Raw genomic sequence first — 144179 nt, 5'->3', positions numbered from 1 at the left:
GCCTCTCCTCAAGTTTAGCTATGCTGGCTCTACTACAGTACTTGTGGTTGAACGGATGCTATTTTTCTAATGGGGCATTCATCCTCTTCACACGCACACACACACACACACACACACACACACACACACATTTCTAGGGAATACCACTTTATTTATTTAAAAATTATGTGCTTCCCACCTTTGATGCTGTGGCATTTCTTTCAGCAACTTCAGAAGAAACCCCCATCGGAGCCAAAAAGAAATTCTTAGCATATCTTGTAAAGGAGACTGATGATCAAAAGTTCTAAGTGTAGCTTGTATTTAATTATTTATAAATGAAACTGGTTTTTTGGAGGGGGGGTCCTAAAAGTTTTTCCCCCAGAAGCAAAGTGATGAACAGTTAAGGATTTATTTATTTATTTATTTCCTCAATGCCTTGCAACTGCTTGACAGGACTAGCAATTTCCAAAGAAGTTTCTGATAAAATATTGAAGATGCAATGAATGACCTTATGGAGTCCTAACATTTCAGCTGACATTTTCATACATGATCTATACTCTTCTCACTGATCAGAGAGTGAATCTATCAAATGGACCACACCCAGTTCCTGTATTGGTGACAATGTCATATGAATATACAGTTCACGATGCTCTCTAGGGTAACTGTACGGGCCGAATTTTCCCACAAGCCTAGGGTTGCCATATTTCAAAAAGCCACTTCCGAATTAAAGAGGAGGTGGAGTTGCGGGCTTCACGCCTTCTCCACGTGTGTGGGGCCTGGCTCTCAGCCCCCGCGCCGATTGAGGGAATCCCCGGATAGGCGGTTAGGACTGAAGCCATATAGTCAGTTAGAAACCAATGCCTAAGCCAATACCGCTCATTACCTGTAACCAATAAAGCTGTGGCCATTTTAGCCCATTAACCTAATTAATTGTGTCTTGTGTCTTTATTTGCATCGGGGGAGGCAGGAACTTGCCACGCAAAGTGAAAATCTGGCAAAGTTGTTGAGCAGCCCTATACAAGCCCAAGTTTTGGCTTTTCGTTGTTCAATAGAATTAAAGGTTAGGGTGCACGGATTGCAAAAGGTTTATGGTGGCTCAGTGCTAGAGCACATGCTGGGTAAGCAGAAGGTCCCAGGTTCAACCACGAGTGTCTCTAAGTAGAGTTGAGAAATACTTTCTGTCTGAACATTTGAGGAGCCACTGCCAGTAACTGTAAACTAGTATTCTTCACCTTTGCGTCCCCAGTTGTTAGGCTACAATTACCATCATTCCTAACTACAGTGGTACCTCGGGTTACAGATGCTTCAGGTTACAGACTCCGCTAACCCAGAAATAGTGCTTCAGGTTAAGAACTTTGCTTCAGGATGAGAACAGAAATCGGGCTCTGGTGGCGCAGCGATAGCAGGAGGCCCCATTAGCTAAAGTGGTGCTTCAGGTTAAGAACAGTTTCAGGTTAAGAACAGACCTCCGGAACGAATTAAGTACTTACCCGAGGTACCACTGTATCGGCTAAAGCAGCAGGGGATCTTCCCAGAAGATCCTGTTAAGGGTTGGCTGGCTCCTGAGTCATAGTATTATCTGGTTTAGGAAATAAGTGTAGCCTTATTTCCTCCCTGGAAAAAGCAGGTGGGGGAGGGAAGAACATAAGGCCTACAAAAGGGTTGGCTTTAGCCCCACAAAGAAAGGTGACTATAATGGGGAACGAGCGGAGACAAGGAATTGCTGGCTGTCCAGATATGTTGAGTTTTGTGGGGGTTTTGCTGAAGCTTTTATCCCTTGTTATCAAGCTTCTTTTGTAAATATACTGTTGAAGAAGCACAATGAATGAGTTTATTTGGCTTTGCAATTCATGGCCGATTTGGACGTTAGCATAATTCTGGACAACTACTCGAGCTATATAACCTAAGGACAGAAAAAACAATTAACAGTATTCTATAAAGTCATAGTAACACATCATGTTGCCAGGATTCTTCCTAATCACATGGAACTTTACTCCAATACAAAAAAATAAATAAATGGATTAGCTGTGCCCTGTTGGTTATCAAAAGAATTGTTTTGCAACACTACAATGGACGGAAGCCTCATTCACGTGAACTACAGACACACAGAATTATATACATTTACAAAGCCATTTGGGGTGGGCAAGGTTGTTGGGTCAGTGGTGGCTGGTGGTCACTTTCAGGTGTGGTTGGAGGAAGAGGATTATCTGGACCCTTTTACCGGTAATTCTGGCTTTGGGGCTAGATTCAGAACTGAAAGAACCTTGATGCCCTGGCTGAAGACCTGTAGGACTGTTGCCAGAAAGAGGCATTAGTGGACTGTTGTTCCTTGGCAGTAATGCTCTGAGGTACTGCAGGTTTAATCCTGTCCCCCATGCTTTTTATCAAGATCAGTACCAATAATAATAATCTGGGCAGCTCCCAATGGAATATTAAAAATAGAATCAAACATTCCCTAAACAGGGCTGCCTTCAGATGTCTTCTAAAAGTCAGATAGTTGTTTATTTCCTTGACATCTGATGAAAGGGCATTCCACAGGGTGCCTGGTTCCCTGTAACCTCACTTCTTGCAGTGAGGGAACTGCCAGAAGCCCCTCAGAGCTGGACCTCAGTGTCCGGGCTGAACAATGGGGTGGACATGCTCCTTCAGGTATAATGGGCCGAAGCCGTTTAGGGCTTTGAAGGTCAGCATCAACACTTTGAATTGTGCTTGAAAACATACTGGGAGCCAATGTAGGTCTTTCAAGATTGGTGTTATATGGTCTCGGGGGCCACTCCTGGTCACCAGTCTCGCTGCCGCATTCTGGGTTAGTTGCAGTTTCCAGGTCACCTTCAAAGGTAGCCCCACATAGAGTGCATTGCAGTAGTCCATGCGGGAGATAACTAGAGCATGCACCACCCTGGCCAGACAGTCTGTGGGCAGGTAGGGCCCCACCTGCATACCAGATGGAGCTGGTAGACAGCTGCCCTGGACACAAAATTAACCTGCACCTCCATGGACAGCTGTGAGTCCAAAATGACTCCCAGGCTGTGGGCCTGGTCTTTCAGGGACACAATTATCCCATTCGGGACCAGGGAGTCCTCCACACCCACCCACACCCTGTCCCCCAAAAATGGTACTTCTGTCTTGTCAGGATTCAACCTCAATCTGCTAGCCGCCATCCATCCTTCAACCGCTTCCAGACACTCACACAGGACCTTCACCGCCTTCACTGGTTCTGATTTAAAAGAAAGGCAGAGCTGGGTATCATCTGCATACTGGTGAACACCAGCCCAAACCTCCCTGATGATCTCTCCCAGCGGCTTCATATATATGTAAAAACCAGGTGGGAGAGGACGGAACCCTGAGGCCCCCCACAAGTGAGAGCGCAGGGGGTCTGAACACTCATCCCCCATCACCACTTTCTGAACACAGCCCAGAATATCAATCCATGGGGGAATTTAGAATGTGAGGTCAGTTATGTAATTTCAGTGAGTTGGAGAACAATGCCACCAGTATGTAGATGACAACAATCTTCCACCCTCTCTGACCAGGGTGTATCAGATGAGACTCTGCAGGTGCTGAACCTTATGTTGCCCAGCAAATGATAATCAAAGGCCTATTACCTCTTACATTGGGGGTAGAACATTGCCATCTTGGGTAGTAGCCACTGATAGCCTTATCCTCCTTGAAATATAATGTAATGTCATTTTGTTCCAAAAAGTGACACAAAATATAGAGGGATATTTTATTCTTATTGTTTCCTTGAGAAGGGAACTCACTGTACTCTGTTGAGAAGCAATCTGGATTAATATAACGATGTGAACTCTCCGTTATCCTATGACTTTGTATGAATGGTGTCTGGTTAGTTAACTATCTGGCCAAACTAAACCTATTATTCCTGTTTATTTAATTCACAATGAATAAATTTGTTGTTAGCTTTAATCTTCCCTTCAAATAACTGGTTGGTTTGTTTTTGTTCACCCCTTTTCATGGCAATGTAAAGTACCCTTCCACTTCTCTCTTTTCTCTTTTAAAAGAGCATTGTCAGCTCAAGAATATTGGAGTCTTTGTCTGTTGTTATCCTCTCAAGAATTCCCATTTTGCATCTAACTGGATGATCACATAAGTTCTGTATGCTGTCAAAACACAGTCAGGATCTTGAGTCTTGCTCTAATACAGTTTAAATACTTTGGGACACAGATCTCTTCATCCTGTTTTCCAGTGGTCCAGCAACTCATTATAGAAACATGTGATGTGCAGATAGGCACCCATTTAAATCTCCTTGCACCCCGTAGGAGAAGATGGGAAAGGCAAATTGTGGCACCAAAGCCACTGGCTCCATTTTTATTAGTAGTTTAATTGCTCTACACCCTAGTGGACTTGAAATGCATGAGCCAGGAGATGGTAGAAAGGAAAAAATTGATTACACTTCCAGAATTGCTGATCGTTTGTTCCAGATACAATTATGTTGTACTCTGTTTTGAAAAGATCCCCAATGGAGCCCCTTATTCTAATTTTTTAAAAGGTGAATATTCATAACTCTGTCAATACAGAGGCAGAGTCTAGATTATTGGTCAGTTGCCTGATTTGGATATGGCCATTTTTGGACTGGAATAGCTTGACCACTGTTTTCTGGTTACCTCCAGGATGGATTACTGCAGTGCACTCAATGGGGCTGCCCTTGAGGTTGGTCTGTAAGCTGCAGCTAGTGCAAAATGCAGAGCCTTGACTGCTCACTGGGACAGGATATTGCCCACACATTACCCCACGGTTGGAAATATTGAATTGGCTGCCAGTTAACTACTGGTGCTGGCTTTGGTGTATAAAGCCCTATACAGATTTGGACCAGGATACCTAAATAATTCTTTCACCTTTTATGTAAGGAGCTGACCACTCACAGGCCTCCTGCAGACACCATCTTATGAAGAGGTCCATTCTGCACAATAGAGGAATTTCACCTTTAGTGCCACCTACCCTAAGGAATTCCCTCCCCTTAAATATAAGGCAGGCTGACAACCAGATGCCAGAAACCAAAATTTCCTAGATTCAGGAAGGATGAGAAATAAGGTTGGTTGAATCACTGATGGTCCATCATATGAAGCTGGTGGAGAGCTTATGGTCTGGTGGGTTGCAAGCTGTACAGTTTTATTCTAAAAATGTTTGTTCTTAACTTACTGGTTTTGAATCTTCAATAACACATAGAAATAGTGTTCTCCACAAGGTGATATCAGCTCAAAGTTCTTTTTGATGGGGTGCCTCATTAATTAAAGAGGGTTTTGCGTAATTAACTAAAAACTGGCTGTGCTAGAGGCAAAATAGTTTTGGACTGAATATGGAAATGCAAATTCAGCCTGCATCCTCCTCCTCTCTTTGGGGGCTCTGAAATTTTAAACAACTCTGAAATTTCTTTAGATGTCTTTTAAGTGTATTTTGGTAACATTATTAATAGAGTATCTCTAATTACAGGATGGTTTTCATATAATTATGGAAATGTCAATGGGGCACATTATTAACTGCTGAACAGCATTTTCTTCCCAGTTGTATACTGGTGTAATACAGCCTCTCATATAACCTGAATCTGCTTTTCCAGAAAACATGAAAGGCTATATACGTGTGAGGGTGAGAACAAGTTTCTATTTGCACCCCATATAACCATAGCCACACATGAGGTTCACTTATACTGGGTCAGAGCATTTGACATACCTCCTTACATAGAGGCAGGGTTCCTGCATGCATAAAGGAGATAGTTATTAGACTTTTATTTTAAAAAGCCATCCTTGTAAGCTGCCTTGGACCACTCTCAGGGACTGCCTAGGAGCAGCACTAAGATGGAGCAGTAAATAGTGCCCACACCCCCATCTTCAAAAGCACATGTGTTAGGCTCCCATCCCCAGACACAATAACATTAGCTCTTACTTAAGGGCCAGGAAGAGATCTTTATTCAGGCTGAATGGAAGCTATGAAGAGGTCCAAATAGTTGACACACCACTCCCGCCAAGCTTCTAAAGCCAAGACAGGGTAAGCTCACTCACAAGACTCTGTTGCCCTGCTGTGCATGACTATGTTCACTCCATGTACAAAGGCATGTCTCATCCCACCCATGTTGTCGGTGCCTGGTTCTTGGTGACAAGACTCTCCTGCTTGTCTGCTTCCAGCTCCACTGCCTCCTATGCAGTCCTTCCCTTTGGCTAGTTGAAGTCCTCTCCGCTCCCTGATGCATCTCTGTGCACCACAGGAGGAGCAGTGGAAAGCGCTATCAGATCTGCTTCAACCTCTCTGTTACCTAGAGTCACAAGGGTGAGGACCTCCCTCCTCCATTCCTGAGCTACCAGCCTTCCCAGCTTCTCACCTGCTTCTTCTCCCTCCTCCTCCTCCTCCTCCTCCTCCTCCTCCTCTTCCATCTGGCACTGCCAAAGCACACTGGATCATGATGGAGGTGAGCTGACACATAGCCCCCTAATCCCAGCCCCCTAATCCCAGCCACGTTAGCTTGGGACCTGTGGCAGAAAATCCATCAAGAACGTCTCCCTCAAAGTCATATTGATTATGCCTGGTTTAGTCTCTGCCATCTCCAATTAAAAGGATCAGGTTACAGATGATGAGAAAGTTGTGAAAGGAGCCCAGTTAGATCACACCAAAAGTGTATCGTCCCATATTCCACAATGGCTCACCCAATTCCTATAAGAAGCCCACAATCAGGGCAAAAGGGCATGCCCCCTAGTGACTGGTATTCAGGGGCATGTTGACTCTGAATTTGGAGGTTGCATATAGGGTATGCCTTATCCTTTGCAAACTGGTCTAATCCCGTTAGAAAAATAAGAAGACCTCTCTACCTGAGACTCTGGAGAGGTAAAGGCAAGAAGAAGAAACAGGTAGATTGTTTGTGGTAGATCACTGGTAGATCTGTGGCTCCCCCCAAAGAAGATCAACAACTTTGGCTCCCCTAAAAAAAAGCTCAACTTTGACCTGAACCCCAATAAAGGGAGTAGATCACTGCCAGTTTTTAACTCTGTTTTTAACTCTTGGGAGTTTTTAACTCTTGGGAGTTGGCCACCCCTGATTTATAGAAATCAATACTGATGTGACATTGGTGTGCATGTATGTAGGTTACTAGGTTTATTTGGGTATTAAAAAAACAAGTCTCTTCACATAGGCTGGGAGAAATCTCTGTTTTAAACCCTGGAGAGCCTCTGCCAGTCAGTGTAGTCAATAGTGAGCTAAATGGATCAATAATCTGACATGACAGAAGGCAGCTTCTCCTGTTCCTAAGTAGATGAGATTGTCATCCTGTTGAGGTAGGCTTCATTGTGAAGATGCCTCATCTTTTCTTAAGGTGCCTAACTGAGACTTTTGTGGCATTAACCAGCTACAGCAAGCTAATTCTTGTGAAGTTGCACAGCTTCAAACACAGCAGAAGAATGCAGCCATATTTAAACCCAACTGTTTGCACCACCACCAATATAGCTAGAGAAGGGGGAAAGTCATTAGAAGGCACATTTAAAAAATAGCCACCCAAGATTAATCTCCCGCACGCAGATTCATAAGTGGGAGAGTAAGTGACAAGACAGCACAGCCTGTTATTTCTATTCTGTCAATGAAAAATTGCTTTCACTCTCTGTCTATGTGGCTTCTTGCTGTGTCTGAATTTTTAAGAAAAAAGAGCTGCAAAGATTTGCCTAAAGGAACCATATTTCTCCGGAATGGCAGGAAAGGATCCCTTAAGTGTTCTGATAAGGAAGTGATGATTAAAACATTAAAGATTCTAAAAGTGGAGGCATCAATCCTCACGCAGTGTGCTGAGGGATGTGCAAAAGAAAAAAAGGAACTTAGAGAATGTGTTATTTCTAGAGCTGGGGCAACATTTCTCAGAATGTAATTTCCTGATCAAGTTTCTGAGAATTTTCTTTTTCAAGCTTTTCCTGAACTGCTGGAGAATTTCAAATCCAGTCCTCCCAGTATTTGCCAAAATGCCCTTCCCCTACCTGGGGCTAGGATACATGAAAGATCATCTCACCATTTGATCTCTCTATCGTTTAGCCCGGACACTGAGATCCAGCTCCAAAGGCCTTCTGGCAGTTCCCTCATTGTGAGGCTACAGGGAACCAGGTAGAGGGCCTTCATGGTAGTTACACCCACCCTGTGGAATGTCCTCCCATCAGATGTCAAGGAAATAAACAACCATCTGACTTTTAGAAGACATCTGAAGGCAGCCCTGTATAGGGAACTTTTTAATGTTTGGTGTTTTACTGTGTTTGATGGAAGCGTCCCAAGAGTGGCTGGGAAAACCCAGTTAGATGAATGGCATATTTCCATTCTTCTTCTTCTTCTTCTTCTTCTTCTTCTTCTTCTTCTTCTTCTTCTTCTTCTTCTTCTTCTCAGTTGATCACTGCACTCTGCATGTGAGGGCCTCCTGCAGATACCATCTTATCAGAAAGCAGGCCTTTTTTTGGTAAACTAAACTAAATGATTGATGTAGACCCCAGGATTATTGCTCTTATTTCCATCTAATCTACAGACACCCAGCACCTAACCCAGAAGGACTTCATAACTCACCTAATGATTGCAGTCCGCTTTACAATCACTAGATACTGCAGAGGTCTAAATGCTTATTTGTTTCAAATGTGAAATATACAAAGACTTGGTATTAATGAAAAACTGATTAACACAGCTTGAAACCAAAGAAACAACACAAAATAAGTTCAGTCTTATTTCTATCACAACCCCAAGAGAGCATGACTCTAGACCACTAACAACACATAGAGACATGTGGAAATATACTTTTATTTTAACAAGAAATATTGGCATGCATTTGCACGGGACTGACTGTGCTTGGTAGGTAGGAATAAGTTTTCCTTTTTATCTTGTTTATAATGTAAATATAGGGACGCAGGTGGCACTGTGGTCTAAACCACTGAGCCTAGGGCCTGCTGAATGGAAGGTCAGCAGTTCGAATCCCTGCAGCAGGGTGAGCTCCCGTTGTTTGAACTGCTAGGTGGGCAGGAGCTGGGACCAAATGCACGTCAAAGTGCAAGTAGATAAACAGGTACCGCTCTGGCGGGAAGGGAAATGGTGTTTCCCTGTGCTACTCTGGTTCACCAGAAGAGGCTTAGTCATGCTAGCCACATGACCCAGAAGCTGTCTGTGGACAAACGCCAGCTCCCTTGGCCAGTAAAGCGAGATGAGTGCCGCAACCCCAGAGTCGTTCGTGACTGGACTTAACTGTCAGGGGTCCTTTACCTTTAACTTTTATAATGTAAATGGTCAGCAAACCTTTACTGCAGGACAAAAAAAGAGGATCTTTCCTAGGTTAAGTATAGTAATTTAATTCACTGAAACTGTAAATGCTTGTATGCATTACTATGTGTTTAAATTTGATTGGTTGGTAACTGAATTCTAGAGAGTTCTCTAGTAGTACTCATGGGATTGGCTAACGTTGGTCACATAGGAGGTATCTAGTGAAGGAGAGAATCCATCTTATGTGAAGCAAGAGTGACAGGGGAAACCCAGCCAGATAGGCGTGGTATAAATAAAAAAAATATTATTATGACTGTATTTTAGACTCCACTGTGAGCACTGCTAAGATGAATAGAGTGTTGGAGTTCTGCTTCTCTGCTTTAAAGAAAGCAGGAGAAGGTGCAGGAGAATGTGAGAGTGAAAATATGTCATAGCAGCTGAAAGGCATGGCCTAATTTAGATACAGAAGGCTGAGTACTGAGCTCTGGAAAGAGATAAAAATACAGTTGTTTGGAAGTTAAGAGGAGACTGTGGGCCCATGCTTAGAGAAGCATATACTGTAACTATAAGTTTCTGCAAGTAAAGCTTTTGAATGTTAAAGTCTGGGCACTGGATTAATTTCCAAAGAAGGGTATCAGTCATATATAAGATTTGAGCTTCTTTGCTACCCTTATTCAACATCCTAGCCCTAACTGGAGAAGCTGAGAATGGAAACTGGGCCATTTGGCAGGCAAAGAAAATGCTATGGCCCTTTCCTAAGCAAACCTAACATTGCAAAATTGAGGCAATCTCTTCATTGCACAACTTTACTGAATATCTTAACTCATTGGCCTTAGTTGGGAATTTTCCTTTCCTGGGTTCAGTGTTTTGTTTTTAAGCCTCCCATTCTGCTGTTCAACAAGCCTCAAGATGACATTCACGCTGCTGCTTTGGCTCATGCTAGTAAATGCAGAAGAAGACAGCTTCTAAGCTGAAAGTTCCCAAAGCCACATAAATGTTTGTTCATCTGTGTCTTACAGCCTCTGACAGTTTTATGTTGATATACCGTTGATGCAATCCATAAATGCAATCCTAAATTTCAGGTGTTTAGGGTTTGTCAGTTCAGTTCAGTTCACTCCCAACTTTAATGTTCTGCTTACTGTATTTATGCAAAGAGATGGGACTAAAGACATTTTCATGTTGCAGGAAATATTATCCCTTCTCCGCTGTACTGTAAATAGAGCATGGAGAGTGTACGCAGCCATAAACTGGGAGCCTCAGGTTCCTAACTGAAGTTAAATCAATGCAGGGAAGCCGAAATTCCCCTTTAACCACAATTGGGGATCAGCTTAGTAAGACTGGAGTAGAGCATGGGTTTACAAGTGGACAAAATATCAAAGCTTTCCGTAATTGCAGTGCATATTCTGCATATCACATCTACATTTAAATAAAACCTCTATCAATAAATTGGGTGTCTCTGAAAGCTAGCAAGGAACCTCAAGTTACTTTCTGTACCTCTGGCATCTGTGAAAGGGCAACTCAGGTAAGCCCCCAAGCCTGAATCAATAAGAAAATCCCCTAGAATGGCATTAAATGAAGAGCTATGACATGGTCTCCAAGAGCAGAAGCTTGTAAGATCAAGAGAACATTCTGAGAAGTCCCCATCTGTGCATATTAATGACCATCGCCCTTTAGATCAGGGCAGTCCAACACACAGCCTGGGGGACACATGCAGCCCTTGATGCCTGTTTTGGTGGCCCTAAGCAACATTTGACACACACCCCAGCCCTCATGCTGCCTTCTCAAAGTCAGTTAAGGGAGGCAGTGTTATAGAGTCCTCCCGCCTCCTTCACAAAGCCTTGTTAGTGCTTTCCCAGCTTTGGCAAGAAGCAGAGAGGGCTTTAGGACCCTGCTGGACATCCTTGTCAAAGCCCAGCACCTCACTTTTCTGGCTTTGGAAAGGCAGCATTAGGTTGAGGGGTGTCAAATTTTGGCCTTATACTCCCCCAGATCCCTTTCTTCCTCTGTGTGGCAGAGGGGGCAGGAGGGAGAACTGATCCAGGGAGTGGGAGAGATGTGAACAGAAGATGTGGTACCCATAGCACTTGCTCAAAAATCCATATGTTCCCACAGTCCTAAAAAGGTTAGTGGCCCCTGCATTAGACATTCACTCTGCAAGTCCTTTTGATAAAAGAAAGCAGCCTCCCTCAAGATGAATCAAAATTCAATGTTTAAACCTTCTCCTTGACAGCCATTGTTTACGGTGTTCCCTGGTTCTTCTTTTAACTTCATATTCTGACACTATTATTCAGTCTGTATTCTCTCATTTTCCAAACTATAACAAAATAAAATATGTGAAGAAGACTATGTACAACACCAAGGTAACATGACAGAACAAAGTAGTCTATAGGACTGCTTAGATGATTGACTATTTCAGATGAAAACACAAGCAAGCTGAAGAACCCCAAAGCAATGCTGAAAGGTACACCAGAGGAAAGCCTTTGAAGATAACATGGGATGTCTGAGATGAGGCTGGCAGGTTCAGTGACAAATTGTGAAAAGGAGGAAGAGTAATTGCACATCCCCAAATAACAAGAGTTATGGATCCACTGGTGGCTAAAAGTTTTCTGGCTGTTGAGACTAAAGCAAAGATGTAGGGAGGTCACAAATATCTGTGGGGGTTTTTGCTCCCAAAGCAAAAATAAATAAATAAATAAATCCACATTGCTCAGTGGCAGCTCCAGGCTTAAGTAGGGTGGCTGGGCAATCCTGATTTCTAGAGGCTGCCTTCTGCCACTAGTGGGCCCTGGTGGGTTTACCTAGAGGTGAGCAACAGAACAGCAACAATACTCCTAGCAGTCTAGTCTCCATTTTAATTTCTCACAACACCTTTGATGGTATATTGGTTTCAGAATTGGGCAAAAATGTCAGCTGGACCTGGCCACGCAATACTTCTAAAGGACCAAGACACATTTCTTTTTTTCTTTTTTTCGGATGGGCTTGTCAAAACAATTGAGGGAACTGCTATGGATACTTATTGTAAACCATCCAGGATGCTTGCAGCTATGATTTTAAGATCCATGTAAAAGTGATTAACAACACGTGCAAAGTGCCACCACAATTCAGATCTGTATTTGTTTGTACTGCACCTGTGCTGATGTACAGAGGGTATGGTGCACAATTAAACTGATTGTAATACTATGTACCCCGGGTTACAGACACTTCAGGTTACAGACTCTGCTAACCCAGAAATAGTACCTCCGGTTAAGAACTTTGCTTCAGGAGGCCTTTCTAGCAGAAGGCCCCATTAGCTAAAGTGGTACCTCAAGTTAAGAACGGTTTCAGGTTAAGAACGGACCTCCAGAACGAATTAGGTACCACTGTACTGTGTTTGTGTTCTGCCCCCAATGATGTTGTTTTATTATATTGCCCTGTAACAGTTTGTGATTTAGAAATGAGAGCATGCTGTGCAATTCCTGATAATAATATGCATACAAGATAGAAGTGCTGTGTAAAAATTTAAAAGCACATCTATTTTTAGAAGCAATCCTCAGTTTCCCATTTATTTTCCAGTCTTAATTTCCACTTCAGTTTGCTTTTTAAAAGGTCATCAAGAAAACTCACCAGTCTTTTAGTGCAATTTTATCCTAAAGTACATATTTTTGTATGCAATTTAACCCGGTGTACATATTTTTGCAAACGTGTCCATAATATAATGTTATTTGTTGCTTTCACTATTATATGCATTTATATGCACATTACTTAGCTGGATAACTGCACTGCAAATTTTGAAGGATGGCTTTGTTTTGGTTCATGTATTGCTTAAGAAAGTGAGAATTAGGTGAGTTTGCATTTAAATGGAAGCTGAATCAAATCTCTCTATCATCCCTATCTTGAACTGTGATCCCATCATTTTATGGAATACTAATTGTACAGTTGTAGAGATGGTTTTATTGCTTTTGGTTTACTGAGTTTGTAATCTTTTGTATCTTACTTTTTTATTGCATTCCACTGGTAGATTTTGGCTCCGAAGCAGTTTATAAATTTGCAAATATATAAAACAAAACAAAACAAAACAAAACATGCAACATTAGCCTCTAGAAGGGCAATAGCATCTGCAAAAAGAGGAACTGACTTCAAGCACCCAACAAAAACAATGGATGCAAAAAAAAACTATCAAGGACTCAGCATAAGGACAGAGGAAAACATGGCACAGAAGGCTTCTCAAAAGCAGCTTAATTGCTGGGACTTAACAGTATTTAAATGGTATAGATGTTTAAAGGCAAAGAGGAGACAGGGAGGATTTAGTTGAGAAGATCTGTTTTTTTGGAGAGAGGCCATAAACATGCAGTGCAACTTTCACCAGAGGAAGCCTTGCAAATTTAAGCTTCAATCAATGTTTTTAGAAAACTTTGCTATATGTCTCTGAGGATGCAGTTTGCTGTCGGCTCTGTCTGACTATGTTTACACTGCTTGCAGAAAGACAGAGCCTTGAGAATGGATACAGGGAAAGATTTTTAACTGCTAGAAAGTGCAACAAATGGCATGGTGGAAAGCATTAACTGAGCAATATTTCTCATTCCTATTTGCATGAAAGCTGTGGTTCTTTGAAAGAGCAAGATGGAATTTTCACATGTGCCAGGATACATAACCCCCAACATTTCACAAATAGAAATAGGGGCATGTATGTCCACTGCAAGGATTCTTGACTAACACTTTACCTCTTGCTGAAGTCTCTAATCCAGAGGTGGAGATCCTGTGCGTCTACAGTTGTTGCTGGACTCCAAATCCTATCAGCCCCAGCCATCAGGAATTGTCAATTAGCAATATCTGGAGGGTATAAAGGATGCAATCAATCCTTTATTTTTTATATTAATTTAACTTTGTCTCTCCCTAATTTAAAAGCTATGGTTTGTAATTGTGACTTTAGGACTGAGAAAACGAGAGACCGAGAGAAGTGAACTTGACAGATTTGTCTGTCCCTAAATATCATTAGCTTTGTGTATCCAAATTTTCTTCAGAGTTTTCAATATATAATTATTTTCCCATAGGGAGAGCTTACAGACATCATTATTCTTAAAGAAATTATTCTGGCTCGCCAGTTACTTTGCATAGGATCCAAACGGAGCACACAGTTAAGTACTATATGTATTGCCCCAGTAAAAAATGAGAATGGGTGGGTAATGTGCATTGTCTGATTGTTGCATAGTTTCTGATAGTGAGCAAAATGGGGTGGGAGCGCTGACAGACCAAGTTTTGGATGTCTAGCAGCTGTTTATGAAATCTGGAAGATATATGAAAAACAAGCATGTTATCTGCATGTGTCATACACATTGTGTGGTTCCTCTTCTCCATCTTTTCTCTTTCAATAAATTGAATAATTTTTCCAGTCATTCCCCTGGGATCCTGGTTGGGAGAAAAAAGTATGACTATTATAGCCCCAAACTTGGTTCATTGTTGATTTTGGGACCATTTTGCTTAAGGTACAGTAGCAGTTTTACATCATGTGCAGGTACAGAACAGAGGACATACAAGAAACAGGTATGGGTAAAAATAAACCATAACTTCATTAATAGAGGAGAATGCAGGGTTTGCTAGGTGCAGGACAAGGATATCAGAGATGCCACCTGTTTTCTGATTGCAACACTCTGGCCTTCTGCTGGGGCTACCTCCTGGGAATTGCCAGTCCCCATGACACAGGCCAAGCATCTGGGTTCCAGCTGGCAATCTGGGCTGCATAGTGAAAGGCCTAATCCTTTAAGCCATGGCCAAGGTCTACCACACCATCCCCAAGACCCCATAGGCTCCCCCTTTATTAATGACCTTACCCAATGCTTTATTCTGCCCAAGTTGAAACAAAAATAGAGACAAACTTCTAGCAGTGCAATCATCTTTGGCTGAAGGGAAGGTGAAAAACCTCTTATCCTGGGCCAATTGCGTGTGAGCAATATCCCTTTCTTACCCTGTCAACCAGTAGCCAACAAAATTCTCAGCAATAAACCTCTCCCTAAAGGGAGACCTGGTATGAATCAAGCAGGGCTCTGTCATTGGGGCTCCCTTTTGAGGTCCTGGGAAGCACAGCCTTCTCTGGAAGTCACACAGAACTATGGAAGTTCTCAAATAATCCTGCAAATCCCAGCCAGTTCTAGTGGGTCACTCTGCAAAACACACAAGGTAGCCTCTCCATGGAAAGATGGTAAAGTGTAACAGAACATCAGGAGAGTTTGCATAGAACTTTTTGATCCAAGAACAAGAGTGTTACTGCCTAATACATAACACAGAGACCCCAGGGCATTGGCATGAAAACACACAATAACATACTTCACCCATGGCCTATTTCATTGAATCTCATAATTGCACAAGATGTAATGTCAGTGCTAGTGTAGCAATGTGCTTGCTTATTGAGGAGCTTAGAGCTGTTTTCCTTGTTGCTTTTGCTAGCAGAATTTGATATTGTAGCATGTAAACAGAAGATATTGATGACACACACAAAAAACCCTTCTTTTGCAAACCCCTTTCCTCTGTTGTGAAAGGTGCATGCAGTTATGCTTCATTACCATTGCATTAGATGACAGCTTAAAACAGCAGCTGATTTTCTGGGATGGCTTGAATGAATGTCACACTTGGATACCTGATTCAGTTAAGCAATGACTTCTACTTTGCTCTTCGCTGCTTTCCCATTTCCTTTCCACTTCTGATTCTCATTGTCCAAAATGCATCATCCAGTTCCATCGCTATAATATTAGCTGTAAACATGCTGCAGGCAATGAAGGAAGAGTTCAGGAATTTCCATTGTAGATCTGCTACTATACATTCCCCTTGCACACACAAAAAGATCTTTGACTTAACTAGGAATGTTTTCAAGAAGTTTTGAATGCAAATTCTGGCTATTCTCAGTATTAAGAAATGTTGGAACGAAAAGTACTGCAGGTTGCCAGTATTATTCAGCTTTCTTGCAGAGTGCAGCATAGGTCATGTTTATATAAGGCTTATTTTGTGATTTTGTTTTTTTTTATTGCCACGATACACAAAGATATAAAATCCATTCATTACAGAAGCCTGCTTGTCACTGCCTTTTGTATCTTTACCCTGTCAAGCCTCTTGGAATCAGATGAAACGATATTTGAGATCAGGAACATCATTAAGAGCGGGCATTTCAGACTAAAGATTCTATAGAGAAGACATGCAGTTTCCCATGGCAACAACTCTTGATGTCTTTTTGCAGCAGTAACACCTCACTTCATTTAAGAACACATAATCATATGTTTGAAATGACTGCATGATATATCTCCCTGAATTCCTAAAAACGTAAGGTGTTGTCACACTGCAGTTCATGTGGCTGCCAACGGGTGGACCCATGAACTGCAGCATGAAGAAGAAGAAGAAGAAGAAGAAGAAGAAGAAGAAGAAGAAGAGGAGGAGGAGGAGGAGGAGGAGGAGGAGGAGGAGTTTGGATTTGATATCCCACCTTATCACTACCTGAAGGAGTCTCAAAGCGGCTAACATTCTCCTTTCCCTTCCTCCCCCACAACAAACACTCTGTGAGGTGAGTGAGGCTGAGAGACTTCAAAGAAGTGTGACTAGCCCAAGGTCACCTAGAAGCTGCATCTGGAAGGCGGAGACGCGAACCCAGTTCACCAGATTACGAGACTACCACTCTTAACCACTACACAACACTGGCTCTCAACAGCATGCCAACAGCAGGCAGGACTGGTGAGTAAAGCAGGCAGGTCTGTGGCCCAGATGGCCTTCCTCTGTTCCCTGTGTTGTCACCACCACCATCAGCCTTGTGCATGCTTGAAGGCATGCACAATAGGATCTGAACGAGTGAGTAACCCAGCTCAGCAAGAACTGCTTATCACTGTTGTAGCCTCCAGCCACAGTTTGCCCCCAGACTCCCCATTCCTTCACAACTTTCCCTAGTATCAAGATACTGCTGCTTCAGAGGAGAGGGAAGTCAAGAGGAAAAAGCCTTTTGCCCTGTGACACTTCTTTCACACACTTTATTCTCTTGGCAATGTGGAACAAAGAAGAGAAATACTTTCTCTTCTTCATTCTCCTGTCCTTTAAGAGGGAACTTGGGACTGGAGCAAATGGTGAGGGGATAGAGAGGGGGGAGTTTGGGGTGAAGAGTGAAGGGAGGGGCAAATCGTTTTTGCTCTGTTTCCCTCTCACAGTATGTTTTTTTAATCGCATTATTTCATATTTATTTAGCCATTTGATTTCAGACTAAAGTAGATTAAGGTTACCTGATCTTTTCATTGAATCCGGGGACACTTTTCAACTTCAATGGATTTTGTACGGGGACTGATTTGTAAATCTGGGGACTGTCCAAGGGAAACGGGGATGTCTGGTAACCTTAAAGTAGACGGCACATTAAAATGTGCAGATTCATTTCTGTGTTGTTCATTCATTTAGTAGCAGGCATTGGGTTGGCGATTATGACTGGGACTATGGTGTGCAGGGGGGAGGGTTAAACAACAACTCCTCTGATTCTCTACCTTCTCCTGCACACCTTGCCTACAGCACTTTCCCAATTTAAAAAAACTTCTAAATAAGAAAAAGAGCAGTCTGCAATAAATAATAAAGCTGAAATAATTGGGAAGAAGCCCCTAAACAAGAGCCATGCAAAAATTAGTTGTGGCTTTTAAAATATATATGTTATATCTAGTGAGTCTAGCTGCTGCGACTAGATTTCTAGAGTTTTGTCTCTAGAAATCTCTGTCTGTCCTTACCCCATCCCTGCCGCCACCACTGTCATCAATATAGCACACTTCAAGTGCATTCCACTTTTTTCTAATCAAACTGTTACTATATTCTCTGTCATCTTTAAAGACAGGACACCTTTACCACCTGCAAAATATAACATGCTCTGTCACTTGACTCCAATCAATCCACAACAATCAGATATTCAAGTTGTCAAAATGGAAAGCTGTAGCTTATAACTGCCACTCTTGTTTGGGTGCCTACCTTTACTTTCAAGTTTTTAAGTGTTCCAACTATGCTTCAGTTTAATGGGTTGTTGTTTTTTTAAGATCTCCAAATGTCTTTTTACATCTGACTGGTGGGGATTGGTGGGGGGGGGAACCTTCTCCCTTTAAAAAAATCTTTAAAGACTTCTCTCCGAGACAAACGAATGCACCTAATTGTCTGAAAATTGTCACGCTTCATCCTCTTAGTGCATGCTGTTATGCCAGCAAATTTACCCAATTCTGCCAAAATAAAAATGGGAGGTGCCCTAAATGTGAAAAGAACCTATCACAAAAATTCATGCACCTATTTGCATGCCCCCCCCCCGGTGCATCACCTCAGAATGGGCTGCTATGCTTGCAATTTCCATCCAATTCTTGTTTCATTTCCTTCTTATAGTCAATGGAATTTCCTAAAGCAAGGGTTTACTTTGCAGGGACATTCCAAATACCCAAAATATATGGGCCAAATATTGTTGGGACCTGGAGATAGATTCTTCCCCCCACACACACACACACAAAATGTGTGTTAAAACTCCTGCATTGTTTTCCATTCATAACATCCTTCAATAAAAAGAATTTTCTCTTGTTTCTTGCTGAACCATCTGTATTTACTCTGCCATGAATGGTGAGGTGATTTCAGCAATACTTTTGCTGTAAACATAAACTTTGCAAACATGAAGAAAAACAGAGTATTTGTTTTGACATTATCCTTTTGGTTCCTCAAATTTTGTGTACTGATTTTAATCTTCGCTTTCCCTCTCTCTTTCACACTCATCATAAGCACACGCACACACAGCAGACATCTTGCTCTCACACATTGGTCTCAGATACAGATTTGTTGTCCTCTTCCCCAAAGTATATGTTTATGCAGGAAGAAGGCAAGGCTAGCTAAGCTCCAACCTTTATGTGTAGACTATGAAAGACTGAAGAGGGACACCAACGCTGTATGCTTCACTGCTTTCACAGTCAATTCCTCTTCCCTGTAAACTTGGAATGGTAGCTCTGGGAGGGGAATTGGGGTCTCCTGATAGCTCTCAGTATCCTTAACATATTGCACTTCCCAACATTCTTTGGGGGAATGCATGACAGTTTAAAGTGGTAAGAAATGGCTTTAAAAGAAATGGTACAGTGCAGATGGGACCCTAGTAAAGAGTACTCAGCTACATGGACCAGTGACATGACTCAGCATAAAGCAACTTCTATGTTGCTACAATGGTGCCATTAGAGTAGTCCTCTAATGTGGGTGGAAATGTCACAATTATTGTAACACATACAATATTGTAACACACACTTAGACCCTAAGTGAAGGAACTTTGTTGAGTGGGTTTTCACACTTATGTTTCAGTGGTGCAAGACGTGAAAGCGACTATCACTAGAATAGAATGCTAAGCCAATTTACTGCTCCTCAGGGGCATTTGCAATTTATCTAATCATTTTTTCCCCTCTAATCATTTTTTTCCTTGATTTTTTTTTTTTAAAGAGACGTATAATCAGGAAAGAGTAAGCAGCACTTGGAATTGCTGATTTTTCTTGAGGGTGTATTTGGCCTGCCATAACTCTTTTAGTTAGAGTTGCAAAAGGCCATTCTGCTTCTCACTCTATGCTAAAAGCAATCAAACCATGGAGAAATCATTGGTATTTCTCTCCCTCTCTCTCCCTCTGTGTACACACACACAAAACACAGTGACAGCTTTCATGAAGGGTTGATGCCTTTCACACTGTACTTGTAGTTGTGCTTTTAACAGCAGCTGCATTAACTTGTCCAGGAGTAGCCAGGTTAGTTTTTTTGCAGCAAAAACAAGATCCTTGGAACACATTTATGAAAGCATATGCTTTCCTGGAGTGCAGTCCACTTCATGAGATTCATAAAGTGCAACCCCACATTGGCAGGCAGATATTCATATGGTTGGGGTGGGAGATAGAGAAGAGGGAGGTCAGAGGATAATAAAATACAAAAGCAGGGGTGTTCACACATTATATTCAATGAGTGTACGGTATGTGTACCTGTCAGCATAACAGTGTGCAATGTAACAGTTGCACATCTTTACAAATCAATGTGTTTACAGTTAGTAAACTGTTAGTATCTGTGTTCAGAGTTACATATGAACAATTGCATAAAAAGCAATTGTATAAAAGCAAAATAGTTACAGTGGTCATTAGCAAAGCAGTGCTGGTGGTAAGAACAAAGGATGTTATCCCCTGTTGGCATTTCTTTTTCCTCTGATGTCCGTTCTTCTCACTCCCGCCATGCATGAAACTGACAGATTCATACATCCTTTGAGGACATTGTTGGAGACAAGCCGGTATGATCTCACTCACCCCTTGCTAGCTTAGTTTGTAGGCAGATATGGGCTTGAATGAACACCCCTTTGATTGTTGGCATCCAATAAGGATGGAAGTCTTGAATAGACCATCGATTGGATTATAGCAGGCAGAGATGAAAATGCATTGATTAATTAAAACAGGAGAGTGAGTTACTGAGCAACAGGGGAACTTTAAAAAATGAAGAACACTGACATATTCCAGCTAGATCTCTATTATGAGATTTGTGAGGGATTCCAGCTGTTGGAAAGCATTTATCCATGAGAAATCCGGTGGGGATTTGGGAAAGGATTCAAAATTTCCTTTTGAAAAGCATTACCACTTTGCAGCTGCAACTATTTCCTGTTTGGAGAAGCAGTGGTGATCAGGTCTTTGAGCTCAGCAAAAAGCAACACTGTGTATCCTGATGCAGGTAAACACTTGTTAATTGTCCTGTAGGATGATTTCCCACCCCTCAAAGGAAAGGTATTTTTACAGGCTATTAAAACATCTGAGGAGCTGTAATAAGCATCACCGTACCTATTAACAAGAGAAACAAAAAGCAGTTGAAGCGGCAAAATGAAACTGGTAGTTCTCTTTACTTGAACAATGTCTATAAAAGAACCCAGTGGGAGAGCCAACTTCAAACCAGGGGAAAGGTAGTAATTGTGGGCACAAGCGCTAAACCTTGTCTGTGGTGCCTACCCTTTTCCCCAAAGAATGAGATAAGAGACTAGAGCATGGGTTCAAATTGGCCACAATTTTATTAAGCCTCAGAAGTGGGAAACTTGGCATAGGCCTTGGCAGGTAACCCTCTCAGCGTGTCTGGCTGAGAATATGCAGGCTGATGAGGTCCAGTGAGAGGGGACTGTAAAGCACAAACTTACACAGCATGCCCTTCCACCGACCTCGTCCCGGGAGTTTGACCTACATGCCACCACTCTAGGGCCAGGGACTCCCGGTTTTGCCCTTTAACGGGCCCTGCAAGTACTGCTGCTTGAGAAGGGAGCATGAATGCATCCCCCCCCAACTTGATGATGGACTAAAGGATACCTTGCCAAGGCCTAAAACTGCCACCCGAGGTCCCTAAGGGCCTCGACGTCAGGAGTCCCACAACCGAGGAACAATCACCCATGCTCTGCCATCAAACCCTGCTGTCTACCCAGTCCCTGAGGATTTGTCGCAAGTCATGCAGTCAGAGGTCATTACCAAATGGTATCAGATGCACTCTATCTGCCCTGAATATGCCGGTCGTATCTGCCCTGATGGTGGGATGTGGGATATATAATCCGCTGATCTGCCGCATGATATTGTGCATGGCCCTGTTGATTTTTTTCACCGCATAATTGATGCGAGAGGGATTGGAAACCCCTCTCCAGCACAGGCGGGGGAGGAGATTGGACCAGCCGATGCCCATTGCTGGGTACAAGGCACGCAAGTTTTCTATATCTGCCCTTGCAGCAAGGGTCAGGGCAATGCCTTTTTGTTCAACTAGATCATTTTCCCCCAGGTGCAAAATCAAGACTCTTGGAGGGCCATGCGCTGCCACGGCCTTACTCAGCATGGGCACCAAGCCCGGCCAACGCATGCCCCAGTGGCCCATCCAATAAATGTGTACCTTGGGGTGAATGTTAAGGTTACGACCCCCATTGTGTGACCAGGCAGGCTCCACCGCCCAATGGACAATGCTGTGCCCCACAACTCAAATCTTCATGGTGGGCAAACCTGTAAGAAAATTAAATTGCAAGCATTAAGGAGGAGGAGCTGGGATGAATGTAGCTTTTGTAAGCTCCCGAGCGCCAGCGCCCCAATGTCTTGATGCGGGCGGGGTCACAACCCTGGACTGCTGCTGAAGTGGCAGCCCCGATATGGAAGGAGTGCCCGGAATATTCTTGGGGATAAACTCCATAGGCCGCTATGACTTTGTGCAAGACTGCCGTGAATTGGGATCGCCTCAAAGGACATGTGTTTGCATGTACGAAGAAAGGGCCTTTGCACTTGGGCCGGACCCTGAAGAAGGGGCATGTGTCCAGATATGGGCAGGGGCCCTCCTGTTCCATCGGGGCCAGCGTGACCCCTTTTCACAATTGATCAGTTTTTGAGGACCGAATCCTGACATTCACAGTATCCCCAGAGAACTTAATGTCCGTATCTGCCAACCCTGAATGAGGGGCCCCAGCCGCCAAACACTCCCCAATGCGCATGGCACCAAAGAAGGCTAGAGAGAATGCTGCACGAAAGAGATGTGTTTCAAAATTTGACCAGCAGATCTCTAGTAATTTTTTTCCAAATTAGTTTGAGTTTGTCGATAGTATGGGCTTCCTGCCATCCTGATGTGGGGGAATGATGCGATGCCACCCAGCCAGCAGCTTCTTGACATGGAAGCTGTTGCAGGGGTCCTGCCAACAAAGGAATTTACAAAATAATGAGATGGCTGCCCTGTAAAGCATTATAGTTTTAATGGCAAGGCCCTTGCACTTTAGGAGAACCAGGAATCGAAGCACTTCCTCCTCGGAAGCGCACCATGCTATGGAGCCACAAAAATGCCCAAAGGCGTCCCAGGCCCTGGAATAGGAATGTCTAGTGGAGGGTGATAATGCTGACAATACTCCCTGGTTTACTTCTTGCTTCCAATCTCCCACAGATTGTCTGGAAAGGCGGCCGGGGTCTGGACTGCCTCTGGTGCCAGCTCGTGGAAACGCTCCATCTGGAAACGAGATACGGTAATGCATCAGCAATGTAAGCCTGTAAGCCTGGGAGAAATCCACCTAGTTCTGATGGGAAATCAGTCTTCTGTCTTTGGCGATCTTTTGCAGCCGAGTAAAATTGCCTTCCAAAAACACGGTCTTAATGGTGTGTCCATAAGTGTCTGTGGGGGCCAATTCTGGATCCACACGTCCTTCCACAGTAGGGACAGAGGATTCCAGGTGGGAGTTAATCACGGTGAGGATTTACCAAATGTGCCTTCCTCTTAGCTCGTTTCTCCCTTTTGTCCTGAGTTCGAGGTAGAGGCTATTATCCAATTGGAGTACTAGCAGGCCGGTGTTTTCCAATTATCCATGCTTATACTGCATTTTTTAAGATTTGCCTTGAGAGCATCTTTAAATCTCTTTTGTTGTCCACCAGTATTTCATTTTCCATTATTAAGTTGGGAATAGAGTAGTTGCTTTGGAAGACAATAATCAGGCATCCAAACCGCATGACCAGTCCAAAAAAGATGATGTTGAACAATCATTGCTCTGACACTGGTGATCTTTGCTTCTTCCAATACACTGACATTAGTTCCCCTGTCTTCCAAAGTGATGTGTTAAAATTTTTTGGAGATACCATTGATAGGATTTTTCGAGGTGTTGGAGATGGAAATCAGTATCTATCCCAGATGAATAAGTCTAGCTAAAGTTGATGAAAGTTAGGATAGAGTGATCCTTTCAACTACATATGAATAGCACACTGTGCAGTAAAAATATTTCAGGGAAACCAAAGAACAGCTTCTTCTCCTTCTTCCAGTTATGGTCATTATGATTATTATCACATTTTATTATCAGCCATTCATCCCAAGATCCCAGGGTAGGTTAGGACAATTAAAATACTGTGTCTTACATGTTTGTTGGTTTCTTTGCTAGATTGGAGGTCACCAATGTGCATAGCTGTCAACTTTTCCCTTTTCTTGCAAGGAATCCTATTCGGAATAAGGGAATTTCCCTTTTAGAAAGGGAAACGTTGACAGCTACGCCAATGTGGCAGCTGAGTACCTCCTGCCAGTACCTCCTGTGGTACCGGTATGTCGTCACAGTAAAATATCCCCTTAAAATCTACAACATACAAGAGATTGATAGCTCTCCCTTCTCAGTTCCTGTTTGCACTAGCTCAGTCTCTCCTATCCTGAACATGCTCACATTTCATTGGACAACCACCCTCCCTTCCATTTTGAACAGAGAGGAGGTGCAAATAGCTTATCTCTGAGCGGCTGATGCAGGTGTCATTTACCCCTTGATTGGGGAGTGGGTGATGGGAAAACATCTGCATAGCTTTTTTTATTGTGTCTCTTTTTTTGCTGGTTTTAGATGCGGAAGGCATTTTGTGCTAGCCATTTTGCGACACTCATGGCACTTTCCCATAATATGTGCTCTAAATATGTGCTCTAAATATCTGTCTTTGCAAATCACATCCCCTGAAACCATAACCCATTCATCTGTAGACGGGTGTACAAAGGTTTGTGACATCTTTTGAAATAGTCACTGGTGATTTCCTCCCACTGTGGGTCAGGGAGAGTGAGGAGAAAGCCCTTTGAGGTTTTTTTTTTAAAAAAAATCATAATCGTTGTTCCTTAGGTTCTGAGGTTTTGAAGTTAAGAATCTAGTAAATGTACAAAATGCTTTGGGTTCACAAAAGTGAAGGGGAACTTGTAAAATACTTCATCAACTGCAGATACTGCTCAAGCCACCTCCTTGAGGGAAAAAACGCACATCAGAGCCCTTTTGAAGAGTCTACATTCAGCAATCCTGATATATGATGAGTGAACATAAGGCAGCAAACAAATCTGTTCTCTGAACTTTCCGAACAACAGATTAAACATAATCTCTTTATGGGTATAATTTTTTTAATCTCACCATTAAAATGAAATGTAGCTACAGCCTTTTGGTCTTTGTTTCTACTTTTAACAAAAAACCACGAAGAAGAAAGAAGAAATGAGGCCTGTGTATGTGTCTGCATGTATATACACCTCAGATGTGCTCCCCTCATTATGAACATGCCCACCCCCCAACCCCCACATTTCAACCTGATCAAGAGCTGGAAGAAATTTAAAGGCAGTCTTTGATAGAAAGATAGATAGATGTGACACGGTACAGACAAAATGCTATATCTAAGGTGAATTTGCCTAATTTGCCCTTTTTAAAGCAATATATTAGCCAAAACACAACCTTCCTTCACAATTTGCACTGCTGTGGATTTTGCAATGCTGTGCTCCTGTAATGTGTATAAAGATGTATATGCCAGACTAAAATGTGCATATAACTGCATATATTACTGAACATATAATAAAATATGCAATAAATTACGGGGAACTGTTTTTGGCCAAAAGAAAAAAGGTTGCATATAAAAAGATGTCTAGTAGGAGAAATTTGCACAAATATGCAGGTGAATTCTCATGATGAAGACTTTTAAAAAGAAATCTACAAATTGATGGGGAAGTGCAGAAGATCAGAAAAATGAGAAACCAAAACATTTACCTGTTCCTAATCTCAGGCTTCCACATTCTCCTCTGCTCTTATGTGCCTTCTCGATTGGGAGCAACTATAGTTTGCTCCATTCAGACGTCTGAGAAATCCATTGACTATTCCAGTGAAAAGTGAAAAGTATGCATATACAGGGTTTATCTTGCCATTAGGCAAACTAAGCGAGCTGCCTCCAGTTGAATGTTAATTATTTGTTGTCAGGGAGGAGGAGCTTTTGGGGGATTTTCTCTGAGGGGTGGCAAAATACCCTGATTAGCCTTGGATATTTTGTACCTTGATTTGGTAGGAGAAGGGCTGCCATTTGCTGCTCTGCCTCAGGCAGCAAAGTTTCTGGGGTTGGCTTTGTACACATGTGGGCTCCTCCAGATCAACTGTGTTCATCATTCGTCCTGATTTGCTTGCACAAGGTTCATGTAGAGATTAGACTATGTCTGGTCTTTATTGAGCATTCCTTCTAATTTGCTTGTGGGATATTTCTATATATTCCCATTAATCATTTGCTCATTCCATACTTTTACGTTTATTTCCCCATTGTTTTCCTAACTGCAAAAAGTCATTGTTGTTTGTTTGTTTGTTTGTTTGTAAAAAGTGGACTTGTTGCATTAGAGCAATACAACACTTTAATTCATTTTTAATTGCACAAACCTAAATTCCGGGTACGTGCATCCATCCATCCTCAAAATAATGAGTCTGGGGGGGCACACTATGTATGTCTGTACATAAAAAGCTGCCTTATATTGAGTATAGCTCCGTCATGTCTGACTGGCAGACACTCTCCAAGGTTTCAGACAGAATTTCCCCCCAGCCCTATTTGGAGATGCTGGAGATTGAACCAGAGGCTCTTTGCATACAGTGCTGATCTCCTGGATTTGCACTTGATAAAGCTACAATTACGTAAGTTCAAGTCCCTTTGTTTAGTATCTCTTGCAGCTCTGCACATCCAAGGAATTGAGGCTGTATTCATTTTTTATCTAATTTGGGCTAAGCCAGCCAAAGTACGAGCCTCATGAATAGCTCCTCTCCTGCAATGAACAAGCACCAATGAGCATTTCAAGGCTGTAGTTTAGAGGAGCAACACAAATGCAATGCATTTTTCCCCTAATGAGATTTTCTGATTTCTTTCAACATTTTTGATCCTCTCTTCTTCTTTTCCCAAGTAACAAAAAAATAAATAAAATACAATCAACTGGAACAAGCTAGTGTCTGAGCGGCATTTCACAGTTATTCAGAATTATGAATTCTGACTGACTACCAGATGCTAAATCAGTGGAAACTGCCTATACAATGATTGCCAATTGAGCAACAAACCTCTTCAAAGTGGTTTGGATCTCTTTTCAGCAAAACTGTTCAATCTATTTAATGCCGCCACTGCATTACCCAAGATGTACAGCAGTTTTCTATTTACTGGAACGCTCGCAGCATTATATCACTCGCTTGTGAACTCTATCTAAATTAACACCCACCTCTTGCTGTTACACCTCGAGGAAAGAAACATTTACTTCCTTCCCAGCCTTTTGAAAATACAAAAGGGGGGGAGGGAGGGAGAGAGAGAGAGAGAGAGAGGGAGGGAGGATATAAATAACAAACATCAATAGCGTGTTTAAGGAATATTTTAAAATTCGCTTGCTGAATTGAGAGGGGGGGAGAGAGAAAAAACATGACTGCAAACATGATTCTGTTCTTCCAAGAAATTGGTTTTATGTTGATTGTTGCCAGCTTTCTCTTTGTGCTTCGGATAAAATCTTGAGAACAGAACAATCCTGAAGAGCGGAGAATGTGGCAATCGAGGAGCCTGCTGATAAGGGAGCATCTCCTGGGAAGCAGCATTAGGGTGAGTTTATACACAATCAAGATGTGTGCAGTTATCTCCTTGTTCTTTGTCACCTGGGTTCTGGAAAAGACAACTGTGGATTTTGATTTAAAAGTGCATGCCCTACAAATAGGGAAATATATGCATAGCTTGTTGTTGTTTTTTTGCTTTGCGGTTTTGGGCCAGAAAAAAGCAATCTGGAGTTTAATATTGCACCCCAAAGAGACCAATAATAAATACTGGTAGGGGGATAGGGAATATCTGGCTTTTCAGATGCTGCTGAAATACAACCCGTTATCCCTGGCTGTTCCCCATGCTGGCTGGGGCATTTATATGTTGATGTCCAACAACAACTGAAGGACCACAGGTTTTCTCTATCTAGGGATAGAGAAACCTTATTCTTTCTTACAAAAGATAAACTGCACACTTGCCAGAAAAAAAGTTTGCAGAAGCCTGCCTTACAGCAGGTCTGGCAATTTTTTCATCTAGCCTATTATTGTTTAGACCAGGGTCACCAGCATTGGCTCCTGCACCTGAACCCAAAAAGGACTTGCCTGTAAGTCTGTCGCCACTGAAATAAGCATTCTCTTACAGCCAGTAAAATAGCATGCAGGCTATGCTCAGTGTACTGTGGTGCACACAACAGTTTTTTCCAGTATACAAAAGTGTACATGGAGCATAAAATATTGGCCATCTTTCTTCTACAATGTCTAGCAGTAGCTCTACATGAGAGTCAATCAAAGGTCTTTCTTCATAACCAGAGATACTGGGGGTTGAACCTAAGAATATCTGGCTCAAAATGTGGCTATCCAGCTACTGTCTGCAGTCGGGTGACTGCAGATATTCCACTTAATCCTAGATTGTACCTGTTTCACTGGCAGAAAGTGAGTTCCCAGGCCTATTTCCCTACATGGTTTGGGCCCAGGTTACCTGAAGAACTGCCTGCACCCATATCAACCTGCCCATACCCTGAGACCAACATTAGAAGTCTTCCTCAGATGCTCACCAGTTGATGGCCACCGATAATAAGAGCCTTTGCAGCAGTGCCCCCTGCAGTTGTGGATCTTTGTGTCTCTGCAATGCTTAATAGGGCTTTGTAGACCTACTTCTTTTCACTGCCTTTTAGTGAGTTGTATATATTGGAGATGTTGTGCTGCGGGTCCTTGAATTTTAATTTGATTAACTTTCTTTATTAGATGAAATTATGGAACTATTCCCCCCAACCTCCCCACCCCACCCCATTTGTTGTATCTGCTGTAAACCAGTTTTAAATACAGTGGAAACCACCATTGGGAGAAAATATCTCAACAGGTAGGGTACCTATTGATTAATTTAAAAAATAATATGCATGCACTATTACTAATAATTCATAATTGTTTTACTTCTGAACTGTATTCCCTCCTTAAATTTCATCACATTGCACATGGGAAAGGGTGGATGGAGGGAAGACAGCAATGAACAAAAACATGACTAGATTTTCAGGGAAGACGGACTGCTCATGACAGGGAAATGTATTCCCATTCTGAACTATGGACTTAATGGTTGTATGGAGGAGCCCCCTCTTAGACAGCTGTGTGTGTCATTTTACTTGAAATGCTGTAAGTAGAGATAGTGAAGAAATTTGATTCAGCTTGCATTTAAAGGTGAGCATACCTAATTCATGCTTTCTGAAACAATGCAGAAACTGAAACAAAGCCGTCCTTTGGGAATTCACAGTTTTCTGAATTTTTCATTGTAGATCTCCAGCCAATCAAAAACATATATACAAAAATGCATACATTGTTGAAAATGGAGTACAAAGAATACACTCTATTAAGGAAAGCCGATTTGTGAATATGAGTATATTAAGGGAAATTGTACCAAAATGCTGATACATTTTCATAAGGACTTTTTTTAAAAAAATGCAAACAGATGTAGAAATGTGGAAAACAGAATCATAGAGTTGGAAGGGACCATGAGGGTCATCTGGTCCAACTCCCTGCAATGGAGGAATCCTTTGCCCAATGTGGGACTCAAACCTATGACCCTGATATTAAGAGTCTTATGCTCTACCAAGTGAGTTATCCTGAGTTCTGTTAAGAGTGGAAAAATATGAAATGGAGAGAAACCAGAACTGGCACCTCCACCCACCCCTAGTGGTAAGCCATCAGTGCTAGATTTGGTGGCCCTCTTGCTCATTCTGCTGAGTGGTGCTCTTGGACTTCTACCCGAAAAGCCTGACCTGATGGCACCATTAATCAAGTGTAGATCCAAAACTGATGTAAAATGTAAAAACTGATAATGTAGATTCAGTGCCGGTACTGCGTGCCCTTGAGTACTTCCTTAAAAAAAGCACTGTGTAAATTTACCCATAGTGTTTTCTAAAATGAATTCATCTTATTGAGTCGCAAGAGGCTAGCAAGACCAGACAGGTTCCTAAGCAACATGCACATATATATATAATCATTCTGCATGGAACAAAATACGTACAGTGGTACCTCAGGTTACATACGCTTCAGGTTACATACGCTTCAGGTTAGACTCTGCTAACCCAGAAATAGTGCTTCAGGTTAGGAACTTTGCTTCAGGATGAGAACAGAAATTGTGCTCCGGCGGCACGGCAGCAGCAAGAGGCCCAATTAGCTAAAGTGGTACCTCAGGTTAAGAACAGTTTCAGGTTAAGGACGGACCTCCGGAGCGAATTAAGTACTTAGCATGAGGTACCACTGTATTATAAAACTGTGTTGTGGTACTTAAGGAACATTTACGAAAGTACAGGATGCCTTTTGCATTTATCTGTACATATCTGCTGAAATCCCTTCCTGATCAATATAAAACTGATCCAGGGGGAGGTGGGATTTGGAAACAAATTGGCAGTGCAGTTGGGCCAGAATTGTTGTAATTGCTTGCCCTGGTGAGCAACCAGGGCGCTGAATTCTGCACCAGCTGAAGCTTCCAAGCTATCTTCAGAGGCATCCCTGCGTATGAAGCGTACAAAGACTCTCCTCCCTGGAAGAGAGGGGAGTGGTTGTGGGCGGGAGCCCGAGCTCCGCCCCTAGCAGGGGGCGTTAGCCCCCTGCCTCCTCCTCTCACCTGGCTGGCGCCCACGCCCCTCGGCAGGCACCCAACCAGGTGCCTCCGAGGGGGCGTTTACAGCAGCCTTTTGCCTCGGTGCCAGCCTCTCCTCAGCCTCATTCTTCTCCGTCGTCTCGTCGCGAGTCACCCACCCTCCACTCCCTTTGAGCTCAGGGTCTTAGTTTATTGGCTTTGCTATGGACCTTAGGTTGGTCGCCCTGGTTGTCCAGGGGGCCTGGTAGGAATTTTTCCATTTGGCATTAGGCTTTTTGGTTTTTTCGCCTACCTCGTAGCAATCGTCACAACTTTTGTGGTATTGGTGGGTAGGTTAGGCATTGGAATAATGTGTTGTGGTGTGTCGAAGAGCTAGGTGTGGCCATCGCCTATGCCTTCATTTTTTTTTTTTTTTAAATAATATTTATTGAAGTTTCCAAAATACAGAAAGAGAAGAAAAGAAATTATGAAGATACATTCAGAACCTTATTTTCAAACATCCACTTTCTGGGACTCCCCCCTTCCCCCACCCCTACCGTATTCCCCTTTCATATTGTTGTTTCCACAAGTTCTGTTTCTAATTTAAAGCACAATTTATATACCCCATTGTTCAAATTTAAATTTATACAAACCTTATGCAACACCCTTGATAAAAAAAAAGCAAAAGATCTCTCCCCATAGCCCACCCCCTTTTCTTTCCACAATGTCCCCCTTTTTTCCCATTAAAGTAAAAGCACACAGAATAAAAGTATAAAAAAATAAGAAATATATTAGAAAAAAGAAAACCAATTCAGAAAATAGTTGCAAGCCTTTGGATTCTAATTCTCCCTCCCCTTCCCCGGTTTAATTTCCCTTATCCTCCAATCTATGTTTCCAGCCTGGAAGTCTTAAGTCCATCAATCCCATTTTTCCCCCAACTCCTTGCAGAATTATTTCCCATTTTTAGGATTACTTTTTAAAAATTAATTCCTAAATCTTTAAAAATGTCAAATTATAAAATTCCCCCCATTGTTCTTTCAAGGTTATAGTCCAGCTTCCTCTTGTTCCGCTGCTAAAACTTTCTTATTCAGAAGTTTAGTAACTCTACATGGGTTGTTGTTATTCAGGAACAAAAACTTGCGTTCAGTCCCTTCCTTCTTCAGTAAAGTATTCTGTTGTCTCCTTTTAGTCTAAACACCCTGTAGACGAGATTCAGTTTCAGTTTTGCAGCTTTCCCAGGAGATAACCAGTTCTGTGAAATTCCGAAGTATTGTATTTTTCCCGGCTTACGCCCATCTTTGTAATGTCCCGAAGCTCCTCTAGGGGGGTTGTTGTAGCTTTGTTTCCAAAAATCCGATTGTTCTCCGTATTTTCGCCATTTTGTATTCAAGTCTTAACAAATTATATCAAGTTGTAACAAATTTGACCAGCAAGGTCCTTGTAATAAAATCCTCTTTAAAATTCCGACTTTGACAGCTACTTTGACAGCTGTCAAAATCACCGGCTCTTTTCACCAGGCTCACTCCTCAATCGCCCCGGTTCCCAGGGAGGGGGGTGCATTTTCCTTCTCCTTCAATTCTTCCTCCAGCACAATTCTTGTACTTCCCCATCATGGAATTCTTGATTTTAGCAAAGATACCGTTCTTTTTGGGCCTTGGCTTCCCAATCCTTGTTTTAAAATGTCTACAATAGGGAGGGGGACTGACTTCCTTTTTAGATCCCCCCCCGCTCGTCTCAAATCCAAAAAATTTTTCTTCTTTTAAACCCGATTTCCAATTTACTCACGGGTTGTTGTTAAAAGTCCAAATTCTCAATGGAAGAAGTCAGCGCTCTCCGCCGGATGGCATGCGGCTTCGCTCGGCAGGGATGGCAGAGGACTCAAAGCACCACGCTTCTCCCCGGCACCCGATCCGTAGCCTTTAAAAAGGCTCCTTCACGAGTCGGGAGGGCGCTAGCGGTGCTAGCCGAGTCTCCAAGTCCACGGCCCCCGTGGCCGTGGTTTCTAAGGGTCTCCGCATCGCCGGTGCGGTAAAACCCAGCCCCTGCCGAGCCGGCTCCCTCCGGAGCTCGGAGGGAGTCCGCCATTCGGCGATGGCGCCAACCCGGAAGTCCATCGCCTATGCCTTCAATTTTTGGGTATTCCGTTAAAGGAATCTGGCGGTCGTGTACTCTGTCCGATGCCTGCTTGACGGGAGGCCATGGCACGACCCTCGGTGACATCAGGGGAGAGCCTATAGTTGGATTAGCATCAACAGGCTCCACCTACTGGTGAATAAACCCCCTTGTTTTAGACATCCAATGCCTAAGCCAATACCTTTTCACTGCTGTAATCAATAAAGTTGTGGCCTTTTTCTTGCCCATTAACCTTATATCACGTGTCCTTGCATATTTATTTCACATTGTGGGGGTTGGGTCCTCGAACCACAATATACTCCAAAACTCCAGATGACCCCACTCAGCAGTTTCAAGTATATTGCATAGGGGATAAAACTGAATCTTGAGGAACCATTGAAGGCTCATGGGGCTATATTTGGATGGAGTGGATTGGCCAAATTTATGGAGGGTAAGGCTATCCGTGGCTACCAGCCACAAAGGCTATACTCTGCGTCCACTATCAGAGGTACTATGGTTTTGAATCTCTGCTGCTGGGAAAGTGGGAGTGTTGCTGCACTCAGGTCCTGTTGAGGGTTTCCCAGAGGCACCTGGTTGGCCACTAGATGCTGGACTAGATACGCCTTAGTTCCAGCAGAGATCTTGTTTTCTTTATTTTTTCTGACAACCCCATAAACTGGAGCTGGTCTTGTAAAAGTCATAATCAATCTTGAATAAATATCATCTTCCTCAGGGTGACAAAGCCAAATCTTCTAAGCCTCTTCTCTGATGGAAGTAAGCTTATTCTCTGACCTTTGCTGTTGCCCTTTACATCCCCCCTCCCAATTATTTCAAATCCCTTTTGCTAGAATAAAGATTGCATTCAGGGTATTCAGAGTGTGGGTATGGATGGTTTTATATTGTGGCATGTTCCCTGTGCTTTTCTGGAGCATGTTCCTTTAAGTTTAACATTTGGACTGCTGCCCTAACCCGCATTCAGATTGTCAATGAACCATGTAGATGGCTATTGAAATCTTTTGCAGGAAGGCTGATAACTACTTTCATTTATTTATTTTTTACATAGCAATTATATTTCTTCATGGCACTGCTCTTTTTTCGCATCAGTAATGGGCATAGAATTTTTTTGGTGAGCTTTATCCATTTTTGTAACAGCATATAGCTGCATGCTGTTTGTGACCTCTGTGTCAATACAGAGTTTGCACTGTTCGGCAGTTTTCCCATCCCACTCTTCACACTTGCTAACAATGGGGGTCAGTGTGTGACAGACCCTGGTGCTACTTAATGCTCCAAACAAGATGATATTGCTTTTCTGTTTGGGCAAGATTACTGCAAGCATTCAACAATGTTGAGGATTTTAATTAGCATGGCGCCCACATTTTAAAAAAACCATTCCCTGTCATCTAATAAGAAAAGAAATTGCATTCGAAAATTATTAGAGGGAAGTATTTGAGGAAATTCTCATAGCTAGGGGGGCAGGGTTTTTGTTTCACTTATGCATCCCTTCGGAGTGCGGGGATTTTGTTGTGTTTACCTGACTTTCAAGGTGACCAAAAGGTGATTGTGGCTGTCCTTTTCTGCACTCTTGATTATTCAGTCTTCTCAGGTGCTCACACAGTTCCTGAAAGCCCAATGACATCCTCAGCTAGGTTTTCCTAAAAGGACAGAGAGGCTGTCTACCATCTGCCTCAGAATTGCTACGGTAATTGTTGATGATGGTGAGATTTTCTTCTTCAAAATGTGGTGGGGTTATCCCCCTCTTTTTTAAAATGTAAAAGGACATCCTTAAAAATGAAATCAGTGAGTACACATTCTTCAGGCACTTACTAGCCAGGTTACCCAGCTTCCCATACTTCAGTCAATGTCCAGGAGGAGAAATCATGATGTATTTCCTCCCATGGAGCTTTCTCAGATCATGAAGCCTGGGTGACCAGCAAGGTCACAGAACATGTGGAAAATGCTTAAAGGAAATAGGTGAAGGAAACACCACGAGAAAGGGCAGATACATTCAGTTCACATATAAAGGTGAACCAACCTTGATTTGTACTTTTTGGGCTTCTGGGCTTCTAACTGAAACACAACAATCCTTCAAAATTGACATCCGAATTTTACAATGTTGCACTCCAGCCAAGCAACGTGTCCAAAATTGCATAATCTAGTAAAGTTGTTGTTGTTGGCATAAAAAATGCATCTATTCATCAAAATTGCAAAAAAAGGGAGGGTATTGGGCAAAATTACATACAAACGTGTAGAGGATCATAGTAAAATGCTGGTGAGTTTTCACGAGGAAACTCATTTTCATAAAAATAAAATCTCAAACTGATGTTGAAATGCAGAGAATCATGGACTTATAGAATTGTAGTTGAAAAGGACACTGAGGGTCATCTAGTCCAACCCCCTGAAAAGCAGGAATCTCAATTAAAGCAGTCATGGCAGGTGGCCATCCAACCACTGCTTAAGAACTTCCAAGGAAGAAGAGTCTACCACCTTCCAAGGGAGTCTGTTCCACTGTTGAACAGCTCTTACTCTACTTTGCTGTAACTTGAAGCCAATGGCTTGGCTCCTGCCCTCTGGAGCAGGAGGAAACAAGTTTGCTCCATCCTCCAGGTGATATCTTCCTCCCTTAAGATATTTGAAGATGGCTATCATCTCCTCTCAGCCACCTGTTATCCAGGATAGACATACCCAACTCCTGCAACTGTTCCTCATAAGGCTTGTTTTCCAGACCCTTGACCATCTTAGTTGTCCTCCTTTGCATACATTCTGAAGTTAAGATGGGGGGGGGATACAATCTGAGAGAAACTGAAATTGACAGATTTGCCCATCAGAGAGCCACATTGCAATTATAGGGTCAGATATAATCTGTATCCACCAAAAATTTTGAAGAGATTTTGAAGCACCGTGTGGTTGAAGCAGAAAAACAGAAGCCTCCTTTGCAGGAGAGGAGAAAAAAAAATCAGGAAATTAGAGGACAGGTTCTGGCACAACACTAATTTTAGTGACATTGCAAATGACTGAGGGAAAACATTGAAAGGGGCAAGGCGACAGCCAAAGAAAAATTGCAGTGACAGTTGCTTTCCTTTTTCTAACAGGTCCTTGCTCTTGGGAAAGGCAAGTTGGATTGATCTTACAAACAGATATGGGAAAAGTGGTCAGCTGCCATGTTAAACACTACTGGGGCTGCATTTATCATCCCTTCCCAGATATTCATGAGAGCACATCAGTGAGCTGAGAGCAGAGGAATTTTATGTGATGAATATTTGCCTTCAAGGGCAGGCGGGGACAATCCTCGCGGATTCAGAGGGATAAAGCTGGTGCATTTGCTGCAAACAAGGGCAGGTGAGCAGCACATCAGGGCAGTGAGGATGATAACACAAGTGACCTTTCTTAGGCCGGTGACAATAGTCCCATTGTATACAACAGCAGCTCCGTCAGCCGATGCATTGGAGATCACAGCTTCAGCCTGATCTTATGGAAAATCTGGGTCAGACAAACAGTCCTCCCAGCTCAGAGAGGTGAATCAATTATGCGGTGTCACAACCTGAGATATGGAATTACATGGTTAGAGCATGACCTTAACAAAGAGTCATAAATGATATTTGCTGGGGAGTAGGGTGGGGGAATCAACCACATGCAATCATTGTTTCTTTGAACCAGGTCAGAGTACACATATGGGCAAACTGCAAACCAGAGGCTGCTCATTTTTAATGCAGCCCCAACCTCCTTCAAATGCCCCATTATGCCACTCCATCAGAGTTCCTTCCTTCCTATTCACTTCCTCCTTATTTTTCCTGATTTCAAAAAGTTGTTTTCTCTCTACATAGTTTCAGAACTATTGGAATTGTATGTGAAGCAAGCAATCATATTGGCTGTGAGTCCTGGAAGACCTGCTCCCTGCCTTGCAGGCCTTTTCCCACTTGACCTTGGAGTGCAGGGCCCTGACTGACTCCAGCTACAAAAACTGAGGCTGCTGAACAGACTTTTCCACTATAGGCAGCAGAGCACAGAAAGAGTTTTCACATAAGCTAATGTGAACATGGGACGTGGGTAGGGCCGTGGTCTAAACCACAGAGCCTAGGGATTGCCAATCAGAAGGTCGGCAGTTCGAATTCCCGCGACGGGGTGAGCTCCCATTGCTCAGTCCCAGCTCCTGCTAACCTAGCAGTTTGAAAGCACACCAAAAAGTGCGGGAAGGAGGGACACGGGTGGCGCTGTGGGTAAAACCTCAGCGCCTAGGACTTGCCGATCGCATGGTCGGCGGTTCGAATCCCCGCGGCGGGGTGCGCTCCCGTCGTTCGGTCCCAACCTAGCAGTTCGAAAGCACCCCCAGGTGCAAGTAGATAAATAGGGACCGCTTACCAGCGGGAAGGTAAACGGCGTTCCGTGTGCTGCGCTGGCTCGCCAGATGCAGCTTGTCACGCTGGCCATGTGACTCGGAAGTGTCTGCAGACAGCGCTGGCTCCCGGCCTCTAGAGTGAGATGAGCGCACAACCCTAGAGTCTGTCAAGACTGCCCCGTACGGGCAGGGGTACCTTTACCTTTACCAGCGGGAAGGTAAATGGTGTTTCCATGCGCTGCTCTGCTTTTGCCAAAAGCGGCTTAGTCATGCTGGCCACATGACCCAGAAAAACTGTCTGCAGACAAACACCGGCTCCCTCGGCCTGTAAAGCGAGATGAGCACCACAAGCCCAGAGTCATCGTCGACTGGACTTGACTGTCAGGGATCCTTTACCTTTACCTAATGTGAACATATGAGTGGTCAACAGCAAAGGGAAATATGGTTTCATATTAATTTGAAGCAGGGCTTTATTCAGCTGGAACTCACTGGAACTAAGTTCTGGCACCTCTCAGACAGGCACCATTGCCATTATAAGAGAACAAGGGAGGTGTTCATGGTGAGTTCCAGCACCCCCTTTTCTAGAAAAATAGCACTAATTTGAATGTATTTATTTGAACGTAGTCCCAGTTCCTCAGGTTCAGTTACAGAGAAGCAAAGCAAAATGAACCCAGTATGGGACAATATGCAACAGATTGAGATCTTTCTGTCCTGAGCCTCTCAATTTAAGCATGGGACTGTCCACAAATATTTCTATGGTGTGATAATGGCCGCTCTGCACTGCATGCCTGAACTGGAACCACTCTACTACAGAGTTTTGGCAGCTTTTGACTCCATACGGTTTAGCTTTCTTTTCCCCTAAATGCAGATTGCCTGATGGCGTGTAAGATAGCTAATTAGATATAAATATCTACCAGCACCCAAATACAAAGGATCATACAGTGAGCAGCTGTGATGCTCAATAAATGGGTTTTGTGTGTGTGAAATGCGGCAATTCAGACACTTTCTAATTTTGAAAATGAAGGCTTGGTTTTTTTCTTTCTCTGTCTGAAAATCTCTGTTTTTGTGGGTAGATTCAATTAAATAAAGACACTTTTGGCGGCAGTGGCTTTCAAAAAACCTCCATAAAGCAGGGATAAAATGTAAAGGTTTCCCTGGGTTTTGTGTAGGATATAGAGAAAGGTTTTGTGCTGAATCTTAGCATTCATGGATGAGAGCATACAGAAAATAAAAAGTAAAAAGCCCCCTAAAAATCCTGATGGTGAAGCTAGACAAAAGGGTATAGAACAGGAATAACAGCAATTAGAAAAGACAACACTTTTTGAAATATACTCAGAGTCGCAAAGTGATTTCATGCTCTTTATTCAGCTCATAGTGGTGAGGAAGAATGAATGAAAGTCCCCTCAAGGTATCTGCTTTATATACATTATTTACACAATGGGCGGCACATGATTGGCTAATTCCGGAATTCTACTGTAAGCCAATCAGGTTGTGGATTCACTTCTATCTGGAGCATGATTGGGTGGTTCCTGCCAACCAATCATACTGCTGCATTGTTCTAGGACCAATCAGACTGCTGCATTCTGAATCCTATTGTTCTAGGACCAATCAGACTGCTGCCTTTTGGATCCTATTGTTCTAGGACCAATCAGACTGCTGCAGTTTGGATCCTATTCAACTCAGTACATAACACTTTTCTTAGATGTTACCTTAAAAAGGGGATTTTGCTTATTCAACACAAGAGCCTTGCAGCTTTGCAAACTTAAGGAATGCATGCTGACTGCTACTTTGTTCTTTCATGTTCCCAGTGCGAATACATTGGGCACGCCCCTCCATTCAGGAAATTTAGTTATTTCAACCAGTCAGGGATTGGAAGCCTTTGGCCCTCCAGATGTTGCCAGACTACAACTCCCAGAATCCAGAATTCATTAGCCATGCTGGCCAGGGTTCATGGGAGCTGCAGTCCTGCAACATCTGGATGGGCCAAAAGTTCTGAAGCCCCGAACCAGCCCATTGTTTACAAGAACGGTCTGGTCTCTACACATGCAGCAGTATGAAGTGGTAGAGTACTAAGGTAGCAAAATGACTGTACCATTTTGGACTCCAGGTGTATGGGGCTGAAGTTTTTAACATGCTTTTAGAAAAGGAAATACTTCCCTGTGAGTGATGCATGCATGCATACATACATAATTTTACTTGTATGACCCCTTTCCACAGTTCCAACCAGGCTCAAGGTGGTTTACAACATGAAAACAATATGCAACTGCAACATAACAAAAGCAGTCCTAAACATAAAAAACAGAACCAAACTGAATAATTTTCACATAAATCACAAAATCTAAAATAAAGATACAGAAAACCAACAGCAACAACCCCCCCAACAAACAACACCCCGCCCCAACATCCTAGCCTAAGAGTTTGTTCAGCAGCTTCTGCTTTTGTAGCTGGAGTCAGTCAGGGCCCCACCCTCCCAGGTCAGGTGCAAAAGGCCTGCAATGAAGATAGCAAGTTTTCCGGAGTCAAAACCAGGATGAATGAACTAGCCCATCAAGGGTATAAATTCTAGCCTATCCTACTCTTTATTGTGCCAGCTTTCCATTTTCAGGGAACTTGGGACACCAGCCTGAAGTGGTACAATCCATCCTACCATTTCATGGGTCTACCATCTCACTGCGCTTTGTGTGTAGGCCAAGCCAAAACCAGAGCCAAAATAGACATTGCACTAAATATGTGGCTACCACCCAAAACTGAGATCCCACATTTACTGCAGCTCCCCTCACTGGCTGCCAATGTCTATTAGAACTGTTTATTTTATTTAGATATTTCCAATATTTATACTTTGGTATATATACCAAATATTTATATTTATACTTCACAAGAAGACTCCCTGGAAAAGACCCTGATGTTGGGAAAGATTGAGGGCGCAAGGAGAAGGGGACAACAGAGGATGAGATGGTTGGACAGCGTTCTCAAATCTATCAACATTAGCAGGACCGTCTTTACCTGGGGGTGCAAGGGGTGCGGGGCACCCAGGTGCCGAATTCTGGGGGGCGCCAGGCACCCGCAACTGAAGCCTCCTAAGTCCCCGTCCCTACCTCCCCAGGCAGGGAAGCCCCTGTTCTCTCCTCCCAACCACCACCTCTTTTTCCACCTGTGCTGCCCCTCCCCTCCCTCTCTCCTCCACCCCCCAGCCTCGCCAACCTGCTTTGCTGGGCTTGGCAAGACAGAGGTGAGCAAGGGAGCGAGCCACAGGATTCCTGCATTCTCTCTGGGTGTCAGCGTGTGCGGCTCGCACAACTTTTGACTTTCTCTCCTCCCTCTAGCTAAAGCTCAGCTTCAGCAAGCCCGCCCCTCCACGGCTTCCCTATTCCATCACCAAAAAATGGGGGGGGGGGAGCCTTATCCGAAAATCCAGAGAGAGCACAAGGCAGGAAAAAAAGGCGCCGGGGCGGGGAGGGGGAATGGGAAAGACATATAAATAAATAAACTGACTCCTCTCTCTCTCTCTGGGTAAGTTATTCAGTGGATTGCAAGGGAGTGTCTCGCGTCCTGGGGTCGGGGCTGATGGGGGCAAGAGACAGAAGGGTGGGGTGGTGGCGGGTTAGAGTGAGAGAAGGAGAGGGGAAATATAGAAAAAGCAAGAGGAGAAAGATCAGGGTGAGGGTGAATTGAATGGTGAGGAGCGAGCAGGGTGGGGTGGAGAGAGGTGGAGAGGGGCCTTGCTTTGTAATGTTGCAAAATCCAAGCAGACAGATCTTTCAACAAAGGATCCTGCAACAAAGAAAACTCGGGCGTAACTAATAGCAGGAGAGAGAGTTATCTCTCTCCCACCCTGCCCCATATCTTCCCATCCCAGCACCTTAGTAGTTTTAGCAGCTTAGCCAAACCAGGTTAACCTTTTGGTGGATGGGATGCCAGCTAGGGGGTATGACAAAATGGCAAGCGGCACAGGCTCCGTGCTGCCTCCCCTGCCAGCTTGTTTTGGCCTGTGCACACTGCGCCCTGAGCACTGCATGACCATTGTGGTTTTGGCGTGGCGAGCAGCAGGTTTCTTTGCAGACTTAGCCTCTGGCAGCTCGCACTCTGAGCATTGGGTTTTGTTGCTGTTGTCAGTGCTGCCCCTTCATCCCGCAACCGTCCTCTTCTTAAAGGTAAACAACTCTGGCAACTTTTTCCCAAAAAAAGGTCAACAACTTTGGGGGCTAAACTAAATTTGGCGCTGGGCGGATCTTTGCACCCTGGTGGCTAAAGACGGCCTTGAACATGAGTTTGACCAAACTGCGGGAGGCAGTGGAAGACAGGAGTGCCTGGCGTGCTTTGGTCCAGGGGGTCACAAAGAGTCGGACACGACTAAACGACAACAACAACAAAGCAGGTAACAAAAAAATGTACAACTTACTTAAAATGCCTGCTAAATTTAAAAAGGTCTTCATTAAACATCTAAAGTTAAACAAGATGGGGACCTGCCGATTTTGAGACAGAGTTGTGATCACAGAATTGAATGCACAACTCAAGGTGGTGTGCATCTGAGCCATGGGGGACCAGAGACCCTCCCCAAGTTCTCACTTTGCACTAAGGAGAAATGCATTAAATTTCCAAATGCATGAAGACAAATGTATGGAGTGAGCAGATCAATGGATGAGGAATGGCGTGCTCTTCTGTGAGATTTGCAGTCCAGTGAATTTTGAAGTGCAGTTCTCCAGCAAAGCCATGTGTACAAAAATGCATATTATAGGTAAGTGTGCATAAAACTGAAAAAATAACAAAACTGCATGTTATATTAAGGAAAATATGTGATTCGGGTAGAAAAGGCAAAAATAAGAGCACTAGGAAAAATTCACACTGGAACACTGGCAAGTTTTCATGAGGATTTTTTTTTAAAAAAAGCGCCTGATGCAGAAATGTGGAAAACTGAACTTTTAAGATTAGAAAAACAAGAAACAGAGAGATACCAAAACTGCCAGGTTGGTCTATCTGTAGTGACTGTCTACTCACTGCAAATAAGTCCCCTTGAATTCATGGAGGGTGGCAAGGCTGAGGTGGGAGGTTGCAAAGATAGCATGCTGGTGCCCACTCCCCACCCGCTGTGTGTTTGTTTAACTAAGGCTCTAAATGCCTGAATAGAGCCACTGTGAAGATATGTTTTTTAAAAAGAATTCATAACACAGTCTCAAACCAGCAATTTTTGTTGAACTGCTCATTTCATTGCAACACCTGGTTCCATTCACCAAAATGTTTTCCCCCTCAGTTTTGATGAATCCACCCCCACTTTAGACTGGAACTAAATGAGAATGACAGACTTCACTCGGTAAACAATTCTTTTAAAAAAGAGAAATGAAATAAATGGGGCTCAGAAATACCAGCTAAAATATGGAATACGCTACATTTGCCACCTGCTGGTTTCTGATGTAGCTGAATTTCACTCTGTAATTATCTGGCTGTGGCTGAAATCCAGCACTATTTACCTGGGAGTAAACCTTATTGAATGCAACAGGACTTGACTTCTGAGCAGGCACGATGAGGATTGCACTGCAAACTGAATATATGGAAAAGCAGAGATCAAATCGCAGCCCTGAGAAATAACATTGCTCTTACCCAACCCCAGTTGGCAAAGCAGAGGAAAGACAGGTGTGTGAAAGGCACATTTTCTGTGCATGTGGAAAGCTAGGAAGCTGCCATATAAGTCAGCTGGTCCATCCAGCTCAGTAATGTCTACACTGCCTGGCAGCAGCTCTCCAGGGTTTCAGGCAGGGAACATTATCAGCCCTACCTGGAGATGTCTGGGGTTGAACCTGGGACCTCCTGTGTGCAAAACAAGTGCTCTGCCACTGAGCTTTCCCCCTTCCAATGCTTTCATGAGTAGTAATGGGAGCATAACCCTGAATCCTCTCTTTAAACTACCCATGCATTAGTAATGCCGATTCAGATCAATGTTGACTATACACAGAACTGTCAGATTGGATTGTACATGTGGTACTGTTTTATGGCATTGTACTGATTTATTGTCTTTCTTCTACTTTATAATTTGATGTTGCATAATAGTTTTTTTTTAACTGATGGCTGCACGTTTAGTGATAGAGTATTTTTGGAAATCCCAGGCTGAGCTACTCCTTGAGGTATGGTTCAACAATATCTGGGGCATGACTATTTTCGAGCGACTAACTGGGCTTAGAAGCGTAGCAAAAGGTGTTAAAAAGAAAGACACCTTTGATGAAACCTGGTCCCCTTTAGTCGATAGCAAATTTCTCCCACCACTTTCACAAACACGTCTGCGGAGAGTCTACACTGACCATTAGTGCCCTAAGATTATGTACCGTAAAATGACGTTAACAGTGTTAATGCTAGGTTTATTATTATTGTGTATGCATTGAAAAAAGAAAAACATCTAAAAAGGGTATATAAATATTTTTGAATAAATATAATGGTAGCAAATTAAGGACTAAGTCAGATGATACACAGCAGTTAACTTAGGAATCTGCTGTATACCAAATCAAGACAATTGACCCATTAAGCTGGGCTACAGACATCCGTGGACGCGGGTGGCACTGTGGATTAAACCACAGAGCCTAGGACTTGCTGATCAGAAGGTTGGCGGTTTGAATCCCCGTGACGGGGTGAGCTCCCGTTGCTCGGTCCCTGCTCCTGCCAACCTAGCAATTCAAAAGCACGTCAAAGTGCAAGTAGATAAATAGGTACCACTCCAGCGGGAAGGTAAACAGCGTTTCCGTGCGCTGCTCTGGTTCGCCAGAAGTGGATTAGTCATGCTGGCCACATGACCTGGAAGCTGTACGCTGGCTCCCTTGGCCAATAAAGCGAGATGAGCACTGCAGCCCCAGAGTCGGCCACAACTGGACCTAATGGTCAGGGGTCCCTTTACCTTTACCCCCATCTGAGCCCTGGCTCTACCAGGAAAACTCAAGAGCCACCGAAGTGCTCTCTCCCTGCGGCAGTAACAAGATGGCCGAACGAACCAAGAAGATTGAGATTGTGGGTAAATGTGGTACCCTATAGGGAGCTTCCCTGAGAAAAATGGTGAAGAAGATTAAAATTAGCCAGCATGGTAAATATACTTGCTCCTTCTGTGGCAAGACCAAAAGGAAAGCTGTGGGTATCTGGCACTGTGGCTCTTGTATGAAAACAGTAGCTGGTGGTGCCTCGACATACAACACGACTTCAGCGGTGATGGTGAAATCTGTCATCAGAAGACTGAAGGAGTTAAAAGACCAGTAGAAACATATTTTTGTTCCACTGTTACTCTTCCTCCACAGTTCATGTCCTTATTGTCAATTAAAGGTGGATGTGAACATTAAAAAAAAAAGAGCCACCAAAGCTACCTCTTCCTCCTGGCTCTTGAGTTTAGATTGTGCTGCAAGAGTTTAAAGTTGCCTGATTGCAGCACTACTGACCCATATCTGCTCTCCCTCTGCCCCCATAAGTGTCAAAGCTATGTAGGTGGCTGCTTTTGAGCAGACAACAGTAAGACGGAAATGGTTTGGAAACCCCTTCCCACAGCTGTTCCTGTGCAGAAACTGGCAGCCTTCCCTGGCTGCTTTTCAGTTTTTTAAAAAATATTAAAAATCAGGGAAGCATTCAAGCGCTTCCCCTGTATCTTAGCTAGGAGTGTCAGGGCCAAACTAGAGTTAAATGTGTGGTTGCATGCAATGTGTATTTAAATTAAAACAGCAGCTGCAAAGTGGATTGGACCATAGCATGTTAAAAGCAAGCTTAACCTTTTCTTCCACCTCCACTTGATCCTGATAAAAGTTTTCTAGAGCAAAAGTTATCTAGAAAAATATTTGGGGCATTTCAGTTTAGAGAAAAGATGAGTGAGAACAGACAGAGGCACACACAATTCAGAATGGTCTGAAGAAACTGAAAAGAGGAGAAAATTCCTCCCTGGAATCATAGAATTGTAGCATTGGAAGGAACCCCAAGGGTCTTCTAGTCCAACCTCCTGCAACGTATGAATATGAAGGTGACCCATATAGGGATCAATTCTTCATCCTTGGCATTAGCTACACTCAAACCAACTGAGCTAACTGTCCCTCTCTCATAATACAAGAACTCAAGGCCATCTGTTGTTGTTGTTTAGCCATTTAGTTGTGTCCGACTCTTTGTGACCCCATTGGACCAGAGCACGCCAGGCACTCCTGTCTTCCACTGCCTCCCGCAGTTTGGTCAAACTCATGCTGGTAGCTTCGAGAACACTATCCAACCATCTCGTCCTCTGTCATCCCCTTCTCCTTGTGCCCCCCATCTTTCAAAACATCAGGGTCTTTTCCAGGGAGTCTTCTCTTCTCATGAGGTGGCCAAAGTATTGGAGCCTCAGCTTCACGATCTGTCCTTCCAGTGAGCACTCAGGGCTGATATCCTTAAGAATGGAGAGGTTTGATCTTCTTGCAGTCCATGGGACTCTCAAGAGTCTCCTCCAGCACCATAATTCAAAAGCATCAATTCTTCGGCGATCAGCCTTCTTTATGGTCCAGCTCTCACTTCCATATATCACTACTGGGAAAACCATAGCTTTTACTATACGGACCTTTAAATTTTGGCAGATTCAAGAAAGGCAAAAGAAAGTACTTCTTCACACAACACATAAAATATGGAATTTGGTCCCCTAAGAGGTAGTGATGGCTGCCAACTTGGAATCCTTCATGGAGGATGAGGCTATAAGTGGCTGCTAGCCATGATAGCTATGTTCTGCCAGGCAGAGGCAGAATGCCTCTGAATACCAGTTGCTAGGAACATAAATAGGGAGAGTAATGCTGCTCCCAGATTCTGTCTGCAAGTTTCCCATGGGCGTCTGGTTAATCACTGTGGGGGGAAAGTGCTGGACTAGATGGGCCAGTGGCATGACCCAGGGGGCTCTCATTATGTTCTTAAAAATTCCTAAACTAAGTTCATAAATGGACATTGGGACTGTGGCACTGATGGGGAAGAGTTAAGCCTCACTGCCCATGTGTCGTTGTGGTCCCATTCCTGATTGCCTCCCCTTGTAGTTGCACAAGAGTGACCAATCTACTTTAATTACGCAGTTGAATCCCTTTGGTAAAATAGCCACAGACTAAAAGAGGCATTAAAATCTGGCCTTCTACCTAGCAAAAATGGAAATGTATAAGGAAATGGAAGGATGGAGTAGGTCAATAGCATCCAGAAACAGCAACAGCCAATGGTGAAGTGTTTTGTTCTAAAATGAGAAACAAGAGCACATAGCAAATAATGTTTACTATTGAACCAAAGTTTCTGTATCAAACCTTCAAGAATATCCTTATAAAGCAGCATATGTAAAACATGTCTCACATTCTATTGTTCCTCAAGCCCAGCTATTAAAAGGCAACCTGATGGGTTTCAAGTTGAGGATACCTTTAAGGACTAATTTGTTTCTATATCTATATCTATATCTATATCTGTATCTATATCTGTTCCACATTTTCTCTCTGTGGACAGGGGACATATTTTGCTGGTGCTGTGTTACCAAGGCAACAGCCAGTCAAGCCACTGTACTAAAAACTTGGCTATCTTCTCGCAAAGGACACAAGTGAAGGAAAAAAATTTACATCAGCCAATAAAGTCTTAGCGATGGTCAGTCATATGGTTAAGGGTGCTTCCACAATTCTCCACATCAGAATTTTGACCTGGATTTTGGCATTCCATATTCTGAAGTGGAATTGATATTTTAGTAATTCTTTATTGTTCTATTTTTTCATTTCCAAACTTTGTGCATACACAGTTCTTATGAACTGGGGTGGATTCATGGATCTGCCTGTTTCTAGACTGTGTCACTTTCACATGTTTTTATCCATAATCACATTCCGTTCCATATATATATATATATATATATATATATATATATATATATTCTCTTGAAGCTGTATTTCAAATGTGCATATTCTCTTAAAGCGTATATTTAAATGCATATTTTTTGCTGTGATAATACCCAATTTGTCCATAATCACTCAGGTCACAAGAAACCAAGCTTAAGTTAACTACAGTGGTACCTCGGGTTAAGTACTTAATTCGTTCTGGAGGTCTGTACTTAACCTAAAACTGTTCTTAACTTGAAGCACCACTTTAGCTAATGGGGCCTCCTGCTGCTGCTGCCGCGCCACCGGAGCACAATTTCTGTTCTCATCCTGAAACAAAGTTCTTAACCTGAAGCACTATTTCTGGGTTAGCGGAGTCTGTAACCTGAAGCATATGTAACCTGAAGCAGATGTAACCCGAGGTACCACTGTATACACAATGTGATATCAATATTTTCTTTCTTTCTTTCTTTCTTTCTTTCTTTCTTTCTTTCTTTCTTTCTTTCTTAGTGGTACTGATGAGCCAGTGCAGATTTGCAAATCAATAAAACACTACACAAAAATAATTTCATGTTGCACATTCCCCAAAGTCTTATTGAGATTATGCAGAATGGCTGAAGAATGTATACAATGCTCTGGAGATATCTACATTAACCAAGGCCTGTTGGAGATTATGTATATTGACGGAGACATATGCACAGTTCCCTCCTCATTGACAGAATTTATACGCATTCTCCATGAGGCTTGGTGGATGTGCACAATGCCTGGCTGTTAAGCACATTAAACACTCAATTTATAACTCCCCATATATGTATATGAACACTCAAACATGTGTTCCTTCTCTTCCCCACCCCATCCTGTCCAACATCGTTTAAAATTCTTCAGCCCTAGAAATCCACTGTTTGTATGAACTTGGGTCTCGAACTACTATTGCATGAAAAGTAGCTTCTAACATCTGCATTAGATCAACTACATTACGTGATCTTGAGTATGCCCATAGGAGTCTCAGCACACAGGGTGGCCACAGTTAAAAAGAAAAGAAAAGAAAGAGAGAGACATCAAAAGCCTAGAATCATCTTCCAATGAATGGTTATCAAATATTCAAGGCATCCTGCGTGGCATAATTGTTAACTCAAACATCAATTACTCATAGATCCATTCATTACCAGTTCAGCAAACCATGATATATGTAAAGTCTGACTCACAAATTTAAGTGAATCGCCCCCTTAACTTTTCAAAAATTAAAAAGAACTATGAGCTGATTGAGCAACGGGTGTCTTGAACGTGGCCATAGCAGAACCTTGTATTTTGCCTGGAGAAGGTTTTGTGCAAGGCCAGCTCACACATTAACTAATATGAACCCCTTAGGTCATGGATCTTAGCAGGCCCACCGTAGCCACTGGAGGCCACCACCTCAAGTGTGAAAGCCCTTGAGGTGACACTTCTGTGGACACCTCTTTCCCCCGCTTGCCCCCCCCCACCTCCACCAGCGGTGGAAAAGCAGCACCAATTTCAGGCAAGATCTCAGTGACTTCTGCCATGATTTAATCCCAAATAATGGGAGATCTATGGAAGTGAGAGCTGGACCATAAAGAAGGCTGATCGCCGAAGAATTGATGCTTTTGAATTATGGTGCTGGAGGATACTCTTGAGAGTCCCATGGACTGCAAGATCAAACCTATCCATTCTTAAGGAAATCAGCCCTGAGTGCTCACTGGAAGGACAGATCCTGAAGCTGAGGCTCCAATACTTTGGCCACCTCATGAGTGAGCAGACTCCCTGGAAAATACCCTGATGTTGGGAAAGATGGCGGGCACAAGGAGAAGGGAGCGGCAGAGGACGAGATGGTTGGACAGTGTTCTCGAAGCTACCAGCATGAGTTTGACCAAACTGCGGGAGGCAGTGGAAGACAGGAGTGCCTGGAGTGCTCTGGTCCATGGGGTCACAAAGAGTGGGACACGACAAAATGACTAAACAACAACAAAGGGAGATCTTGTGGATATTGCCACTGCAGGGCAGGCAGTGCAGGTGGTGGCAGTCACAGAACTAGTGTTGCAGGTGGCAGGAGCAGGTGTGGTGGTGGTGGCAACAGAAGGGCAGGGTTGCATTTCCCATTTTGCCTCAAGTGGCAAAATAGGATGCACTGCTATTGGACCTTGAGAGAGATGGATAAGAGCCCCTTTGACTCACTCGGCACTGCCATTAGCCTCTTTCCACATGCAGAACTGCCAAGTGTCATCTCAATGCCTGCTTACCTGCCTACTTGCTGCTGCTGCTGCTGCTGCTGCTGCTGCTGCGATGGTTGCTCTGGTTATCACTGTCCAACCAGCCACCACATACAATCAGGGGTTTTTTACTGGGGGAACTCACAGGAACTCAGGTCGAGCACCTCTCAGCTGTACGCCATTAATGAAGAAGGTGTTCATGGTGATTTTCAGCATCTCTTTTTCTAGAAAAATAGCACTGCAGCAATATACAGCCCTACATACAATATACAATACCAAGTCCCCAAATAATGGCAGGCAATGAGAGCACATGACCATTGATCTGATGAGACCATTGAGACCATTCATCTGATAAGCTCCTTATTGATGAGTCCTATTAAAATAAAATAAAAATTATTGAGAAGGAAAGAGAAGGGAATAACCAAAAAACCTATGAACACAAAACCAGTTCTTTTTATGCTTGTTCTAAAATCTGCATTGCAGGAACCCGCACTGAAATTTCATTTTCTGAGAGTTTTCCCCTAGAGTCCTTCAGCAAGAACTTAGTGTAAACAAAATTAAATGCTTTGGGACTCTTCACTATGGGAATCCATATATACATAATTATTCAACCTATCAACATGCCCCTATATCCTTAAGTATAAAAAAAAGAAATAGATTTTCCCTTGAGGACAGTCCCTAGAGAATGAGACTTCATTTGACACAGAAAACAGTTTAAGCAAGATTCAAAACATTGGAAGTTCTTCAGCTTTCTTGTCTTCATTTTGGGAACAAAGAGACAGATAGCATAGTGAAGGTTAGTTAGCCCTTAATGCCCTTTATCCAACTTGTCCTATTTACATGCATAAGGACATAAGAGCAGCTCTGCTGGACCAGGCTGAAGGCCCATCTAGTCCAGCATCCTGTCATCACAGAGACCAATCAGATGCCTCTTTTGGGAAGCACCTAAAGGCATACTGTCTCCAGCCATGAATGTAGAATGGAGCCATTGATAGCCTTATCTTCCATGAATTTATTTAATTCTCTTTCTAAACCACACATGTTGGTGGCCATTGCTCTTCTGGGAGCAAACTGCATCGAGTAAGTACAGTATTTTCTTTCTCTGTGGTGAATCTTCCATTGTTTCCCGGAAGCGACTTTTCCCCATGATGTGAAAACTCAAATACAATGCAGAAAATGAATGGTTATGGAAATATTGGGGGAATTGAATAAACAGCTGTGTGACTGCAGCCTTAGAAAAGTAAAAGAATGGGTTTCTCTAACAATAACAACGAATATAAAAAAGACAGATATAAAATATGTTAAAATATAAATGGATTACAGTCAGAGACCAGTCTTTACAGTAGAAGGAAGGGCTGTGGCTCAGTGGTAGAGCATCTGCTTTGCATGCAGAAGGTCTCAGGTTCAATTCCCAGCATCTCCAGGTAGGGCTGGGAATGTCCCCAGTCTGAAACTCTGAGGTCATCTAGATGGATCAACAGTTTGCCTTAGTAAGGCAGCTTCCTATGCTCAACTCTATATGCAACAAAGCTTCAAATTGGCACCAGTACTTGTGAATTCAGAATCAAAGAGTGCAAATTAATCTGATTATGGGGGTCCTGAAAATAAATTCAGTCCCCCAAGGCATTTTCTACTTTTCTCCCCCAGCTGAAGTCCTGGTCTGGAGTAGGCAGTTGGAATGAAGAAAAGGTCCCACTCGATTTAATGGGAGCTTTCTGTTCCAAGCAAATTGCAGGGGTGGACAAGGGCAAATTCAATTTAGATCACAGTGCCCAGCAAAGGGCTAAAGACCCTCAAACACCACACCAGGTCCCTAATCCAGCTCAGGTTCCTGTGCTGGTTTCTTTCTACAGGAAAATTCTTCACTCAGTTGTTAGTGATGTGATTCACATCAAGTGTAGTTTGGACCTCTGGCAACAAAGAATGGTAACCTGATTGGAGTTCTCCATATGCCCTTAAATTTCTCAGAAACTCATCATTCCCTTAGCTTCATTCAGGCAGACAATACATCATCAACACCTTCCCTCCATGATATTCAACATCAGGTCACAATTTTGTATTTGCAGGGAGCTTTCGTGAGCAAGGGAGTCTTCCCACTTCAGAAGTTATATCTCTAACCCACAGAAAGGGATAGAAGGGAGCAGAGCTTAGTGCACTCTTTCTCACTTTTGTGCCACTGTTACTCATGAGTAGAATGCCTGAAGGTAAAATGAGGACTCCAGCATAGGAATCTGCTTTATATGGAACCAGACCACGGCTGCATCAAGTTTGGTAATTTCATTTCTGGCTGGAGGCTCTCCGGGATTTCAGATTGGGTCTTTCCAAGCCCTAACTACAGATGCCTGAAATATGACATGGTGCCTTCTGCATGCGACACAGATGCTCTACTACTGAGCTATAGCCTTTCTAGTTCCACAGGAGTATTCACAGGTCTTGGTGCCCCCTTTGAAGAAAGTGAAACTTTCTAAAGACTGAATGTAAAAGTCAGTAACTTCCCTTGAAACATGAGGTTCCACACAGTGTGTTTTCAGAGCGAAATCTGGACTTTCCTTGAATATTAAGCATCATCAAGTCCAGTAAATAGGCACCTAAGCAAGCATCATTTTGCACTGTTTCAGATTTATGAATTCTGCCACATGGCCCGTTGATGCAGAAGTGAGCATTTCCTTGCTGTTGATTACATTAGCATACATCAAGGCCTGCTGTCCACATGGCGGTACACAAGTACAAATCAGCATGTACTGTGCCATTTTAAATCCATTTTTCCCCTGTGTTGCCTTCATGTCTCATTTTTGCTAGGTTTCTTTTCTTTTCTGCAAAAGTTTTGGTTCCTTTCCTCCCCCCCGCCCCATCATCCTGTATTTTTTCCTGCAAATTAAAATTACAGACAAATGAAAACAACCAAGTCAGAGGTGGCAAAGAAGAAACCAAGCATCTTTATACAGTCTTCCTTAGCTTTCCAGATGTTTTAGACTTCAACTCCATCATCCCCAGACAGCACAGCCAATGGACAAGCTTGATGGAAGTTATGGAGTGGAGAGGACATCTAAAGGGAACATGTTATTTATACTATCATCAAAAAGATGGCTCTGAGCAAATGGTTTTTAAAAAGCCTTCATTTTAAAAGTTTAAAGGTAATTTTGCTCATGCTGCCTGAACCATTGGAACCATTGGTGGTCACTTTAACATTACTTGTGTGAGCAATAAGAGGTCCTTATGTCAGATGACAATCTGATAAGAAAGTGAAAGAAATTTAGTTCAGTTTTAGTTCCATATAAAAATTCAAAGTGTGCATTATATGCATATATTAGTGAAAATAACGTACAGAAATGTGTTGTATTGTGGAAAGTGCTTTGCAAAAAATGTGATGGCATACAAAGTATATATTAGGAGAAAACCAGTGATGAATTTTCATGAGGCTCTTTTTAAAAACAACAACCAACTAATGTGGAAATGTGGAAAGCTGAATTTAAGACTGGGAGTGGTATGTGAAAAACTGAAATTGACAGTCACCCATTCCTAGTTATGCCTGAACCTTTCTAGGGTCCATTAGGTGCACATTGTGATGAGAAGTAGGGCTTTTTTCAGCCAGAACTTGCCAGAACTCAGTTCCTGCACCTCTCAGATGGGTGCCATTGCCATTATAAGAGAACAAGGGAGGTGTTCATTGTGAGTTCCAGCACCATTTTTTTCCTAAAAAAATAGCACTGATGAGAAGTGAAAAGTAGATAGACTGGCTCAGGGAATGAAGGGTGCAGGGTGTGGGAAGAGAGGGAATGATGGGGATGGGGATAGCGCTTTTATGGTGCTGTGGATAACTGTGCTTTGGCCTTGAATGCATAATAGCAACACAGCACATAGCAGAGAACTGGACAGATCAGAGAGAAATTTCCCAGAGTACCTGCATGCCAACTCCTTTCTTAATCACAGTAATTGCTAAAATGAACCACACATAGAAACACCACAACCCTGCAAAACTACACTTCAGGTAGAATGTGATACTGTAAGCAGCATCCATAAACATTAAGAGGTTGTTAGCTCTTCAGGATTATAAGAGCATAGGTAGCTGCTTTACATCAAACCAGACCATTGGGCCATCTAGCTTAGAATTATCCACAATGAGCGGCAATGGCTCTCCAGGGTTTCCAACAGGGGACAAGCTGTAGTTCAGTGATAGAGCATTTGCTCTGCAGGCAGAAGATCCCAAGTTCAATTCCTTTTTATCTCCTGTTTGAAACTCTAAAGAGCTGCTACTAATCAATATAGACAATACTGAGCTAGATCCCCCTGCATAGAAAGCAGATGACATCCATAACAAAACATTGGGTGACATCCAATGTTAATCATAATCAGCACAGACCCACTGAAGGCAGGAGATGCAGTCAACTTAAGAATATTTATTTCAATTGGTCTACACTAAGTATGACTTAGCAGGATATCACCCAACATATTTTAAGAGGCCTGCTACAGATGCAAAAATTGGCCACAGATACAGGGTTGAACCCAGTGTTTGTTCAACTCATAGCAGACCCACTGAAATTAAAGGGCATCACTACATGCCCATCTGTACCATATATTTAATGGTCAAATCACTTGAAAAAGTCATGGCTTCCTCACAAGAATCCTGGGAAATGTAGCTTGTTAAGGGTGCTGAGGGTTGTTATGAGACCCTTCGCCCCCCCCACCTAGAGCTACAGTTCTCAGAGTTCTCTGGAAAGAGGGATTGGTTGTTAAACCACTGTGGGAATTGTAGCTCTGTGAGCAGAATAGGGATCTCAAAAATCGTCTTAACAAACTGGAGTTCCCAGGATTCTTTGGAGGAAAGCATTATTATTATTATTATTATTATTATTATTATTATTATTATTTAAGTGCTATTAAAACTGCTTTAAATGCATGGTAGAGATGAGACCCAACTATGGTCCATTAATTTCAATGGGTCTACTCTGAGTAGAACATAGTTGGCTATAACCTATTGTAACACCTGAGGCGTAATCATATGCGGTTCAAAATGCAGAGCTTCCCTTAAGTGGCAAATCAAGAATCTGTTAACGTGGCTGGAGTAAATTTTATTTATTAGCATCTGTTCATTTCTTACGCAGATAAGCATGCTGTTAACACTGGGTGCTTCGTTACAACCTTAAACTGTATTGGAAGAGCACCTTGGGCCTGGTATGTCTGCCTGTTGTTAAATTTATAAACAAAAGGCACACATGTTAATATGGAAAATGTGTCATTACCAGTGGCATTATCTGAAACAATTTAGTTCACAACTAGTTTAAATATATTAACATTCAGAATCAAAGTTCTCCCCAGAGAAGAATATACCCCCTGCTGTGGTCTCCCTGGGAACTTTCTGCTGTGATTTTATAATTCATCTGCCTCCAGAGTTTTCACAGCTCAAAAGGGCGAGATAGGCACTTTTGAAGAATCCTCCATAAGTCAGCCCCTCCCTTCTTCATCCCATTAGATTTTCCTGGTGCATATATATTTTCCCCTCCAGAAATTTATTATTTTGTATTTGGTTATGTCATGCTAGTAATAAACTGCTCCTGCCTGTTGGAGTAATGCTGCCTCTAATTAAATAATATAACTAAATAACAACATCATTTTATTTATATATATATCCCCTTGTAGAAATGATGAGTGAATTAGCAGGCAATGGCATATGTAATATATACTAGATAAGGATCCATTACAGAATTTAAGTGACTGGAAAATTTCAATTGCTCTGTTTTTCCTTTCTTTCCTAGGTTTCTTTCCTGTTTGTTTTTTTCCTAAATAAAACCTGCAAAAGAACTTTGTAGTATAGTCCCCTATTCTGCTGCCCAGGCATGCTATATTTCTCTGCACCTTTTTATTTTTACAGGATTTGGCCTTTACTGCTGGAAGCACATTATGTAAAGTGTATGTGTGTGTGTGTGACAGAGAGAGAGAGAGAGAGAGAGAGAGAGAGAGAGAGAGAGAGAACACACACACACACACACACACACACAATATGATGAGCTAACATTTAAAAGAAGCATGCCAAAGGAAATAATAGATTCACTGAGGCAACTAATCAGTTTCATTTCCAGTCTATTAAGAAAGAGAAAGAATTTGAAAAGGGAAACACTAAAACTGGAAAATAAAATAACAATGTATGTTCCAGCATATGGAACCAAGTAATAGCAACCGAAATTACAACATTAGACTTAAATATTTTATGTCGTTGTAATAGACTCATTCAGTAGCTCTACAGTGCTGAAGTTTGCAATATATTCAATACAATCTTCCTGCAATGCAAGCTCCTTTCAGACCACTCCTCCAAACCCCACCTCTTCCATGAGGATTAGCCTCAGTTTTGAACTCAACTACTTATTAATTCATTTGTACACTTTTATTCAGGTTTTTTTCCTGGGGGTTTCAGGGGTATGCACACCCCTAAATATTTTGTGAATCTAAGTTTGGCCTCATTGAGGGGCAGTATTTCAATACGAGTAGGAAAATGAGAGTACCCCTAAACATTTTTTTAAGAAAAAAGCACTGCTTTTATTCATTAAAGGAGCACAACCACAAAGCAGCAACTCACAAAGCAGCAACTCACAAGGACTAATATAAAATGCACCCCCGGTGGGGATCATTTTCAGTTCAGGGACCAAAATATCTCGTGGACAGCCCACTAGGGGCAAAATGCTATTAGTGGGTATTAAAAAGGGGGAAATGGGGAGGGTCAGAGATTTGGCTCTAATCTATGTACAGTAAGCTACAGTTCAGTCACACAAGAGTCAGAGGTTTCTACATAAAGGTAAAGGTAAAGGGACCCCTGACCATTAGGTCCAGTCGTGACCGACTCTGGGGTTGTGGCGCTCATCTCGCTTTATTAGCCAAGGGAGCCGACGTTTGTCCACAGACAGCTTCCAGGTCATGTGACCAGCATGACTAAGCCGCTTCTGGTGAATCAGAGCAGTGCACGGAAACACCGTTTACCTTCCTGCTGGAGCGGTACCTATTTATCTACTTGCACTTTGACGTGCTTTTGAACTGCTAGGTGGGCAGGAGCAGGGACCGAGCAACGGGAGCTCACCCCGTCGTGGGGATCTGGTAGTGGGTTTCCCTTTGGTGTGTGTGGCCAAATGATGGCAAATGGACCTCCCTCCGCTCAAAATCCTTACTCTGACCTCTGCATGCCTCTCCTCTTTCAGAGACAAATCCTCTTATTTATCTTTCTGGCAGGAGCAGGGACCGAGCAATGGGAGCTCACCCCGTCACGGGGATTTGAACCGCTGACCTTCTGATCGGCAAGTCCTAGGCTCAGTGGTTTAACCCACAGCGCCACCTGCTTCTCTACATACCGACCCATATATTAGTCTTCTATTTAGGCAAGTAAGAGGCAATATCAATGTTTAAGCACACATTTTAGCAAAGTCTGAGATCTGAGCTGGCAATGACTGTCAAATAATAAAACCTTGGAGTCATAGCTAGTGTCTAGATGATGATGTTGACCCAGTGTGTGGCAGCTGTGGGAAAAAAGGCAAATACCATGTTAAGGATAATTAGGAATAGGGTTCACCATAAAGCTGTGAATATCTCATGTCATTATATAAATCTATGGTGCAAGCAATAGCGTGCTGCAGCAATTGCATGTTGATTGCCCTCTTAGAAGACAAAGTCCAGCAACTGGAGGAACGTGTAACTACGCTCCAAAGAATTAGAGAGCTGGAGCTCTTCTTGGAAGCAACAGAGCACACCGTCTCCACCAAGGAGGAGACAGGGGACTCCCCTGAGAAGGAGGCAAGTTCACCAACACAGGAGCCAGATATATGGAGAAACATAACTCAAAGAAGTAGGAGGCCCAGGGTTCGCTCTGATTGTTTAGAAATACACAATCGCTTTGAGGTCCTCTCCCCTAGCATGGAAGACGAAGAGCAGACTCCATTTGAGGATCTCTCCCTCATTACAGTCGATCAGGTATATGAAGACGAGCAGCAAAGTCAGTCCTCAGGGAATGTGCAGGCGACCTTGGAACGGACAGCTCACGGAAGAACCCCGACCAGACCTAAGAGGAGGCGTGTAGTGGTGATAGGGGATTCCCTACTGAGGGGAACAGAAGCAGTGATCTGTGGGCTTGACAAGATGTCTCGGGAAGTGTGCTGTCTCCCCGGGGCTAAGATCCAAGATGTAACTGAACGATTGCAAGGAATCATAAAACCCACTGACAAATACCCCTTCCTCTTGGTTCATGTGGGAACCAATGACACTGCAAGCAATAGCCTCCAGAAGATCAAAAGAGACTACGAGGCTCTGGGCAGGAAATTGAAGCAATTAAATGCACAAATTGTCATCTCATCTGTCCTCCCAGTTGAACGACGTGGCCCAGGGAGAGACGGAAAAATAGTGGAAGTGAACAGCTGGCTTCGCAAATGGTGTAAACAGGAACGGTTTGGATTCTTAGATCACGGACTGCAGTCTTGAAGATGGACTTCTGGCAAGCGATGGGCTGCACCTCACAACGGTTGGGAGGAATGTTTTTGCCAAAAATCTCAGAAACCTCATCAGGAGGGAGGAGGAGGGGGAGGGAGACAGTGCTCCTGAAAGTAGGAGTCTATCAATTGATGAAGATGATCATCCAAATGTCATAGACCAAATGGAGCAAACAGCACGCAGACCTAGTGGTGGAAGGAAAAAATCCTTAAATAAGAGACACGGGGGAATGATTAATGGACTTCAATGTCTGTACACTAATGCGCAAAGCATGGGAAATAAACAAGATGAGCTTGAGCTCTTGGTACAGCAAACTAAATATGACATAATAGGCATCACTGAAACCTGGTGGGATAAGTCCCACGATTGGAATGTAATAATGGAGGGATACAATCTATTTCAGAGAAACAGACCAGACAAGAAAGGAGGAGGAGTGGCGTTATATGTCAGGGATGTGTATACCTGTGAAGAGATCCAAGATTTAGAACCTCAAAGCCAAAGTGAGAGCATTTGGGTCAAAATTAAGGGAGAGAAGAATAACAGTGACCTCACTGTGGGAATTTACTATAGATCCCCAAGCCAAACGGAGGACATAGATAATGCCTTCCTGGAACAGATGCCCAAGCATGCAAAAGGACGGGAGATAGTAATGGGGGACTTCAATTACCCAGATATTTGTTGGATGTCAAACTCAGCCAAGAGCATAAGGTCAAACAGATTCCTCACTGGAAAGTGGGAGAAGCAACAAGAGGAACAGCCATTTGTTGATGTCAATGTTGATGACCTGGTTAGTGGTGTAGAAGTGGAAGGATCATTAGGCGCGAGTGATCATGCTCTTCTGAAGTTTACTATACAGCAGAAAGGAGCAGCCAAACATACTAGGACTCAATTTCTTGACTTTAAGAAAGCCGACTTCATAACACTTAGGGAAGTGCTGGGTGAGATCCCATGGACAGTAATACTAAAAGGAAAGGGAGTTCATGATGGCTGGGAGTTTGTTAAGAGGGAGATAGTAAAAGCACAACTTCAGGCAATACCAATGAGACGGAAACATGGAAGGTGCCTAAAGAAGCCAGGGTGGCTATCTAAAGAACGTTTAACTGAGTTAAGATTAAAAAAGGATGTGTACAAAAAATGGAAAAGGGGGGAAACCACCAAAGAGGGATTCAAACAAGTAGCCAGCACGTGTAGACACAAAGTCAGAAAAGCTAAAGCACAGAATGAACTCAGGCTTGCTAGAGAGGTTAAAAGCAACAAAAAAGGCTTTTATGGGTATGTTCGTAGCAAAAGGAAGAACAAAGAAACAGTGGGGTCACTCAGAGGAGAAGATGGTGAAATGCAAACAGGGGACACAGAAAGGGCTGAACTCCTCAATGCCTTCTTTGCCTCAGTCTTCTCCGTTAAAAAAACAATGCCCGACCTGAAGAATTTGGAGCAAATGATTCAGCAGAGGAAACACAGCCCAGAATAACTAAGGAGATAGTACAAGAATACTTGGCTAGTCTAGATGTAGTCAAGTCTCCAGGGCCAGATGAACTGCATCCAAGAGTATTAAAAGAACTGGCAGATGTGATCTCAGAACCACTGGCAGTCATCTTTGAGAATTCCTGGAGAACAGGCGAAGTCCCGGCAGACTGGAGGAGGGCAAATGTTGTCCCTGTTTTCAAAAAAGGGAAAAGAGAGGACCCAAATAATTACCGCCCAGTCAGTCTGACATCAATACCAGGGAAGATTCTGGAGCAGATCATTAAGCAAACGGTCTGTGAGCACCTAGAAAGGAATGCTGTGATCACCAATAGTCAGCATGGATTTCTGAAAAATAAGTCATGTCAGACTAACCTGATCTCGTTTTTTGACAGAATTACAAGCCTGGTAGATGAAGGGAACGCAGTGGATGTAGCCTACCTTGATTTCAGCAAGGCCCATGATATTCTTGTAAAGAAGCTGGTAAAATGTGGTCTTGACTATGCTACCACTCAGTGGATTTGTAACTGGCTGACTGACCGAACCCAAAGGGTGCTCATCAATGGTTCCTCTTCATCCTGGAGAAGAGTGACTAGTGGGGTGCCACAGGGTTCTGTCTTGAGCCTGGTCTTATTCAACATCTTTATCAACGACTTGGATGATGGACTCAAGGGCATCCTGATCAAATTTGCAGATGACACCAAACTGGGAGGGGTGGCTAACACCCCAGAGGACAGGATCACACTTCAAAACGACCTTGACAGATTAGAGAACTGGGCCAAAACAAACAAGATGAATTTTAACAGGGAGAAATGTAAAGTATTGCACTTGGGCAAAAAAAATGAGAGGCACAAATACAAGATGGGTGACACCTGGCTTGAGAGCAGTACATGTGAAAAGGATCTAGGAGTCTTGGTTGACCACAAACTTGACATGAGCCAACAGTGTGACGCGGCAGCTAAAAAAGCCAATGCAATTCTGGGCTGCATCAATAGGAGTATAGCATCTAGATCAAGGGAAGTAATAGTGCCACTGTATTCTGCTCTGGTCAGACCTCACCTGGAGTACTGTGTCCAGTTCTGGGCACCACAGTTCAAGAAGGACACTGACAAACTGGAACGTGTCCAGAGGAGGGCAACCAAAATGTTCAAAGGCCTGGAAACGATGCCTTATGAGGAACGGCTAAGGGAGCTGGGCATGTTTAGCCTGGAGAAGAGGAGGTTAAGGGCTGATATGATAGCCATGTTCAAATATATAAAAGGATGTCACATAGAGGAGGGAGAAAGGTTGTTTTCTGCTGCTCCAGAGAAGCGGACACGGAGCAATGGTTCCAAACTACAAGAAAGAAGATTCCATCTAAACATTAGGAAGAACTTCCTGACAGTAAGAGCTGTTCGACAGTGGAATTTGCTGCCAAGGAGTGTGGTGGAGTCTCCTTCTTTGGAGGTCTTTAAGCAGAGGCTTGACAACCATATGTCAGGAGTGCTCTGATGGTGTTTCCTGCTTGGCAGGGGGTTGGACTCGATGGCCCTTGTGGTCTCTTCCAACTCTATGATTCTATGATTCACACCTGAAATACCATGTACATTTCTGGTCACCTCACCTTAAGGAGGAGTTGTTGGACTAAAAGGAATTTAAAAATGGGTAACCAGAATAATCAAGGGGCTGGAGAAAATCATCTACTAGGGGCTTTCTTCTTCTTCTTTCTTAGTTTAGGAAAAGCTGTGAATTAAGGGGGCATGATAGATGCAGCACATAATCCAAGGAAATTCCTTCTGCAATATGTAGCGGATGGTCACCAAGCTGGATGGATTTAAAAGGGGATTAGGCAAATTCATGGAGGATGAGGCTACTAGCCACAATGGCTATGTACAACCTCCAGTATCAGAGCCAGTATGCTGTGGAATACTAGTTGCTTGGAATCAAGTGGGAGCAGTTCTGTTTTACTCAGGTTCTCCTTGTCAAATTCCAGAGGCATCTACTTGGCCACTGAGAGAACAAGATACTTGACAAGATGCGCCTTTGGTCTGATCCAGCAGGGTTATTTTCATGTTCTTATAAATTCAGTGGGACATACTTCTGAATAGGCATCTATAGTATTTCATTGCTAGCCTTGTAACTTCCTACTTACAAGCGTTTTCCAAATATATCAAAAGAATGATATAAAGCAATTAAAATCAAGCCAAGCATCGATCATTTGTACAATTGTACAACTTGCACAATTGTAAGAAGTTCTGGCTTTTCAGTAGATTCTGCTCTTAAACATATGGTTGAACTGCACTTAAATGACTGCAACAGAAATAAATGATTGCTGAAATCTTATTATCAAAACAACCAAAGTTTCTGTTACCATTCCTCTATAGGCGGAACCTTGCCTGTCTTCCTGTATTTAGTTATTAACATGCCGGTTGCTATAAGCATTTTTAAACAGAAATTTACATTTTCTTATTTCACTGACTTTCTTTTGTTACTCAGTAAGATTATTCTAGTTTTTATTTTATTAGTAGTAATTATTGAGGTCACCATCCCCATTCTTCTTCCTCTTCTTCTTCTTCTTCTTCTTCTTCTTCTTCTTCTTCTTATATTTTTACAGACTTGTGTTCGCCACCTAGGGAGGGCAATGGTGGTCTTATCTGAGGGTAAATGGTCCTTTCCAGCCACTGCAGAAACCTTTGGAGAATTCTGGGAACAAACTGGCTGTGTGTTGTGGTGGAATAGAGAAGGCACTAATCCAAAGGATACATAGCCTTCCCAGTTCCCCAAAACTGGGGAGGTTACTGTGCCAGTCCTGGTTCTGGCATAGTTTATTTCTCTTCCATTGTTTCAAATGAGAGAGAAATCAGTAATTCTTGTTTTTAAAAGAAAAACAGAGGAATGCCTGGTGTTGCTGCACCATAACTTCTGTCCTTCAGCATGAACCCAGCAGGGTATGAGATTAGGCCACTGGACCACACCTGGAACTTCCTACCACCACTCAGGTTTAGGATTGACAGCAAAAACAATGAATTAAACAGTCATCCTCCCCCGGGGGGAAGCCAGACAAAAGAAAGACTGACCATAGTCTTATGATACCTCACACCCACCAGTCCACCAAAATATGAAAAAAAGGTATCTAAATGCCCAAAGATGACAAAAATCTTTATGGGTCACCAAACCCCACACCTTAAAAAAAGAAAAAGAAAAGACCAACGGCAACTTTGGGTTGCATACGCCAGCACAGCTATAAAGCAAAGCCACACAGAATCTAAAGATGTGAGCTGGGTGAGAGGAGACATTGCAAATAAAATAAGGACTGAAGAAGTAAACCACCAAAAAAGAGTTGCTTTGCAAAGCATGCAGCACAGTGATGATCCAAATCATGTGTTCTTGTAGAAATGAGCCATTTATAAAACGATGGAAATGGGAAGTAATTTAAAACTAAATTGGTCCCCAAAAGGGAGTGATGCAGGGAAATTAAAAGATAATCAGATCTCTGGTAAGAAAACAAACACATATACTGTATATACAGTTTTCCTGCTGAGGAGCACGCAAAGGCAAGATTGACAACGTGAAGGCAAGGTAAGGAAACAAATTGACCCACTAAGTCTCTTGGGAGAATGGAAACAATATTTAATGAATGCCATCAGTTTCAATATTGGCAGCTCTTTTTAATGCAGTCTACCCCACCCCATAAAAAATCCAGTGGAAAAATAGTGATTTTCACACCTCTGAATCTATTGTGTTGCAGCAAAACAACCTGAGACCCTCCAATGCTTAACTAGGACCGTTTTATTGTTATACAGTACCTGGAAAATCTACAGTGAGGTTTATAGTACATGTCTGCTCAAAAATAAATCCCATTGAGTTCAAAACAGTGGAAGTGGGAATAATAATAATAATAATAATAATAATAATAATAATAATAGACTCGCATTCCCTTAAGGGTAATATGTAAGGGGCTGGCGGCCACTGCTAGTAAGCATTGTCAGAGACAGAAGTGGGTTTATAGGGTTTCAGGATTGCATAGCACATGCTTTCTCTCTTTCTTTCTTTCTTTCTTTCTTTCTTTCTTCCCATCTCTTTTTCTCTGCTCTCTCTTTTGGTGCTGCTTCCTCCACACAGCCACCACCCCTCCATTAACATAGGTTTGAACTCAACACTTGCAGAAAGTTTCCTCCCCACCCCTGCATCACTTTGTTTTCTTTGGCTCTGCCCATTTCTCCTCATTGCACGTGTACAAGAGCGTGTGTGCGCACACACAGACTCTCATAACTTGTTTTCTGGATGTACCATTTAGCACTTAAGTCTCTTTCTCTCTGTCAGGGTCCCGTCACAAAACATCACAGTGACTTTTACTTAAAAGTATTGAAGAGATATTTATTCTGGCTTACAGCAGGACTGGCTCAGCAGCAACTACAAGGCCCAGAAGTCAAGATTCCAAGGGAGATGACCATGGCAAGAGGTTCTTAACCAAACGGAAGCGACAAAGATGGCCTGACAGTTTACACGCCCCTCTCACCAAGCTTGGTTGTGAGTTCTGGCACACTTGTTCCCTGCTTTGCGGGCCTTTCCCACCTGGCATGGGAGGTCCGGGCCCTGACTGACTCCAGCTACAAAAGCTGAGGCTGCTGAACAGAATCTTGCATGGGGTGTTTTTGGGGGAGGAGAGTTGTTGTTGTTGATAGTGTTTTTTGTATATTTATTGTTAGATCTTATGATTTATGTGGAATTTGGTTTTGTACTTTCTGAAGTGGTTTATTTATTATTTATGACTACTTTTCTTATGTTTGTAAATATTGGGGAGGGATGCTGTAAGCCACCTTGAGCGTGGTTTTAACTATGGAAAGGCGACATATAAATAAAATGATGAATAAATGAATGAAGATGTGATGGGGTGAGCCTGCTGTGCACGCCCAAGCAGGCTCCAGCTTAGTGGGTACATCTGATCCCACCTACAAAGGCAGTCTTTGGTTCTCAGTGACAAAACTGTGTCCTGCTCCTCTGCTTCCAGCTCTGCCACCTTCTCCTCCTGTATAGCAACTCCCTCTGGCTCGTTGAAGTACATCTCACCTCCCTGTTGGGACTCTGCAGGAAGAGAGCTGGTAAGTCAACTTCCTCCTCTCTGGCATCTAGAGACATCAGTAAACAACCTCTCTCCTCCACCTTTCGGTACTCATATTCAAGCCTCACTTCTGTTCCTGCTCCTGCTCATTCCTCCTCCGTTCCTTGGGTCAGGGTATGGCAAGTCATGCAAGATCTAGATGGAGGGGACCACGACACTATCTTTTAACCTTCCCTCTTTATCATGGTGGGTATTTACTATGATAATAGCTAGTGCCTGGGCCACACTGATTCAGATTAAGCCCATGATGGTGGCGACAAGTATCCCTGCATTTGGACTCAAAGACTCTACCAGCTATTTATTTATTTAGTAAAGGCCAGAATAATGTCACATCTAGTTTGGCCCTTAGACAGGTTCAATATAGCCACAAAACACTTATACTGTATAAGCTTGTCTTTTGCATCTGACTTGTTTCTGGACACAGATACAAGAGAGAGAGAAACCATGTGCGCACATATTTCATTTTTCCAAGGGTTCTGGATAAAAGTCAGATTTAGTAGAATTAATCTCAGCCTTCAAAAGAACAAAGAGTTGAAAGAGGAAGTCAGTTTTCCTTGTTCCTCTTTCATGTCTTAAGTTCTTTCAAAGGAAGAAAAAGGTAACTTCCCACACCACCTCATTATCAAGGAGGCAGAAGGGGGCACTCAAGGACTGATGACCCCTGGGCTAAGACTTTTGCTGTAATCCAGCAGGCCTTTTTAATGATTTTATTACTGTATTCCTGTTGCTTGCATGCACAGTATGTTGCTGCTGGATCAGTTCTCGTGGATGTACAAATCACTTGAGAGTTGTGTAAGATACAACTACTGCTCCATAGTAATATTTGGCCGCTGGGATAGATGACAGTAGGCACCTGGAATCCATCAATCCGCCCCCCTTTTTTTTACCTTCGTGAACTATCTCTTCCCTCCTCCTCCTCTCCCTTCCTTGCTTCTGTCCCCTCATCTTATTTGGAGCTCATCCTCTGCTTTGTCCCAGAAACGAGTTTACAAAAGACTCATTCTGAATGATGCTGGTTTGCCAGGCATGGAAACACCTTTAAGCGCTGCTGGTATGAAAGAGAGAGGCACAGAATAATGATGGATCCATTTAGCACTTTGTTCATAACAGTATATTGTTCCTGAATTTATATACCCTAAAATGTTAGCTTTAGAAAGCTGTCTATGTTATTAAAAAGAAATAAAAGAGCCCCTTGTTTCAGAGCAGGCTTTGTCTTTCTCTCTTTCATCTCACCCATTTAAATTGGCTAGGTTGCTTGACCTGAGGATGGGAGGGGTCTAGCAATTTGGAACAGGAGTTCTAATGCTAGAATTCTCTCACATGTTCTTTGTTGGATAGTAAGGGGAAATTACTCATCTTTATATCCCTCAAGGCTTCTCTGTTAAGCAAAAACGTACAGCACAAAATATGAAGGAATACGTAATTTTTTTAAAATAAATAAATTTGAATGTTAACTCATCCACCCTGGGAAGAGAGCTGTTGGGGAATAACAATCCTAGCAACTCAGGCAAGTGAGTCAGTGACCCTCACCTCACAACTAAGTCACTGCTGTTTACCAGGAAAGAGAGGGACTGGTGGTGGGGAGGTTGCAAACACACAAGTTGAGTTCTCCTCCCAGTGCTTTTACAAAACACACCACCTCCCCCTCTATTTCCCAGTGAGTTGCAGTGACTCAGCTGGCAGGAGGTCAGAACATCATGGCCCCACCATGCCATACACTACTCTTCAGAATGAGTAACATATTGTTATGAGTTTGGGGTGGGGTGGGGTGTGGACTATATGCAGAGACCCTCCTAACCCCTGTATCCGGCAAGTGTTAAAATATAAGCCAAGCTAGCTTCCTCTTGTGGTGATTGCCTGGGTGATGGGCCATTAAGGGGAACAAAGGAAAGGGACTCTATGTAAGACAGCTTGCAGTTATTTAGAAGGACAAAGGCAGAGTTGAGGTCAGAGAGTTTGGAGTGATGTGAGCTAGAAGCAAAGCAGCAAACTGGGAACTGAAAGAGAGAGAGAGAGAGAGGGAGAGCAATGTTTGATTTCTTTTTGCAGGTATGGGAGAAACAAGACCCTTTTGGGGGGTAACTCTGTGAACCCCTCCATCATAGGCTCAGGTTATATATGTGTGTGTGCAAATAAACCATATATTGTAAAAACACCACAATCTTTGTGGTGCCTTATTACAAAAGGAACTACAAACCCTGGGTAAGCACCTGGAATGCCTTGAATCTTGGGCTGGCGTGCAACAATATTAATAAGGCAAAAACAGGGTCATTGATTTACTAGGGACAGGGACCAGGGAAGGGGGGGGGGTGTTCCTTGTAAGTAAAGGCAGTCTGCGTGTATATTCCCGTGGTTGCTATGGGAAGCACGCTAGCTTTACATGGTCTGGATTTATAGTAAAAACAGTATAATATAAAACAGTACCAAATAACATTTTTTTAGAACTGTGAAGATGAGCTTCTCTGTAAAATGAGTGACATAAACAAAATATGTCATGGTGTGGGAAGAGATAAAGCTTTTATTAGCACTTACTTGGGATGAACTGCAAAACATGACAGGCTAGGGACCCAACTCTCAATTTCCGCACAGCTGGTGTCATCCTTTATGTTGCTGCAAAAGGAAGGAAGATGATTTTTTTTTTTTAAGATGCCACTGCCAGGCCAAGGCAGTCATAAATCCCTTTCCTGCTACATAATTCCACCAGAGGACCACACCAGTGCTTGTATGAAATGAAGCATATGTCTGGAATGAACATACACAGGGCATAGTAATTGGGGTTAACTAAAGGCCACAATGTGATTTATTTACAAGAAGGAACCTGTGGCCCTTCAGGAATTGCTGGACAACATAGGAGCACAGGAAGCTGAAGACCATTGGTCCATCTACCTCAGTATTGTCCACACAGTACTATCAGTGGCTGTTCAATGTTTTAGATAGGGAACATTCCCAGTCCTAGCTGGAGATGTCAGGAAATTAACTTGGGATATTCTGCATATAAGGCAGATGCTCTACCTGCACATTGCCCCTGACCCCTGACCATTTACTGCTCTGGATGCAGCTTATGTGAGTCAAAGTCCAACAATATCTGGCAGGCCACAAGTTGCCCAGTCCTAGCTTTCAATAATGTGTGTTGGGGAGGGATCTATTGGGCAACCTAATAACCCATTCCAGTTACCAAGTGAAACTGCAAACCACTATAGAGCTGGAAAATGAGGTGTTAGGAGAAGCATGACTGCCTTAAACAGTGCCAGTGTACGATACCTCCATTGGCTGCAGTGCATGAGACTGCACTGTCAGCATGCACCCATGCCTTCACTGGAGGCAAAAGAAGCCACTGTATACTGAGTCAAACCTTTGGTCTGTCTAGCTCAGCATTGTTAACACTGACTGGTGGCAGTTAACCAGAGTTTTGGGCAAGGGATATCTGCAACCCCCTCTGGAGACACCAGGGATTGAACCTGTGACCTTCTAAGTGGAAAGAATGTGCTCTCAGAATCATGTATACATGCTGGATCAGGCCAATGGCTCATCTTGACCAGAATCCTGTTCCTATGGAGGTCAACAAGATGCCTCTTCTGGGAAATCCACAAACAGGACCTGAGCACAGCACTCTCTCCCTTCTGTGGTTTCTAGCAACTAGTATTCAGACACATTACTGCCTCTGGCTATGGAGGAAGAGCATAACCATCATGGCTAGCAGCCTTTGATAGCCTTATCTTCTGTGCATTTGGTAAATCTTCTTCTAAAGCCATGCAGGTTGATCACTGTCTCCTGTGGGAGCAAGCGCATAGAAAACCTGACTGAGAAGCAGAGTAATTTATGCAGTTGTAAGTAATTTGGAGAGGGGGAATGTTGAGCCCACTTATACTGGTAGGGGCCATAATTTGCTATTACTCACTGCAGTTTTTAGCTGAAGAAGGATTTCTTGTCAACTGATGTCAATAGCACAGATTCCTTCTGTGACAAGTGCATCCTATTGACCTATATTGACACGCAGGCTTTCTTCAAAATGACCCATTCAGCTCTAGTCTCTTGTCTCAGTGTTTGGAAATGTCTGTCCTCATCCCACATATTGTACGTAATATTAGCAATGGGGGAGATATTTGGCATGGATTTTCAGGAAGACATTTGAAAAAGAAAATAACAAATTGATGCAGAAATGGGGAGAACTGAACATCAGAAAATAAAAATAAGAAACTGAGAGAAACCAAAACTGACAGATACCAAAACTGACAGATTTATGCATCTCTAGCTGAGATTAGAACAGTTTGTAATGAAGAGAAGGGTGTCTGAATGATGACTTTTCATTCTGCTCTGCTGTATGATTTTTATTCATTTATTGGGGAACTCAATACTTAAATTATGGGACTTTAAAAATATAAACTATGAGACTGATCTCAGCAATCCTGCTATGGAGGTGATGCTGAGGATGGGCAAATCTGTCAAGTTTTTCCACCCATAAATGAGAAAACAAACTGTCTCAGAAAATTATCAAAGGAGAGATAAACTTTTCCTGAAATTCTTATTCAGAATTTTGGTCATGTGTACATTACTTTTGATGTGAATGAGGCATATTTGTAAATGCCCTTTCCAGGGCTTGCCCAAGACATTTTGGCGCCTAAGGCAAACCACAAAATGGTGCCCCCTGCTGCCAGGGAAGAAGGGTTGAGTGAAGATACACATCAGGAACATGGGGAGGGGTGAATCAACCTTACCCAATGGTTGAACTGGAAAGGGGCCCACTCTGAATCATGTCAGGTGGGTTCAAAGCCCAGGAGACCCAGAGGACAGCCAGTGGGTGTTGGGAGACCAGCAGGGCCTTTTATTTGCTGAAAGGCCGTTGTAGAGGCAGCATTGGGGGAGGCTGCCAAGGGGGCAGCAGATATGGCCTCCAAGGAGTGTGCTGCAGTTGTTGTTGCCACTGTGGCAACAGCAGTGGCAGACAGTGCATTCTTTGGAGACCAGATCTGCTGTCCCTGTAGATTCTGCCACCCATGGCAGTTGCCTCACCTTTCCCTCATGGGTAGACTGGCCCTAGTCCTTTATTTCATTCTGCAATTTATCTCAACAGCGGTCTGTGCTCTGCAGCCTTCCCAGGTGCCTGCACTTCAGTCAAAGCCTGGGAAGATGTAATGAGGTAACTCCTTATGCATTTTGTTTGTATTTGTAATCAAGAAGTGTGGACAGCTTGTTGGAGAAATGTTAATTGGGCAGAAAGAAAAAATGCAGTTCCCTTGGCCACCTTGCAATGATGAAAATGTAAGCCAGATGTGGGTCACCTCTTTTAGATTGAGGGCTTCATTTCCATCTGGGTGACCTTTGGGGGTGGGGGCACATGTCAGTGGTAGGTGGGGCCAGAGGCAGAAGTAGACAGAGCAACTGATGCAGTTTTACCTTTGTGCAATAGGCTAGTTTCCACACACATTCACATACAGTACCCTTACCAGATTTCAAGGACACATTCCAACCAGGCAAAAACATTCAGGGGCCAGTGAAGGGGATGGCCTGGGGAGAGTTCAAGGGCCACATTTGGCCCCTGGGCCTCAGGTTTACCACCCTTGATATAAGCTCAAAACCTCACACCCAACCAAAATTCTGAAGAAATTGTAGCGTCCAGAGAATGAGGCAGCAAAATCAACGCCTCTTTCACAGGGGAAGAAAATGTACAAGAAACCAGAGGACAGATTTCAGCACAGCACTAATTAAAAACAAAGCAAGTCCAGCCCAGTGACAATTTGAGCTGAAATTAATCGGTAACCCTGAAGATTCCAAGACAACAAGTGGTGATATTAAATTAGTAATGCCAGTTTGTGGATACTAAAGCAAAGAGAGTACAAAGCAGCTGACAAAACTGTAATAAAATTTCCAAATGCTGTTCATGTATTTTCTCTTTCTTTTTTTTAAACGTTGATGCCTGGTTGGGGGATTACATCACAAGCTTGCCATGTTTTTCATATTTACCTTTTAATTGTTTCAATCCTGTTGTAAATCTCCATGGATATATGATTGAAGGGAGATATATTTAAAGTGTTTACAATAAATAAATAAAAGTAAAGACAAATTCAGGAGAAGATGGAAGTAAAAGGGAAGGAGGAGGATCAATCTGGGAAAGTAGTTTAGGAGTTGTTTTTTCTTCCTCCAAAACAAGAAGGCATATAAGGGCTGTGCACTTTTACTTGGGTGCAAGAAACGCTGAATACAATGAGACTGACTACTGAGTGAATAGGCATAGGACTGTGCTGTGAATGCATTGCTTGGATGTAAAAACAAGCAGCGAGGGTCAGAAAAAACCTGGAAGGGTATCTCACACAGTACTAAACCTGGACATAGCTGTCAACCTTCCATTTTTTGCGGGAAATTCCCTTATTCCAGCGCTGTTTCCCGCTGCTTCCTGCTGCTATCCTGGATTGTTAGATATCCCGTAGACTGTCCCCAGGACAGGTGAGGCTGCCAATCCCTTATTTTCAAAACTGAAAGTTGACAGCTATGAACCTGGGTATAAGTGGTAGGGGGGATTTTCTGACAACAATGGGTTGAGTAAAGAACCCCACAACTTGCTACTTGCCTCTTAAACATGGATGGGAAATCTCAACCCCCAAAGGCCTCTCTCTATGGCCCTCAGAACAACCAACAGGCCACACACCTCAAGGGCCCTGTTCTGCACCCCAGAAATTCTTTTGCCTGGCTGGAATGTGTCCTTGAACATTTATGATGCCTCTAACTTGTCTGGATGGAGGGCTGTGTGAGTGTGTGCAGAAACTAGCCTACTTTACAAAGGTAAAAGCTATCTTAGTTGCACTGCCCACTTTTACCTTTGGCCCCACCCAGTGGCCCTCAGAAGATTATCCAGAAGGGATTGTGGCCCTTGGACTGGAAAAGTTTCCCAAGCCCTGCAATAAGACCTAGGGTTTGTTTGTTTGTTTACACCAGGCCTGATGGGTAGGAGGGCAGCAGGAAATGGGTACATATATATCTGCTGGAAGATGACTGACTCCAACATCTTTGCATTGTGGGAAATGGGAATATACAGTAGTAAAGTTGCTCGCATCTCAGATTTTGGAAATATGACTTAAGAGTCTAGGCATCAACTTCCACGCAAAAACCCATTCTTCTATTTTATTTTTTTGCTGCAACGTTACAAATCACTGGAGAAGACCATTGAGCTGCCCATTCTAAAGCAAGCAATAAATTTGATGGCACAAATAGCAGCCAGTGTCAGAAGTACCTAAGTTAACTGCATATATTGTAATGAAGTAACAGGGCAGAACCGTATGGGATTTGAGTGTGTTAAATCCTATTTTGATTTTTTTGAAAAACTGATATAATGAAAATGCAGAGATGACATGGGCTATATAGATTTTCATAAATTTTTGGTTCCACACCATGGGTTCTGGCTCAGATAATGAATAAACGATTCTCAGGGTAGGATATGGTGATACGTTTTTTAAAAAAAATACTAGTTTGAAAAGAGATGGAGGAATAAAATCTTAATTAAAGTGCATGAGAGAAGAAGCAGTGTCTTATCCAAAGTTTCTATCTAAATGTCTTTAATTTATATCTGACTTCCTAAAAGGAAACCACATCTTTTCCCCCTCTTTTTTTTTTAGGGAGAAAAGTTTAAGGCTGAGAGAAGCCTTTCACACCAGAGCATGAGAAAGTGAGAATGCAGGAACAGAGAGAGTTATGGGAAAGTCAGAGGTTGGGTTCTTAAAAAAACCAGATGTGTAGGATTCTTTCTGGCCATTAGGCACCCTTTCAAATGCAAGCTCTTCTTCTTTTTAAGTGCATGAACACCAACAGGAAGACTTTTAAATTTATCCTGAAGGTCAGTAATTAGGAGAAGGGCACTCCTCACCAGACAGGGCATTCCACAAATGCAGAACCACCTCCGAGAAGCTCTTGCCACATGTCAATGCAAACCTAGCCACAGTCAGGGTGGCACCACTAATATTTACATGTAATATGAATTAAATGCAAAGTTAAGCCAGCTTTCAGAGGGGAAAAACATAGCCCTTATCTGGGCTTACCGTGGGAAATGTGTTGTGAACTGTATATGAATTGAACCCTTTGCCGCAGCAGCAATCTATTGACAAGAACTGGTGTTTATTTATGTACTAAAACAGGCCTTGTCTAACATCTAACATGATCTTGCTATCGTTCTCTCTCTCTCTCTCTCTCTCTCTCTCTCTCTCTCTCTCTCTCTGTGTGTGTGTGTGTGTGTCCCACCTCATAAAACCATTGCTTATGCTTCTGAGCAAACTGAAATGATGGATGCCAGGATCTCACCAACCCTAGGCCAGCCCCTAAAACAGATTTGCCTCCAACACTGCACAAAGGAAAAGAGAGCCATGCTTGCCAGATCCCTGTTTTCACAACGAAGATCATTACCTGATAACAACAATCATCTCCCCCTGAATACTTGGCCTTCTATAGGCTGCATTCATTATTTAGTGTTTCTACAATAGCCTTCCTTTCCCTGATTTACAAGCCAGGATATCATGGTCAAATATACAGAGGAAATATAATTGTACTACAATATGTTATCATACTGAGGAAAAGCTGTAATTGACAAAGGGTCATAGGTCAGGGTCATAGAGCATCTGATTTACATGCAAAAGGTCCCATTTTCAGTTATTGGCATTTCTATGTGAAGTTTGGAAAGATACCCTGTTTGAAATTCTAGAGAAATACTGACACTCCATGTGGACTAATAGCTTAACTTGGCCCTATGTTCCTTGCTACCAACAGTTCAACATTAAAGGGACATGGAATTTCGTCTTTAGTTAAGAAGGGTAGCAGAAAAGGAGAAGGTATTCCACCATTCTAAATCTCAAGGATGGCGTATGAAAAATGTCACCTGTTGAGCTAATAACCTGAAATTTTGTATACATATTCTACCTGATGATGTTTATGGACATGCCAAATTTTAACCCAATCTGATTAAAAAAAAAGTCACCAGAACATTTTTATGAAAACTATTGCTCAACTGTTTTCAGGCTTGTCAAAGAAAGCACACATTTATTTATTTCAAAATGTCATAAGCATCTGGATAGGCTTGTCTAAACAAGAATGTCGCTAGCTGACAAGAGCAGAGTGAAGCCAGCTGCTTGATCTCAATAGGCAGGGAGTTCCAATGTGCAGGTGCCGCCACACTAAATGATCAAATGTGGGATGGGTATTATGCACCACCACCTGTAGTAGCACCAATTCCATCAATCAAAGCAATTGAGTAGTTTGGTGACATTCTCAACATTGGTTAAGGCTATCTCATGTTGGCTCAAGCTCCACAAAGCTGGCAAATTAGAATCTAAGGCTGCTGCCTCAACAGACATGCTTGCAGCCAGCAATGATGTTGTGCAATGTTATGCTTGCTTCCAACTTACTCTCAAACACACTCACACATTCCCTTGGGCTTTCAAACCCAAATCCAGATGGGGAGGATGAAGTACCTGAGACTAGCAAAGATGCCCCACATTGTTTTGGTCCTGTCTTGCCTTATGGACCCACAGAACCTTATTGTATTGCTAGAGGGATGCACTTGTGACTTGATTCCTGCCTGTATGCTGATGTATGTTCTCTCTCCCTCCCTCCCTCCATCTTTCACCCACTCTCTCACCCACTTCTGCCCACCCCAATCCCTCCACGCTGGACAAATTTCACCTCCACCAAACTCCGATGCACAGCTTGTTTGAAAAGGCAGAGCTCCTCAACTGTCAGAAAACCATATCTGATAAGGAACATCAAGGGCAAACAGGTAGGATGCACTCAAGATGCATTCCCAATATCCCTGTAAATATAGTTAACAGTCATTAGTAACATATCATAGCTTTTGCATCTCATGCTCACTTTAGCCTATTTCCACAATCAGGGCAAGCCCACCAAAGTCTATTTCAAAGATCCTATTGTACAACAAAACCCAAATTCTCATATAGAGTGGCTACTAAAGTGTTCCAGTAAACAAATGGGGAAACATCTTGAAGGTTATGGTTCCTTTTGCAAGGAAAAATGGCAAGCCCGGGTACTCAAGTCAATGCCCATATATCATTTCTGCTATATATTATATATAATATTTTCCCCTTCATGAACATAATCCATAAATGGTTTCCATATCAACAGAAATAAATCTCATTCTGTATTCTGCAGATTACTCTTTAATAAGTCTCCTTCGACGACAGATTGAAAATCCATTCTCTGTTGTCCTTCCAGTGCCTCAAGCTAATTCTCTCCTCCACCAATATAAAACTCTGCTGTTTTCACTCTTCAAATGTCCTTTGGATCAGAGATATCATTCAACATTTATGAAAGATGTTAACCTTCCTGTCCTCAACCTTTCCCAGAACTCAGATGCAATCCCATCAGCTTCTTCTAACACTCCCTGACACTATTTGTCTGTGATTATATCCTAGATGTGTTTTAAAAAAAATAAATTCAAAGAATAAGCACCATTTGTAAACCAAGGTAGGAAAAAAGAGGTACACAACCTCAGATGAAATTCATTCAGCACAACCTATTGGATGTTCCTGATCCTTTGGTTCTCCAGTGTAAAGTATTATTCTTTCAGACCAGAGATGAGGAACCTATAACCTTCCACATGTTGATGCAACTCCCATCATGACCATTGGGCTGCTGACTGGGGCTCACAGTAGCTACAGCCCAACAACATCTGGAGGACCAGAGGTTCCTCATCCCTGTAATAGGCCCTATGTGAGCATCTTTCCTCCAGGTTTCAATTTCATCTCTCTTTTATTCGTCAGTGCCTGCTCCACCCATCTGTCCCTCAGATCCTGACTTTTCTAGCCTTCAGATCTCTTTCTAGTCCCTCAGATCTCTTCCCACTGGCCTTCATCTTCCCTGTTCAGCACAATTGTTACTGTCCTCTCTTCATTTCCATTGCACAGCCTTTCCTATCTCCACAGATTTGATTTTGCCAGCCAAAATGACTTTTCATTTCCCTTACCCAAACCACACTGTTAGTCAATATTCTATAGCTGACAGCTTCACCAGAGCAGTTAGAATGTACATAAATGAATCTGTGGCTGGATTAACACCATTCTTCAGCAACAGGAAGGAACATCTGCACAACAGCACAACCTTGTGCTTGATATATATTAGGATACATTAACTGCCATATTCTGCTTCTTTACTTGCAGTCATTGCAGTTTACAATTACAGGTTTTCCAGCAAATGCACACTACTACAGATATTATTATTTATTTGTTTAGCCAAAATTATTAAATATACATCTGAAGGACGGGGGAAGATCACTGGCCTATGAATGCATTCATAGTATTAAAGGGTTACTAATCTGTGTAAAGCTCAACAACCTTGACCTGCCCCCCCAAAAATAAACAGTCCTTTTGAATATTCACCAGTATTTTAGTAAACATTCCTCCTAATATACACATCTTTGTATGCAACTTTGGCTAGTGTGCATATTTTTTTAAAGCAATCTTACCCAATAATGCATGCCATTTATTTGACTGGAGAAGAGCATCTCAAAATTCAGAAAAGTGCAGCTTTTCAAGGACATCTGCATTTTCATCTGCCTATTGTTTCAGGAAGGGGAAACAGAATTTCTTCCCCCATCCCTAACTATGGACATTGACGTCAGAATGTTAGATATCCTCATTGCCACACAGCTCTTCAAGTAAGCTTCTGGGGTGACAACTCTTGAACCCTAATTACTATATATCACTTTGATTGATTGATTGATATGATGCCCTTCATCTGAAGATCTCAGGGAAGTTACAGCATAAAAATACAGAATAAAACCACAAAGAACATAATAAGAATACAAACAAAACAATAATCCCCCCTCCCAAAAAAATACCCACATTTAAAAGGACATAGACGGTTAATCAGCCCAAGGCCTAATTGAAGAGGATGTATAATGAAAGCAACAAACCTCCCTGAGGAGAGCCACTTTCAACAACATGCCTTTAAGCATGTGTTTTGCACATTCTACTTCTCTCTCGTTTCATGTTCCTCCCCTACAAAGGGAGAAAGATAGTGTTATGAGTTTGTGGGTGTCAGACCACTGTGAATTCCTGGACCAATAAGTGTTCTTATTGGGATGTTAAATGGGGTGCCAGACACCTATAATCCCTGGGCCTAGCAAATGTTAGATCTAATTAGCACAAACCCTGGATAACCACCTGGAACCCCTGGAATCTTGCACAGCTTGGAGAATTTGGGTGGCGTGCAACAATATTATCTCTTCCCCAAACACCAAAATAAAGGCTCATGCAAAAAGAAGGGCAGAGCAATCATAAACTACTCTAGTTATTCAGGAATAGACACACAGCCACATTGTGCCCTATCTAATGTGTGCTTGGCTCTAGAAGGGAGGGAGAAAGCACAGAAGATGTTAAAATGACAGACACGCCTCCTCCCTCAATTAGGGACTGGGTCAGCAGTGATGCCCACATGCCACCAATACACAGAGGGAGCCAGTGAAGTCGTGATGGAGACACATCCTTGCATCACAATGTTCACAATAATACCACAGTACAGGGGTGGGTGGTGCTCACTGGGACTGTTAGTGAGGAAGGCAGGAAACTCAACAGTATTTTGTCCATGCCTTCTACCCTGCAGAGGCAGCACTGAGAATAAGGAGTAGGGAGCTGGCATACAGTTCCACCCACTGGAGCTCTAAAAAGGAAGTAAGACAGGTGGCAACAAGCTGAGAGCAGTGGGGCAGGGCACTCTTCCCCCTAAGAGACCAACCCTTGAAACAAGTTTAGATTCGTGCTGCTCTCAAAAACTGTTTTAGGAGACCGGTACACACACGGAGGAGAAAGGGGAGCCCAAAAAAACCTTGCACCCACAAAGCTCCCTAGGAACAACACCTGCAGAGAGCATACATGGTCTGTCTGAGCAAAGGACTCAAGATCCAGCTAGGAAGGGAAATACTCTTTTTATAAGCAGCCAAAAAACAGGCAAGGAGGGCAGCTATAGACCCACACAAACAGCATCCCATCCATGACTCCATCCTACTTCTGCCATTATGTTACTACAGCCTCACTGGTGGAATTTCTCCCCTGGTAGGGCACTGTGCCAGTGCATCTAGAGTGTTCTGGTGGTGTATCTGTTATGACAGTGGCATATCTTCATTTCCACCAGCACTGAAGGACCTTCTGCTGAATTTTATAACCTCTCACCTGAGAGATCTTCAATACAGACTTTAGGCCCACACTGCAGAGCAGCTGAGCTTATCTACACTATGACAATTCTGCCCAACCTCCTCACCAAATATATTGGGTCCATAGAATTTCCACCTGTACAGATCCCCTATTGACACTCTCTATAATTATTGTAACCCTCACATTACACCATAGATTAATAGATCCAATTTCTAAGAAAGAGGCCATTTAAACAAGGCAAAATGATGAAACTCAAAAGAGGAAAAAGAGAAGTCTTTAGAAATAGCAGAGACCTGACATGCTAAATGAATGTTACTTGTGTCAAGTTGTTTATTTAAATGCATCTATTTAAAACATTTAACTAGGAATTTACCACTGAGATTAAAGGAGTTACATATATTTAGCCTAGAGGAACAACATGATAACATTTAAACATCTAGCAGGCAATGTTTTAAATGAAGGAAGAAAGAACTGAGAGTGTTAGTAAGACTGGGTTGATGGGGCGGGGAGGAGTGCAAATCCACATTGTGCTTTGTTGTCCTCTTCTGGCAGAGCTAACAACTTGTGCTGAGGGCCTTAGCAGGTCTAAGGTTCCATCCACACTTAACAATTACTCTATGTTTTTTAGGCACAGGTCCATGCTTTAAAGCTCTGTGTCTGAACACACACACACACACACACCGTGCTTTCCGCACCAAACCCTCTCTTTAATGCTAAATCAGAACAAACAGCAATTTGGGTTTTCTGCTGCACAAAAGGTAGTTTGGAGTGATGAGCTGCTTGCTGATACAGGGAACAAGAAGGATGCTGTAATGTGTCTTGTAATGTGCTAATACCTCTTGCTTGCCTGAATTGAGATTATGCAGATGTATGGGTGCCTCTGGCTTTTGTGTGGCTGGAATGTAGTCTATTATACAAAGGTAAGAGTCACATCTGTTGCTTGACTTACTTTTGCCTCTGGCTCCACCCAGTGCTGGCTTGAGACATCCAGAAGTTTGCCTGTGAAGTTATGGGGCTGTTGGACTGAAAAAGGTTTCCCACTCCATCTTGCAGGATAGAACAGCCTTCGCCAACCAGATGCTTTGGACTACACTTCCCATAAAAAGTGGTGTTGGGGGATGAGTGTTCACACCCCTGGGCTCTCACTTGTGGGGTGCCTCAGGGTTCCATCCTCTCCCTGATGCTTTTTAATATCTATATGAAGCTGCTGGGAGAGATCATCAGGGGGTTTGGGCTGGGTGTCCATCAATATGCAGATGATGCCCAGCTCTACCTCTCTTTTAAATCAGAACTAGTGAAGGTGATGAAGGTCCTGTGTGAGTGTCTGGAGGCAGTTGGAGGATGGATGGCGGCTAACAGATTGAGGTAGAATCCTGACAAGACAGAAGTACTGTTTTGGGGGGACAGGGGGCAGGCGGGTGTGGGGGACTCCCTGGTCCTGAATGGGGTAACTGTGCCCCTGAAGGACCAGGTGTGCAGCCTGGGAGTCACTTTGGACTCGCAGCTGTCCATGGAGGCCCAGGTCAATTCTGTGTCCAGGGCAGCTGTTTACCAGCTCCATCTGGTACGCAGGCTGAGACCCTACCTACCCATGAACTGTGTCTCCAGACTGGAGCATGCTCTAGTTATCTCCCACTTGGACTACTGCAACGCACTCTATGTGGGGCTACCTTTGAAGGTGACTCAGAAACTACAACTAATCCAGCATGTGGCAGCTAGACTGGTGACAGGGAGCCGCCGGCGGAATTATATAACACCGGTCCTAAAGGATCTTCATTGGCTTCCAGTGCATTTCTGAGCACAATTCAAAGTGACCTTTAAAGCCCTAAATGGCCTCAGCCCTGAAGGAGCATCCCTACCCCCATCGCTTGCCTGGACACTGAGGTCCTCCTCTGAGGGTCTTCTGCTGGTTCCCTCATTGTGAGAAGCGAAGTTACAGGGAACCAGGTAGAAGGCCTTCTCAACAGAAGTGCCCTCCCTGTGGAACACCCTCCTTTCAGATGTCAAGGAGACAAAGAACTATACAACTTTTAGAAGACATCTGAAGACAGCCCTGTATCAGAAAGTTTTAATGTTTTATTATGTTTGATATATTCTCTAAGCCACCTAGAGTAGCTGGGGAAACCCAGCCAGATGGGCAGGGTATTAATAATAATAATAATAATAATAATAATAATAATAATAATAAGCCCTAGCCAACATGGCTGTATGATGATGGGATTGTCATGAGACATTCTTGTTGGCTAAGTATGGAGAATGTGATCCTGCAGGTGTTGCTACAGGTTCCATTATTCCTGACTATTGGCCATGTTAGCTGTGATGGATGGAAATGGGGGTCCACCAGCATCTGGAGGGCCAAAGATTCCTCATCTCTCATGTAGATGTTACTAAAGTTTTGTTTTTGTTTTTTACTTGATCCAGATTAGACACCGTTAGAGTCTGTCACTGTTATTGTGATTCCTCTTGCCTTTGTTTCCATGACATGCACACACACAAAAAACCTACACAACTCATTTGCTTGAATTCCCTTTCATGATATTTAAGAAATTATGCCCCACTTTTTGAAAAAAAACTTCTCTACAAAGCAGCTTACAACCATATTCAAAATCACAACAATATTACTGTATATTACAATCATAACATTTATAGCAAGAAGTACTGGACATGATGGCTGTATGAAAGTTTTGTGCATGGACCTCAAGATTTGCCTAGAATTTGTATCTGTTACTGAGTCATTCTGTGCTCTCTCTGCTTCAGTCTGGGTTCCCATTTCCAAGTCGCTCTGTATAGAACAACGCTTTCTATTCACTACAGTGCAGAATCTAAAAATAGCTTTAACCACTTTCCCCCTTTGGGTTCAAGTGGATGAAATTTGCAGGAGGAGGAGCCCTTCCACAGTGGATTAAGCCAGCACAATTGCATGCAGATAACATCCAAAGGTTTCCATGCGGATCACTTTTACAATTGTTTTAAAACAGAGGAAAAGTCTGTAATTTTTTCATTTTCTGCCAGAATTAGGTGCGGTTTGTAGGCATGGTCATCCTTATGAATCTGCTCAGCCATTGTGTACAAAGGATGTTTGATTAGTTGGCCTTTGGCTGTTAGATCCAGCAGTGCTTTTCTTAGGAATTCTCTTGACGAGATGGGGATGCTATTTAAAGCCAATGCTACAAGATGAGCCTTCACAGCCAATCTTGCCAGAGAGGGGGAGAGATATAACTCTCTTTTTTTCCAGAAGCCAGCATATTGATTGAATCCCCACCCCATATTCAGCCTAAATTAAACACTTTTCTCTTTTCAGGGCTGCTCCAAACTTTATTGAAGAGGGATTAGGCATAGAAAGCCTTAAGATAAAGTGTATTATTTCAAAATTAATTTAAAATATTGAAACAGAGCGCTCCAACTTTTTTGTTCCATAATTTTAATTTATGTGGTTAAATTATTATTTTTAAATAATTATCAATGGATTATGTTCTGACCAAAACAAGACACTACCCTGCACATTCAATAGAAACAACAAGTTTCACCGTTAGATTGTTATTTTGTGACCCTGGTTCCTCTTGGCAGATTTGCTTAGGAATTAATAAATTAGCAGTGTATGTTTACTCAGAATTTAGTTCCATTGTTGTTATATGGGGCTTATTCCCAGGTTAGTGGATATATGTTCACACACACACACACACACACACACAAATATCTCTTATAACTCAACCATCGGCCCTTTTCTTGGTATGTATCGGGGTGGGGAAAGAGAATTTACATTCTGCTGTGGTTACTTGTATTGCATGCAGCATTCTTTAATTTAGAGAGAAAACTGGATTTCCACGGCTGCACTCACACCGGTGCCGTTATGAAATGCTATAACTTAGCAAACACTATGCATAACTTACTACAGATCAAGGCCTTTCATCTTGTAGATTGCAATCCAAATCATGCTGTAAGTGTGTTTGTCATTCCCCACAGAAGCAGTTCATTTTATTCTGGGGAAAACAGAAGGGGAGGGGGGAGGAAAACCCTGCCATTTTCTGAGCCACATACTGAGTTTTGCATGGCTTTCTTTGCAGAAGTGCTCACACGGTTCATTAAGGAGAGACTATAGTACTGGGGAGGGCCCGGAGCTCAGCAACTGAGAACCTGCTTTGCATGCATAAGGTTTGTCTAATCCATGGAATCATTGGTTAAAAGGATGCCTTGTAGACAGGGCCGAAAAAGTCCTGGCAGTGTAGGATTTTTCTATCATAGATTTTTATTGATTTTCATACAATTTAACAAATTCAATTCAGCTTCCATACTATAGTCCCTTAGCATTTTGACTTCCCATCCTCACTTCCATGATGTTTCTGTTCAAATCATTTTATCTACTGCCTTAAATAGAATACATATTTCTGTAACATATATTCTCCATTACATTTTTTTTTTATCATTCTCATTTCCAGTCCTGCCTGCAATTTGGTTTAGTTATACTGTAATATTTTCTTAGGTAATCCGAAAAGGGTCTCCACTCTTCCACAAACCTTTCAATTTTTTGGTCTCTTATTTTTTGCCATCAATTTCATCATCTCCATATAGTCCAGTGTTTCCCAAAGTGGGTGACCTTGCAACCAGTCAAGGAGATAAGACTAACTGCGGCAGTTTCCTCTTCCTGGGAACTTCCGGAGAACTCAATAGACAGGAGGAGAGTGAGGGCAAAACAAGACTTAATTGCTTCTGCTTGGCACTGTCCCTAGCTCCCTTTTTGGGATTCCTGCCTTCCACCCTACCAGTCCCAATGGATACCAGACACCAATGGAATCTGGCAACCTGCTGCTAGTCAGAACCAAAATCATGAAGTAAACAGACCAATAGTACTTGGTAGTGCCATGCAGACATCCAGTGAATGTTTCTGTGGAGGGTGAGGACAGAATTGTGGCCAGTGTCCCTGATTTCCACATGGTCAATATGCACATTATATACACATAGGTTCTCTCTGTAAAATATGCAAAAGACAGGGTCCCAATGGTACATTATTCAGTTCAGCAAGATGGCAATTAAAGTGGTGACGGAGGAACCAGTCCCAATTCCTGCCCACAAATTCACCGAATCTCTGCACAAGGCTACCAAAAGGCAGTACTGTGTCACACTGGGGGACAGGGGGTGGGCAGGTGTGGTGTATTCCCTGGTCCTGAATGGGGTAGCTGTGCCCCTGAGGGACCAGGTGCGCAGCCTGGGAGTCATTTTGGACTCACAGCTGTCCGTGGAGGCACAGGTCGATTGAGTGTCCTGGGCAGCTGTCTACCAGCTCCACCTGGTATGCAGGCTGAGACCCTACCTGCCCACGGACTGTCTCACCAGAGTGGTGCATGCTCTGGTTATCTCCCACTTGGACTACAGCAATGTGCTCTATGTGGGGCTACCTTTGAAGGTGACCTGGAAACTGCAACTAATCCAGAATGCGGCAGCTAGACTGGTGACTGGGAGCGGCCGCCGAGACCATGTAACACCGGTCCTGAAAGACCTACATTGGCTCCCAGTACATTTCCGGGCACAGTTCAAAGTGTTGGTGTTGAACTTTAAAGCCCTAAACGGCCTTGGCCCAGTATAGCTGAAGGAGCATCTCCACCCCAATCTTTCTGCTCGGACACTGAGGTCCAGCGCCGAGGGCCTTCTGGTGGTTCCCTCTCTGCAAGAAGCAAAGCTACAGGGAATGAGGCACAGGGCCTTCTCGGTAGTGGCGCCCGCCCTGTGGAACGCCCTCCTATCAGATGTCAAAGAGATAAACAACTATCTGACATTTAGAAGACATCTGAAGGCAGCCCTGTATAGGGAAGTTTTTAGTGTGTGACATTTTAATGTATTTTAAATCTTTGTTGGAAGCCGCTCAGAGTGGCTGGGGATAATAATAATAATTATTATTATTATTATTTCTAAAAAAAATAACATCATCAGAAGAGGAGACTCAATCGTACAGGGCCCCTCTTGCATCACAGTATGTACCCTGCAGCCATGGAGGCGAATCCTATCACAGATCCAAGTAGCTTGTTGGGGAGTCTCTTAAGGTACTGGCCCTAGGATATAGCCCATTTGATTACTCTGCCCTCCAGAGTCCTGAACAGACGCCCTCTTGCTCCAGACTCTCCGCAGTCAAACCTGGTTTTTTAAAGCAGCAGTGGTAACAGAAAGCCTGAAGTGAAGCCCAAACCAAAAGATGCAGCACTTGATTCATAGCCTGAATTCTGTCCTGGAGGAGAAATCATGAATCTCTAGATCTAAGCTAGGATGGAATAGCAGTGCCTTTCACACTGAATGGATATCACTGGTGACGCATCTTTCTGGATGCTTGGCTGGACAGTTCCTGTGCCGTCTCAGCAATCTACTGGCCTCAGCTGTAGATAGGGAATCTGAGTCTTTCAGCCCCAACACTGACGGTGATTAGACAGACACCTTGATAAGTTCAGTCTCAGTGGTGTGGCTCTCTAGTAAATGAAGTACTCCCATCAATTTTGCTACCCTCTTCCTTTGTCAGAGGAGAATAAGCACAGTAAACAAGTTGCTGCATGGTAAGAAAGGACCCACTTTAACAGCAGCAGCGAAGAACAAAAATTAATGCAAGAAACTCATACAGCATATGTCATTGTCCGGTCTTGGCACCAAATTTCCTTGAACAAATTTCAGCTAAGCATGCCGACTGATAAATCCATGAGCATAAAGTGTAAATCTCTCACTCCAAGAGCCTATCTCGCCTAACACCACCCTGTTTATTGCCTATGTACTGCAGTTGCTGCACAACACTGTACCCACTTAGCATAACAATTCCATATTTCAAATCCAACTGCAGGTAACACTAATTACAAGAGAATGTTGTTTGGCATCTGCATTGAATGTATTTGTAAGCCTAACACAGAATTATCCATGAATGTTAAAAGATCTGTTGCTTATTAATGAGTGCAACACCCGTTCTATTCAATATTTTTGGACATGTTTTGGTCCAGCTTTCAAAAACTGAATATATCAGTCTTACAAATGCTGGCTCTGCTGCTACAGATGTTGTCAGCCAACAGAACTGGGAGGGCATTGGGGTGGGGGTGGGGGATAGAGGGAAGTTGCTGGCAAAAGCGGAAGATTTTTTTATTGTAAAACTGCGTAGAAAAATGATGAATTGTCTTTGTGATATGTACACAGGAAGGAGGAGGGCAAATGCTTTTGGCAGCCAAGTTAGATCTCGTTTTCTCCTCTTTTCTCTGCTAATAGATGCGAAATGGCTCGTGCCATTGTCCAGTCTTTTGAGGATAAGATGACTGCACTGTCAGATTTTTATCCCCCACTGATGACTCCTTTTTCTAAAGTGGGAATACGGAGAACAAATTTCCCTTTAGATCTCTGTCAGTGGAGTAAGGCTCATGTATTCCCCAAGGATGGACTCGGGTAGCATTAAAACCATAAGCCCCTTGCTTTCTAGATATGGGATGGACCTTGAGGGGATTGAAGGATACACACAGGTGTAGGAAGTAGGTCAAATGGATGAAATATTTGATCATAGAACTGGAAGGGATCATGGAAGGGGTCATGTAGTCCAACCCCCTGCTAAATGCAGGATCTGCAAATGGGATGAAACTACAGCCGGTTTGGGAAACCTTTGGCGCTCTAGATGCTGCTGAACTACAACTCCCATCCTTACCAACCATCTCTCACACCTGGACTACAGCATGCCTGACAGACACCCACCCATTACCCCTGACCATTGGCCACGCTTGCTGGGACTTATAGTACTTGCAGTCTCACAACATCTGGAGGGCCACAGGTGCCCGATCCCAGATTTAGATAATACCATGTATATATTTACCATGTATAGCACCCAAAAATCAAAGAATGTGCCATTCTTCTCTGTGCAGCTGCCTCTTTGTCCACACCAGGCACTCTGGCGGGAGACACCCTGCTGCGTGTGCAGCTGCCTGCTCCCATACGGGGGCCTTGGCAGGTGAATCCGGAGCAGCCCCAGGGCAGGAGCAGCCAAGGGGGCAACCAGTGCAGCAGTGGACCAATGTGTATGGTGGCAGGGCCAGCCATGGTGCGAGAAGCATGTGGCTCGCCATCCTGAGACGCCAAAGGGGGCAGGCAGAGAGAGGGGGCTCTGTATTGGCAGGGAAGGGCCCCCAAGAGATGCATGTGCTGCATGTTGCTGCCAGAAAAGGGAGCCACCTCCCTCCCAACCTCACAGCCCCTTTGGGACCACTGCAGTCCAGTTGTGCCCTTCAGAATTTCTGCCTGGGGTGATGTCCCCTACTGCCTCCCCATGCTATGCCTCTGCAGTCAACCAAAATACCAGAAAAAACAATCAAAGAACTGGACAACTTGGATGATAGCTCTCTGAATAACTGTTAGCAACAACAGGTAAAAAGGAACTCTAGTTGGAGAGGGGGAATTGGAGAGGGCTGGTGCCCTTATGTTTGTGAACTTCACTGGATGCTAAATGGATTATCTCTCAACAGCAAGTCAGCATTCCACGGCATGTAGGACACTATGTCTTCATTGGGCTGTTCTTGATATTCCACCATTAAGTTCCCCCACCCCACTAAAGATTTTTGTACTTTTGAAAATCTTGAGGTTGCCCTAAGATGGCTGATACCTCCCTCTTGTTTATGGGTGATGCCATTCTGGCTACATAAGGAATGGCACTCACAGCCTAGACATCAGAAACAGATAGAAAGGTGATAAACAGAGCTCATATTTAAAGCCTCATGAGATCCATCAGTGAGAATCCAGGATATATGACATCACACCAGAACAAATGGTTGTTTTGCAGCCAAGGATATATGGCTACAATATCTTTTGACACAGTCTCCCGAACTACTTATGAGTGGAGACTGCATAGAGTAACACCTGGTTGCTAACACACAATTGTTGCTCAATAAAGCAGTAGTGAGTCTAGTATGAGCAGTAATGACACAGAAGAAATAGAAGAAATGGCAAGTTTACCTGAATGCTTCTATCTGGCTGTCAAAAGAGAAAAAAAATCTGAAAAGGAGCTGTGATGTTTATAGCATTCACTGTCTGTGATGTTAGCTGTAGAAACAGCGATGAGAGGAAGAAAGTGGCGTGAAAATACAGATACAAGGGAATGTTTACAGCAGATTTTTTTCTCCAACACAAAATAAGGGCCAAAATAATATCTGAAATAAGAGCACTGCCTGTTGTATGAAGGCAGCTCGTCTTCCTTATGCTCCCTGATCGCACTCTTAACCCCTTAGAAGGCCCAGGAGTAGGTTGATTTGTATTTGAGGTCGGATGTGGGTGGGGAAAGCCATTTCTTTGCAAAAGAAGGAAAGAAATTACACAGAGATGCCAGGCATTAAAAAAATTATTGAGCCAATTACAGCACTACTTAGTACAAAAACAAAGAGGGAAGGAGCAAAATGGACAAAATTAATCATGGATGCATTTGACCCACAATGCTTGTAATGAGTATTTAAACACTCCTTTTGAGAAGAACAGGGGAGGGAGAGAAACAAGCAAAAAACAACAACAACAACACACACACACAAAAAAACACACAACTCCACAAAAAACTGGTTATACTAAAAAGTCAATTCTGGAACTTGAATTATTATTTCCTTTTCTGTAATTAATTTTAGCCTAGAAGAGACATTAATACTGTTTCACAACCTAAATACATTGTTTGGGAGAGCTCAGAATGGAGACATTATTTCCCAGTTATTCTTTTTCATTCCGACTCGACACAGATATTTATTTATTTATTTATCCTAAAGCAATAGGTATATAGAGAGAAAAGATAAAGTATGGGGGGGGGGAATCTTCCCACTTCTGGTGGGAGGCTCCCACTAGCAGAGGGAATGGGGAAATTGCCCCTGCCTTACAGGGCTCCTGATCTGAGTTCTCTGGCTCCTTATATCAGAATTGGCACATTGCACATGCAGGCACATGGTGCTAATTGGATAGACTTTGTCCTGAATATACAGTGGTACCTCGGGTTACATATGCTTCAGGTTACAGACTCCGCTAACCCAGAAATATTACCTCGGGTTAAGAACTTTGCTTCAGGATGAGAACAGAAATCGTGCAGTGGCGGCGCAGCAGTAGCAAGAGGCCCCATTAGCTAAAGTGGTGCTTCAGGTTAAGAACAGTTTCAGGTTAAGAACAGACCTCCAGAACAAATTAAGTTCTTAACCCGAGGTACCACTGTAATTTCATTCTGATCTCTGCACTAAAGGGGATTTTAGAAATGCATATCTGTTTATCAACAAAATATTTCCAACTGAGGAGTTTAGAAACCTCTATGTGTCCTCAGTGCTAAAATAGATGTTACTTTCATAGTGTGATTAGGTAAAGATGAAGGACTCCTGGATGGTTAACTAGGGCTGAGCTAAAAAATTTTGGAGCTTGAGGCAAAAGGCTCAAGATGGCATTTTCCCTTCCCCAATCTATAATGCCGAAGCTTATTGGACTGGCAGTTGAATCTTACTTTAACTCTGGTTATCAGGCAATGCCCAAGCAGCTGCCTAGCTTAGGTGGTGTTTGGCAAGCTGAACAGCCTACATAGCTCTGCCTTCCAACACAGGTGAATGACTTAGGAAGGATGGCTGGGGAAGGAAGTGAACTTCTGCTACTTCATGCATCCACAAACCTGCTTCCTGAGGCAGCAACTTCCCTCTACTCTTGACTGTAGTACCTCAAGGACTGCCTCTGGCCCATATGAACCAACCTGGACCCTGTGATCATCTGAGGCCCTTCTTCATGTACCTTCCCTCCACAAGAGGGGTATATACAATGCAGTTGAACCAACAATGCAAGGATATTTTATAAGTTGTGTGTCCTTGTTTCTCAATTTGATCCTTTTACATGGTTTTGTATGTTTTGTGGAATTTTATGTATTGTGATTTGCTGTTATTTTTCTTGATTATAGATTAGTCATTCTTTATTGTAATTGAAAAGTGTAAACTGTTTAATTATTATTTGTTGATGTTTAACTTTACTGTTTACCAATAGATTTTAATAGATTATTGAATATTGCTTTATTTGATATAAGTTTATTTTAAAGTTATTGTGACCTTTTTATATTGGATCAGATTGTTACTATTAATGTTTGATGTTTTGTTGTGTTTTTGTGTGTGTTGGAAGCTGCCCGGAGTGGCTGGGGCAACCAAACCAGATGGGTGGTGGATAAATTATTATTATTATTACTATTACTATTATTACTATTATTGTTGTTGTTGTTGTTGTTGTTGTTATTATTATTAATATTATTTAGGTAGGCACATGATAGGAGCTGAATCTCACATAGCTTCCCTGTAAGATTGCTAGAGAGAACTCTGAGAGACACTCCCATTGTGCCCTGATGGGGGAGGGTGTAGCCATATAATATCTCCTCACCTGTCTGGGCACTTCCTCTTTGCTCTTTCACCTCATGTAGAACATATGCTAAGTCTAGGCCACAGCTCTGACTCCATTTTAAACTAGACCAAAGTATGTCTTTGTAACTGGATTACCATTTTAAGCCTACCTGAACAACGCTGCTGTTATCTGTTACTCTTCAACAAGTATTCTGAGTAAATGTTATTTTTTCCCTTTCAAGGTTTGCCATAATTCAAAGAGCAAAAAAGAGGACACATTTGCCGACTTCTACTTTTAGCTATGGATTGCTATGACGACTCTCATTTTACATACCCATGAAAAAGAGGATGCATCCTGGAAAAAGAGGACAGATGGCAACCCATAGAGGAAATAAACTTTACAGAAGGCACTGAGTTAAAAAATATATATGAGGGGGTACTTAGTGCAGTAAGGGGGGACCTCTGGGAATGGTTGCTGCACATGTTCTGCTGAAAAGAGAGAAATTAACCCCCTAAAATGTGGGTACATGCACACCTCTCTGTATTGCAGCTATGAGTCTTTGCCGAGGGTATTATTAACTTGGAACATGTCCTGTGTGCAGGAGAAAAGTGACAAACTGGATACTTGCGATCAGCATTAAAATTCTGGGTGGCTGTTAAAGTGTTTTGGAGACAGAGAGCGAGACAGAGAAAATATACTTTACAGGATATGAAACAGCTGCCCTTCAGCTGGTGTCCCTCACAGATTGCATCTATCGCTTACAGATTTCACAGATTACATTTGTGATGCATGTTACCCTGGGAAGTCAATCTGACCAGACAACACGAGAGGCTTAAATTCAGCCCAACTTTATTCTGTCTGGTTTTATAGAACCTAAGTGAAATATTGCCACTAACTGGCCAAAAAAAAAGGTTTTCCCATGACCCAGTGATAGAAAAATGATTGAGAACTCTCAGCTTCTTGATACGATGTTGTCAACCTCCCCTGAACAGTTAATCAAACTTTTAATTGGGGAGGGGGCAGACAATCCGCTCACTGTTTGAAAGTACACGAGATTGCCACATTCAGCTGTTTTATAAAGGAGCTCTAGGAAGAATGCTGATGGGGTGGTGACAAAATTCAGTTCACATTTAAAGGCGCCCCTAGCTAATTAACATTTTCCAAAACAGTAAATGAGCCAAAGCATAGTCAGCCAATGAAATTTACATAGCTACAAATTTTGCAATGCAGTTCTCCAGCCAAGTAAATGATATACTAGGGTAAAGTGTGCATATAAATGTATGTATTGATGAAAAGAACATACAAAAATGCATTATATTAGGTGCCACAGGGCTCTGCCCCTGCTCTCTCTGCTCACCAACCCCCTCTGCAAACTCTCCACCCTTTACATCTCGAACAAAAAATTGGCAGCACCATTCATGACCAGCAACCTCCCACAGCACCAGTCACCCCCATGGTGCCCATCTGTCCCTCACCTGACATCACAGTAACATCAGGCGATGCTTCCCTTTGAAGCCCCAATTGCTGGGACTTCAAAGTGAGACATGGGGCTTTTAAACTGTGCTTTGTAAACACCCTCCCAAGGAGATGTTTACAAAGAGCTTTCAGACTTCACTGCAGGTTGGATTGGGGGAACTAGATGCCCATCAGCAAACCAACCATGCCTGAATGCAGCTGGGGGAGGCACTTCTCTTCCCACTGCAGGCTGGGTGAAAGATCTTCCCAGTCCACTGGACAAAGGTTCTCCCCACCCCTTGCCAGGTGAGTTTCATGGCTAGGGAGGGGCAAGCACTTTGGCCAGCAGGTTGCTAAACTGCTGGGTCAAGGTCTCCTCGGCCATCCATTAAGGAGGTGAAGGTTATCACATAGCAGGGAGACTTATGTGGAAATGCAGAAAAGTGAACATGATTGGGGGGAAAGAGAAACAAAGACTCCCCCCCACACACCATAGATTTAAAGTGCTATACAGTGGTACCTCGGGTTACATACGCTTCAGGTTACAGACTCCGCTAACCGAGAAATATTACCTTGGGTTAAGAACTTTGCTTCAGGATGAGAACAGAAATTGTGCTCCAGCAGCGCGGCAGCAGTGGGAGGCCCGATTAACTAAAGTGATGCTTCAGGTTAAGAACAGTTTCAGGTTAAGAACGGACCTCCAGAACGAATTAAGTACTTAAGCCGAGGTACCACTGTAATACCACTTTAAACCGCCATGGATTCCCACAGAGAATCATGAGAGCTATAGTTTGTTAAGTATTCTCTAAGGATTCTTAAAAGTAAAGGGACCCCTGACCGTTAAGTCCAGTTACGGATGACTCTGGGGTTGCAGTGCTCATCTAGCTTTACTGGGCAAGGGAGCTGGCGTTTGTCCACAGACAGTTTCCATGTCATGTGGCCAGCATGACTAAGCTGCTTCTGGCAAACCAGAGCAGCACACGGAAATGCCGTTTACCTTCCCGCTATTTATCTACTTGCACTTTGATGTGCTTTCAAACTGCTAGGTCGGCAGGAGCTGGGACCGAACAATGGGAGCTCACCCCATCGCGGGGATTCGAACCACCGACCTTCTGATCAGCAAGCCCTAGGCTCTGTGGTTTAGACCACAGTGCCACCTAAGGACTCTTAAAGGTAAAGGGACCCCTGACCGTTAGGTCCAGTCGTGACTGACTCTGGGGTTGCGGCACTCATCTCGCTTTATTGGCTGAGAGAGCCGGCGTACAGCTTCCGGGTCATGTGGCCAGCATGACTAAGCCGCTTCTGGTGAACCAGAGCAGCACATGGAAACGCCATTTACCTTCCCGCCGGAGCGGTACCTATTTAATTCCCAGAGTTCCCTGTGAAGAGAGACTGATTGAGCTGTGAGGGGAATAGGGATCTCTTGACAGTTCCCAGAACCCTTAACAAACCACAACCCCCTGGAATCTTTGGGGAAAGCCATGGCTAATACGATGCTGTTTTAAGTGTATAGTGCAGATGGGGCATTAATCTTTGTTCAACACCTATGCAATGTTAAGTGCTTTTTGTGGGATGTAATCCACTTGGAACAGTCAAATACAACTTTTCTTTTTTGCTAGAGTGGGCATGCAAGGGAATGTTTAGTCCAGCCAGTTGGAAACTTCTTGTTCCTCCTGGCCTGCAGCATCCTCCCTTGCTTATGAATAAGACTGTGGTGTCTTTATTCTTTTAGGAGGGATTTAAAAGGGGATCTTACCAGGAACATACAATTCAATCTGAGGGAGATTGAACTGCATAATAGTAAGAGGTTCTAACGAGCCTGCAACAAGTTTTCTGCTGTGTAAAGGGGAATGCACTCTGCTAAGTAAAGGAACTTGCTAGTGCAAGTTAGGAAGGATATTAATAAACAATATATCCTCTCCTGCCACCCTGAACATTCCCACACTTTTTTAAATAAATAAGAACATTCCTCAGAACCACAAAATAGCAACTGCTCAGTTAAGCATTCCAATCCCCACCTAGTCATGAATCTCACTGGGTAACCTTGAGCCAGTCAAGTCACTCTCAGCATAACCTGCCTCACAGGGTTTCTGCGGGCATAAAAGGAGGAGAGAATAGTTTGTAATGGTAAGCACCTTAGAGGAAAAAGGTAGTGTATAAAAGTAGTAAATAAAATGAAAAATATATAAAAATATGACTTGTTATGACATTTGTCATCTACATATTGACAGTCAGTGCACTAGCATTTGTATAACAGGAAAGGGGTCGGAGAGCAGCATATGTAGCATTTGCAAAGTTCAAAAGAAAGAAATACCTTTCTGTATGCATTTGCAAAGTTCACTTTGTGAGTTAACTGTGATCCAGCTCAGTGACATGAAGGCTTTGAAAGATTTAAAAGAGAAAGATGTATCATACCAATATAACCACTTTCTCTCTGCACAACAGAACACAATTATGAAGCAGCAATGAGCAAGTGATGGAAAGATAAGTAGCAATTAGGTTTCCCTTGCTTGTGACTCTGAAACCTTATGTTCCTCACTTCCTGGAACCAATAGGTATAGCAGGACTTCTTTCTCTAATTGGATTCTCCCCCCCTCCCCCAATGAGCCTTTAAACTCATGCTGGCAATAAACCTCTACTGTCTGCCTATATGGTGTGATCATCAGACTTTTGAGTGGCAGAGGGTGGGGTGGGATAAGGAGAAAATAATAAATAAATAAAAATAAAATAAATAAAATAAAATTTATAAAAAAATAAAAAAATCCTATTTTAAAATTACTCTCTCAGATGCAATGAAGGAACAATGCAGTCCATCAACGCATAACGGAGACACTTTGCAATTTCTCTGTCGTAATCAAACCAATAGGAAGAAAATATCTTGAAGTGCACTGTGTAGTATCGGGGGGGGGGGGGAATGGAAAGCAAACAACAAATTAGAAAGACAGAGCTTTGGAGTGGAAGTTACTTTGGGTCAAAGGGAATAAGGATGTAAAAATGGAAGCAGGTTTTAAAATATGCTTGCTGTTTTCATAGATCAAACCAAATACTAAAGGACAAACAGTGCCAAACAAAAGGGAAAGCAAATTTATACAAAGGATAGGAAGGAACGGTAAGAAATTAGATTCAGCTATGGTGTTGGTTCCATGTAGTATCAGGGTGAGTTTACCCATTCAGCATATAGCTACATTTCTGCAGCCAATTACCTGGCTTTCTGGGGGACACCTGTGGCTTTTGTTTATAAATATAGGAGTAGTCACATTCAATGAGTGTTCTATGTACACAGTAGCTGACTTGTTTAAGTCAACAAGTGTACACTTGCAAACACACAAACAATTGTTTTACACAAGCTCTTGTGCATGTGTAGGGATGGCAAGTGCCTATGTTCAATGTAATGTGTGCACAAGCTAGGAATAGGGGATAAATATGGTTCCCTTTGCATTTAAATGCAAATCTACTTAATTTGCACTTTCCAAAGATATGCATGAACTGAGAAAATCATCCTTCAGAATCTGCACTTCTTCAAATCCTCCACCTAAGCAATGGATACAAAAATGCATTTACTGGGGGATGTGTGCAAAATATGCATTTATTTGTGAAAGCAGCATAAATCATCCTTCAGAATCGGCACTTCTTCAAATCCTCCAGCCAAGCAATGAATACAACAATGCATTTACTGGGGGATGTGTGCAAAATATGCATTTATTTGTGAAAGCAGCATACAAAAATATTCTGCAAAAATGTGTATACTGGGGGAAATTGCATATACACACATATACATATGAAGTATTGATAATATTAAATGGTATATATGAACTGCTAGCAGGGGAAAGCGGTTAAGCTTTGTTTCAAAACTTCCTCATATCCTTGTTTTAAAAAACACATATTTCTCCCTTATTTTATAGCTCAGGTGTCCCCCCCCCCCCATGCGCATTCTTGGGATGATGGAAGAAATGTATTGGGCTTTTGTTTTTGATAGTGAATTCTTATTGTTTGGGATTATATGGCTCCCCTTAATTTTACACCTGGGTAGAGAGCAGTTCAAGGAGGTCAACTAAATGATTGGTTCAACACTCAGATATATAGGCCATAACTCTGCTTGCTCCTAGACACAATTTTTGTAAACTTAGGTCATCTAAAAAAGCCACAAAAACCCAAAGATGATAATAACCCCAACACAAACAGCAATGCCATCAGACATCTTGCAACCAGAATGTTATGCTAGGCTAAGCAGATAATTCAGGTGCTAGCTCTTGGAATCTATTTCAATAAAACAACTTTTAAGTTTCATTTAGAGTTGATTTTGCTTGTGCTAGAGTCTGTTCCGAATTGTTTTTAGATCTAGCCAATATAAATTGCCCTAGACTTACAACAGATATAAAAATCTCTTTCTTAACTTTGGTTAATTGACTTCAGTTTCCCCTTCCCCACCCATCACTGTTGCTCCTACGACAAATAAGTGAAGAAATCATGCAACTTTTTAATATGATCTTTTTGTTTCCTCAGCTTCCTGTCTCTTCTTCCTGTGACCAGTCCTTTGTGTATCTAGCATTCATGCATAGGTATTTTTTGAAAGCTTGTGTTTGGTTATCTCCCCCCCCCCCAATAATTCATTCCATGTTCAAGCAAACGGTGTCACTTTCATTGGCTAGTATCAAACTCTCTCAAGTGTTCTGGTCTGCAGAAATATTTGTTCTAGAGATGGGCAAATGTCAATTTTGGATCCCATTGGGTTCACTTTTTTGCAGTCTTAAATACAGTTCTCCACATTTTCACATCAGCTTGTGATTTACTTGTTTTTTAAAAGGTCCTTGTGAAAATTCATATATAGAAGCATTTCATAAAGGTGATACAAAGCAGAGTTACTTTCCATATAATAGATATGGGATAACTTTTTTGGGGGGAGGGGTCTCCTACTTCTTTATTTTTTTATATATATTCCAGATTCTTTATAACCATTAAAATCTGATTGGTAATCCTTCCACCCAGTTATAACACATGTAGCAGCCATTAGATCTGTGAATTATGTTTAGTTATTATGAACAGGATTTATATGTATCGCCTTTCATTTTTGAGAATACCAAGGCAGTTAACAAACACATAATAGCCAAATGCAAAATGAAGTGAGTTTACCAGTGCATGTATCACAGTGGCCAAGTTATTTATGTCCAGGATAAGAAGTAGTTGCTGCACCAGCTGAAGCTGGTGTTAGCTGCGGTTCGCTACAGAAACCACCTAGGCCTCCGTGGACAAAGATGGTTCCAAGAGCACCCATAAATGGAGTACCTGTTCCTTCATAGGGAGTGCAACCCTGTCTAGAACAGGCAAATTTTCCAAAGGTCAAACCAGGAATCTACTCTTCTACAGTGTTTCTGTCTTAGCAGGATCCAGCTCCTATTGACCTTCATCCACGCCATCACTGCATCCAGGCACTGGTTCAGCTTATGCATGGCCTCTCCTGACTAGTAGTGAAAGAGAGTTAGGCAACATCAGAATACAGTCATACATTGGGTTGAATGTGCTTCAGGTTGAGCGCATTTGGGTTGCGCTCTGCGGCAACCCGGAAGTAACGAAGCACGTTATGATGTCACACGCATGCGCAGAAGCGGCAAAACGTGACCCGCGCACGTGCAGATGCACCATCGCATCTTACGTTCCATTCAGGATGTGAACGGGGCTCTGGAACGGATCCCGTTCGCATCCCGAGATACCACTGTACTGCTAATCCAGTGGCCCAAAGCTCCTGAAGATTGCTCCCAGTGGCTTCATATTGATGTTATAAGGTAAAGGTAAAGGACCCCTGAATGGTTACGTCCAGTCAGAGACAACTATGGGGTGCAGCGCTCATCTCGCTTCAGGCTGAGAGAGCCGGCGTTTGTCCACAGACAGTTTTCTGGGTCACGTGGCCAGCATGACTAAACCGTTTCTGGCACAATGGGACACCGTGACAAAAGCCAGAGCACAAGGAAATGCTGTTTACCTTCCTGTCACAGCAGTACCTATTTATCTACTTGCACTGCTGTGCTTTCAAACTGCTAGGTTGTCCCAGGAGCTGGGACAGAGCAATGGAAGCTCACTCCATCACAGGTGTTTTGAACCAATCTTCCAATCGGCAAGCCCAAGAGCCTTGGTGGTTTAGACCCCAGCGCCACCAGCGTCCCAGATGTTATATAGCTTTGGAGACAAAATAGTGGCATGCTGCAGCTAATATGCCAGGTTTTAGACACATAATCACCTGATGCTATTCTCTGAGATCAGCTGTTGTAGATGTGACCATTGCTTTAACGCAAAGGATCTCTAGGCAGAGAATATGGGTAACATGGCTAGTGTCTGGTAGGTGAGTTTCAATGTAGCCTTGGCAAGATCTGTTAATACTGGCTAGCCAGTTTTTTTAATCAATAAATAATTGTTTGCCATATCCCATCTGTATGCACTGAATACTGACCATACAGGCAGGAGCTGAACCAGTGTAAAACAGCACCTCCTACTCCCAACCCTTGGCTGTCTGTGTCCTGAGTTTCAAGTGGTAAGTTTCCTTAGAAGTTTTTTTCATACCTCAATGAGAAGCATCAATACTGAATGGCGAGCTTTCCCAGAAGTCATTTCCCCCCAAACAACCTTCTTCTCCAGCATTACATAAAATGGTGTTTGGTACATTACAACCTGGGGCAGGGGAAAGGACATGGAGGGATACTGGAGCTCAATGGTTGAGCAACATTTTGCATGGAGAAGGTCCCAGCTTCAGTCCCTGGTATCGCGAGATTAAAGTGCAGGCAGCACAAGATGGGCTCATTATGAGACCCTGGAAAACTGCTGCTAATCAGTACTGGGCTGGATGGACAAATATGACCAGGTACATTGCAGGTTCCTATGTACACAGGATTGGGGTGCCCTCCCGTGATGTTTCAGGTCCTCTGTAAAACAAATGTTCAGCTTTTCATTTACAAAGTACGTCTCTCACATTTTCTTTTTCTTTTTTAAGGATGCCATTCTCATGGAGATAGAAGGAGGGGAAGCAGGCAGGCGGTATTCTACACGATTGCTCACCAAAAGAAGTAATGCAATTAATGTTTAATGTGTTAGAACACTTGTATTTATGTTTTACGAACATTAGGAAGTTAGCTTGTACTGAGAGAGACGACTGGTCTATCTACTTTAGGATTGCTTGCACTGACTAGCAGAGGTTTTCCAGGGTTTCAGGCAGGGGACATTCCTAGCCATAGCTGGAGATTGAACCTGGAATCTTTTGCCTGCAAGGCAAATACTCTACCACTGAACTACCACCATTTCCCAAATGCTATTCTCATTCCCTGTCCCCTGGCTGCACTCATCATAAAATGTTGGCTTTTGACCTAGTTCAAGGATACATATATTGCATTTGGGTGGTTTTTGGCTAGAACTGTGGAATCTAGTGAGTGCCACACATGAATTAAATTGGCATTCTAGAACACATCCCTGAATCATTTGAAAGAAACAGGAGTTACATGAGAGAGGCACAAAGAATCCTGAGCAGACAAGTTAATATGGAAGCGGGGCCCCTAAAAAGTTGAAAATATGAAAGCCACTGAAGCTAATGATTGACCTTGTGATATTGATTTCATTGCAAGCAAGCTCAGGTCCTAAGTAGTAATATTTTCTTTGCCAATACTGCTAAGAAAACAAGTACAGCATATGACTACAAAAAAATGAAATAAAAGATGGGGACAAGAGCTGAAACTGGATGGTTTTTAATGTAACATATTCATCTCATCCATAAAAAAGAGATTTGCTGATAGATGTCACCATCCTGACAGCATTTCTGCAAAATCCACCACAACTCATTCAACAATTGATTAATTGATTATAATATATATTTTCTCCTCCCCAGGAGTAAATATATTGGACAATGTATTCATTGCATTTGATGTGACAAAGCTCAAAGATGTATATACGTATTATCAATAACCTGTATATTTATTTATGAAAATAATGTGGAAAACAGCCGCATCTATTTTGATATACGGTTCTTGCTGATAGGAGGGAAATGACAAATGTACTTTTCAGTGCTTTACCCAATGATATCCCATTTCAATAAATGTTTCATGTGGATACAGAATGCAGCTGGAATTCTAAAACGTTGGATGAATAAGCCCCCCCCCCCCGTTTTGCAGTTGTAAGTGCTATGAATGTTACTTTGCAAAGAACTTTATCTACCAAACCTGCACAGGAACTTCCAGTTCTGGCAAATGGGATGGCCTTCCTTAGAGAGGTGTGTTGTATACATCCCCAAAAATCAGCACAGAGAATAAATTAGCAAGGTATCTGTTAGGGTACCAAGGGGTTGCTCGAGAGCAAGTAGGCAAATGCCTCCCTGCTCGGCTGTGAAGCCTTGCTTTTGATGCCAAAATAAACTTTCTCTGTGCAGAGCGCCACTCTCCTGTGGCTGGCTCTTTCACTGGCAGAATCTGTGAGTGGGCGGTCCTTAAACCTTCCCCAGCAGAGTAGTTTCTTGACGCCCAATCTGCGCCTCCCCTCTCGGCGCGGAAGCCTACTGCGCAGGGAGGGTGTGGGTAATGGAGGACCTCTCTCCTCCCCGCTTTGCTCAGGCAAGGTGTCCGGGCACCGCCTCGCCTCCTCCGAGCCCTGAAGCTCCTCTCCACTGGAGGCGTGGTTAGTCTCCTCCGCTGAGGAGGTGCTGCTTCCCACAATCTTTGGGGGCTCTCTGTAATCCATCCGGCTTTTCCCCTCTCACCCCTGAGCCGATGGCAGTTCCCTGACAGTATCCTATTTTTCAGATAGTGGTCCTTTGTTTGAATCATTGTCCAGATGAAGTCCAGTTTAAAGATCAAGACCATAAGATGGGAGAACAACAGGGGCCTTGTAGTTGTCTGTTAACAGTCAGCACCTGAGGGGCAGTTGTAGCAGGACCACAAGTCACCAGGTCACAGTCTTCCTCACCATAGTGAGATGTGTTGTATTTCTTTTTCTTCTTTTTTTAAAAAAGTAGATATTTCTAAATTTGCCCCTGTACATATAAGTTAGCATACACATATTGTATGCAAATCCAAATTGCTGTATGTCTTCTTTTCAGGTGATGCACTTTCTTGGTTTTAGCAATGCCTAAGTAGCCACCCTAATAGGGTTTGCCCTGACAATTCTCCTTGTATATTTGGACACTGCTGAGGGAGTTGAATTTAGCAGATGGAGTCCAGAGAGAAAAGAAACTGATAAAACTTTACTGAGATGAACTAAACAAAAACAGTGTATGATATGAGGAGAAATAAACAGAGGGATTTTGAGTTATTTACAGGCCTCCATAGGGGGGAAACTCCTTCAAAACCACTTATCTCTACAGCTGGCAAATCTTACCAGTATTTCTCAGTCCCAATTGACTAGAAGCTCCATCCAATCAGTGTCTTCTGTAACCCACAATAATTGCAGCATTAATCCCTTAGGTTACTGATTGAATGTTCCCTGAAGTTCTATTTCCAACAACTGTGATTGGCTCAGCCTCCTAACCCAATGAGATCTTCTTCAGAGACAAAGAGTAGGGCCTTATCCTGGCTGCAACCTCAGACTGTGACCAATGGGAATTAACACCCACTAATTGACATCATTTTTAATTATTATTATTAATTAATTGACATAATTATGGTGCTGGAGGAGACTCTTGAGAGTCCCATGGACTGCAAGAAGATCAAACCTATCCATTCTTAAGGAAATCAGCCCTGAGTGCTCACTGGAAGGACAGATCCTGAAGCTGAGGTTCCAATACTTTGGCTACCTCATGAGAAGAGAAGACTCCCTGGAAAAGACCCTGATGTTGGGAAAGATGGAGGGCACAAGGAGAAGGGGACGACAGAGGACGAGACGGTTGGACAATGTACTTGAAGCTATGAACATGAGTTTGACCAAGTTGCGGGAGGCTGTGAAAGACAGGAGTGCCTGGCGTGCTCTGGTCCATGGGGTCACGAAGAATCACAGAATCATAGAATCATAGAGTTGGAAGAGACCACAAGGGCCATCGAGCCCAACCCCCTGCCAAGCAGGAAACACCATCAGAGCACTCCTGACATATGGCTGTCAAGCCTCTGCTTAAAGACCTCCAAAGAAGGAGACTCCACCACACTCCTTGGCAGCAAATTCCACTGTCGAACAGCTCTTACTGTCAGGAAGTTCTTCCTAATGTTTAGATGGAATCTTCGTTCTTGTAGTTTGGAACCATTGCTCCGTGTCCGCTTCTCTGGAGCAGCAGAAAACAACCTTTCTCCCTCCTCTATGTGACATCCTTTTATATATTTGAACATGGCTATCATATCACCCTTAACCTCCTCTTCTCCAGGCTAAACATGCCCAGCTCCCTTAGCCGTTCCTCATAAGGCATCCAAGTCGTTGATAAAGATGTTGAATAAGACAGAACCCTGTGGCACCCCACTAGTCACTCTTCTCCAGGATGAAGAGGAACCATTGATGAGCACCCTTTGGGTTCGGTCAGTCAGCCAGTTACAAATCCACTGAGTGGTAGCATAGTCAAGACCACATTTTACCAGCTTCTTTACAAGAATATCATGGGGCACCTTGTCAAATGCCTTGCTGAAATCAAGCAAGGAATACATCCACTGCATTCCCTTCATCTACCAGGCTTGTAATTCTGTCAAAAAACGAGATCAGGTTAGTCTGACATGACTTATTTTTCAGAAATCCATGCTGACTATTGGTGATCACAGCATTCCTTTCTAGGTGCTCACAGACTGTTTGCTTAATGATCTGCTCCAGAATCTTCCCTGGTACTGATGTCAGACTGACTGGGCGGTAATTATTTGGGTCCTCTCTTTTCCCCTTTTTGAAAATAGGGACAACATTTGCCCTCCTCCAGTCTGCCGGGACTTTGCCTGTTCTCCAGGAATTCTCAAAGATGACTGCCAGTGGTTCTGAGATCACATCTGCCAGTTCTTTTAATACTCTTGGATGCAGTTCATCTGGCCCTGGAGAGTCGGACACGACTAAACGACTAAACAACAACAATTGACATCATGAAACCATCATATGGTAACTTTTCACAGGATCCTTTGTTACTGCATGACCCAGAGCCTAACGAGCAAGAAGATGGTGGGCCAATGTCAAAACCCAAAACCAGACACGTAGTTTGACTTGCCCAAACCTCTACTTCCTCATCTATACTTAGAAAGAGTATTGCATGCCTCTCAACAAGGCCCTGCTGAGTTTCAGGAAGAAGATGAATAGGGGTGGGGTTTAAACTCCACAGTGTCTGTTAGATAGCAGGCTTTGGAGGAAGAAAAGGAGCATTTAGAAGTAATGTGGTGTTGTTATTATTTTTATTTTATTTTAGTATTTATATTCCACCTTTCTCGTAGAACCAGGACTTAAGGCAGCTCACACACACAAAAATGAAATAAACATGAATAAAACACAGAAAACTAAAAGCATATAAAGATAATAATTAAAATGTAATTAAACTATAATAGAATTAAAATGATATAAAAAAAACTATATTAAAATGCAGGTGGTAAAAATGGCTATTTAAAAGCCATTTCCTTAAAAGCAGTCAAATTCCAAAAGCCTAAATAAAAGAGTCTTCACCTGCCAGTGGAAAGACAAGGTGGGAGCCAGTCTAGTCTCTTTAGGAAGACAGAAGCCACCAAGAAGACTGTAGGATGGTTTGCAGTGCTGTTTTTCTGGAAAAAAGAGGTGCCGGAACTCACTGCAAATGCCTCCCTTGTTCTCTTATAATGGCAATGGTTGGCAATGGTGCCCACTTGGGAAGTGCCGGAACTGTATGTATGTAATTATACACAGTAAGAGAACTCGCTATATGCATCCCAGGGCCTGGGTAGATGGTATGACAGTCTCACTGAAGGTAAGCAGGCCTCGGTCTGATTAATGCCACGAAAGGGAGACCTTATGTACACTACTTTCAGCTTTATCATGGAAGAAAGGTGGGCTATACTTGTAATCAATCAACATTTTCCTACCAAGTGGAGAGGAGAGTTTTGCTGTACTTCCAGACCTTACTAGAAAATCTAGGGAAGCGGGTCTATGATAAACTTTCTCCCACCCATTAGCACAATGATGTGAATTTACTCTTCTTCACTTATATAAATGATAAAAGTGATTTAATGACATTACACTGTTTATTATTTATTAAATTTGCATACCACCCTCAATCCGAAGATCACAGGACAGTTCACAACACAAACATACAAAACGCGTAATAAAACATTTTCAGGAGTAAAACTAACGGCACCTTGCCACAAAAAAGTCCAGTGATACATAACCCTGCAAAGATGGAAAGGAAGATGAGATGAGACTAGACTAGAAGGAAATGATGGAAGCAATCAGCAAGAGGTTGTTGGGAAAGATACAGAGGGAGATGCAAGCTCTGAGAGTAGATCTGAGATGCCATTCTCCTTCTTCACAACAACACACAGTAGAAAGGACCACTAGTCCTAGGATAAATTTGATGAGCATGGCATAAGTGTCTGTTGAAAATGTGGTAGAGGGATACTTGTTGCAAGAAGGTGAATAGTAGAGAAGTATAACTTTGACATGAATGTTCATGTGATGGGGAAGTTCAAATGAGAAGAATGAAGAGTGCATGGCATGCTTGCCCATCTGTGGTCATTCAGTATGTTACATGCACAACATTTTGGTGATAATAGTATAGGAATGCTATGGCTTAGTGTCCAGCATGCAACCAAGAAGCAGATTTGCATTTGTTCACTGCCAACATAAGCCTAAGCAGAACATATTTACTTTTTAAATTCAATGTCTTCCAAACAGGACTGGAGAGGCAACTTGTAAAGGACAAGATAATGCTTGATTTACTCAGGCAAGAAGTTCCACTATAATCAATGAGACTAGTACCTTGATTAAAGTGAAAAGGATTGAGCAGTCAGTGTGGAAGAGTATCATAGTTTTATTGAGTTTGAAACCAATACTGAAGAGAAGGAATGAAGAAACACAGTCTGATGAATGTGGTAACCACTGAGCTATATGCTCAATGACAGCTGTGGGAAGAAAATATATAGAAAACTCTGTATCTGGAACAAGAATACAACACATTAAGCAAATATTGACTTTTGTGAAAGCCAGCATCACCATGCATTGAACTGCGAGGTTGATATTGATTGAGGCCAAGACCAATCCTTACCTGAAGGGACAATGCATCTTAAGTTGACCAAAACCAAAAGTCGATCAATGCATTTATATAAACATTTTATTACAAAAATTAATTGTGACATGGGTTTCTAGAGACTCTTGTTTTCTACTGAACATTTCATTGGTTTTAAATTCCATTAAGAGAAAGTTGAGAGAGAATTTGATTTGGATTGTGGAAGTTTCTGCACAGCAGAGTAATAGCAAACTCAAAAAGAGTGAGCATCCTAAAACACAGGAATAGCCAGCATGGTACCCAAGGAAGTTGCTAAACTCCAGACCCCATCCTCCCAGATGACTGGCCATGCTGGCAAGAGATGATGGGAATTGGAGCAACAGTTGGACAGCTAGGGGTTCCCCACCCAATTCCCATCAGCCTTAGCCAGTGTTGACAAAAGTAATAGATTATGGGAGTTGGTGTCCAGCAAAATCTGGAAGTTGCCCATACCTGAGGTAAACGTTTAGCATTAGAAACATTGGGGCTGGTGCAAGTCTTGGTGTAGCTCAGTACTAGAGCACACATTCTGCATGCAGAAGGTCATGGGTTCCATAGTTATACAACAGCGGTCAGCAACTTTTTTCAGCCATGGGCCGGTCCACCATCCCTCAGATCATGTGGTGGGCTGGCCTATGTTTTGGAAAAATAAAATGAACGAATTCCTATGCCCGACAAATAACCCAAAGATGCATTTTAACACATTCTACTCATGTAAAAACATGCTGATTCCTGGACCGTCTGTGGGCTGGATTGAGAAGGTGATTGGGCCGCATCCAGCCCCTGGGCCTTAGGTTGCCTACCCGTTATACAAGGACTTGGAACCTATGGTCCTTCAGATGTTGCTGGTTGATGCTCCCATATTCCTGACCACTGGCCATACAAAACATCTGGCTACTCCTGGATTAGAGTGTGCATACCTATTTCTACTTGCACACTGTAAATTTGAATGCTTGAAGGTTGGTGTGCAATCACTCCATCACTTCCCTGCATTGTTTGATCCAACCAAGGGTGGATATGCATGCCTAGAATATGGAGTTTTCATAACTCGAACCACCTTTATTTACTTTTAAGGACCTGAACATGCTCCAGAGTAAGACATTCCAGGAACAATTTTGAGTTTTCTCTTGTGTGTTGTACTCTTGGATATTATTTCTAAGACAAAGAAGCTATCAGCCATGGATTCCCTGATAACACATAGAATAATATAATTGAGATATTGTAATAGAAAGCCATCTCTAGAAATAAGTTATCTAAATGTTTACACTTCCATGTTATAATTAAACCCTGGGAATAAGAAAATCAGAATATGCAGAAATAAGCATATGTGTCAAACCCATAGGTTTATTGTGCAAAGTAGAACCTCTGCCACCCCCTCCTGAATAGCTGGCTTACTGATTATAAAATTAACCCTTAACTTACAACCCAAATTATTCCTCCTATTGCATTTCTGGGGGATATGTGGTGACTCCAAGTTTTGGAGGGCCCTTGGGCAGGGCACCTTCCATGGACCATGCCCCCACTACATCTTCACTTCCCATAAGTTGCTCTTCCTCAGTATTGCGAACACCAGCTTCCTTGTTAGGCAGAGAGTCATTGAGCAAGGAAGTGTATGGGATGTTAGGGAAGGGGTAGTACCTTTGGTGGGGGACATGTCATGCTCCTTCTGGTACAGTTTGTCCACTTTTGGTCCCCATCCTGCACCCAGCTCTCACCTGTGGCTCCTAGAAGCATTCTACATGCAACAGCAGCCCCACCCCAGGAAGTGGCTTTGACTGTCCGGCTAATCCAGGTGAGGGTAGCCAACAAGGTGATTTAGGGACTTCCCCTCCATGCAAAGATAGACTTTGGCAGATTCAGCGGATGAGACCAATAGTGGGTCTAATGGTCAAAAAGGCAGTTTCTGCACTTCTCATAGTGGGAAGTGAGGGGCAGATGGGGCTTATCAACCTGGGAATGTAGCACATCTAGGAGAAGGAAAACTTTGATCCTAAACCTCTGCTATCCTCATCGGGAGAAGAAAAGGCTAAGGAGTGAACCGTACACAAATCCAGAGTGGAGTCCCTAATATGGTTGGATAGTCCCTTGTACACCTCCTTCCAGCCTCTCTTGCAGCTAAGTTGGTGCCAAATGTTTTCCTTTCGACCACATCAGTTTGGCTGAGAGGAATGTCTTGTCTGGGCAACCCAGGATCTCCATACACACTGCCGGGGTTTGCACCCCGGAAAGGTCACTTCGGTGTTGCTAAAGAAGCAGTTTGACTTCACCCCTGGAGGCACATTCCATTATCTCTCAAGACAGATGGATGCCAACAACATTGAGCAAGCAGGCAGTAGCATCTGTTGTTCCTCCTTCTCACTACCACTATTGTCTGGGTCAGAGGAAGAGGCAGTGAACAAGCAAGTTGCAAAAATGAAGAGGAGCAGTGGGTCCTGGGTACTCGTGCCAGTGAGTCCCGTGAAGTGGTGTGGAACCTCAGCGGATGCCCTGCCCTGCCCAGCTTTGATGCTGGTACAAAACATCTAGAGGGTACCTAGTTGGGAAATCTTGTTCCCATCTGTTGTTTGTCAGTGTGTGAATTTATCCATTTTAAATCAATATTTCATTTATGCTGGTTGTGTGCTGACCTGACTGGTTTGCTCAAGGCCAGCCTAAAAATCTTAAAATAGATTTGTCTAATCCCTTTTGCCCTGGAGCCATAAGTTAATGGCTGTTAGCACATCTTCTGGTCTTTAGTTATGTTTTGGATGATGATCACCAGCTTTGTTTGGGAGCTGAACATGTGCTTAGAGAGTAACAACTATGTTTTTGATGGTAGGAGAAGAGGTGTGCGCATAGAAAGGCAAAACAACAACAACAACAACAACAACAGCAACTCCCTCTTTAATAGCCTGCAAACACACCCATTCTAGATGCAGGCAGTAATCCAAAGAAACCCAGAAGCATCCATAACCGTCAGTATGAATCTTATTCACCTATATTAAAAAGCATTTTAATGTGGATTTGCTGCTTATAGAAAGTTGACAGATTGACAGATCTGGACTGCAGCATTTCCTGTTTATCCCCAGAATAGATAAATCAGCAGGGCTCAGCATTTCCCTACCAATATGCTTACGTCTGTTGTGGAAGAGGTCATGCCTAGAGAAGGGGTATCTGGGGCTAAAGGATGTCATTTCACATATATCTCCAAAACAGTTCTAGATGAAGTTGGCAACTATTCTTCAAATAGTCTTTTTAATGTATTTGCTTAGTTAACAGTTTCAAAGGATAGCCCAGCCCACACAAAGATATAGACATGGATATATTCAGGTGTCAAAGGCTAGGGTAAAGAGGAGCATCTTTAGGATAGGATTAAAACAAGATAATGAGGGTGCTAAATGACCTAGATGGGAAGGGAATTTCACTGTTTAGGAACCACAGCCACTCCATAAATTCTGAGGGTGATGAAACTACCAAGAGGGTCCCCTCTGGTGATCTTCACACTAGAGAGGGTCTGCAAAGGAAGCTTCCTTGTCAGGCTGGGGTTATATCTGGGTTTCACAGAAACTTTTAGTTGGTCACTGTTAGCTGCAGAGTTCAAGAATGCATCCTGAAACGCTTGTTCCCCCTTTGTCAATCTGGCCCTGACTAGACTGCTTGGCAAGAAGACACAACCCTTTCACCACAATGCGGCTCGAGGAGTTTTAAAGGTCCTTCGCCACCCAATTTTGCCTTCTGCTCTTTTTCTTAATTAGCTGGATTCGCCTGCTATGCAAATAATACATCAAGTTTTGGGTAATGATATACTTGTAAGAGAATAACAGCTCTTCTGGGATCAAAAGGCAAAGGTGCACTATAGGAAAGAAAGCCCTTCCATTGTCTCAAGGCAGTGCCTGTCAATCTGATTTAATGATTGTAAAGATCTTTCGTCTGACTCAGAGGTCCAGAGGTCCATTCTGAAATGAGAGACTACTGATGGGGGAACAGAGCATATTTGATCCCAGGGGCCTTTTTACTACACAAATCTAATGCCTCTTATTTAGAAAATTTAATGCTGCTTCCAGGCCCTCAGGTTCCCTCAGAGATACAGAACTTTGACTCACAGTGAACTAAGTTAAAGTGATGTTAAAACCCCCACAGACACTTCACAGAGATGCAATGTACAGACTGGAACTCATAAAGAACAAAGTGAAGATTGGTATGAGGTAGGGGGGTGGACTGGAAGTTTATCTGAATATTTTTATCATTGCCTTTCAGTGCCCAGCTCTGCACTAGCCAAGATGGAGCTCTCATGTTCCACAGATTATTATAATATTGTTATAGAGGGGTTTTTTTTTGGGGGGGGACCACCCTCTCAAACCCTAGAACTTAATAAATGGATTTTGATTATTTGGGATATGAGGGGAAAATACAAGCTGCAGAGAAATTTCTGGGATAGCTATGCAAATCGACGTGGCAGAGCTTGGGCCATTAAAAACATGACAGGGCCACTGAGGGTCATTGAGAACTGCCCTTCCCACTTGCCCTGAGTGTGGACAGACGGGGATTTGGAAGGTTACCAGGGTAACTGGGTGTGATGTCACAGGAACATATATAGTGACATATAACACAGGCTTCCCCAATCTCAGAAGTTGCTGAATTACAGTTTCAGTCATTCATAACCCTGGACCATGCTGACTGATGAGAGTTGGTTTCCAACAACATCTGGAGAGCAACAGATTGGTGAATCCAACCCATTTGGTTCTTTAGGAGCACTGGAACATGCCTTTTGGGGATAAGAACAGGATAAAGAACAAATAACATTGAGGGTTCCTGGAAACCAAACATATACATGATGTATATATTTTACAACATATTTTATGAGGTTTTTCTCTGGGGTGGGTAGTAGGCAGTATGCCCAGACCCTTCTAACCCCTGAATCCAGCAAGTGTTAAAATATAAGCCAGGCTATCTTCTTGGCAAGGTGATATCCTAGGTAATGGGCCATTAAGGGAACAAAGGAAGTGTTTTTGTGCCATCCCTCAACTGACTGGTACTTAGAAGAACAAAATGTGATCGTTGAAAGGTGTGAGCTAGAAGATACACACTGGGAAGCCAGAGAGAGTCAGAGCAATGTTTGATTTCTGTTTGAATGCAAGGCACCAACTATGGGGAAGCAAGGCCCCCTTGGGGTGTTAATTTGTGAACCCTTCCAGCTTAGGCTCAGGTTGTATCTATGTGTAAACCATACAGTATATCATAAAGAAACCACAGTCTCCACTCTCCCTCATTCCAAAGCAAACACAAACCCTGGATAAGCTCCTGGAACCCCTGGAATCTCGCACTGCTCAGAGATTGGGGTGATGTCATGCAACAGTATATACATTTTGAATATAACATGGTGCCACTTTTGTGGTTTGGATCTTGCTATTGTTCATGCTTCCTGTCGAGTCAGACCACTGACACAGGTAGTTCAGCACTGTCTATAAGAATGTGCAGTGGGTCTCTCCCAGTTTTCACACGAGGGACATACCCAGTCCTTACAGGCAATGCCAAGGAATGAGTCAGGGAGCTTTGGCATGCAAAATATGTACTCAGCCACTGACCTACGGCTGTTTGCAGCTGACACCATTTGGTTCCATAGAAATTTCCCTGTGCAATTTTAATTAATCAGCAAAATTAAGTGATAAAGCTTCCTTCCTCTCCTCCCCTCCCCCTCCATCCCAAACTGCATTCAGACTTCTAGTGACACTTTTCACATCTGAATGTTCCCTAGGGACATCGCTCCCCCCCCCCCCGGCAAAATAAGCCTGTTTAGAGTGGGTGAGCATTCAGATACAAAAACCCCTTCCCTCCACAATTACTCACTACACAAAATATGATGGGGGACCAGAGAGCCCCACATCAGCAGCAATTTTTTTAGAAGGTTAAAATACATTTGCAGCAATGTACAGTGGTACCTCGCAAGACGAAAAACACGCAAGACGAAAGAGTTTTCCGTTTTTTGAGTCGTTCCGCAAGACGAATTTCCCTATGGGCTTGCTTCGCAAGAAGAAACGTCTTGCGAGTTCTTGCGAGTTTGTTTCCTTTTTCTTAAAGCCACTAAGCCGCTAATAGCCGCTAAGCCGCTAAGCCGTTAATAGCCGCTAAGCCGCTAATAGCCGCTAAGCCGCTAAGAGCCGTGCTTCGCAAGACGAAAAAACCGCAAGACGAAGAGACTCACGGAACGGATTAATTTCGTCTTGCGAGGCACCACTGTAGGTGTGCTCTGGGTCTGCCCTGTCCCACAGTGTCATGTCTTGAGGAATGAACTTTCCGAGGAGTGAAGCCTTGCAGTGGTAATGGAGGTGCAAATGTGTAGCGTGTCTGAGAGGTTGTCTAATGGAAGAGCTGGACCCGCTTTTGTCCCCTCTCTTGGGGCTTATCCACACTCTTTTTATAGAGCGAGGGGGGGGGTTGCAGGGAAGGCTCTGGAGCAAAAAGAAGGGTACTTGGATACAGAGCTTAAAAGTGTGGACCATGCTGCAAAAAAAGCTGGGGAAAGGTAAGTGTGGATAATTCCTTAGTCTTCATTCATTAATCTGAAGGTTTAAAACTATGCATATGTAGTCCTATATGATATTATGGACCCTGCTTTTTTTCTTTTTAAAGGTTCCTAGTCCCACAGAGAGTGCCTACATACACACAGCTTGTATAGCTTGGATGAATACATGGAGGATGGGAGAGAGAGGAGGATATTGAGTACCACCCGCTTCACCATAGTACATGCTCATTTGCTCATTATCCAGGGATTGTGAATGTCTACATGGAGTTTAGGAATAGATTTATTAGAATTGGTTCTAGGGGCTTTATAAACTGGCTTCCCACTTGCACACCACCACTGAGTTGTGCCCACAGTGAGGAACTAAAAAGCAGTTCCTAACATAGCTGGCCATGGGAGCACCCTTGACTCCAATAAGAGGTTCCAGGTCAGCTTTGCTTTTTAAAAAAGAAGAAATGAATTATTCTTAACTATTGGTGCTTGCCATGCCTTTGTCTTGCTCCCCAAACCTAGCTGCCTCCTGTAATTCACCCATAACATGGCAAGAATCAAATCTAATAGTAGTTTCCAAAATTCATTGTTATGGCAGCTGGAAACAGAGTCATTTGGGTGTGCATTTTATTAAAGGGGCTAAGCCAGCTGTGACCCTCCCAGGAGAATGTCTCTCTTCCCCTCCAGAGAAGGAGTGACACAGCTGCACAGTTCTTCTAATGCTTCCTCCTAGCAGATGATCCAGAAAGCCCCAGTTCCACAGGGAGGCCCCTTCAGATAAGAGTGTTGACGCTGTAACATTCACCTTTCTGCTGCAATAATGTCATCTCCAATTCTGTATGCCATTTAAGTCCTGGATGGCTGTTCTAACAGGACATGCTCCAGAAAACATCTTTGCTGAGCAACCTACTAATTGTTATCATTGTTGTTTTAGTTTCATGTTCCTCACCATGAGCAGTTGAAAAACCTTTGAAAGGACTGCTTTCTTACAAGTGGCAATAATCTAGTTGTTTTTTAAAAGCTATCTCTAGATCGGCTTTTCATTCTTTTTGGGAGAAATTAACTCGCGTGCTGTTCTGCACCCTTCTAATTTCTTAATTTAGTAAAAAGAAAGGTTGGCCTACTTGTGCTCCGAGCCCCAAAACCCATCCCCCATGGAAATAAAGACACAGCAGAGACAGAATTTAGTTTGTTAATGGGCAAATTTTGGCCACAGCTTTATTAAATACACAAATGTGACTGGTATTGACTTAGGCATTGGTATCAAAACTATAACTGGCTCTTGCCCCACCCTGCAGGAAGCCTGGAAGGATAAACAACCAGCAGGGGGAGCTCCATCAGTGTATATTGACTGGTGCTCACCCCTGGGGTTCCCGGGCGTCCTGGCATGGCCCTAGCCCCTCTCTGGGCTTCGGACGAGATCCAGACCCCTGAATTCCTTTAACTGAATACCCTGTTAAACCAATGCCTAACATGAGCACCGCGCTTGCCGCCAATACCATCACACCTGCAGCCATCCTTTCAAGCCGTCCGCAATCTCTGCCAGCCAAATATCATTCCCTTCATCAGAGAGATTCACGCCATCCGTCCGAAACAAAGTATCCCTGTGATAAGAAATGCCTGGGTGGCATATCACCCCACCACCCAGCGCCAACACTTTTTTGGCCACCGTATGACCCACCAACTTCTTGGTCCTATTTGTGGCAACCGGGGAGCAACTATCTCGCCAGTAACGTCGCATGAGTAGCTGCGACCAAGTAACAGTCAATTGAAGAAAATTAGCCAACAGATACAGTAGTCAATGTCTTTGATTATGCAATGCTTCAGGACCACGCCTTTTAAATAAGGCAGGTCATTCTCTCCCAACTGGATCACCAGAGCAGAAGGCGGTCCCCAAGCCACCGCCTAAGCCTTGACCAAAGGAAGTACCGTATTTTTCGCTCTATAAGATGCACCAGACCATAAGACACACCTAGTTTGGATGAAGGCTCCCCCTGCCCAGCAGGATGAAGGTTTCCCCTGCCTACAAGAGGCTTCGCACAGCGAAGCCAGGACAGCAGGAGGGATCACTGCGCAGCGATCCCTCTTGCTGTCCTGGCTTATGGGATAGCCACGCGCAGCCTCTCCCGGGCAGCGGAATGAAGGCTCCCCCTGCCCAGAATAGGCTGTGCGTGGCTAAGCCAGAAGCCAGGATAGCAAGTAGGATTGCTGCGCAGTGATCCCTCTTGCTATCCTAGCTTATGGGATAGCCGCGCGCAGCCTCTCCCAGGCAGCGGGATGAAGGCTCCCCCAAGAGCCACAATCCCTTTAAAGAGCACACGGAGCATGTGTGCAGCTCTTTAAAGGGAGCGCTGAGTAGAGCCTCCTGCCTGCATTCGCGCCACACTTCCCCTTACTTTTTAGTAGGGGAAAAGTGCATCTTATAGAGTGAAAAATACGGTAATGCGTCCCATTGCATCCCGCGTCTAGAGACCTAGGTAAGGCTGACATTCTCCAGCAAACCCAGCTGGCGACCCAGTCCTGATTCAATGGCCCGCAAACTGCCCCAGTGGACGATGCTATGACCAATACTCCAAACCTTTAAACCCAAGGAACCTAAGAATAAAGAAAGTAAACAAAAAGGGGGTCAAACACAAAAAACTAACAACGTTCCCTGATGTGTCCTCTATAAGCTTCTGATTTCCACCTCCCCAAATTCTTTATTCTATGCACAGACAGTCCCCAATGAACAGCTGTTGTGGCTGCCCCTATTCTAAATGAATGGGCAGCAAACTCTGTTGCAGGTAACCCACAGGCCGCAATGGCCTTCCACAAAACACGTGTAAATTGCTGCCTAGTTAATGCGGAACCATCTTGATGAATGAGGAGCGGACCAACACCAGGGGATCTCAATTTCAAAAACCTCCTAACATCCCTCACTGGGCAGGGAGCAGCCTGAAGAGTCACTGGCAGCCTTAACAAGGCACCCTGCCCTAACTTTGTTTTTGACCTAGAAATATTAAGCTGCAGGTCAGTGTCCAACACCGATATGTCACTCAGTAGCAGACCCCTAGTATGCCCTCCCACGGCCACTTCACAAACAACTTTGCCCACCCTCAAAGCACCGAAGAATGCTATGGAGTATGCAGCTGCAAACAAGCGAGCCTCATACTTTGACCAACATATCAACCTCAGTTTGGCATGAATCCTGCACAGGATATCATAATTAGCCTTCTGCCGCACTTCCTAATAGGTTGCATTCTGTGCCAACCTTCCAAAGCTTTACGCACAAGAAAGTCTGCACAGGGATCTAAAGCAAATAAGACTTTACTAAAAAATGAAATAGCAGCTGCATGGATTTTAATCATCTTTGGCATACGTCCCAGCTGATATAGATTTGCTAAATACTGTAAGACGTGGTCAATGGAGGAGGAGCGTTCACAGCCTATAGCCAATGACTTAAAGCAAAAGGTTGTAAAATCTGTCCAAGCCTTTCTATAGGATCTAAAAGGGGAAGAGGAAACAGAAGAGAATACTCCCTTAACCACTAAACTTTTCCAAGATTCCAGAGGTGATCCAAAAAAAAATTCTGGCAACAGCTGTGCCTCTGGAGCCAACTCTCTGAAATGGTCTACCTGAAAATGAGACAATGCATCAGCAATGTCATTAGTAATACCAGGAATGAACTTTGCTGAAAAGGTAATGTTAAACTTCAAACATTGGAGGACAAAGGATCAAAGGATTCCAGAGACCAGGGAGGAACGAGAAGACTGACGGGCCAGGATGTTCACGACAGCCTGGTTATCTGTCCAAAAACAAACGCTGCGGTCTCTAAACTCCTCCGTCAAAATATGCACGGCCACTACGATTGGGAAAAACTCAAGAAAGGTGAGGTCCCTCATGATGGACCTGCCAAGCCACTCCTTCAGCCATGGCTGTGCACACCAATGACCTCTGAAATACAGCCCAAAGCCCAGGGATCCAGCCACATCGGAATGCACCTGAAAGTCTGCATGCAGATTTAGTGTGTTCTGCCAAAGAGAAACACCATTAAATTTGTCCAAAAACAACCATCAAATTTCCAGATCCGACTTCACCCCTTTAGAAAGATGCACACGAGGATGAGGAAATTTTAAACCTGAGGAAAGCCCAGCCAGTCAACCACAGAAAGGACGTCCTGGAGAGACCACCCGGCAAGCAAAGTTTAAGTATCCCAGCAAGGACTGAATTTGCCTCAAAGTTACTTTTTTGAAAGGAATTAACTGACTAATTTAAAAGCATACAATTTTTCTTGGGGCAACCTAGATGTTAGAGCCACTGTATCTAGTTCTATACCCAAATATGTTAACTTTGTAGCCGGGCCCTCAGTTTTTTCGGCCGCGAGCGGAACCCCCAACTCCTGTGTAAGGGCCACCAAGGCTTCCAAAAGGTTAAAACAGGAAAGGTCATTTGCAGGTCCAGCCATTAAAAAATCATCCAAATAATGAATGCCCCTGTCAGGCCTGTCCTAAAACGCAAGGCCCAATCAAAGAAACTAAAAGCCTCAAAAGTGGCACAAGCAACTGAACACCCCATAGGCATAGCCTTATCAACATAAAATTTTTCCCCAAATTGAAAGCCCAACCACCGAAAATCCATAGGATTAATGGGAAGTAATCTAAAGGCCGACTCCACATCACATTTTGCTAAAAGGGCACCAGGGCCAAATTTACGAACGAGCTTGACCACTTGGTCAAAAGACGCATATTTGACAGAGCAAAGCTCTCCAGGAATAGCATCATTGACCAAACTACCCCTGGGATAAAACAGATTATGAATTAAACAAAACTCCCCTGGGTCCTTCCTAGGAACTACCCCTATTGGTGACAAATGCAAATTTTTAATAGGCGGGACGTCAAATGGCATCGCCATGCACCCCAAAGCTATTTCCCTCACATTCTTCCTAGCTACTTCAGATCTTTCCCTAATGGATTTTTGAACAGGAAGATTTTGCGAAGGAGAAAATGCCATAGGTATGCAGAAACCAAAGGAAAACCCTTCCCACAAAAATCTAGCCACCTTAACATTAGGATAGAATTGTCGCACTGCCAAATAAATACCGCCAACCTTGCCACACTGCCGATTGGCTAAAGGTCAGTGGAAAGTCCCAAAAGCTTACAATATTACCCTACAACATGTAAGCTAAGAAGCCTTAGGTCAGATGTGGGGGATCTCAGGCCTAGGGTCTTAATGCCTTCAGCCCTCACTTTTTTTTTTCTTCTCTATGTATCTTTGTATTTTTTGTATTATTTTTTTTTTGTTTCTCTTTTATTCTGTAAATCTCTGTTTTTTGTAAAACCTTAATAAATATCTTTTAAAATAAAACACTTTTTGGCATTTGGCATTCTTCCTAGGCTCATAGCTGTCAACCTTCAGATTTAAAAATAAGGGACCAGCAGCCTCGAAAATAAGGGATCAGCAGCCAAAATAAGGGATTTTCCGAACACAGGTATGTTCAACTTCTGAGCCCCTCCGAGCCAAAGGCAGAAAACCCAGCCAGCAGCCAGACAAAGCCTCAAGCGGTGGTTCTCACAGAGCAGCAACCCAGCAAAGGGGATGCAGCAAGGAAAAACACCGTCATCTCTCCGCTGGGAAGCACTGAGCAAAGGCGAGTCCCCAGGCAACGCGGCTGATTTGATTGGCACAAGGCATGCAAGCTCCACCCCCCAGTCGTTCTTAGACTCCTTATTGGGTGAGCCACGCAGCCAAGCAACACAATTGGAGCCTCCCTCCTCCCTGGCCGGCAGGGAGGGAGGGAGAGGAGCTGCTTCCTTTGAAACCTGGGAAATTTAAGGGACATCATCAATAAGGGACAGCAGCGGGACACAGCGCTGGGATAAAGGACTTTCCCGCCAAATAAGGGACAGTTGACAGCTATGCCTAGGCTGTTTGTGATTTACACTAGCTTTTGGCAGTGGTGTTCTTTTATGTGTTGGGTTTTTTTGTGAAAGCGGTCAATCGTGGGTGAAATGGGAAAAGATATAGAATGGCATTTTGTTGAGGCTGTTGTTTTGTGGACCCTGTGCAAAACTATAGGCAGCAACAGCACTGAGTCCATGAACTGCCACATGGAAGCACATTTATACACATCTACCCAAGAGTAAGGGACGCGGGTGGCGCTGTGGGTTAAACCACAGAGCCTAGGACTTGCCGATCAGAAGGTCGGCGATTCGAATTCCCGCAATGGGTTGAGTTCCCGTTGCTCACGGACATAAGATCTCCAGGTTGATGGACTATTTGGAATTGACGGAAAGGACTGGCAGAATCCGAAACCAGGAAGAGGAGAGGGTGGAAGAAGATTAGAGAATTTAAAGTTTATATATAGAAATACTGTAAAATTAATGAATGATAGAAAAATGGTGGAAAGAAATTTTATGGCCTTAGCAGAAATGTTATAAGGAGTTAAGTATATATAAGTATTTTAGTTTTAATGATAAAAAATATGTAAAGATATTTATAATATGACAGAAAATAGAGAAAGATGGAAAGGATTTGCTGAAACAATTAATAGAAATGGAATACAAAGTCGAGGAAACAAGGGAATGAAAGATAGACTATGGAAAAGGTGTGATGTATGTTCTTAAATGGTTATTGTTTTGTTTTGTTTAGAGTTAAGGTGGGTTAGGGTTTTGTTTAGTTTAGTTTAATGTGTTTAGGTTGTGTTTTGTATTGTTTATATATTGTATTGTATTGTTTTTTTCTTTTCTTTTTTTCTCTTTTCTCTTTTTCTTTTTCTTTTCTTTAATTTTTTAAAGTAATAAATATTATTTTTTTTAAAAAAGAGTTCCCGTTGCTCAGTCCCTGCTCCTGCCAACCTAGCAGTTCGAAAGCACATCAAAGTGCAAGTAGATAAATAGGTACCGCTCTGGCGGGAAGGTAAACGGCGCTTCCGTGTGCTGCTCTGGTTCGCCAGAAGCTGCTTAGTCATGCTGGCCACATGACCTGGAAGCTGTCTGCGGACAAATGCCGGCTCCCTCGGCCTATAGAGCGAGATGAGCGTGCAACCCCAGAGTCGGTCACGACTGCACCTAATGGTCAGGGGTCCCTTTACCCTTTACCTTTACCCAAGAGTAAATTATATTGAATTCAACTGGGCTAGGCATTCTGTACTTGTCTTTAAAGCAACACCATCACCCCGAGAGCAACAACCTTGCCCTCCTAAAGAGCAACTTTAGACCATGCCTCCCATTAAAGCTGCTTCTTTGTCAGCTTGAAAAAAAAAAATGTTTTATTTCCAGTGATGGGAGGATCTCATCTTGGCTCAAATTGAATTGTCTTGGTTGAAGCTGAGTGATTTCTTTAAAAATCAGGAAATAGCTTGGCTTATATCATAGTCAAGCTACATTGATTTCCAGGCTTACATCCCACCCATCCAGGCCCAGGCTCTCGCTGTATTTCAGATAAGTATTATAAAACCCTAAGACTAAGTCTCAGATTTTTTAAAAATAAAAGTTTTGGTAACCTTCATTACTTATATCTCCTTTTATGTTGGCACTCAGATTGCAAAACTCTCCTGAGGATGAGGCAGAAATTCAATTCAGTTTGCATTTACAAGTGAGCTTCACACTTTTTGGAACAATACATAAACCAAACGAAAGCCATCCTTCAAAATTCATACTTTTCCCAAATTTGAAAAGTAGTTCTCCAGCCATATAGTGTGTGCAAAAATGCATACAGTAAATCAGGCCAAGATGTGGATAAAAATGAATATATTAGTGAAAATAGCATGCTGTATGTAGAAGATAATTTGTTTGCAAAAACGTGTATCTTAGGTAAAATCGCATAGTAAATTTTTGTATGTATGAAGAAATGTGCACTGAAATGCTGATGAATGTTCTTGAGGATTTTAAAAAACTGCAAATTGATTTTGAAATGTGTAGAACTAAACGTAAGACTGGAAAATTGACAAATTGGAAAAAACCTGAAATCAACATCCATCTGTTTCTATTCATCCTACACTCAAGAAGGGCAGCCTGTTCAGTAACAAGTAGCCACTAGCTCTCATTAGTAATTAAACCAGCTAGCAAACTATACAGAGATAAAGTAATTTAGCCTTTCCAAGGTAACTGCTTGTAACCATATATAAAAAATAGCCTTGTTTTTGTTGTCTCTGCTTTTAATTTCAGACTTGTTTGCTTCCTTGCTATTGTCACATATAAATCTTCTTCTGTATTTGTACATATAGGCTGAAAAACAAGTTTCTTGGAGGGGTAAAAAGCACTGATCAAGGACTTGCCATTATTGACAAAAGCAGTTTTCCAGGGTATTAGCATGCTTAGTCTTTCTTCTAAGATGACTTGTGTTTGGGGCCTGCCTCAGATAAAGAACACTGAATCTAATGGAAGCTTCCCCTTAAGCTGTGGAGATTCATAGGTGACTTCTGAACTTCTCTGCCTGTGATATGTGCCACCAGAAGAGAATCTCAATAAATCAAAAGCAGCACAAAGAGAATGGGCAAACACAGGGAACACAGAGTAGATGAGCACCACGGCTCACAAGAATCACAAGCAGTATATATTATCTTGAAACTCTTGTTTTAGGGCTTCATTTTGAATTATTTGGGAAGGCAGCACCAAATTCATTGCATGGTTCTTGAAACAGTGTCATTGAGACCATCTGGATAGAGATGTGGAAATGTTTTCAGGTTGTTTCTGTAACTTTTTTAAAAAAAACTTTATTGTGAATAATGTATCTTTGTATTTATGGATTTCATAACTGAGAGAATGAAAATCAAGAAAATGTCCCCCAAAGTCTTGTGTTTCTCAGATTTAATCACCATCTACTGAGTTTCACTGAGAGATGGGAGTGAGATCTGCCATGGCCTAAAAATGGCCTAGAGTGTTTCCTAGATGCAAAATGTATTGTACAGTGGTACCTCAGGTTACGAACGCTTCAACTTACGTTTTATCGGGTTGCCAATGTTTTTAACCCAGAAGTAAGTTGTGAGAGCTCCCCGAGGTCTCTGCCAGTGCCAGGAGACAAGGCCCGAAATCCAAGGAGGCCGAGGCCTCTCCGGATGCCGGCAGACAAAGCCCGACTTCCAAGGATCCCGGCAGCCAAACCCGACATCCACAGGGCCTGCAGAGGCCGGAGGGCTAAGCCCCAACATTCGCAAGCCTGCAAAGGCTCTGTGACTGGGCTCCAGCCGCAGAAGGCCTCTGCAACAACCCCAAGACATCCACAGGATCCCAGCCCCCAAGTTAGGTAAGGATCACTTACCTAGCGAAGACAAAGAGCAATGAAGCTGTTAAGAAACAAAAGGAGCCTCTGCCCAAAAGCCCTTTGCCCCACCCCTATCTGTAGCAAGATGGGTGGCACCTAGCCAGGTAAGCCCACCTACCCTGTGGTGGGGGGGGAGTGGAAAATTTTGGGATTCTGCAAGGGATTTTGGGATTTGTTTATCCTGTGCCTGTGCCCTGTGCCTTTGTCTCTGTTTTGTGCCTTCGTTTGGGGGACTTCTGGGGGACTCTGCCTTCTGCCATTATTTTGGGGATCTGTGGAACTCAGTTCAGCTTCCTGGGACTGCTGACATGAAGCAAAGCAGCGAAGGCAAGAGAACTGTGATAAGAGTTGAGGTAAAGAAGGAAATTATTTCTAAACATAAAAATGGGGTCCATATAAGTGATCTGGCAATGCAGTTTGGGATGCCCAAATCTACAATTGGTACCATCTTAAGAAATAAGGATGCTATTAAGGGGGCCAGCATTGCAAAGGGTGTTAAAACACTCAAGCAGCGAACACAGACAATGGAAGAAATGGAAAAAATGCTTTTAATATGGATAACTGGAAAACAGGAGGCTGGTGACAGCATTTCTGAAAGCATAATTTGTGAAAAAGCTTTACAGTTGCATGCTGACCTCATCGCAAATGCCCCTGGACCAAGTGTTGAGATTGAGAGTTTCAAGGCAAGCCATGGGTGGTTTGACAAATTTAAGAAGAGAACTGGCATCCACAGTGTTGTGAGACATGGTGAAGCTGCCAGTGCCAGCAAATTAGAGGCTGACCAATTTGTTTTGGAATTTAAAGATTATGTTGAGTCGCAGGGCTTCGTTCCCCAGCAAGTTTTCAACTGTGATTAGACAGGCCTCTTTTGGAAAAAAATGCCAAAAAGGACCTATATCACAAAAGAGGAGAAAGCATTGCCAGGACACAAGCCCATGAAAGACAGGCTAGCCCTTTTATTTTGTGCAAATGCAAGTGGAGATTTTAAGTTGAAGCCTTTGCTAGTCTACCATTCTGACAACCCCAGGATATTTAAGAAGAACAATGTCATAAAAAGCAAATTGCATGCGATGTGGAGGGCAAACAGCAAAGCTTGGGTAACCAGGCAATTTTTCATTGACTGGGTTCATGAAGTGTTTGGACCAAGTGTGAAAAAAGACCTCCAGGACAAAAATTTTCCAATGCAGTGCCTGCTTCTTGTGGATAATGCTCCAGGTCACCCTCCAGGCTTGAAGGATGAGTTGTTGGAAGAGTTTGCGTTCATCAGTGTAAAGTTTTTGCCCCCCAACACAACTTCTCTCATCCAGCCCATGGACCAGCAGGTCATATCTAATTTTAAGAAGCTTTACACCAAAGCACTGTTCCAAAGGTGCTTTGAGGTGACCTCGGACACAGAGATAACGCTAAGAGAGTTCTGGAAGAATCATTTTAATATCCTCCATTGCTTGCATATGATAGACAAAGCATGGAGGGATGTGACTCAGAGAACACTGAAGGCAGCATGGAAGAAATTGTGGCCAGAAACAGTCCCAGAACAAGTAACAGAGGCTGTTGAAGAGGATGCTCCTATTGTTGAGGAAATTGTGTCTCTGGGAAATTCCATGGGTTTGGAAGTGAGTTGTGCTGATGTGGAGGAGTTAGTGGAGGAGCACAGGACTGAGCTCACCACAGAAAAACTTCAAAACATTCTGATGGAGCAGTAAATGGTGGCAACTGAGGAAATATCTTCGGAAGAGGAGGAGAGCAGAGAAACTGCACCTACAGCCTGGAATGGGACACTAAGGCGTTCCTCTTTAATTTCTATATAAACGACATTGTTCAACATATGGCAAAGTATAAGTCATCAGCTCCTGCCCTGGAAGGCAAACACCTGAATATACTGCTATATGCTGATGACATGGCGGTCATGGCACTCACTCGAAGGGGCCTACATAGCATGCTGGAGGGGCTCGTAGCTTATTGTTCCCAAAACTCTCTAAAGATAAATTATGATAAAACAAAAATTGTGGTATTTACTAGAGCTCGCCACACATTCAGATGGTCTTTAGATGAACACAAAATTGAACAATGTCTTCTCTTTAAATATCTTGGTATCACTTTCCAAGCTACATCTACCTGGCTTGCCCACTTCAAGACTGTAGCCCTTCTAGCACGTAGGACAATTGGTGCTCTGCTCAGTTTTTTTTTATTCGAGGGGAGGGCAACTGGTGACCCCGGCACTAAAAACTTTTGTTGGAAAAGTGATTCCCCAGATGTTATACGGAGTAGAACTCTGGGGATGGAATCAGAAGCTGCTAGAACGGCTTGAAATCTTCCAAAAATTTTATCTCAGAAGAATTCTAGGCCTCCCTCAGAGCACTCCGGCAGCTTTCCTAAGAGTGGAAGTAGGATTACCCTCTGTGTCTGCCAGGGCCCACTTAACATTCCTGCGTTTTTTCACCAACCTCATAGATGCCCCGAACACCTTATTGGCTAAACAAGCCTTTGTATCATTACAAAATAATACCACTTGGCATAAAAATCTACTAGACATTTTATCTAGATACAACCTACCTGAGTTTAATACTCTCAAATTGTGGAGCCCTGATAAAGTTCGGGAATGGATCTTTGAAAAAGACGCCCTTTTGGACTCCACTAAGATAAAAAACTCTGGGTTTTCCTACTGGTTCCCTCGAGTAAAAGCAGTCAAAATCTGTGCCAACTACTTGGTGGAGATCACTGATCCCACCCTTCGGAGAGCTTTTACTATGGCACGGTTCCAAACATTGCCAACTGCTTATTTGACCGGTAGATACACAAAAACCCCAGTAGAACACCATTTATGTCCTTGCCTTATGAAAATTAAAGAGGATCTTACACATTACCTCCTCTATTGCCCCATTTACTCGGGCTTTAGAGACGCATTGCTGCAAATTATACCCAATTCTATAACCAGTCCTGAAGATAGAGTAAAATTTTTGTTAGTTGATGCAAACCCACGCATTACCCATGTGGTAGCGGTTTTTGTGATGAAGGCTATGAAAGCCAGGGAAAGATTTATGGACGACAATGTAAAGACCCCTTCATCGTCTGTTTAACTCGTTGCTCGTTTTCCCTCCTTTTCTATTCTGTGGGAAGAAGGTTTTGTTGGCATAGTATGTAATGAATTTTAATATTTTTAACTAATGTAGTGTTGATGTTTGTGCACAGGCATGGTCCTCACAATAAATGGATTTGATTGATTGAAGGGACACTAAGGATGAGTTAACAAAAGAAGTCATGATAAAGTGGGCGGTCGACTTCGGTTACAATATTGAATACGATAAATGGGTAAGATTATGGAATGAAGGTATGAAGTTTACAGCGTGCTCCACCTTAAGAGAAAATTTACTAAAAATGATGTACCGGTGGTATATCACCCCGGTTAAATTGGCAAAAATGTATAAATTGAGTAACGAATCCTATTGGAAATGTAAACTAAAGGATGGGGATCTCTAAGATGAAAAAGTTTTGGGATCTAATATATAGTGAACTGAAGAAACTTTTAAAGTATACATTTCCTAAAAAAACAGAGGCTTTTCTATTAGGGATAATAGGGGAGGAGGTGAAAAAGGAGGATCGTAAACTATTTCTGTTATGTACTGAAGTTCTCACCCTGGGCCAGCAGGGGGATACTGTAGATAGTTTTCACTCAGGTCCACGTCAGTTATTTTAGGCGGGAAACCCAGGGTTGTTGTTGCTACAATGTTGACAGCCGGCTGCCTATAAAAGCAGGCCAGCTGAGCTGTTTGCTGTTCAGTTCTGCCAGCTTACAAATAAAGAGCTGCTCTGGAGAAATCACTGTGTCGTCTGCTATGTTCGCCCACAACTTAACACTGGCGACGAGGATGGGATCGATGGACATCAGAGCACAGCCAGATGCAGCCACCTCTGAGCAGAGCTGAATCACTGAGCGAAATCACTGAACAGAACCAATTCAGAACTGACTGTTCTGGCTAGAGCACGGTGTTCCATCCATCGCCCTTCACGCCGGCATCGGAATCATGGTTTCACTTGTGCCTCTACCGCCTTTTGCGCCAGCCTCTGAATCATGGGACTCCTACCTCGCTCGGTTCGACTGCTACCTCCAAGCCAACCAGCTGACGCAAGTATCACAGGAGCGTAAGCGGGGCCTATTCCTCAGCCTCTGTGGCCCTGAGGTGTTTGAGACGGCCCGAGCATTGGTTGCGCCTGAAGCAGTCCAGGCAACACTGTGGGACACGATCCAAGAGAAGCTCCGCAACCACTACGCACCAAAGCCGTCCAAGATTGCTGCCCGCCATGCGTTCTATCACCAGAACCAGGCAGAGGGGGAGTCAATCAACAACTACACCACCGCCCTGCAACAGGCTGCAATGCACTGCGAGTTCCGAGACTTAGACGATGCCCTGATGGATCGAATCGTCTGCAGGGTCCGGGACATCCATCAGCAACGGCGTCTCCTCGCCAAGCCAGACCTCACGCTACAGAAAGCCATTGAGGAGGCTGTGGCCTCAGAAGCTGCTGAACGCTCCGCCCAGGAGATCCGCAAGTCCAGCAGCCCGCGTCTTGCTAGGAAGCCAGTTCCAGTGCATCATGAAGAGGCCAGCAGTGATGAGGCATCCTCCAGTGAAGACGATGACGTGCACCAGACAAAGCGGGAGCGCAGGAAGTTCCAACAGAAGTCCAAGGGCCAACCGGAATGTGCCGGCTGCGGAGGGGACCATTCCCGTGCCAAGTGTCGATTCAGAGACGCCATCTGTAGGAAGTGTTCCAGAAGGGGCCACATCGCTAAGGTCTGCCGATCAGCTCCGTGTGACACCCCCCCTTCACCGACTCGCAAGTCCAAGTCTTCACTCCAGTCTGCCAAGGAAAGCTGTTTCGCTCTCACCAACTGCCGCTGCCCGTCTGGAACCACGATTGGCCAAACCGACTTGCCTACGCAACGCAAGCTGAACGTCATGGTGCTCATTGAAGGAGCTCCATGTGACATGGAGATCGACACCGGGTCTGTCCTGTCCATCGTGTCTTGGCGCACCATCAAAAGACTGGTACCCAGAGTGTCCAAAAGGCAACTCGACTCTCACCGCGTAAACCTGAGAGACTACCAGGGAAACGACATTCCCGTGGTAGGTGTTGGCCGGTTCCGGATCGCCTTCAAGGATTTTTCGGGCCTGCTCCGGTTGGTGGTGGTCGAAGGTCAGCGGCCAAGCCTCCTAGGGCTAGACTGGTTTGACGCCCTCGGCCTGGAAGTCACCAGCATCAACTGCATCTCTAACGCAGAGACTGAGGGTCTGGTCAAAGACTTTGCCGAGGTTTTTGACGGCACTTTGGGGCAATATACAGGTACGCCCATCTCCTTTAGCCTTGATCCACAAGTCGCCCCCATCAAGCTAAAACCACGCCGGGTTCCCTTTGCTCTCAAGGCTAAGGTGGACGAACAACTGGACAAGCTGATCGCCCAAGGAGTTTTGGAGCCGGTTGACCACGCCAAGTGGGAAACCCCCATCGTCACGCCTGTCAAGCCAGACGGGTCGGTGAGAATCTGCGCTGACTACAAGTGCACGATCAACAAGGCACTTCAGCAGCATGCTTATCCAGTTCCTGTTGTCCAACACCTGCTGCATTCCCTGGGTGAGGGTAAGGTCTTCGCTAAGCTGCACCTTGCCCAAGCCTATCAACAGCTGCCCGTCGATGATGCCACTGCTGAAGCCCAGACGATCGTCACCCACCGAGGGGCATTCCGTTGCCGCCGGTTGCAGTTCGGGGTGAGTGTGGCTCCTGGCATCTTCCAAAGCCTTATGGAGCATCTCCTGCAAGGGCTTCCAGGTGTGGTACCATATTTTGATGACGTCTTGGTGTCCGCAGACTCACACCAGCAGCTGTTCGAGCGCCTCCGTGCCGTGCTGACCAGGTTCCAAGAGGCCGGGCTCAAGGTAAAGAGGGGGAAGTGCCAGATCGCCATTCCACAGGTAGAGTTCCTGGGCTATCTTATCGACGCCTCCGGCCTTCACCCGACCACATCCAAGATCCGTGCTATCCAGCAGGCCCCCATCCCAAAGAACAAGACGGAGTTGCAGGCGTTCCTGGGGCTGCTGAACTTTTATAACATGTTCCTGCCCCACAAAGCCACGGTAGCTGAGCCTCTTCACCGACTCCTCAGCACAAAGACGCCTTGGTCCTGGGGTCATCGGGAGACGGCGGCCTTCAACGCGGTCAAGGCTCTCCTTTCATCGGACCGTGTGCTGGTACAGTAAAGTGAATCCAGGCCGCTAGTCCTTGCCTGCGACGCCTCACCTTTTGGCATCGGCGCTGTCCTTAGTCACCGTTTTCCAGATGGAAGAGAAGCACCACTCGCCTACTTTTCCAGGACGCTATCTCCAACGGAACGGAATTACAGCCAGCTCGACAGGGAGGCACTGGCACTTGTGGCTGGAGTGAAGAGGTTCCATGAATACCTCTATGGTAGGACTTCTGACCTCATCGCTGACCACAAGCCGCTCCTGGGCCTCCTCGCCGGTGATCGTCCAACTCCACCAGTCCTCTCGCCACGCATGCTGCGATGGACTGTTTTCCTGGCTGCCTACCACTACCGGCTCATCCATCGCCCGGGGAAATCGATGGGCCATGCTGACGCCCTCAGCCGTTGCCCTCTTCCAGCATTGGTGGAAGACCCGGCTCCAGCTTCATCACTCCTCCTGATTGAGGATCTTCCGGCAGTGCCTGTATCGGCTGCCACTGTGGCCTCCGCCACTGTGGCCTCCGCATCTGCCCAGGATTGCACCATCAGCCGGGTGCTCAACTGGGTGTGGAGGGGGTGGCCACAAGGGCCTTTTGCATCGGAGTTCCAGCCCTTCACAACCAGACAACATGAACTCTCGGCTCATCGCGGCTGTCTGCTGTGGGGAGATCGTGTCGTGATTCCCCAGGGACTCCGTCAGCGCGTCCTGGAGGCTCTGCACGTTGGCCACCCAGGAATTGTCAAAATGAAGGCGTTGGCTCGGTGTTACGTCTGGTGGCCTAACATGGACGATGCCATCACTTCAATATGCTACGGCTGCAGCTACGATCCTCGTGGCTCAAAAGTGGAAATTACAGGAGACGCCAAGGGTGTTGGAGTGGCAGACCAAACTCTTTGAATATACAAAATTAGCTAAAATGACATAAAATTCAAGACCAAAAAGGGACAAAGTTTGAAGAAGAGTGGGGTAAATTTGTTGCATATGTAAGAATTAACTGTAGAAGTCTAAAAGCTGTAGCAGGGTTAACATAAATCCTGTGATGTGTATAGAAGGCAAATAAGAATCTGCAAGAGAAGATATAAACTAAGAAAAACGAAGCAGGGAAGGAAGGAAGTCCGGGCGTGAACTTACACAGTGTAAATAAGATGCCATAAAATGATGATTGTAAAAGATTAAGTTTTATTTATGTTTGTGAAAAAACTAATAAAAATAGGGGGGGGGGAGAGAAACTGCACCTACAGCAACAAAGAACTGCTTGCAAAACGGGCTGAAGTGCAAGCTATTGCTGAAAAATATCACCCGGATAAAGCTACTCTTAAGTTATGCTGCTAACACCTACAAGGATAACATAATCTCTCACTTTAGACAAATCTTTAAACAATGACAAAAGCAAGTCTCAATCAAAAAATTTTTGGTAAGGAAAAGATCCAGTGAGTCTGAACCTGGTGGCAGTGGTGTAAAAAAGGCAAGGGAAGGAATGGCAGGAGAGAAATCACCGATTGTTATTGTGGAAGAGGACCCTGAGCCCCCATCCAACAGTGACTATCATCAGCACAGGTAAGAAAAAAATCACATTTTCATTTTGTACTGTTTTATTGATTTCATTTTATGGATCAATGGCTTTGTTAGATAGTAAAATTCATGTAAAATTGTTGTTTTAGGGGTCGCTTTTCATTGTCTGGTTCCTGTTGAGTGTTTTGCTGCTAATCAGAGGCTTCCTGTTGAGTCTGCCAGCTGTTGAGTCCTGAGCACCCACGCAACACAGAAGTTATATTTGGAGGTTTTGTTTTTGTTATTTTTTTGCATTTTGGTTTTGTGTGGCTTTTTTGGTTTTTTGACTGTGACCTGTTCTTCATTTTATGGGACTGACTTGTGACTTTGCTTTTGTGACTGTGGCTTGTGACTTCATTTTTGTGACTTGTTTTTGTGACTGTGTGGAACCCAGTTCCAGTGGTGTAGCGTGGGGGGTGCAGGGGGGGCGGCCGCACCGGGTGCAACATCTGGGGGGGCGCGCTCGCACTCGCAGCTCTCTGCCCCTACCTGGCTCACTCACTCTCTCTCACTGCAGTGCTGGCTGTGCGAATCCGATCCGAGCCGCCGGGTCACCGCCCACTGTGGAGGGGGGGTGCCAGGCGTGTGGTGCGGTGCGGAGAGAGAACGAGGGACTATCTTGCCTTGCCCCGGGTGCTGACAACCCACGCTACGCCACTGCCCAGTTCAGCTACTGGTTGATTGTGTGGCTGCAGAGATGGATAAAAGCCCCCCCCCCATCCAAACTGACTATCATCAGTGCACGAAAGAATTTTTTTTTCATCTAAAATACTGTCTTATTTATTTTATAGTACAGTACATTGATTATTGCCTTCATTTTATGGTTCAATGGTCTCCTTAGACAGTAAAATTCACGTTAAATTGATGTTTTTGGGGGCGTTTTTCATCGTCTGGAACGGATCAATCCACTTTCCATTACTTTCAATGGGAAAGTCCGCTTCAGGTTAAATACGCTTCAGGTTAAGTATGGACTTCCGGAACCAATTAAGTACTTAACCTGAGGTACCACTGTAGTGACTCAGCATCCTGTAGTGACTCAGCAGTCCTTTCTTATTAGTAATCATTGTTGACCAGAAGGTTCCAGGCTATCTGAGCCCTCCTTATATAGCTGCATGCAGGTGTGAGAGTCAGTCAGTCTGTCTTCCAGTCTTTCTGTCATTTCTCAAGCTATGCAGTTCTACCACTTACTCCTCAGAGCAATACGGCCGAGATGATGCTATGAAATAAGCAGGACTTAACAAGAGACCCTTAATGGGAGATCTGCTGCAGTGAAGGCTAAAGGAACTGCTCCCTGCTGCAATGCCTTCTCCAGCTGGCCTTGGAGCAAGACCCAGACTCACTGGAAAAAACTCTTTGGTTGGAGCAGAGTGTAGGTGCTCTGTTACTGGGGTCCTGGCCCCTCTTTTGAGTGTGAGGTTGGTGCCATGTGCAGACTGCTGTTGGAATGTGCAGGTGCAACACCTACAGTATGAATTATTTCCCAGATGCTCTATGGAGTAGCAATATGGGGCATGGTTCCAAATGCTAACAAAGCCTTAGAACAAATTGCTCAGGAAAGTGCCCTCGCTCCCCAGTGGGACCCCAGCAGCTCTTCTCTGCTTGGAAGCGGACATGACAACAATACGGGCTAGAACTGACTATCTATGTCTAAACTATGTGAAAAGACTTCAATCTCTCTCGGAAGAGAGATTCCCTTCTATGTCCCACACAGAATGGGAACAGACCAAATGTTGGAAGGATGGCATCCAACGCCTCTTGGCCCAATATCGATTACAAGATCTTCAGGTGGTCATGAAGATGGATAAGAGGCACTTAAGAGATTGTCTCTTCTGGTCCGATGCAGAAAGGGATTTAACCATGATTGTCTCTACCAAAAGTTCACCATGGTTCCCACTTATCAAAATGGAGCACAGCCAAGCTAGTTATCTAACAAAGCTCCCACTTGCCGTACTAAGAATCGCTTTTACAGAATTACAATTACAATCGATGACCTTGGTGGCGGTGGATGGTCGGTACAGCAAAGTACAGTACAAGGAGAGACTCTGTCTGTGTGGGCAAACATGTGTAGAGGACCTATACCACTATTTATTGCAATGCCCGCTATATATAGAACCAAGAGACCGATTTATAAAACCCCTGCTTACGAATGGAACACACTTGAACAGGGCGGAAAGGGTGAAATGGCTGCTGAGTGATACTGATGACTTCGTAACTTAGAAAGTAGCACTATATGCGTTGGCAGCTAAGAAGATCAGGAGAAAAGAACTAGATAAAATAGTGGTCAATTGCAAAGGTGATTCAGACATTTAAGCTGGCACATTCTATCTGAGAACCCCCTGCTATTCTATCGTATGCAACAAATAATTTCTAGGAGACATGACCGTAGTTTATTTTATTTGCAGTGCCTGGTGTTTTTATGGTTACTGTTGTTTTTGTTTCCTTTTTGAATGATGCCATGGCCTTTGGCTAGTGCAATAAAATTTATGATGATGATGATGATGAGTTACTGGCTTAGCCTCATGGTCTTGTCTTGTCTTGTTTTGCCCTTGCCCCTGCAAAATGGTGCTGTGGTTTTCTGGGAGTCAATTTTCATACCACCCACTGCCTAGGCCAGAATGACACTTCCCGGAGTGCCTTTGTCACTGTGATTAGACAGGTTTGAAGTATACTTTAAAACCATTCTCTCTATAGATGTCTTGAGTGGCAAAGGGGGTTTAAAACCCATTGGGCAGTGGGGAGCTACTCACACATTTTGGACTGGGAGTGAACAACCACCAGATCATTTCTGAATAAGAAGGGCCTGGGTGGGATGTTTGTTTCTCATGGATCTGTGCCTTCTGCACTTTGAGGAGGGGCCCGTGTGTGTCTGCATTCCCATCCCCTTGCTTAAAAATAAAATATCAACAATATTCATAAATGTCAGCTGTTTTGGCCTAGTAAACCAGTGGCAACCTCAAATTGGAGATTGTAATAGGGCTGTGGAGGGGAGGTAAACTCTGAAACCTACTTGGCCTAACCACTGTAACAGGAATGTACACTGTGAAGTTCTTCCTCATACGTTATTGGGCTCTAGTTTCCACCTGCCTCAATCAGCATGGCTGATATCCAGGAATGGTGTTATTTGTAGTCCCACCTGGAGGACCACACGTTCAGCCCTGCTCCAGAATGCTGAACAGATTCACATCACATCTGTTGTTATCATTGTTAATGGCTGCTAAACCTGGTGGTTGCATAAAGCACAAGAAGGAGGTATCAGTGGGATTTGCACAACTAAGATTTGCCAAAGGGGGGGGGGGATCCCAAAGGGAAGCAGCCCAATAGGCATGGCATCCAGGTGCATTCCAGGTAGCTTTGGACAAAGGGTATCACACACTGAAATGTATTACTTATACTACAGCTAAATGAGCTCTCCCAAGCTTAGCTTTGATTAACTCAGAAATTTACAGACTACTTTTTCCTCCTTTTTGAGCCAATCCAGAGGCTCTGAAAAATGTCCCTACCTGTCACCATTACCAGTTCTCTACCCTCAGAGGTCCTCAGACTTCAGAGCACACACACCTATGATAGCTTTGTCTCCAAGTAGGGGTAGTAATAGGAGGTGAAGGAGGAGCAAAGAAAGGAAAGGCAAATGGTCCCCCCCCCCACCTTTGCTCTCTCTCTGCCCCTTTCCTCATCACCACGACAGCATGCTGCATCACAGAGGACTATGAAAGATGTAGTTCTTCCAAGGGCTGTTGAAATACGTCATTGTTTGCATCAGGGCCTGACTTGAGCAAACTTGCCAAACTCCCAACTTAATACTCTTGTCGTTCATTAGAAGACCTGAGATCTTTGTTAGAGCTGCCACTGAAATCTCACCTAAAAGCAACATTTGGAATGAATTGGTGGGACTTTCCTCAGGCTAAACATCTGAATTTCAAAGCATGTCAAAGGCATTTTGACATTTCTCAAGAGAGTGGAATGGGTCTGCACAAAGCTAGTTTGTCATTGGATTTTGCCAAAAGAGAAATCCCGCTTTGATTGAAGCCACATAAGTGGAAATGTTGCCTGTTCTGCTGCAAGGTGATGAAACTGGGCCATGTGTTGAGCTACTGACATGCTATAAACTCCCAGACCACTAAACATCTGGCAGGCAAAACAAAGCCTTTGATTATCTCTGTAGCAGCAACTCAAGTCATTGCCTGACTCTTTCTCAAATTATTATTGAATTCTCTGTCACAAATTTCCTAGGTTGGATCTGGAATTAGGGTAAGGTAAAATCAGTTAACTGCCTGTAATACTGGTCTCAGGGGGCATGTGACAAGGGGTGTGATGGAAATACCTATCAATTTTTGTTCCCTCAATTTCTCATTTTCCCAAACTTAAATTCAGTTCTATGGCAATTTCTTTTTTTAAACCTCATGATAATTCATCAAAAGTAAAGCATTTATTAAGGACGCAGGTGGTGCTGTGGTCTAAACCACTGAGCCTAGGGTTTGCCAATCGGAAGGTCGGCAGTTCGAATCCCTGCAACGGGGTGAGCTTCCGTTGCTCAGTCCCTGCTCCTGCCAACCTAGCAGTTCGAAAACACGTCAAAGTACAAGTAGATAAATAGGTACCGCTCCGGCTGGAAGGTAAACGGCATTTCCGTGCGCTGCTCTGGTTCGCCAGAAGTGGCTTAGTCATGCTGGACACATGACCCAGAAGCTGTCTGCGGACAAACGCAGGCTCCCTCGGCCTATGGAGCGAGATAAGCACACAACCCCAGAGTCGTCCACGACTGGACCTAACGGTCAGGGTTACCTTTACTTTTACCTTCTTTAAGTCTTTAAGAATGAAACAGCACACCTGACCTTCGACACTACAGCACTACTAATAAACATTATCACAGTACAAACAAGTAATACAAAAAGTATATATGCTGTGTGTGTGTGTGTGTGTGTGTGTATGTATAACACAACTTGATACTTTAAGACAAGGTAAGCAACCACCTGTTATCCAGCTATTTTCTCTCCTTCCTCCCCACTTTCATGCTGGCACTCAACCAAATGAAATTCAGCCTGTTCCTTTTTTATAGGCAGAACTACAGCTAGGAGACATGCTAGATCAAATGGTCCTATGGTTCTGACTTGTGAGCAGAAAGACCAGTGTGTTCTTTCTCCCCAATTCCTTTTGTCCCTCAGTCACTTTGCTATGCTTTTGGAGAATGGCGTAATAATTCATCAGCATTTCAATGCAAATTTACCATAACAAACACATTTTTGTATGCACTTTTGGCTATCAAATGAATTTTTGCATGCAATTTTTCCCAAGGCAATGCATTCAATGTATGTTATTTTCATTAATATGTTGATTTTATTTTCCCCTAATAGATGCATTATCACACATTTGTTTTACCTCAGAACTGCATTACAACATTCCAGTAAGTAGAGATTCTGAAGGACAGCTGTGTTTCTATTTGCATATTGTTTTCAAAAGTGTGAATTTGGTAGGTTCACCTTTAAATGCTAACTGAATCAAATTTAACTCTCATTCGTAGATGGGCTACCTATTCAACTATCCCCTCAATAGCTGGAACAAATAATACAAACATCTTATCTTTATTTGTAATACTGGCAATACTGCTCTGCATATGACCAGCATTGCATGATTTCTTTTCTTTTTGCTGTAAGGTTTACAACATCCATACACATTCAACAAAAGATGTGCCCATGAGTGTCTTTAAATGTGCCCTATCATATATGGCAGGAAAAAATACATGAAGACTGTGCTTTGGAGTTGTGAAATAGGTTAAGATTCTGATATTCCATATCTGAGCAAATAGCAGTAGGTCACTAAACTATAGTTACCATATTTTTTTCAATGAATCCATGGACACCTTTTTTTTAATTTTTTTTTTTTTGAAGCTGAGTAGCAACAGGGACTCAGTAGCGGGGATGGTGAGGCAAAAGACCCTGGGCCCAAGCACACATGCATATTGTATAAAGGTGCAAAGCCCTTCTTTTGCACCCTGTGAAACATATATGCGCAGAGTTTTTAAAAAACTGGGCAATGGCTGCCCACCCGCGACTCCCAAGCCTCCCCCGATCAGTCAAAACAAAGGGGGCAGGGGGCAGGAGATCTGTACTGCCAGACACCCCCGGTTCCCCTTCGGCTGTGGTGGTGGCAGTCAGCAGCCTGGAGTCTGCCCAGTAGCACAGTTGGCTCTGGCTGGCTTCAGGAGCTGCTCGCTGCCATGGCACCTGCCATTTTTCCTCTCTGGAAGTCCCCATATGATGTGTTGTGCACAAGACTTCTGTGTATGGGGACTTCTGGAGAGGAAAAATGGCAGGTGCCATGGCAGCATGCAGCTCCTGAAGCCAGCCAGAGCCACCTCTGCTAGCAGGCTGGCTCCAGGCTGCTGCCACTGCCGCTGTCACGTTTCCTGGAGACAGATTTGCAAATCTGGGGACATTCCGGGGACGGAATTTGTCCGGGGACAGATTTGCAAATCCGGTGACTGTGCCTGAGAACCGAGGACCTCTGGTAACCCTACACTAAACTTGTTCCTCACAGGGATTTGCCATTTGGCCTTGGGCCAGCCTTAGAAATATCTCAGGAGTTTCAAGTAGAGACTTTGGAGTTTTTGGTAAGGCCGGCATAACTTCCCAGGGAATTTCTGTACAGCCATCCCTTTAACATCCCAAGGTGACTATACTCTTTCTCTGAGGATTGCTGTCAGTGTAAGATTGCAACTTTAGAGATTGTATCACAATCTAGATTACAATTTAGAACTGTCTGAGAGCTATTACAAACAGTGCTTATACCAGAAGGAACTTCCCTTAAGGCATCATTTCTTTCCTCCACCCACTTTGATTCTCTTTGCTATGAGATGAAGGTGAGACCCAACATATGCTCTGCATATCATGTGCTTGCTCGCGTACCCAAGCATACTGTCACTCCTCGTTACACTAGAAGTCTCCTGAGCACAAAGGGAAGTGGAGTTTCAGCGGATTGGAAATGCATGCTTCACTGAGTGCACTGGCAAGTTAGTGACCATCTGCAACAGACGCCAAGGGTGATGGGTTGTTGCTGGGTTGCTGTTGTTGTTTTGTTTGTTTGTTGTTTCTTCTTCTTGCTTAACATTAAATTTTGAAGACATGTAAAAAAAATAGTATTTCTAAGCAGCTGAATATAAAGCACATCAAACACATCTGGCATCAAAACCCTTCTGGAATTGATGGGAATCTGGATTAATTTAGACAGGAGTTTACTTGTGATAAGTTATTAAGCGTCTTTTAAATAGCATCCATGGCTAAGAAAGCTGTATGTGAAGCAGAGAAGTCAGGAGTCCAGATTACTCCTCTGCCATAAGAAAACATGATAGCCTTAGGCAAGTCACATTAGGCTCAGCCTTGCAAGCTTGGGGAGGGAGGTGAGAGGATGCTATGAGCTGAGGCTCAGATTAGGACCATGGAAAAACCGCTCCTGGAAGTTGTGGTGAGATCCACAGAAGAAGACCTTTGTCAGAAACGCCCAGCACTCTGGGCCAGTTTCCTTTAGGTTTGCGTCTAGATAAGCTGGAGGCCCTGGTGTGGGAGGAGCACAAGGTCAAGCTGTGGAAACTGTGCTTGGAGCAAGGTTACAGTGACAGCCTGAAGTTCTTGGAGGTGTTACCTGGGATCAGGCTCAATTCCTCAGGCAAAGGGACTTTCCGTGCTTGGAGCTGTTGGACCCAGTGGAGAAATGGTGTGGTGAAACAGACAGAGGATCGGACAGAGAGACCTGGCTTCAAATCCCCAGTCAGCTATGAGGCCCCTCTCACATGGCCCTATGCCTCGGGGCAGATAAAAGTCGGCCAGCCCCAGTCCCAAGTTGCAGGAGCAACATTGTTGGTTGCTAGTTCCTGCCTGAACCATGTTCTGGTTTCCTGCCTGAGCTCCTGACCCGCCCTGGTTCCCTGCTTGCATGCCTGTTCCTGACTTCACCCGACTCCCTGCCCTGCACCCAGCTTCAGCTACTATGGACTGCCACCACATTGCACCTTTGACCACGGACCAGACTTGGACCTCGCCTCTCGGGTAACCCACAGGACCAGCGCATTCAGTGTTGAACAGTTCAGAAGTACGATGGAGCCACACACATAAAAAGTCTGGTTCCTACATACTTCAGAGATCCCCTAGCTATCCAGAAGCTTATATGTTTGTAATTAAAATCAAAACAATACAGAGAAAGAAGGAAAGGGTCAAAAGGAGCCAGAAATTAGGGGTAGTGTGAGAATCAGTTAAGTCTATAGTTTAGAGTGGTTGAGGTATAGAATGTGAGAAACAGAAAGGGGGAAGGGTTATAGTTAGAAAAATTGGCCTGCTCACTTTAACACTGAGATGGGGACCCTTGGTTCTAGGGGGTATATGTAGCCATCTAGGAACCTCTACCTGGTCTTCAGAAGTCTCCCTAAACAAACCCCCCCCCTGCAAGCTACCCACCCCACTCCCCAGAACACACCCCTCATTGGCCCCACTCTGCACTGTTCATGAGTGTTTTTATTGGATATTGTGACCTTGTGTGTATGTGTGCAGAAAAAAACCCTGGCTTCTGCATGACAGGAATATAAAGCTAGGAGTCTGAGCAGCACTTTGCTTGTTACTTTTCTTACAGAATGGCCCAAAGCAACTTAAATTAAGAGCAAATAAGAGCAACCAAGTAAAAAACCAAAAACCTAAAATCTATACACCTGCAAATCTAAAAACAGTATACAGGTAAAAAGGCAAGGCTTACAAATCCCACCCCCACAAAAAGAGGCCTCAATGCCACCTTTCAAATTAAGGGCTAAAAGCCTGGGTAAAGATGAAATATTTGTATTGCACCTAAAAATAAAGACAGCAACTGCAATACCACCCTGGAAAGAGCATTCCACCAATGGGGGACCACCTCTGAAAAGTGCCACCCTCATGGAGGAGGCACATGGAGGAGGCATATGAAGAAAGGCCTCGGAGGATTATTACAGGATCCAGGTGACATCTTGGGAAAAGAAATGGTCCTTGAGGTACTGGGGTCCTAAGCCATTTAAGGCTTCCATTTCTTTTCTTACTTTTGCCACTTGGTTCATCCACTACCAGCATGTAGCCCCAGAATGTTGCCACAGGGGAATGCAGCTGTCAGACTGAACAGAATCCCCCCATCCTTGCTTCAGCAGCTTCCAGTGAGTATCCTGGACGGGAGATATATGCCATGAGGTTAACCACTTCTCAGCACTATATGGAAATATTTTAAGAGTAAAGGAAGGGGCAGCTTTCTGCTTTCCTGTGCCTTTGAACAGGGGTAAGAAGAAGTTACATCTGGATCTATTGGATAGTTTGCAGTTGATTGGCAAGGATGTGTAACAATAGCAGCAACTGTGGGTGGAGGAGAAATTCAATTCAGTATGCATTGAAAGCCAGATCTATCAATTTCACACTTTCCTAAATGGTATGCTAACAGAAAGACAGCTATTCTTTGAAATTCACACTTATCTGAATTCTGCAATGCATTTCTCCAACCAAACAATGTTTACAAAAATGCATGTATTAAGGGAAGGCATGCATAACCATGGAGATATTAATAAAAATAATATACAAAGATGCACTATGCTAGGGGAAATGGCTTGCAAAACCGTTTTATGTATTAGTCAAAACAGCATATAAAATTGTATTAGGAAAAATTCACACTAAAATGCTGCTGAATTTCCATAAAGTTTTTTTTTATCACAAATGGTTGCAAAATATGGAGTACTGAACTTAAAACTGATAAAATGAGAATGTAAGAGAACTGAAATTGGCAGATCCTTCCAACCCTAGCAGTAACAAAATTATTCCACTTCTTCTGTTTCCCTATACTATTGCAAAAATGAAGAATGCTTGGGTTGACCTGGAATTATTTTTTCGTGTGTGTGTGTGTGTGTGTCCTGCCTTTTCCCCTGATGGGACTTAAAGCAAAAAACAAAAAACAAAAAACACACACACACACACACACTGATGAAAGCATAGAAAGAGCAATCGTTTAAAAACAATTAAACATTCATAGAATTAAACTATATACATATATTAAACCTATTAAAACCATGTCAATCATTACAATAAAAACAGCATGCCCCCCTGCCCCCCAAAAGTTTTTTTCTTTCTTTGAAACCATCTGGTAGTTCAGGCTGAGAGAGAACATCTGACCTTGTTGAGTCAATGAGCTTCATTGGATCTTCCCATTCTCAGGTCAACATTCAGTTCTGGTACACAAAAGAAATTCCTGGGCTCAGATTTTTTTTCCTCTCAATGCCTTTTGCACCTAGCTATGTTTGGTAGATCTCTAGATTCTAGTAAGAAAGCAAAGTCAATCCCACAAGCAGAAGTCTGTCACTCCATCTTAGAATCCTCTGCCATCCCTCACTATACAGCTATAAAAATCTAGTGTTTGAAGCTAGAAGCCCTTTAGCAGTCTATAGCATAGCAGGAGAAGGCCACAGGTGAATTGGAAAAGGTGCCCTTTCCTTCCTGTTTCTGAAACTCACTGTATCTGCACAAGGCCTGAACAGGACAAGAAGAATGAAATTGCTTGCAATGGAAAGGAGGATTAGACAGGCCATAGCTATCTTTGGAGACCTAATAATGGTGTATAAAATTATGCATGGTGTGCAGAACTATAGCTGGGGGTGGGGGGAATCTCCCTCTATGAACATTAGATCTTGTAGACATCCAATACAGTTGACTAATGGGAGATTTACAAAAGAAAGTACTTCTTCACACAGTGTATAATTAAACTGTGCTGTTTGCTCCACCAAGTAGTTGTGATAGCCACTAACGCGGATGGCTTTAACAGAAGATAAGACAAATTAATGGAGAAAGGCTATCAACAAGTGCTAGCCGCAAATACCATCTGCTGGAAACCACAGGAGGAAAACATGTTGCATCCAGGTCCTTTGTGTAGGCTACTCATTGGCATCTGGTTTGTCACTGTGAGAAAAAGATGCTGGATTATATGATCCAGCATGGCTCTTCCTATGTTCTAGATATGCAGCCTCTTATAACAAAGAACCTCAGAATTTAAGCAGTGTTGGATGGGGCCCTGCATCAAATAGAGAGCTAGAGGACCTCTGAAGTATATTTCAGGTTTAGAATTCAGTGATTCTAGGTCAAATGCCAAGGCTTTTTTTTATTAGCTTGGCTGTGATCAACTGCCCTTCCAGCTTTTCCCCCTCACAGAACTTCATCAGTGGTCAGCTCACTTGGCTGCATCAGAGGCAAAGATGAGGCCTTTCCATTTGGCTTTTACCTTCCCAAAAGTGTCTCAGTCTCTCAGATTCTAAGACATTGCTGACTCAAGTGCTTTGGCCAAAAGGTAAAATATAAATATTGCAAGGAATTAAGAACCATTCCTACCAATGTTTGACACCATCTCCTGGCCAGTTTGGCTCTACTGACCTTCCAGTTCTCACCCTATTTCTTTTCCAGATACCCACTCAACTGGCCTTAGAACCATCCCTGGACTCATTCAGGAGGCGTGGCATCTTGGGGAAAGTTGGCAGAACCAGCTGGTGAGGATACACTTATATGGGCTGTGGATATAAAAGAGCTATAACTCTCAGTCTGGACGACAGCTCCTGCATATTAACAGGTTGTCTCAGAATGAGAGTATAAGAAGAAACAGGGCTCTATTGCTCTAAGAGCCTGCATATCAAAGATAACCATTTCCTGGCAAATTCTCTCTTCCCCCCCTCCCTGCAGATCCTTCTATTCCTTATCTAAGCATTAAAATTGGGACATTTCAAAGAGGAACTGGGCCTTCATCATAGCCAGATACTGCTTTTTCCATGAGCAGGAATCTGGAGAACTTAGTCAGATTTCTCCCTTCCTCAGCCCTGAGGACCAACCCTTAAATTTTTAACTGAATGTCAAACCATTACAAGTAAAATGAATGAAGTGTGTGCAGAAGTAATTTGAGAAAAAATATGATTGTCTAATTAATCCAGTTTATTTTTTAATGAAAGAATTTTCCTATAATTATTTATCATAAATATTCTTGGGATGCATGCATCTTTAGGACACTTGTACAATATCTGTCATTTTGTAATTATGGTCTTGCAGAATGGCTTCCCCCCTCAAGTCATATTAATCACAATTCTGACTGCATTATGGCATTTAGACTCTGATTCAAACAACAAAAACTTCATCTCCCTTTGAAGAAGCAAGAGAGAAAGTACACTATCTAGCCTCCTTTACCAAAATGGCACAGTTGGGAGAGAGTGAACATGTATCAAGCAGATCTGACTCACATAAATAGGAGCTAAGGTCCCTTCAGGCCCCCCAATAAAATATTTGCTCTACTCCGAAGTTGATGGGCATTGCCATTCAAATAGTGTGCATGTTCCATATATTGAGATTATGTGGGGTGGAGCTTGCCTGCCCCCAATATTGGTAGCCAGCTCACATACAAAGTAATTTTGTAATTTTTATTGAAATTGGCACCCCTTAAAATCCGTACAGCTGCTTTACTACAACTCTCCTCTGCCCTGGCCAATCAACAGTGTTTCTATTCCTGTTAGGCTTCTGACAAAGACCGTTATTCATCTCACTGTCTGCTGTTTAATGCAATTAGTGCAATTATTTTGGCAATTTACACAAGTTACAAATTTAACATAAATTATTATGCAGGGTCCAGGCCACTTCATACAGGGAGCAGCAGTCCTTGAAGTATTTCAGTCCTGAGCCTTTTACAAATTTATAGGTCAAAACCAGTACTTTGAATTGGGCCCAGAAACTAATTTGCCACTAGTGCAGCCACGCCAGGATTGGCATTATATGCAATTATGACACTATGATGATACTCCAGATCCCTGGATGACATTTCTCAGTGGTTTCATATAGAAATTAAATAGCATAGGAGACAGAACGGACTCTTGGGAAGCCCAATGCCACAGAGCTGATCAGCGGTCTCCTAGTGCTACTTTCTGGTAGTGACACTGCAGGTAGAAGTCAAATACTACCAACTCCCAACTCCTTGAGTTGCTCCAGAAGAGCACCATGATCAATGATGTCAAAAGTCTTTGACAGATCAAGGAGAACTGACAACATTGCATTCTCTAGCCACTTTCTCCATTCCATGCACAATTTAAATTTCTATCCCATGGTCTATTACTTTTTTCTAAACTAAAAAGTCATAAATGCTGCAACCTTTCCTTGTAGGAGGGTTGTTTCATTCTGTTGATCATTTTGATTGCCCTTTCCTGAACCTTTTCCAGCTCCACAATATCCTTTTTGAGGCGAGACAACTAGAACCGTACACAGTATTCCTAATAGATTTGTGTAGGGTGTATACTATACACAGCACACCATAGATTTGCATAACAACAATATGATACCAGCAGTTTTTATATGCATGTTTTAAATGAAAATCGCAGCTGTTGGTAAGTCTGTTCATTCTTGATACCATGAGTTGCAAGTAGGGAATCCTAACAAAATCCTTACAAAAATCCCTTCTCCAAAGCTGTAATTTGAAAGGCCTTATTGGCTGTTTTTATTGCAAATAGCAGCTCAGGAGAGATCTTCCTCAAGAATGTGATAGGGAGAGAAATAGTCCTCCTCTCCATTCTTCATGGCTCTTAGTCTGAACAGGGTTTCCCCTTATTTGCTACTTGCATACCATTAAAAATACAAATCTTAGGGCATTCTAGGAAATTGCCATCACATCTAGTTTGGTTCTTCCATTATGATGATAAAAAGAGGAAGAAAACAGTAATTGTGGAATTTCATCTCTTCTGTGCATCCACAATGCAAGGAATGAAAAAAAAAGACATGGAGGAACTGAAGGATACATGCAGTACAAAATATGTAAATAAAAATGGAGAATTCTGCATTATGTCCACATCCAGAATGCATCCAGAATGCATTATGCCCACATCCTCGTACTGACCAGATCCAGGCCTGCTTATTTTCAGCAAGCTGTGCCTGTGCCTCAGACCAGACCCTAGGCTACTAATGCTTTCACCTTGGTGATAGCTGGCTATGTGGGAGAGGTTCTTCTGAGTAGAAGCATTGACACCCCAGCTTTGGAATACCTCCTCAGAAAGGCTTGCCTGGTGTCATCATCGTGGCCTGTTTAGTGCCAGTTGATGACTTAAAAATATATATATCCCCCAGTCTCTCAAAAAAACCTTGCAATTTTAACAAGTACGTATTTGATTTTACTGCTTTTTATTCACTAATAATGATCTGTATATGTTTGAATTATCAATACTTCTACTTCTGTGTTGCAAATAAAGATTTTGTGATATTATGGGTATTATTTTACTGGGTAACATAAATACAGCAAGTAAAGAACAAGATAAATATTTGGGTTTTGCCATGGCTACCTGCAGTTTTTGACACTAAATTAAAGGGACTGGATTTCATAACTGAGCCAAATTTCGAGTATGTCACTCTTGTCTTGGCCTTTATTGATAGGACTCTCTGTGGTTGGGACCTTGCCCCAGTTTACAAAGCAGTTTCGAGCAGAAAGAAGATATTGATCTGGTATCACATGGATAGTGAAGGGACAGCAGGAAGAAAGAAACCTGAGCAATGGAGCTTTCTCTTTCCAATTGCACCATGGGCTAAGATGCATGTGGTGTGAGTGACAGCAGAATAAAGCCTAGGGAAAAAGCACCGTTTCTCCATAAATTATGTCTGCGGCAACAAAACTCCCAAGGAAATCCAAGATAAATCTTGACTCTCTGGCATTTATTACGCATCTAAACGAGATATGCCAGATGCTGAGGCGAGGAGGCGGGGGAAGATGGGGGTATCAACAATTACGTTCTCCTAACCATTTTTTTTTATATAAAAAAACACATTCATTTTATGACACAACGTGCATGGAATGATTCATGTGTCAGGTCATATGGATCCCAAATTGTGTAAGAAGTATAGTTTAGTGGTAGAGCACTTGCTTTACATACAGAAGATAGCATGCTCAAACCCTGGCATCTCAACATAGGGTTAGGAGCAGTTCCCTGTCTGAAACCCTGGAGAGCCATTGACACTTTAGACCAAGTATGGGGAACCTTTGGCTTTCCAGATGTTGCTCCTATCAGTCCCAGCAAAGATGGCCAGGGATGGTGGACATTGTATGACAAGAGTGGCAAGATGTGGTTGAAAGCCCTGCTCCTAATGCTCTCACCCTTCACATGTTGAGTGGGAATGTCTAAAGCAGGTTTGTGAACATGTTCAACTAAGGCCACACCCACATAATGTGTTCACGCCATACCATTATAACACGTCAAGGGAAAACCCTGGACAGTTCCTAGGATTCTCCATGGCTGTTAAAATGGTATAATGGTGCTTTAAATGTATGGTGTAGATATGACCTCAATGCAGTTACAATCACTACAGGGATCAGGGAAGGATTTTTAGTACATTCTACAGAACGTGCTTACAATTCCCCTTCAGACCTTCTCATTATATGTAGAAATGTCAGCAGTGGAAAATAGGGGCAATGCAAATAGGGTGTTGGGGCAGGGTGGTGAGCATTCCCCGCTTTGCCACCTACTCATAATCAGAATTCCATGTTCGAGCATAAGACTATAGATTATTTTGCAAATTAGCCAATTTATGGGGTGACATATAGGGTTCATGTGCCAAAATAAACACCTGTGCATCACTGCATATAGACATGTACAGTGGTACCTCGGGTTAAGAACTTAATTCGTTCTGGAGGTCCGTTCTTAACCTGAGGTAGCATTTTAGCTAATGGGGCCTCCCGCTGCTCCCGTACCGCCGCCACACGATTTCTGTTCTCATCGTGAAGCAAAGTTCTTAACCTGAAGTACTATTTCTGGGTTAGCGGAGTCTGTAACCTGAAGCGTCTGTAACCCGAAGTACCACTGTAGGTCCTTTTTCTTCTGAAGGGAGATTAGTGTCACAAAGGGGGAAGACCCTTCTGATGTAGGCCTTTGTTCGGCAGCAATGAATCAGTTCTCAGGGAACACTCATGGCTGCATTGCACTATACATTAATGACTCAAGACTCTTGGAGTGTTCTCTACACTCCACAAATGCTATTTTAAAAGCCATTTAATAAGAACAAAGGGTCAAGATTTCAGTATTTTCAGGAGAGCACTGACCTGGGTGCAACACTTCAAAATCCCCAGCCACTTTTCATGGACAAGCAAAATGTGATCCAGATACTAATGTCAAAGCTTCCAAGCTGTAATTTTTTTTTTTTTTGGTTCATTGCCTATTTTTATCCTAAAAGAATAATGCATACAGTGGTACCTCAGTTTATGAACTTAATCCGTTCTGGAAGTCCGTTCTTAAACCGAGGCATGCTTTCCCTAATGAGGCCTCCCACCACTGGTGCCCTTCCACCATTCGGGTTCCATTCTTAGACCGAAGTAAAGTTCGCAAACTACTCCCAGTTTTGAAGAGTTCGTAAACCAAACTATTCGTAAACAGGGCTGTTCTTAAACCGAGGTACCACTATACATTCAAACACACACACATTCAAAATTGTTCTCTAGGTTATGGAGGGGGTGGGGATCTACCACATGCTCTTTCTTAGTCTCTCTTCCAATCCTTGATCAAAACCCAGATTTTCAGTTAAGTCTTTGGCTCAATGCAGTCTGGTGCTTTCAAAAAAATCTCCCTAATTCTAAAGGCAATCAGAAGTAAATGTGCACAGGATTACATCATCTGGCTTTGTTTCAATTCAAAATGAAAACCAGGGATGGAGGCCCTGTCCCTGTGGCACTCCAGATGATGTTGGAATCCTATTCCCTTCAGCCCTGACCATTGGCCATGTTGAATGGGGCTGACTGGAGCTGGAGTGCACCAATGGCCACTCACCCTTTCCCAGATGGGTGATGGTTGCAACCCCCTTGCTTCTAGCCATCCTCCCTGGGCGGTCAGAGCTTATGTTGCTAGCTGGCTAGCTGGTAATTTACTTGGCTGGTGGGTCTGGGTATGACTGCCTGCCAAGACCTGAAGTTTAAATGGGCCATTCAGAGGCCCTTATGGCTGGTTCGTGCCTTGCTGGTTGGCTGGCCACTGTTCACTTTCATGCCTGGCTGGACAGTGATGCATTTAATCCAGCTGCACTGGATGCCCTCAGCACCATTGGCAGAAGAAGCAAGCCCAGTCGCAATCTTAGGATGGTCACCTCTGTAGATCAGCATCTTGAGGGGGACATAATTCTTGGCACAATCCTGACCTGGTTTCAGTCCTCCGGTAGGACATTTGAACTTTGAGCAACTGGAACAAAGCCAAATGTAATCCTTTCTTGGGACTAAGTTCCTTCAGATTCAATGGGGCTTGCTTCTGCAGAAATATGCATGAAAACTGGCTAAACAAAAATGTCAATCTTCTCTTCTCTTCGTGTGTGTGTGTGTGTGTGTGTGTGTGTGTGTGTGTTAAAACTCTAGGTACTACACGGCACTTGTAGTGTTCTGGAAATCACTGTTAACTGTGAATGCAAGTTGTATAACTAATTGTCCAAATAATTTTGAGAATTTTTTTTAAAAACCAAATACTTTTCAATTATCTTTTTGCATGTTAAGGGCAGGTTGAAATATTTGATCTCAAATGCACCTTCTAGAACTCATTTTTATTCT

General features: G+C 43.3%; 3 long non-coding RNA genes and 1 pseudogene across 4 annotated transcripts; 3 read left to right on the top strand and 1 right to left on the bottom strand.

Annotated features, from left to right (window-relative positions):
* Positions 1–43915: 43915 nt before the first annotated feature.
* LOC310753950 (large ribosomal subunit protein eL43-like) lies at positions 43916–44284 on the top strand (annotated as a pseudogene). Its single transcript has one exon. The product of its transcript is annotated as a large ribosomal subunit protein eL43-like (transcript).
* An 18658-nt stretch (positions 44285–62942) lies between these two features.
* On the bottom strand, positions 62943–118905 carry LOC310754372. The gene is made up of 3 exons (XR_014543773.1): positions 118819–118905; positions 66555–66632; positions 62943–65070 (listed from the first exon to the last, which is right to left on the bottom strand). It is a non-coding gene; the product is annotated as an uncharacterized lncRNA (long non-coding RNA).
* On the top strand, positions 76589–88897 carry LOC310754393. The gene is made up of 4 exons (XR_014543794.1): positions 76589–76684; positions 81229–81316; positions 84392–84565; positions 88731–88897. It is a non-coding gene; the product is annotated as an uncharacterized lncRNA (long non-coding RNA).
* LOC310754366 lies at positions 118664–131077 on the top strand. The gene is made up of 4 exons (XR_014543759.1): positions 118664–118803; positions 118834–119174; positions 126426–127010; positions 127282–131077. It is a non-coding gene; the product is annotated as an uncharacterized lncRNA (long non-coding RNA).
* The last annotated feature ends 13102 nt before the right edge of the window (positions 131078–144179 follow it).

This window comes from Podarcis filfolensis (assembly GCF_964270895.1).
Source record: "Podarcis filfolensis genome assembly, chromosome: Z".
In the NCBI taxonomy this organism is placed as follows: domain Eukaryota; kingdom Metazoa; phylum Chordata; class Lepidosauria; order Squamata; family Lacertidae; genus Podarcis; species Podarcis filfolensis.
The sequence above is the reverse complement of the archived record's forward strand: the minus strand, read 5'-3'. Positions and strand labels throughout refer to the sequence as shown.